Source organism: Drosophila teissieri, chromosome X (genome assembly GCF_016746235.2).
Source record: "Drosophila teissieri strain GT53w chromosome X, Prin_Dtei_1.1, whole genome shotgun sequence".
In the NCBI taxonomy this organism is placed as follows: Eukaryota; Metazoa; Arthropoda; class Insecta; order Diptera; family Drosophilidae; genus Drosophila; species Drosophila teissieri.
Window position 1 is genome coordinate 19,334,553 of NC_053034.1, and position 138,889 is coordinate 19,473,441.

The window sequence follows — 138,889 nt, forward strand, 5'->3', positions numbered from 1 at the left end:
TACGTACACTAAACATTCAACACAGCTAAAACTTTATCATTATTAAAATGTATGTTTTTGAGCTTGAAACGTAGCAGACTACAAGAAGTAAGAATGAAAGAAAATATCTATAAATAAAATATGTATTTTCTTATAGAAGATGAGCTCGTTACTATAAGATTGAAAACTTCTGAAGGACAGATCAATTCTCATTCTAATTTGATTAGAGGAAATTCAATTCAAAACCAATTAAAGTTCTAAATAGCCACTTGGATGCTTCATATATCGTTGTCCAATACCTTGCACCTCTCTTAAGCAAAAGAAACAGTACCTTTTCCCACACTGGTGATAGTATATATGTATATATATATTTAATAGGGGAAACCCAAATGTTCTCAACGAGGTTAAGTAAAGTTCTTGTTTCTTCTGCAGGTGTCCCAACTGGACTTTGGTCCGAATATGCTTTGTGAGGCCGTTGTCAGAATTAAAAAACTATTTACATATATTTTGTATTGGTTATACGGACGGACTTAACCAGATCGACCTCTTACATAATATTGTACGCATGTTATATGCATTCCCCTTGACATTTTGAGGCAAGTGTACTGATTATTGTGACAAAAGCGGAAAAAGCGTTCCCTTTCTTTGATTTCACGTATTTTGCTCGGGGGTCACTTAGCAACGGCTAATTACAATGAATGTCCAATGCCCGTCTTAATAGTTCTGTGAGGTGAGAATACCCCTTGCCGAAGGACATAAACCCACTTGAACTCCTTTATTCGCATCCCGTCATAAACTTGCAGCCTGCGTTTTGGGCACAACTCATTTCCGGACGAGCCAGATAAGCCCGTGATTCGTGGTCCGTGGTGCGTGGGTTTCCCGGAAAAGCGGGAAAGCGGGAAGGCGTTGCATGCCACCAGCTAACCACCCGGACACTTGGCACTGCCCCCTCCCAGGACAATCTGTCCACCTTATCATGGTAATAACTGTAAGCACGTAAGCCTGGCCGAAGGGGGTGATTTCGTATTTTTCTTTACATTTCTTTGCCCGCCTATTTTTTCTTTTTTTCTTTTCTTTTTTTTTATTTTATTTTGCCGACGCAATTTTTGGTAACCCTTTTGGGCACTTTCACCCACCTCCACCACCGCCGAAGCGCTTTTCTTTTAGAGATTTTCGCTCGTTTTTTATGGGTGTTCCTGTGTTGTTGTTTGTACATTTTCTATATCATTTTGTGCGTTTGCTTGCCTTTGCTCCTTCATTCCTTCGTTCCTGCCTTGCTCCTCATCCGTTCTCATTTTTTGTGCTGGTCAGCTTTTCTGCACGCTTGGCAAACATCGCAAAAAAAAGAAAAATAAAAAAAAACAGAAAGAAAGAAAACAGAGAACGGGGTAGGAAGGGTAGAAAGGCTTTTTAAGGTTCGGCTGGGCGGGGGCGGTGTTCAGAAAGCCATAGCCAATTGTCCAAGCGAACATTGTACGATTTGCGTGTACAGTGAACACTACGCCTGCCGACGTGGCATTAGGTATTTTATCTTATATGTAAATCAGAACATTACTATGATCATCTCTTATGTAAATCAGAACGTTACAACCATCGTACAAGTAAGGGCATTGAAGTATTCGTTCTGGCCTGCCGCCACCAACACGTTTGTATGGTCCCACGAGCCGGATAAATATTAGCACCTGGGTAACTGACGCTCTTAGAGAAAAATAAAAATTCTGTGGTTTTGAGAGTTCCCAATTACTGTTCCGAAAATATTCCCCTTCAAAAAAATCATTTTTCAATGAAGTTAATGCCCGCGATCTTATATTTCATTCTCTTCTGACTTTTGCTTTCTTTATGTGGCAAGGGATTACTGTACCGTGTATGTATAGTACTTTTGATTCTTTTTGCACAACTGCCTGCCTCCCCCCTCCCTGCACTTTTTCAACCCCTTCCCCATGCCCTTTCCCCCTCCACACCCACTGATTTTGTTACATTTTTGTTCACTTTCGTTTTTGTTGTGTTGCGTTTTTTTTCATATTTTTTTTGTCGAAAGGATTCGTGCGAAACAAAAAGACTGCCCATCGCTGACCACCCACACAACTACCCCTCCCACACACACACACACACACAAGCACATTTCTTCGGCCTGACACACGCCACGCACACTTGGGTGTCTTTATCACGGAGAAAGGGAGAAGGTGGGAGTGGGGGTGGGGGTGGGAGTAGTGGAGAATGCGCGCGAGAAAGGGACGCAGCGAGCTCAACCCTGAAGCAAGGACATTGACGATGTCCGTTCGGCCGTCCAGGATGGCTGGCTCTCTCTGCTGCTTTCTCCTCGCCTTTTTTTTTTAGCATTTTCCATTTTCTTTTAATTCAGCCTAGCCCCCCAGCCCAGTGTCCGCCCACTGCTTTTCTTTTGTTGCGATGAAGAAAAGGAAAAGGGAAAATTGTAAATTGAGTTACGCATTCTGACAGTTTGCATTACGATCTCTAGTCAACCCCGTCGCTACACAGAGAACAATGAAAACCCAAACTCTCAGATGCCTAAAGACAATCTTCTCGCCAAATATTGCAACTTTCCCTCCTCTGGATTCTTACAATTATTTATTATTTATATTTGGGTAAGTAAACCCTTTCCTCTTCCATTTGCATAAGTTTTTACAAGTACCGAGCAGCCTTTCATTGCTGTCACATCTTATAGGATAATCAATTGTTCGTATTTAGATACTTTAGCTGCTTAAAACTACCTTTTCTGAATGAGAATGATAAGACGATCAAGTGTTTTTTAGGTGGTTTAATCCTAGGAAGATATATCATAGATATACGAAAGAAGCCCAGTAGTTTTGAATAACTGTGTGGATGGATTTTCCTTTGTGTAGGACCTGCCACCCACTTCCTCCCCCATCCCCTCGTCACACATTATGGGCATGTGTGTGTGTGTGTGAGTATGGGCTATCTATCGATCTACTTTACTCTTCATTGGCATTATTCCAGCTCCGTCGTCGTCATCAATTGAATTCGTTTCATTTCGATTCGTTTGAATGAATTTCGCTTTGGACTTTTGCTGATGTTTCTGGCCATGCCGGAACACACACATTGCGCTTATGGGTGTGTGTGTGTGCGTATGAGTGTGTCTATGTGTGCATGGGTGCAAGTGTGTGTGTCCAGCAGGGTCCTTTTTTGCTGACATGCTCGAAGGACTTCGCATATTTAAACATATTAAATATCAAAGGACAACCGCCTCGGCTCTCAATTTCGCTCACATTTCGCATGGCCATCTTCCTTGGCAAACTGATGCCCGCTGCTCGCTGCTCGCTGCCCGCTTTCCGATGCCTTTGCCCAATTAAATTTGCATCATTTGTCATGGCAACGGCCGGTTAATGGCGTGCCAGGAGGTGGACAACTCGATGCCAGAGGACTCCTTCCGTGGCGCAATCCAAGCCTAATCAGTGCATGGCAAGAAGGTCTAACCTTAGATAAAGCTCTTCTCTGGAGTCAGAGGAACCATTGCAAATAAATCATAAAAGCGAGCAATTATTATAGTTTTTATAACTATGATATATGTATGTATTTATGACTTGCGGAGACCGGGGCATTGAGTTAGGCATTTTAAGCAAGAAGCTCCTTGAATTTGAATTTCATTTGAAGTACAATAATACCATTAAATTTTAATAGTTTAGTGTTCAAATTTCTAAGATTCTACAGCACCACATTATTTACAAATCTATGATATAGCATAAAAAGTTATATTAAACCAATTTAATATTACAATTAATACAGAATAATAATACAAAGTTAGTTAAAAATGTTGCTAAAATAAATGATGCAATCTTCTCATTTGTCAAACTAAATTTAAAGTATCTCAGGGTGAAATCACAAAACACAACACTAATAACATACTTAATTATCTTTTTTATTCATTTAAAATTATGGGGTTGCTTCACACGATCAAAAAACTAAATTGCTGGTTAAATCAAAAATATATATAATTCATCTAATTACTCTTCAAAACATACATGTAGCTAAAGTTCAGTTCTATAAAGTTTGGACTTTCCTTCAGCAAATTCGGAGAACTTTTTAAGTGAATTTAACACAAGATCCACAAGTTTGATAGTTAAAAGTACTTAAAAAACTAAAGGAACTTGGAGTTCTTTGATTGTGCCCCAAAACATAGGCAACACTCTGCACCAAAATCAGCAACCGAATCGCCCTCACTTGCAACTCATTTGTTTGGTAGCGTGCAACAACTCGGAATATCTCTAACTTTCGAACCCTTTTTTTGTGAATAAATGGTTTTCCCTATTTTTGTCAAAATTCAATTAAAATTGTTTAACTTGGACGAGGACGGAAAAAGTAAATACAACAATCTTACATTATATGTATATATGTATATCAAATTGTATAGAAAAATAAAAAACGAAAGAGTTACAGCAGCGACGTCGACTGCGACGCGGCAGCGCTGCAGCAGTGGGCATTTCAAACAAAGGACAACATAACGAGATTAACACACACACACACACACACACACAAGCACACACACACAGAGAGCCACCCCGAAAAAAAGTAAAAATGCGAAGCAAAATCAAATAAAAAACACAAAAAATAGGCGGAGAAGCGAGAGGCATGTAAAAAAGAGAGCGAACGGGGAGAGGAATTGAGAAAAAATAAAACCCGCTTAAATTAAGCCCACCTACTGGCCACCATCAGAAGCCACCACCCAACTCGGAAACCACCCAAAAGCCACCCAAAACCACCCAAAACCCACCCAAAAGCGCCCACAAAACGAAGCTGGAGCTGGAGCAGAAGCGAATTTCCAGCTGGACAGCAAACGCACGAACGGGTTGAAGGGTTCGCAGCTCGGAGCATCGAACACGTTGATGAGGATGCGGATGCGGATGCGGGTGGGGAAGGAGCAGGGCGACCAGGAGGCAGTGGTCAGGGGGTGGTGCCGTTCCGCCCGCCGGCACTTGCCAATTTAAACAGCAGAGGAAGTCACGACTATCCGATACCCGTCAGAATCACATACATATGTACATATGTATGTTGCGAAATCTATGTATATTTGTATCATATGTATATGAAGTCGGGCTTAAAAATATTTCAAAATACATTATGGGTTTTCAAAACCAACTTAAAACATTAATAATATACTATCCATTTCCTATGTACTAGTTTTATTTTTACAACTTCAAAATTATAGCACATTTTGATGAATATATAATATTATAGATATATTCTTAAAACTTAAATAAAAATCGAATATATGGTGCCCTTTACACATTTTATTTCTGCTTCATTAGTTTTATGTAAAATATACGAAGCAGGTTAATTGATAGAAGTTATTTTACACAGTCTATAACTAAAGTACATATATTAATTTATAATTATTATATGTTTATATCTAGATTTATATTTATTTATTTATATTTTTATGTTTTATTATATTTATTATATATTATAATTATTATATAATTTTTAATATATTAATACCAATATAGTTTGAAGAATTTATATAGTTAGATGAGTAAGTTTTGAGCTAATTAAAAATCAATTTACCCGTATAAATTTCATATTATTTTGCATTATTCTTTGTAAATGCCAGTTCGCTTATTTAAATAAATCTTTGTGATTTTCTACATTTTGATGAATTATAAGGCGATTGTCACCCAAAACACAAGTCAAGATAATTGTTATCATATAACATCTTAGTTAGTAAAGCAGCGCTATATTCCAAGTTTCGTGATCTGCAGGTTCTCAACTAGACGCTACCTTATTCCAGTTGCATAACTTTTGGCATAATAAAATATATACCCTGTAATGACCGTCTGACGGGCATAAACAACGGTAGGCTGAAGAGGGAGAGGGGGCTGCTACAAGGAAGCGACTACGCAGCATAAATAAAATGCCTGCCAAGCAAAGGTCCGCACACACAAACCCCCCCCCACACACACTCACACACACACACACACACACACACGCATGCAGAGCAACCCTTTCTCTGCATCTTCGTCTTCTTCTTACTTTTGCTCGGCCAGTGGGCAGCCAGTGCGTGCCCCACTCCCCAAGGAAGAAAGCTCGCAAAAAACGCCCAAAAAGACCAAAAAGCCCCACAAAATGCGGCAAGGAAACTGAAAATTATGTCGACTGAGGCTGCTGCCGCTTTCTCTGCCGCAGTCTCTGCCGCTGCCAACGTCGACGCAGGAGTTTGGGGCAGCGCAGGCTCACATCCTTCGAGACGGCGATCCTGGTCAGTTTCGTTGCGAGGACATTAAAATGCGTAAATTTGCAAAGCTTCGCTTGTTCCCCTCAACTTGAAAGTGGGTGTGTGCTGGGCACAGGTACAGTGAAGTATGGATATCGCATCCTGATATTGTTATTGTTAATGGTATTATTGAAACATAAAGCATGCTAAATACTTTTCATATCTAATGAGTTTTATTTTTTTGTATTACTAATACTTGTTGTTTTAGTATCAATCTTAAATTGAAAACAGATTTTTTTCAGTTATCAGATTAGGTCAGTTTTCGAGTTGCGCAATTTTTGAAAACCAAACAATTGGAAATTCAAACAATTTAAATGATAAACGTTTATTAGCCTTTAGTTACCATTTGCTATCTGAAGTCATGCCCATTAAGTTTCACTTTACTATTAATGCTGCTTAAGTTTGAATATATAGTGGTTTTGATGGCTTATCTTAAAGTTTTTCAAAGCTGTTCAAAGCCCTTGTGTATCATTTCCTTCTTTAACAATTTCAAAAATTGTATTGCTGATCAGCAATAGTCCAGTTTGTCCTTCTTATAATAATGTTTAGTTTTGCAAATATACATAAGTGAAAAATCTCAGCCGTGACCAAAGTAAAAAATTATTCCAAGTTTACGATTTTGTTCCGATATTATTTCCCCAAATAAAAATATTTAATTAATTTACGATATCACAAAAGAAATTTTGCCCTTCTTGAGTTTTATCACACTTTTATCCATTTTTAGTTTTTTACTTCATAGTGAGACTATAATTTTAATTTAAAAGAAACATTTTATTTTATTTTAATATTCGGATGGTCCATATTTTGATGTTACTGATAAGAAAAATTACACGTTTTAGTTCAGTTCTAATGATTTAAATTAAAATCTATATTTTTCCCACTATCTTACAACAAATGGTAAGCTATCATAACATATTAAACGCTTTATAATGAAACCTTGGAATATTAATAAGCAAAAATGTCATTTCTGTTTAGTTTAGAAATTATGAAAATACAAACCTCGCACCTAAAATAAGAACTTACCAGTGACGAAAATCAAATCCAATTGTTTTCCTTACACCCACCAACAAATAAAATAGCAACTTTATTTAGTTCAAATTTTCTTAGGCATTTCTCGCATTTATTTTTCATAGTTTTCGTAACACGTTTCATTCGCACAGTTTGTGTTGCTCGCTTTCGTTTTAATTATGTTTTGAATGTTTCTATCAAAATTACAAAAAATTCCATTTGATGCGGAATATAAGGTATATATAGTAATATATATTTTCATATCAAATGTGTTTGATTTGTGGAAAAAAGTGGTATCAAATGGCAACATTGTTCACTATATAATAGCCCTGCAAAGAATTTCTGGTTTTTACTTATTAGATTGAATTTTCCTTTGATTTATTTAGTTAGATGTCGTAGTTTTCCGTTGCTGTACTTATAAATTTGTAGTTAATGCATATGAATGATGTCTGAATGTGTCGGCGATATAGTAATAAACTTACTTATTCTGTTCACCTCCATTGAAGTGAGTAAGTAGTCTTTTCATTTAGTTTTAGTTTGGGCTGCAATATGAGTTTCCTTACTTCCTTATTTAGCATAATTAGGATTCTGTTCTGTGTTTGATTTCTGTTCTTTTAGTTGAACCTTGATTTATTTCACTGCATTACTTAATTGTTTATACATTGAGTTCGAAATGTGTAAGCAAACGAACGGAAACAAAAGAATACAAATCATGTGTTAAATGGCAAACTAAAATGATTAAAATGCTTTCTGTGGCTAAAGCATCGAGTAAGTTTCTAGATTTAACCTTCTCTTTTGTATATGCGTGTCATTTTTAATAAATTTATTTAGCATTTAATGTACTTTCTTTTATGGTGGACTTAATGACTAGGTTCTGTTAGATTTCAATACATTCCTTAGCAAAAAACGTTGCAGGTTTTCCATTCCCTTTTTTGTTTCGACACGACGACGGCGCCTATGGCACATCCTTGTGTTCCTACCATATATATATATAGATATATATATAGCGTATAGTTTCTAAAAAATATGTTCGTATAAATTTAAGCTTTAAAAAATTGGCATTTCCTTTATTTAAGTATGTTTATATCTAGATCTATATGCATAATACCCTTTAGTGTTGTATACGTAGGAAAGTAAAATGCAATTTCACCATAATAAACCCAAGTTAGATTCTTGTATTCAAAAACGAACGTTTCACATATTCATGTAGGGATCTGTGACACAGGATGGGCAACAAAAGCAGGCTTATCTAGCTGATGCAGGGTATCTGGGGACTGGAGTCCGAACACTTCTAGGATGGCTGGAGAGAGAAGGCGAAGTTGAAGTTTAGTTGATGGATTCGATCACTAGTTGATCGCAGCACACAAGCCGGTATAAACGTAACAAAACTTCATATAGAATCATATAGACCACCTTATATGTGCACTGCGTGCAGCAACGACATTTCAGATGATATTCTTGACACATGCACGTACATATATGGGCCTATATTTATGGATATATATGGCTGTTTCAGGCTGTACACAAACATACACATAAAACAAATGGCAAACGAGTTACTACACAAAAACAATTACAAATTACAATCAATACAGAATCGATAATTGCCAATCTATCACTTAGGGATTGCTAAACAAATTTGTTCGATTATTGCATCGATTATATAGAATCCAAAGCCATTAAGCTTCGCCGAACGTTGTTAATATATGCATATAAAAATTGAACCTATAGGAACGCTTCAAAAATTATATGTTGAGAAACAAAATTCGCAAACGAAATGTAGCCAAATATTAATTTATATATTATTACAATTACAATTACTATATGAATACATATTTGATTTGTGTACAGAAATAGTTCCATTTTCTCTTATTGCCTTCAATATAAATAGTTTGATTTGCACATACAAATTGTATTTTATGGCTGATCTGTCTGCTTTATCTGCGTTGTTTTCTAAGCACAAAGAGAAATACAACTTTAACACTATTGAGGAACTTGACAAATCTTTTGAAACTAAGCATTTGATTTTATAAACTGAACAATCAAAGTGGTATTACAAATTTAGAATGGGAGAATAGTATCGCTTTAAACAGCAAATCATTTGGATAGATCAACACATGTACCTATGTGTGTATTTATGTATATTAGGTGTTTATGCAGGGCTTCCCCTTTTTAGGTTTATATGCTTTATAAGGCATTTCCTTTTGCTAGCGCAGCGCATTTCATGCGCTTATAAAACGTTCACTCTACCGTTACAAAGATTATCGCAAAAAAAATATGTAAAATCAATACTACGAGCAACTAAACAATTAAAAGAGTGCATGTATATATAAAAACATTGTACACTTATCTAGCGCTAATTTAGTGTTGTTTAAATAATGCACTATCGTTTCTAAAATGCATTTTTTCTTTTTACAAACTAAAATGTATCTTAAATATTTTTACTAATGCCAGAATTCCTTTTTTGCATTTTGCATTTTGCATTTAATTCCGCAGGCTAGTACCGCAGAATTTTTCGATTTTCAAAATGAAAATATAGATAATGAATCAAACCAAGTCAAGAGTGCCAACAAAAAAAATATGTAATGGAGAATCTTGAAACTATTGACTCTTGTTTAAACTTTTGATACAATTATTCTTAAAACTAAGTTTTAAAAAAGATAAAAGACAAAACTTTAATTTGAATATGCGATTAACAGCAAGAAGGTCCTGTGTGGACGTTTTTGGCTTCTAGCAGAAATTTAAAAATCTTTCCTGTTGACACTTTTGATGTGGTTTAACTCCGAACTGCGAAGAAGTTCAACAGCTTGATTCTCTATTATGCGTAATACTTTTGTAAGAGAAGTGGGCGTGGCCATAGCATATTCTTAGAAAATATATGTAGGTTTTAATTAGTGGTTTTCCATCTCGCTCTGTTGTCGCCTAGACTTAAATAGGAATTTGTAAGATTCTTTTCTCTGCTTTCTTTCAGACAAGTGCATTACTGTGATCATGCACGAAAATCCATCCTTTTTAGAACGAGGATCTCAGTAAGTAAGCGGATTCACCTGAAAATAAAACAAATTAGCCATGGTTCACAAAATACTAATAGTCAAAGTGAATTGTTCACCTTGGTGAATGTGCATTCACTTCAGCGGGTGACTTACTCTTCTCCTCTGATGCCATTACACCCGGTTGGTCAGGTGCGTCTTGTCGCTCCGCTTCGGAGGCGGCGGCGGCGGACGTTTCTTAGCTGCCACTGAATTACCAGGTGGAGGTGGGAGTGGAGGCGTGGTGGCTTCTGCACCAGGCACTCCAGCCGCCGCCTGGGCGTGCACGTTCTCGTAGAGCGCGTTGTGGGCATACTCGTAGTGCTTCCTCACCCAGTGGCTCACGTTGGCCGTCTCGCGGTAGTAGTGCGAGGAGTTGGCTCCGGAGTTGAGGTTGTGGGCGGCCAGAAGGTCCTCGTTGCTAAAGTCCCGGAAGCCCAGGACCTCATGCGGCGTCGTCGCTGGCTCCGCCTTGCACTTTTGCGCCACCTGCCATTTCTTGCGCATCACGCGCTGCAGATCCTTTAGGAAGTCGCGGGGCGGATTCGAGGCCGACTCCTGCAGGCGCTTTGGCGAGGTCACCTCGCTGCTGCTGCCGTTGCTCAGGCTAGACAGGCGGGCCACATCCGCACGCGGCGGCAACATAGGCCCGGGAGCATAGGTCTGGTAGGCCGATCCCGCGCTGGAGCTGGAATGACAGCTGAGCGTGGTGCTGGGCGATCGCTGGGGCAGCACGGGTTCTGGTGAGCACATCTTGCGACGCAGCAGCACCGGAGAGTCCGCAAACGAGACCTTTTTCTGGGCGGGAGGCGGCGGCGGCAAAGGCGGCCCGGGCAGCAGGGCGGGACCCACGTAGTCCGGCGGTGCCTTGTATGGTGGCGCGGCCTTGAGACCGCCCGCCGCCTGCTTCACTGCTGGCTTCATGGGCTTGGCCGGCACCGCCGGGGGCAACGATCCGTTGCTGTTGGGCATGATCATGGGAGTGCTCATTGGTGTGGGAGTAGACGGACTGGAGGGTTCTGCATAGTTCATGGCCAGCACCTCCTCGGGCGGAGGTGGTGGTGGCAGTGAGGCCAGCGACAGCTGTGACCCGTACACATCTTGGTCCTCCGACCCATCTAAAGCGGGCGGCGGCGGGGGCGGAGGCAGCGAGTCCAAAGACAGCGTAGAGGAACACATCAGCGAGGCCGAATCGCCTGGCGGCGGTTTGGCGCATATGCTGGGTGTGGGCGTCGGCGTGGAGTTGCTGCTGGACGAGGTGGACGAGGCACTGCCCATTGGCTCCGTCTGCTTGACGACAGTGGCCACCGGCACGGCAATCGGGCGGCGCTTGAGCGTGCCGCTGCCGTTGCTCTCCTGCGACTTGCGACGACTGTGGCGACGCGTTAGAGTACCACTGCGCTCCGGGGAACTGGCATCGCCGCCTGCGCTCTCGCAGATGGTGATCTCGCCCACCTCCTTCAGCTGGCGTGTCATCGTGGTCAGCGGGAGATTGGGCTTCATCGAGGGCTTGCGCTTAATGGTGCCAGTGGTGAACTCAGAGTCGAAGGCGTTGTTGTCGTCCGAGAGGCAGCCACTGGAGCTGCTGCTGGAGGCGCGCGATGTGCGGCCGCTAGTCGAGTTGGACATGCTGCTGATGGCCGAGGAAACGCTGCCGCACTGCGACGGAACCGCCGAGGAGATGCTTGAGATTGACTCGCTGCGCATGGAGGCTGCAAAGCTCGACTGCGAGACGGCATCGTCGCGGCTCAGGCAGAGATCCTCGAGCAGCGATTTGTGACTGTCCCACAGCTGCTTGCCGTACTTGCAGACGCGGATGGCTGTCAGCCAGCGGTCCAGCGTCGGCAGGTCCTCAGCGCAGAGCATCTTGAGGGAGCGGCACGACTTGCCCAGCGAAGAGTCCGCCACCGCCTTGAAGCCAAAGGTGTAGTCAGTCGGCGACTTCCACTTCTTGCGCCAGCCCAATCCAGTGTACACATTGTGGCCGTGAAACAGATTTAGGCAGGCCAGGTCTCGCGTGTTCTTGGTCTTCTCCTTGGGGAAGTAGTAGAGACCCGAGGAGCGCAACACAAAGTGATATCGCTTCCAGCCCTTCTTTGGGTCCGCCTTCATGTAAAGCGGTCCGTCCATCTGCAGCTGGTTGTGCGAATCGAAGAACTCGTCCAGCAGCATCTGCCGCGTTTGCTCGTCGTGCTGGCATCCGGGCGCCATCTGGGGTCCGGGCAAGTAGAGCTCCGGCCGCAGGAACAGCGTCACCTTGTCCGGTCGCTGTTGAAAGAGCACTCGGTTGCCGGCGTCTGAGTGCCACGTCATCAGGTTGTCCACCAGCAGTTCGTGGTCCTCGAAGAGGCGTTCTGTGGGGAGAGCGATAAGTTATTCTTTAATGTTCTTATTGAGATTGAACCCCGGATCAAAGGGAGCATTTCATTGGCTATTAGTACAAGTAAGCCAATAAGCTACACTTTGATCCACAGCGCATAGTCAAAAACACTCACCCATCTGGAGATCGCCTAAGTGCTCGACCAACGCCCAGTTCGCCTGCATTTGCACGTGGTTCTTGTCGGCCAAGAGGCGTGTTACATGGCCACAGCCCATGCGCTCATCCACCAACAGTGACTTGGAGGCACCGTCGGAGGTGAAGGCCTTGACAAACAGCCGCCGGATGGGGGCGCTTTCCAGCTTATGCAGTGCCAACTGGATCTTGTCCGCCTTCGTGATGCTGTTAACGCCACTCTGCTGCCCACCGTGCTGGCCATGGACGCCGTGGAGTAGTTTCTCCGCGCCGGCCAGCTGTTGTTTCTGCTGCTGCTGGTGCTGTTGGTGCTGGTGCTGGTGCTGGTGCTGTTGCTGCTGCTGCTGCTGCAGGGATGTGTTCGAGGAGGCCGACGACTCGCTGGACAGCAGCGAAACCGTGTCGCTGAAAGCGGAGTCATTGTCTGGCGACTCAGTGCGCGGTTCCCGGGGAGTGACAACGCCCAGCGTTATTCCCATGGTCATGCCGCCCGGTGGAGGTGGCTGCACCATCATTCCGGCCGACCCAGGTCCGCCCAGTCCTAGTCCGTGTCCATTCTCCGAGATCCCGGACGACGAGCAGCTGCTCACGTCCGCTGAGATGGTGCTGTTGGTGCGCGAGTGGGAGCGCGAGGATGCTGCCGACATGGAGACCATCGACGGAGCACTGCTTGGCAGCTGGGCCACTCCAGGTGGCGGTGCTATCTGAGCGCCGGCACTGGGAGCACACATGGCGGGCAGCATGGACGCCTCGGTGTAGCTGATCTGCGCCTCCAGCAGACTCAGCTCGCCCAGGATCTGGTCCAGCTCCGATTCCTGCGAATCCTCCAGGTTAGCCATCGAGATGCGGTATGTGTGGGAGAGCTGCTTGGCCTCCGGCGTCAGGGGACGATCGCTGTGCCTGCGCAGCTTGACGCCAGCGCCAGCACCGGCGCCGATCACAGGGCAATCCCCACCAGCCACGAAGCCAGCGGCGGTCGTCGTCGTCGTCGTTGTCGTCGCACCACCAGCCGCTGCTCCTGCTCCTACTGCGCCGCTGGCAGCGCCGCCAACCAAGATGCCCCTTAGGTTGATCTGGAAAGACGGAAAGCGAGAAGACTGGATTAGCATATGCTTTCCACAGAAACATCATTATATATTTATTTTTATTCATATATCAATTTCTCTAACATGAGATTCCATTTCCAAATCTGAATGCAACTGCTACAAACACCCTTCCGGTCATTCCAATCGGTCTAATGTTTCTAAAAATATGTTTGTTTTAAGTGACCATAATTTATCAGTTCCGACCCAGAAACATTGGCTCAAACTAAAGTACAAAACGCAGCAGATATGTAAAACATGCCTGAGCCGATTCTCCGCGATGTGGAGTCTCCATGGCTCGAATTTAAAATGCGCCAGATGATAACTACAGTTGGGGAACTTTGGCTTTATAGCGAGACCCAGAAATACCCAAGTACTATCAGTAGGGCTCCCCATCTTGTTTGCCATTGTGGCTGCTTGTGTGAAACGTGCCCCAATGCAGCGTCCGCTGCCGAACGACGATTTTCCGATTAGCGATTGGCGATTGTCGGTAGTCAGAAGTCTGAAGTCTGTAGTCGGTTGCCAATGCAGCTGGCTGGTTCAACCGTTTCCTCTGTCGCCTTCTGTCGCTTCAAACACGTTACACATTTTGCTTTGGACGACAACGACTTCCCGCCGCCAACACCAATCACACCTGGAGAAATACTGATACTGAACACACATCAATTCAACGATTTTGTTTATCAGTTTCGAACAGATTCCGGCGAAACGAAATGCTCAAGAAAAAGCGATATTTATATCGCTAAAATATTTATTCATTCAAGTGAAAAAGAAAAATTACTTGACAAGCAGTGGGATTCCAACCTAGTCCTTTTTACTTAAGCGATGCTGTTTACAAGATGTATTCGAGTTCACAAGATGAATTCGAGTTCACAAAATATATTCGAGTTCATAGGATGAACTCTTAGAAAGTGATACGTATGCTATAATCCTGAAACATTTAAAGTCTGAACAAGATCAAAAAATGTTTATGCCAGCAGTGGGATTTAAACCTTTGACTTTTAGTTTAGACATAAAAGATATATTTAATAATTTTGTAACAAAATTAAATGAGTAAAAGTTCTGTAAAATAACATTAAACAGTTTTAGGCCAGTAGTGTGGACTTTTTCTGAGAGTTTTATAACAGTTTCAAATTGTTCCTTTGATAACTCAATATCTATAAGCTAACTTCATATCTAGGTACCAGTTTTTTGCTGTGCATTTCGCTAACACTGCTGACGCTCGCCAATCAAAAGCAAAGCCGACTTTCCTCGGCCCAAGTCCAGTACTTTTGGCGTTTCTCCAGCAGCAGTCGTGGCCATTGGCGATATGGTCTAGTATTAGTAGTGTCTTTATCGCTTGTTACTGCTCCTGATGTTTCTCATGCCGAATCCGTACTGTCGATATAATGCAGTTGAAGCTGCCCGACGACTGGCGAGTGTTAAGTAATTTACCAGGGCATAAGTCACGTATTAAAGCGGCTCAGAACGGAGGGAGGGAGGGGGTCGTTAACGGAGAGGGGGGCAACGGCAAAAACAATCACAATGACTGGCAGTTGGCCAAGAGAAATGGGAAGGGGAAGGGGTAGAGAAAGAGAAAGACGGAAGAGGTGGAACGACTTGTGGTGAAGACAGATTCGAACGGAACCAACAAATATATATTAAAAACCATGTTCGGAATCGGCAACTCGTTTACATACAGTATTTACCGACTTGACCGTTTGTATGTCTGATACAAGACCTTCTAATAACGATGCCCGATGGATTGGGTTACACACTCTGGTAAAGCACTGTTTTATTACCCTAGAAACTAGCGTGGTGCTCATGTTGGGTCAAGTCTTTCAAGTCGTCCAGGTTTTAACACATCCACATCCACTCAATCTGATCGCAACTGGCTATGATACATGTCACATCGCTGACAACCGCCGACGTCTTACTGGTCATTTCGTTCATTTCGGTTACTTTCTGCCGATGGAGTTGCCTTTACTTTATGGCCTTTTCAACGCTCCACTGAATGAGTCATTGCGTGGTTCGAAAAGGTTTTTTGTTTTTGTTGTAGTTTTTGTTTTCGTTTTTGGTTTCTGTTTCTGTTGTTGTTTTAGTTTTTTATTTTTCTTTTTAGGTAATTGGCACTTTACTCAAGTGAACTCCACCCGGGACTCGTGATGATCCGCCATCAGTGTCAGCTGCTCAACGCACCGAGAAGGGCAGCGGCTGCTGATGATGACATGGAATGGATATGGATATGGATATATGGATATGGATGTGCATGTGGATGATGGTGTGTGCGTGGATACGGGGAAGGTTAAAACGAGGTTAGAGTTCCAGTTCCAGTTCCATTCAACAATGCACATGTCGCCCCGCTTGGTTAGCGTTGATTTATGGACAGAAGTGTACATAAATACATATGGGAAAGCGGAATGTGGAGTGCACAGAGTGAGAGGAGGCGGCTTCTAGTAACCCCCACGGCTACCCTTTTCCCTCAAAGACCCGCAATCGCTTGTCCACTAAGTTCAATGACAGCCGCAACAACAGATTTCCATTGACATGACCGGGCAAGGGGAAAGGGGGAAAGGGGGAAAGGAGGGCAGGGCGGGAGGGGGGAATGGATGGACACGGGGGTCAGAAGTGGAGGCACAGACCCCACACAGAATCCCATTCTACCGGCCATTTGTTGCTGTTAGTTTACGACTCTTGTTTGCATATTTGCATAGGTCGCTTCACTACTGCACTCCCTGCATTCCCTCTCTCTCTATTACACGCAGAAAAAAAGGCATCACTTTAAGATTCGTTCAACAATACGATCTTGGTGTCACTTTCATTGGCTCGAGAGAACGATTTTCGCAAGCTCTATGTCTGTGGGGATTATTAATGAACAAGGTCGTTAATTAGCCTAGATTTGTTTCATCGTTTTTTATTGCTATCAATCCAGGGATCAGAACCGGTTTTAATCCAGTTCACGCGAAAACCCATTGGGAATTATAGCGCGACAGAAGCGGAAAACGTCTCGTTCGACTGACGAATACCTAATAGAATTAAAACGATAATGTATTCGAGTTCATAAGCATTATCTCATATAAAAACCGAAAACTTGCTGACTTTAACATGAAACATGGAAATTCCTCGTAATATATCTTCAACTAATAAACCACTAAACCAATAAAGGCAACTTGATTATTTTCCACTTTCTGGCCCCAAGAACTTATTGAAAAAGAAGTTACATTTTCTACAGTAATTAGTGAACTATTCTTCTGACCACTGAACACTGTCTTCTATTTGCTAGACCATCAGTTTACGCAGACAAGTGTCAACAATACGAGTCCAAATAGAAAAGTAGAAGGCGACAGCAGGTTGTTTGTGAACTCAGCTTTACTAAATGAAAGTTCCTAGCCTAAACGCCCAACAAATTCTGCTCATTCCGAACGAGTATTAGTAATAAGCTTGGCGTTTTGCAATTTCCTGTTGCAGCCAAACACTTAATTATACATTTCTGCTACTGACTATAAGTTACTCACGTAAGTTTGCTTTCAATTCATAACAACTTTTGCGGCATTTTGACACAAATACGTGCATTAATCTAAAATACCATATAATTTTAAGGTGGCAAAATGTTGTAATTACACCCAGCAGTGAATACTTCATTGTTTCTGCTCCTGACTTTGAAATGGAACTTGCCCCACATAAACATTTTTTCCTAGTAACAAATTCGACACATGATAAAGTGGAATGTTTTGCTGACTTTTGCTGCTGAAAACCTCTTCCCCGTTTTTGTTTTCCTTGCAACTGCTGGCAATAAAATCGCCTCGTTATTGAAACGTCTGTGTTTAAAGGTGTTTTAAATTACAATCGGAGTGTCGCAGTGTCTGAAAGTCTGAAATGGGATAAACCACTCGACTGCTGTTTTTCCGTGAAACGCCGCGTTTCAGTCGCAGTCGATCTGTAAATAAGTAAATAAGATTTTCAGCTGCAGTTCAATGTTCTTGGCGGATCGGTTTTCTGTAGTTCACCTTGGGCGCAGCACACGAGCCTAAATCAATGGTGCGCCAACAAGGCGGCCCGCCTTGCCGACTTCCATGATAAACCAATTATAACCCAGCGGATCCGATAATTGTATGAACAGACAGACCGAAAAGCTGGACGGGCAGCTGGTTCGAGGCTGGGTCTTAAGCCCCGAGTGCTGGGGCTGCTGTGATCTTTTGACGGACCTACCTCACCCAAGGTGCCCCATCTAACTACATACCTCTAAGAAGTGGTTACCACTCATGCACTCATGCACTCAGCACTCCGCACTCAGCACTCATGACCTACTCAACCAAAGTCGCATGTTCGGGGCTCATTCCACTCCCGCGGGAGCCAGCAGCAAAGTAATTACTTCTACACTACAATAATATCGCCAGTAATTAACTAAAAGCGAGAGTCCCGTCGCTCCCCCCCCCCTCCCCCTCCCCACTGACGTCACTGGAGCTGCCCCAAAATGGCACAGAAGGGGGCGGGGTGGAGGGTGTAGAGGTGGAACAAACCAGATGGGCGCGAAAGTCGGGGGGCTCTTTGTTCAAGGCCCGGCCAAACGCATTATGAATATTCTCATGTTTGTGGACATTTACAGCAACTTCCGCAGTCGATTAATAAAAACAACAAACAGCGTTGCCAAAAAAAAAAAACAAAAAAAAAAAAGCACGAACAACACACAAGAGTGGACAAAAAGCAACACTGGCGGGCAAACAGAAAATAAATTAATACATTAAATTTAACTTTTAATGGGCCCCATTCACACACAGCCAAAAGCCGGGGAGTCATGGAGCCACGGCCTTATAGAGCAGGCGTTTCGCTCCTTTGGCGAAATTGTCGCTCGTAAAACGAAGCGACCGCGTACAATATATAATATATATAATATATATGTATGTAAGTATATGGCATACAGAATTTATAATGTCACAGCGCGAATTTACGCCACCATTTCGGCCATCATCATCACCATAACCATCACCACCATCAAGAAGCAACAGAGTTGTGTTTAAACTCGGCTTTAGTTGAGTTGACTTGAGTTCAGTTGACTTTACTACACTTTGCTTAACTTTGCGTCGTTTGGTTTCGTTTCGATTCGTTTCGGTTTGACTTTGGGTTTGGTTCGTTAAGCAGCCTAATTGGAGGTTCCCCCCGTTGTACACGGAGAGAAAAGAACATGGAAGTGATGAAATTGGTGGGAAAGTAATCTGCGGTACCGCAAACAGCCGAATAATAGGAAGTTGATACGGTTAGGCAGCGTGTAGAGTTTGATATTGTTAACGTATCGTTACTAATTGCCTTTGCAAAACGATGACATTGCGAATCGATGCCGAATTTCTGTCTCTGTACGCTGAAGTTCAAGGCAAGCCGATGCAACGGAGTAAACCAAAGAGTAAGTAACTATGAAGGACAACCCAAATTGCCGGGAAACGGAAATGCTGCCCAGGGGTTCCCACAACTGATTTTATATTGTCAGTAATCTAGATCCCCACAATCCGGCACGATTGCCAAGCAAATGCGTTATTAATCGCCATTTTCGAGACAGTTTTAAGCATTTGACGGGCAGCTGAACAATTAAGGAGACGCGTCATCAACAATCATATTTATCCCCTTAACAACCGTTCCCGATTTCAGTGCCCCTTCAACAAAAAAGACCTCTGCAACTCATCAGGAAGCGGAAGGAGACAGAGAACTCGCTAAGCCAGCGCACGCGATCCTTAGGAAACATCTGATGCCACTTGAGAAGCGGTTCGAAACCCCTGCCTCGGAATTAAGACCATGGGCAAGTCGAAGAAATCTGCGTTGTTGACCGAAGAACGAAGACCGTTCTCCGCTTCCTTTTCTTATTCTTAGTTTGTTGTTTTGTTGTGTGGCGCGTGCAAAAGGAGCGGCAAGTGACGCGTGTCCTTAAATGCAGCTGCCGCCTGTACAATATAATCAACAATAAATCGGATCCGAGGTTTCGCCCCTTTTTTTCGGGGCAACTGCTGCTACGCATTCATACCCATAACCATACCTACATATATGTACCCATACCCATCGCGATGCCCATATCGCTGGGGAACCTCTACAACAATGGCAACAAACAGAGGTTGCACCTGCCACCGAGTTTTGAACACAATGCAAAGTGGCAAACGGAGAGCGAGCAGGCCCAAAAAAAATGCTGATGACGTTCGTCCGCTTATTTAAGCATGTTTTTTCTCCCATCTTGCCTGTTTCTTCAACCCTTGAGTCAACTGAGCCGCACACACTACACACTACACTCCGCACTCCGTTGATTATGAGATCAAGATAGTCGCCGCCTCAGACGTCGCAGACCCATGGAACAGATGCGTTTTCGAGTACATCCTCCAGCGGTGGTTGGTTATCCCATTTGCGCATATGCAAGGCGTGTCGCAAAGTACACTTGAGAAAAAGTAGTGGTCAGCGAAGAAATAGACTAGAAAGTGCTCCACTCAAGAACTACATAGTTCGTAAATGCATTCGAATAGAAATTTCAATGTTCAGTAGGTTTTCTTCACAACTGGACGCAAGTTTCCTACGCGAATTCTTCAGGAAACCATTTTAAAACCATTTTCATCCTATTTTAGACCGACCGTTCCTTAGCAATATCTATATATCTATATCTATATAAGATATAATATCCTTGTAGTAATTGATGTTATTGGATATACATTCTTTTTCGAGTGCACCGAGAACAAGAGCAATGCTTGAAACTAGAGCTGCTCCCCTCCCCTCTTCCTGCCACTCCGGGTGCGATCGAATCGGTTTCCCTTCGTCCTGCCCTCCACTGCCTCCTCAACCAGAGCTACCATTTGCACATAAACATCAATCACTTGTTGATACTGCAAAGTGCAGTGTAGTAGAGCGTGGACTAGGGTTCGTAGGTCTCGCATTCGTTATAATTTTCTTCTTTGGGCTGAATTGTAAATCATCAGAATGTGTGATTACAAGCTTTATGGTCGATTTACCCACCCTTTTCTTAATTTGGACAAATTTTTTATTGCAGCCCAATCAATTCAGAAGAGATTGGGGGTGGCTGCTGTCGCCCTGGGGAATGAATAAGGGGAATATATAGCCGGTGATAAGCACAGAACTTTCAATCAATCATTGGCCCAAATGGGCGCGCTTGTATTCCAATTCCAATTTCAATTCCGATCAATGTGCATTATAATATCATAGAAACTAATTCGGCAAATTGGAAGCTAAATGCAAAGCCCACGCAGAACATTTTCGTCTCTTCAAACGGAATCAATTAGGAACGGAATGCGGAATTCAAAATGTGCTAAAGACCATCTATAAATTATACAGTCCATCTAGTCTATATCTAGATCTTGCATATGTAAACACAACGCACATGTGTGTGTGTTTGTGTGTGAAATGGCTGAGTGTGCGGGTGCGCTTTAAATTGCTGAAATGTTTATTGCGGACTTTAGACGAAGTCAATTAGCGAAAACATTGAGCCTGGGAATGGGAATTGGAATTGGAATAGGAATAGTAATAGAAATGGGAATGGGAATGCGAATGGAAATGGATACGGGAATGGGAATGGAGCCGCATTTGAATTGGGAGCAAGCCAACTGATTTACAGTGTGACCGAAGGCCCATTTAACGCAGAGTTCAGTGTGCTAAATAATCCCATCCCATGCATGCAACTGCACTCGTGTGTCTCTTTCCCTCTTCTCTCTGCTTCCGTCCCTCCTCGCCAGTGTGGCAAAAGAGCGAAATACAATCTATTAGCCAAATTGGCTCACTGCACGCCCACTTGGTGGCGCACAGAGACCCCCCCCTTTCCCCCTGATCACCAACCGATTCCATTCCCGCAGCAGTTGCCTCCTGATCGAAACCGATCTGCTCCGACAACGCTAACCAAATCCGAATCCGAATCCGAATCGGAATCCAACTGCGAGTACGAATCCGCATCGAAAGACGACGAACGCCAGCTCGTGTTTAAATATAATTTACAAAGTGTAACAGACGCCCACTGCGGATGGCGGAAGATGAGTGGGGAATAAAGAAAGGCATGAGGTATGGAGCATGGGACATGGGGCATGGGGAAAGGCGAAAACGGAGGGGAGCCCCATCCGAAGCCAAAACCAAAACCACAACTAAAAATACGATATACGAGAAAATGTCCGCTTATTTTGAAATGAAGACGAGACCCATCGACCCCGAGACCCAGCAGCAGCATCTCAAGAAGCGAAAGGGGGGAGGAAAAATCAATAGATGAGGGAAAACGAGATGGGGAAACTCTCTAATTGGGCATATGCAGTAGATAATACTGTAAGATTAACAGAAAAAACACCATGCCACAAATAAACTAATGCTATGCACATAAATGACTGAAATTGCATTTTTGAAGTCTTTGACTTCATGGTTTCGAATAATAATTGTTGATAAACAATTAAATTGAAGATAAAGTGATCAGACTTCTCTACAGATCAGTATACCATCATAATGGCTGTTCAATGCAGGTAGTGAAGATATCATTATTGCTCAATAAATGACAGTTATGTTGCACAGACTGTCCTTGACCCAGAACATAATCGTAGGGCACTTACTATTCATTGTCCACTGAAACAAAGAACAACTCTTTCCAGAATGGTAACATCCATACAATTTCATTTTCCTACCGATAGCATGCTGGAGTACAGGCTAAATTGGACGGCATGCTCGGCAAGAAGCAGTGGCAGTGAGCATTATCAAAATAGAAGGAATTATCGGACTGGTCACCCATGACCGAGTGCCTCAAGGTGGCTCAAGATTGCGAAATGCAGACGGTTAGAATACATTCAGTATGTGGGTGAAGGAAAAGAACCACCAAGTGGCACCAATTAGTAAGAGGGCAGAAACATAAATTTACAAATTCACGATTTCGCAATGCATAATGGCGACAAAAAAGGCGCAGTCTATAATTATATTATCTAGAACTTCCGCAAGATAATTGCTTGTGGAAATAGCATGGCTGTTAATCGGTTTAATATTTCTTTAGTCTATATATTCTTTATTGCATTAGGTATACTCAATTTATATATTTTTTCTTTTAAAATTCCCATTCGCCCACAATTGACACCTTTCTTTCGTTTAATTTAATGCGTGAACTGCCATTTTCAACTGCCGTACTTCACTAAACGATGGTTTCCATCATGGAAAATGCTTTCGGGGAAAACGCAGGCGAGTGTTTGCGTGTGCGGTACATTATTTTTCCCCATTTTTGGTTCCTAAACGGAAACAAGCGATAATAAAATTTTTACAGCGACAGCAACAACAAATGAACAGCGTCGCAGTTGCCGCATAAAAATTCTGACGATGTCGCACCCGGCATCGCATGTACATACGTAAAAGCAAAAGCAGAAAGGGAATAGCAGAAGCAAAAAGCAAGAACCGAAGCACAAGCACAAGCAAAGCAAATCAGAGGCAGCAGGGCGTGCTACAAGAGAATCGTAAAATCAGAACACCCAAAATATGCAGCCAAAGTGTCGTACCTCCAAATATGAGGTGATCACAAACTTTATGGTACTTTCTTATAGAGGGGCTTTCTAGTGCGTACTTATACCTTTGCATTTGCATATCTTGTTTGAAAATTTTCCAGTTCTGGTAGTAAATATAAAAAACAAAACAATAAGAATAAAGAAAAGAAATTATATGATTAACGTACAATTTTGAAAAGAAATAGATAAAAAGTTAACTGAAAAGTAATATATTCTTTTAAATAATTGACCATGAAATTATCTTGTAATTCATTTCTCTTTTCTCTTCTTTAACAGAAAATAGCACAAGAAATCCAATAATTTGTCAATATCTCGCTGAAAGCCATTTGAAAACTTTAAATATTTTTGTAGATGAAAATCTCATTTCACGTCTGCGATTGCGTTGTTCATGGATTTACGAAACAAACATGTGTGGGTGGCTGGGGGCCCTAGCAGAAGACCATAACCATCAAATAGGGCCAATGCAATCGCAACAGAAACGCCTCAGTACATTTCCATTGCGCATCACTCGCTCAAGTGGACCATTACCCAAGTAAGCATTGCAATGCAGTACGTTTTCCGAAATCAATCAGGTCAAGATTTCCTCTTAATCGAATCCCCTTGAAAATAAGATTGTAATTGTTGTAATCTAACTACCATGTAACTAGATCCACTCGCATTCCTCTAGCTGTTATGGTTCCGTAGATCCTACAGTCTAGATAGGATATGCTGATACTTTATGGACTCTTATATGTTCATACATACATATGTATGTCCCTTTTAGGGGTATGAGAATGCCCAACACCCCCAACTCCAAGCAGCGATAAATGAAAGAGGCCCAAAACAAGATATGTCTGTATGCGTATGTACATGTGTAATTAATGGGCCTGCTATGATCGAAAAACTGGTCCAGTGTCTTTTTCTCGCTTGGAATCTATAAAATCAATCACAGAATTTCCACGAATTGCCTCGTGAGTCACTCTTTTCCAAATGCAGCTCTCTTTTTGGTCCAGTCTCCCGTCAAATCGGCGAGAGATCTGCAATTACAAGCTGTTTGTTGTGTGCGTGCCAGTGGCGTACGCAGTAAATCGTAGGGGGGGTTTCTATTTGACTCATTACATTGTTTGTTTCCCATTTGCATTTTAATACAGACTTTATTGCATACTAGAATTCTAACAGCCAAAAGTGGAGTGTTTTGAAGACCCCCCTCTCCGTAAGCCACTGTTTTCCGCGTGTGAAGGGGTAAAAGGAGTAACGGGGTAAACGGGGTAACAGCGGTAAATGCGTGAGTGTGTGTAATGTAATTAAAAAGAGTTGAGCAAATATTTGACGAACGTGCAGAAGCAATTTGGCGAAGGCGGAGTAAGGAGTGGGCGAGAATAGAGAGTGGCCAAGGAGTCGACAATGCGGGTGACTCTCTGCGGGGTGGCGATGGCGGTGGCGGATGCGAAGGAGGGGGGAGTGGAATGACGCACATATGACTGAGCCAAAAACCGGCGAAAATCACAAGGGAGAGCCGTGGTGGCCAGGGTTGCCACCCACGCTTGCGTTGCAAGTTCCGTTTTGGGGGGGCGCAACAAATGGAAAGGCACAGTAAACAATGGCTAAATGAGCCCAAGGTCTACCCTGCTCTTTTCAAAATGGTGGAGTTCCAACCAATATTAAATATCATTTTAGTTTAACGGAGGGATTTGATGATTTTTTCAAATCATTGAATTTTCTAACTGGTTCAAATTGGTTTTTGTAATGCATATTTACAAATGTCCATCAATTGCGGCGGCAAATATTTGACAACAAATTTTGAGCTACATTTCTCGCTAATGTTTAATTTTCCACTTGTGTGCATCTAACACACTTTACTGTACTGCCCAGTATTCATCTGCACTTCGCTGTGCTGCTTTTCAAAGAGATATGCACATGTGTCGCCGTGAAATGAGGTTATCGGTAGTTAGGAAATGATAAAATATACTGATTCTAATGCCAATCGTTCTGGTTTTGGAATTCTTTTCTTTGCACCCTCCTTCCCCACACCGTTCCACCCATCACTTTCGCCCTTTTGGCAATTAATAAAGGGCACTTTTAATTATTGCTTCATTTACCCCGCACACTGCTGCTTCCTCTTCCTGCGATGTTTGTGTATGTAAAAGCGGCAATAACAACACAATGGACCAGGCACTTTAAAGGAACTTAATAAGCGCAGCGCACAAGAGAAAAAAACAAAAGAAGGCGACGTATTTGGACCGAAACGGAACGCAAAGTCAAAAAAATAAAAATAAAATTGAATAATTGTGCACTTCGAATTCCGCGCGCGCTCTTTACTTCCAATCACTCTCGCACTCGTTGTTGATGTTCGTGTTCGTTTTCCGTTCGCCGATGTTCTGCGATGTCACGTCTCCTGCGCGCGTCGGTCGAAACCCAAATGGCGCAGTCGGAAACCGACAAGCTGAGAAACTCACAAGCGCAGCAACTCAAACTCAAACACAACAGGCGCGAGTGAGAGAGCCGATGGTGCTGCCAACCGGGCTGCAGATGCAAGCGAGTTGGCAGCACTGGACGACGGATGCAAGTGCGTACACGGTTAGAAAACGGTGATAGCAACGGAATTGATGCTTCCCGCACTGCACTGCTATAACAAATAATTTATGAGATACATAATTGACTTGACTAGCACATTGTGATGTTTCTAAATAATATTCTCTTTTTGGGGCCCAACATAACCCACCACATTAATATTAAAAATCTATAGAATGAGTTACATTTTAAAATTTTTAAAAAGAATTCGGAATTTTTTAAAACACGGCATTTCAAAGTTTTTTTTAAAATTTTGATTTGATTTTTAAATCAATCGTTTGTCTGTGAATCTAGATGTTTTTTAGAGATGTTTTTACTAGAGAAATGTAGTTTATAACTGCAAAATTATTTAATCCAAAGGATTTACATGACATATTGTCAATCATCGGCTGAGTTAAATTTAAAGTAATTTTAAGCCCAAGTTGTTTCACTTAGGTCTTCTAACGTAAACCACAAGACATTGAAATGGAGTCGAAATAGAGTTCTCAACTGTTTTTGAAACGTTTTCCCATGAGTTTTCTATCCAACTAGTGTGTTTGACACAATGCGAAATTGCCTACTTATAAACTGTTTACTCAACCACACGCATACCTTTTATGCTGATGTGTAATATTTGCTTTTGGGAAATGAAAATTGTGCGTGCTGGCCAAGCAGAAATGGTTGGGCAAGCGCAGTTTTTCAGAATTTGCTGACCTCCGGGCGCAATTAGGCAAATTTGACACGCACCGGGAGAACGATTCCCATGTCCTCGTCCTTGAGCTGCACGCAGTCACGTCGTGGCATCCTGACAATTCACTCTAAAGTGTAGATACCAAATACCAAATGTGTGTGCGCAGTGTACAAAACACTGTTTGACAACAAACAGGGTTTTCTTTCAAAGTAAGGGACTCAAAGGGATTGTAAAAAGATATGGAGAATATAAATTCAATATAATAGGTATTATTTCCAGCATTTCGACTCTTAAGGGATTCCAATTGTTAAACCATTTTAACTTTGTTAATTTTACTTGATTTTTAAACTTAACAGTAACCATTTCGAAGGTTTATTTGCTTTGTAACAAAATGTATCCATATTATACGCCTAAACTAAAAACACATATCGATACAGTGCCAAGCGATATTTGCATGCTCAAATATGGTTTAAATAAAGTTCACTTATAAACAAGATGTTTTTATGGGGTCTGATTATTATCTCGCCCAAATGGATTTTGTTTTAGCTGTTTTTTACCATCCTGATCCAGAAACTAATCGACCTTCCTTGTTGGGGTTGTGCCACAAACTGCTGGGAAGTGAAGTGGCAGAGGGGCGGTAAAAACAAAGGGACAGCAACAACTGCGCGGTTGTTGTTGTTGTTGTTGTTGTTGGTGGTGGTGTTGTTGTTTCTGTTGTTGTTGTTGCCCCATGGTATCGCACATCGTCTTTCGTCGGGAATCGGGTTTTCCTCCGCCTCCCGCGCATAAACAAATCGAGAACCTCAGAGGCGAAAAACGAAAAACAGAACCACAGCGATCGGGAACTCTTTCAGCGTTTATGCACGGTGAAAGTAATGGGGCAAGAACGGAGAAAGAGGCGCAAGAGAGAGCGAAAAAGTTAGTACACCAATTAATAGGTCGGCATTCTGTTGGACTTGAAAGCGTTGAGCATTTATCGTTGTTGCTGTTGTTGTGGTTTTTGCCCCAGCAGCTGGTCCAAAGATTAATTATTCCGCTCTCTGCGTTGGTTTTTTATTAATTCTCCACTGGCCCCTTCGAATGGCAGGAATGGAAAATTCGAAACTTCGTATTTTATCAAACTAAATTCAAACTAAAATGATATCTTTCAAGTTTGGATCACCGAATGCCAAAGACTTTTGATCTCCTCACACTGCATTACTAGGTTATTTTCATAGCCAAGGAGTAAAACAAGTTGAGTACACTCGAAAAAATAACTAACGGAGAAGTATAGTTGATTTAATTTCGTTAGAACGCTTACAGTTGCCATACACAGCTGTCTGAGATCAGTATAGTTTAATGTTTTTATACAGAATTTGAAGAAGATATACTTTAAAAGTACACTTCAGTTTCTTCCTGTGTACTCTGCCCCATGACTTCTTTTTTTAGTGTGTGGGAGCGAATTATGAAGTACAGAGGAAATAGCAATAGAGGAGCAAACACAAACACACACATTTGGAGAAACTTGGGAGATACTTACATTTGTTATTGTTGCTGCTTCCTCGAGGCTGTGCTGTTGTTGTTGCCGCTGCTGCTGGTGTTGTTGTTGTTGTAGCTGTTGCTGGAGTAAGTGCAGTTGTTGCTGTTGTAGTTGTTGTTGCTGATGTGTCGCAATACCACCACAATCCATAGTAATTACGGGTGCAAGGGGGCGGGGGTGAGTGTGTGTGGGAGTGGGAGTCGTCAATTGGGAACGCACTCTCTCTCTCTCTCTCCCTAAATCTCGCTCTCTATTGCTGCTCCTTCGCCTTTGTGGCGCTCTGCTCTCCCTTTTTGAGTTGCGATCGCTTACTGCAGCGGAATGAAAAGCGAAACAGACATAATTGAAGAAATGCGATAGCGATCCGTCTTGAATTTCAACGATTCGCCGTAAGGGAGCGCAGTTAACCGCTATTTCAGTCGCTGTTTGTGTCTCGTTCCTTTTTTATATTTTCAGCTAACTCTGCAGTTCGCCTTTGTCCATATTTTCGGTGGAAAAACCACTTCCTTGCTCTCTCGCTCTGGCTCCCCTGCTCTTCTATACCGCTCTCTCTCGCTCGCCAGGCGTTGCGTGGGCGAACGTAGGGGAGAGAGCAAACGAAACGAAGAGAGAGACGAACGCAGTTTGGAGTTTTATGCACTGGAGTTGTAAGTATGTGTGTGTGTGACTGCTACCCCCACACACTTGCACTGCCTCTCTCCCTCTCTTTCGCTCTCGCACACCCAGTACCAAGTACTCCGAACTCCAACTCCAACTCCAGTTACAAATTCAATTCCAATTCGAATGATTCCCAATCAAATTTGAATTTGCCTTCCAATTGCAGTAGCTTTCGTGTCCTTTGTGAAATAAGAATCCCTTTGCTCATTTATTGCAGCCGCACTGCGCCGATTGCATTTGCATTTGCACTTCTACCTCCACTTCCACATCCACTTGCATTGACAACCAGAACCAGCATCCCACTATGGTGCAGTTCAGCCTGCCCGCGGCCATCGGTGATTCACACACAATTCGAACTGGGCACTTGGACAGTGCGTTCGCTTGCCAAACAGAGTGGCGGAGAACAGAAAAAAAAATAATGCGAATCGGAACAAAACAAACGGATGCTACTATCGGGTAACTACGAAAAGTCCGTGCGTAGATTTTCACGAAAACGCCCCGCCCGCGCCGCACTGAAGTTGTGTGTTAGTGGTGCGACAACGCAACGATGCAGCGACTCGATTCCGTTCGATAGCCATCGATTTTCCGATGGTTTCGGTTCGAATCAACCGTTTAGCGAGTGCACCAACCGCACTTAGCGGGCACAACCACCGCAGCGGCAACACAGTGGTGAGTTCGTTTGCCGGTGAACCAGGGCTGGCAGCATGTGTAGCGAAATACTGCACGGCATCTGTGTGTTCCAGTATTCCCAGCCTCCACCCCTGGTAGCCGGCGCCTTGTCGCAAACGAAGCAAACTTGCCGCGTTTTATAGCCAATCACTGGGAAACTGAGAAACTGTCGGAACTGCGCCAAGTACGAGAACTACGAGAACTGAGCGAACTGCAAAGCCAAGTGAAATGGATGGTGAGTGGGGTTGCGGGTGCGTAGGCCGCCAAGCCACTAATGCCCGCCCGTCCACAGGTGTGACCGAGGACATGTGGACGCCGTACAAGCATCTGTACAGCGTTTTCCAGGCGACGGTGTCCAATCCCAGTGGCGTCACCTCGGACCTGGAGCTGTGCCTCAAGAAGTACAAGCACAGCTTCACCAACTTCCTGCGCAATCCGGTGGGTAGACAAAGAGCAGTGATCTCCGATTGCAGACCACTAATCTGTAACCACTAATCTGTAACCACTAATCCAATTGATATCCAAATGCCGGCAGGCCAAGAGCGAGAAGAGCCGCAACTACCTGCGGAATGCGCTGAACGAGGGCGTCCCGCTGCCGGGACAATCGCGAAAGATAAAGCTCTCACAGGACCTGGTGGACGAGGCGCTCATTCTGTCCGACATGTTCGACCTGGACGAGGTGTTCGCCGTGGAGCTGCTATGCACCGCACAGCGCCAGCAGATGCACCATCCCGGCCTGCCCCGCGGCCTTGTGGCGGTGCTGCTCTACTACGATGGACGGAAGGCCATCAGCTGCGCCCTGCGCGACATGTTCCAGACGGTTAGCGGCGTCTCCTGGAGCACCGAGCTGCCCAGGGAGGTGAGTTTCGAAATCGGAGACTGGCTTGTCGGGATTCACTGAGCCGGGTTCTCTCTTTCTCTGCACACAGATCACCTGCCTGGTCACCAACTATGCCCAGAGCCTCGTCGATGACTCCAACATACTGGGACGCCTGCTGGAGCTGCTCGAGGAGATGGACGTCGACAAGGAGGTGGGTTTGTATACGCCATTGCGCTCTCGTAGTGCTGTTGTTACTGTATTTCGTACTTATTTATTTATTATCAAATGTTCTTAGTGCATTATGCTGACCAAAAACCGCGCGTTTGGCTCCAAGAAGCACCAGAACCAGGTGCTGGGTCTGTACGAGGACATTCAACAGGCACTGGCCATGGCCCTCTTCCATTGGTCGGCCCAGCGCGGTCTGCCGCGTCCCATTGCCATCCGGCTGCTGCAGCACCTGGCCAGCCGGAAGACCCACGACGCGGACGGCAACATCGACGACGTGACCCTGATCATGCTGATGGCACTGCTGTATGCGTACGACACATCTGTGCTGCTGGTCAACGAGCACACCAATCCGCACACAGCCCGCCTGCCGATCCTCAGCGATCCGGAGTTCGCCAAGTCCTTCCTGGAGGCGCTGTACGCGCAGAGCAGCTGGCAAACACCGCGCCTGGACGCCATCATAACGTACAGCTTCGGACTCACGCTGGCCAGTCTGCGGCACGCACCTGGGCAGCTTCAGGCCGCCGCCCTCTCGACCATCAACCGCGACGAGATCCTCATCGACGAGGCACTGGGCGCGCAGGTATTCGTCTTCTTCTACCGCCTGCTGCTCGAGAAGGATCTGGTCTACAGGTGAGTGTTGCAACGCACTTGCTAGTTCCCAACTTGGAAGCTAACCATCTATATTAATGACGGCAGCACGGAGTTCATCTACCGCCGCGTCCATCTGCTCATCACGGACTTCATCGACTTCATGAACGCCAAGGTGTCGGAGCTACGCGGCCGGGCGGACGAGTCGGCGCGCACGATCATCAGCTTCCTGAACGAGGGCCTGGAGCCGCCGCCCAACCTGGACTCCAACTTTGAGCTGCTCATGCTGTGCGTGGCCAAGCTGTACGGCGATCCGCGCGTCACCATCAGGCTGTGCAACGAGTACTGGGGTCCCAGCGATCCCACTGGCTCCACGGCGTTCAAGAACACCTCGCGCTCGGTGTCCCTGTTCAAGTTCATCAGCCTGGCCAGCGAGCTGCTGCCACAGACGCTGTTCAAGTCGTACCTCAAGATGATTTCCGGCCTCACACGCACCGAGTTCTCCGCACGCTGCGCCTTCAACATGCTTAAGCTGCCCCAGGTGACCACCGGCGGCAGCTATGCGGTCAGCTGGGACCACTTCTTCACGACACTGGGCCACTACTACAAGTAAGTGTGGCCTAATGGCTTAATCTGGAGTTGAAGATCCATCTCATAATTGCATTTTTAGCTCGATGCGCAACGATTTCAACACCAACATCAGCACGGGCGGCGAGACCATTTACCGCAGCCGATCGACGCCGAGGATCATCACGCAGCGGGAGGCGGAGCACCTGGTGGCCGTAATGGGCATCATACAGGCGGTGGCCGAGCACGACGAGATCTCGCGCATCATGATCTGCGAGCAGGCCAACTGGCAGACGCCGCAGGTGCTGCTGGGCCTGGTGGCGTGCGCCACGCCGCTGCCGCTCAAGGCGGAGATCCTGCACACGCTGGCTGCCCTGGCCAAGTCCAAGGAGACGGCGCGCGTCATCTGGTTCCACCTGGAGGACTCGCAGATAATACCCACTGTGCGCGTGGCCAGCAGCTATGGCCAGTGCAGTTTGTCGGAGGAGATTGAACAAATCGAGAGCCGTTCGGAGCAGTACAACCTGACGCGAGGCGTCCTGCAGCTGCTCTACACCCTGATGACCACCAACATGCCGAAGAGCTTGGGCGTGGGGCCACGGAAGCCCGGCTACGATGGCTACCTCAAGTGCGTGATGAATTCGGTGCTGCTCAAGTTCTACAACCGAGCGTACAAGGATCCCGCCGAGAAGTGGCAGGTTGGCGCCCAGTGCCTGAAACTGCTCTACTACCTACTGGCCACCTACCGGCCGCACGCAACGGACTTTGTGGAGACGCGCGACGAGCATCCCTACCCCGGCTTCCACATCATGATGCAGCTGCAGGTGAAGTCCGATATGCTGCATCTGCTGCTGCGCATCGTGGAGGAGGTGCGTGAGCGGCTGGACGACTACAACCGCTTCCACGGCAAGGAGCTGCTCGAGGAGTGCTCCCTGTACGCACTGCTGCTCCTCGAGGCCGCGCTGGCCAAGCAGAACGCCTTCTTCGAGGCCCACTCGGCGGCCAACTGCCCCATCATGCTGTCCGGCCTGAATCGCATGCTCCTGGATCTGAATCCGCGCACCCGCAAGCCCGATCACGTGCTGAACATCGTCAAGTTTGTGACCTACAACAGCTGGCTGCCGCGACACGCGCTGGCAGCCGTCAAGATCCTGAGTGCGGTCACCCAGCTGCCGAATGTCTCTACCCAGATCCTCAGCATGTACGCCCAGGGCAGCAATGAGAAGCTCGAGATCCGGCAGGGCTTCGTCGAGTGCCTGGAAATGGAGGTGGGCGTAGCCAGGCGCGGCGACGAGTTGCTGGACCAGCTGGCCCTCAACAATCACGTTCCGTATCTGGGCTTCAGCGATGATGTCGACAAGGAGCGCGAGCGGGAGCGGGAGCGGAACGGGGAGCGCGACGAGCAGACGGTGGAACTGCAACTGGAGCTGGAGGCGGAGGAGGCCGCTCTGGAGAGCAAACCGGCCAGCATCGAGCTGCAGCTGAAGGAGGCCATTGTCCAGCTGTTCGAGATGAATCTCAGCCAGCAGATGCCCAACTTTGTGTACTTCCTGCTCGGGGTGGACGTGCTGCGCGACTTCATGGCCAACGGGCGGCAGCACCTGGGCATAGAGATGCACTGCTCGTGCGTGAACTCCGTAGTGCTGTTGCTGGAGAAGTACCTGGATGTGAGTACCATGCGTTTGCATGCATTACCTCTGCGCGTCCACCAACTAACCAATCTCTGATTTTGCAGCAACAGCGCCACAGCGAGAAGTACTGCGAGCACACGGCTAGCATCGTGGAGCGCATTTACCATCTGTTCCACGGACTGTGCGCCAATCGCCGCACCACGGAGACCATACTGCGCTACTTCCGACTGACGTGCAACGACTTCCTGCTGCGGCACCTCCACTCGCTGCCCTTCCGGCAGCATCGCGAGGATCACGTGCTGCACGCCATGAGCCACCTGCTCAACTGCGTCTCCATCGACGTCAAACTGGCGGCCACACACGGCCAGACGACGCGCTACAACCAGCTGTGCGACATCCTGCTAATGGGCAACGGCACGGAGGCGCAGCGCTCATCCCACGGCCTGCCGATGGAGATGGGTCACAGCCTGATAGCCCAGTCGGCGCCGTTCCTCACCATGGATCTGCTACCGGGCGGCGGATCGATAAACACCGTCGGCTCGGGGGCGGCCTCTGCACCTGGCGGCGCTCCAAGTGGTGGGGCCAAAGCCCTGAAGCCGCCGCTGCTGCAGGAGACATCGCAGGGACTGCACGCCACCCGGCTGCTGGACTGCCTCGTCCTGGAGGTGGACACGCTGAGCCAGCCGCAGCTGGAGTTCTTCGACTCGCATCTGACCACCCAGCTGCTGCGCGACTGCGAGGCATCCGCAGAAGCGGGCGCCAGTTCCAGGGCCAACTTGATCAACGTGCGCAAACTGTACGACATTCTCAACGACGAACTGCGCATGGTGCAGAGCACCATTGCCAGCGGCCAGCGCAAGGCCATCTCCACGGAAATCATGCTGCTGCTCAAGCACGCCGTCAACATCAACCGGGTGCGGACGCAGCGCTGCGCCACGCTGGCCTTCATGGGAGCGTGGGGTCAACTGGTGCAGGTGCTCTTCAGCAGCATGCCCGAGGCGGTGCTTCCGGTGACGCTGCGCCGTCAGCACATCATTGACATCGTCGAGAAGGTGCTGATCAAGGTGCAGCCCATTCAGCCCATCATCGAGATCTCCATCCAGGTGAGCGAGACGGTGCTGCTGCTGCTGGCCAATCTGCGCTACTGCTGCTACCAGGTAGAGGACCAGAGCTCCGAGGATCAGGGCGCCGACGAGTCGCTCACCAATGGCAACGGCATCGGCATCGATTCCAAGCTGGGTCTGGCCCAGCGGACCATTGGCAATGGCTCGGATGGCGGAGGTGGAGGCGGACGCGAAATCGGTGCCGGCGGCAACAGCAGCAATCTGCGCTTCATCCTCAAGAACCTCGTCGAGTGGATCATGATCAGCGAGGTGAAGTCGCAGAAGCTGCGCATCAATCTGTACAGTGCGCTGCTGAATTGCCTGCGGATTGCGAAGCGACTGCGCACCGACGAGCAGCTGGAGTACCAGGAGACGTAAGTGCCTCCTCTCTGTCCATTTCCCAACACAGCAACCAGTTGTAGCATCCACCATTTCATTCCAGGCTCATCTCGCGCCAGGAGAGTGCCCGCATGAGCAGCATGGAGGTGCGGCGCGACGACCGCCAGCGACTGAAGGCGATGGCGGCGGAGGTGATTGGCACGTTCGGCGAGAAGCTGATCGACACCATCTGCCATGACGCAGTGACCGGGCACGATGTGTGCCGCATGCTGGCGCTGGCCTGCCTGGACATGATTTCGGAGCTGCACGCGGTGAGCACGCTGTGCGACTTTGTGGCGTCGCGGGGCTACCTCAAGCACATACTGGACAGCCTGGACAAGTCCAGTGAGGCGCTGTGCGGCATTCTGCAGCCCGTGCCGGACCATCTGAGGCCGCTCTACGTGTACGAGTCGCGCATGGCCTTCCTCACGCGCATGGCCAACAGCAATGTGGGCGCCCGTCTCCTCCTCGCCGAGCGGGCGCTGGGCGTGCTGTCCAATATGCGGGTCTACGATCTACAGCCCGACCTCAAGGCCAGCGAGCTAAAGCGTAACGAGCCGCAGGCCTTCCTGCCGGCCATCGATGAGCGCTTCCGGGCGATCCTGCTGCCGGCACTGGCCCTCTGCGATGCCATTGTGAACACGCTGGGATCGCGCAACAACTCCGCCGCCCTGCAGGTGCTCAACTTCCTGTTCGCCCACATCGACATGGTGGAGGCCATGTTGCGCACGGCCACGCCGTTCATGGACCTGGGCCACCTGCAGCAGCTGGCGGTCATCAGCAATCTGTTTGCCCGCACCACCACGCACGAGGTGACCGCGCTGGAGGACAGCCTGGACATGGAGAACGATCTGGAGCTGCGCAATCGTCTCGGCCGCCTGCAGCAGCTGATGATCGTCGTGTTTGGGCGCTTCTGCGTAAGCGAGGCCACCATTCGGCGCATGCTGCAGCAGGATCAGGAGCACAACGACCAGACTGAGGGCTCAAAGACGCTACGCGTCAAGTATTTCCTGGACATTGCCGCCAACGTGTCGCTCTACTGCCGCAACGTGGTCACCAGCCATGTGAAGGACAGCATGACCTCCAAGTACTTGCTGACCACCATGATCAACGATGTGACGCCACTGTGAGTCATCACCCATCACTCTTAATTGGCAATTAATGTATAGCTAATCGAATTAATACACCCTCATTGAAGCACTGGCAAAATGGACAGCAAGAAGCTGACGGCCATCATGCACACCATCCTCAACCAGCTGAAGGGCTCCATCGGCTACTACCTCTCGCAGAAGTCGATCGCCGACAATCTCCTCCAGCAACGCGCCTCCCTGCCCAACATCAGCTTTGGCCCCAACGGTCAGTCCACCTTGCATTGATTCGTTGATATTCGATTCAAATGTTCGTCTGATCATTTCCAACAGGTAAACAAAGCTACATGGAACTGAGCCAGCGACACAACGAGAAGCGCAGCGAACTGATGCAGGCGGTCTTCATCGCCGAGCAGAACCTGTATCTGCTGTGGATCCATCTGGACTTCTATCTGCGCAACGCCATCGTGTACGCCAACGAAAATAGGAACGCCATCAACGAGAGCAACCTGGACAACGGCAACAACGTGTCCGTGCTGAACGCCTCCCAGGACGAGATCCTGCAGCTCAAGCAGCTGCTCATCTCCACCTTCAACGAGACCTTCTGCACGCAGCTAATCACGGCCAGCGAGGACTACACGGTCAAGTGCAAGGGCTTCAACGGCTCGCTGCTGCGCCGCATCAAGGCGCTCGTCCAGTTCGCACCCATCACTGCCAACGGCGACAATTCCACCTACGCCTCGTAGGCGCCGACCATCCGCTATGTTTAGTCTTACATTTCAATAAAACGTGTTGATTTTCCTAAGCAAGTGGTGTTCATAGTCCTGCGAGCGCGGCTATTGCAGATGCATCAGTTTGCACTCGAAAGGTGCTCCTTCTCACTCACTGGCATTGTAGGTCTGTCTCCCTCTAATTCAGTTCTCAGTACTCGCCTATTGCAAAATATAACAATGGAAAACGAGGTGCTCGACTGCCACATACCCCTAACGCAGACAAAGCAAGAACTCAAGGGGTTTGTATCGGTGAACATTTAGAGCTCTTAAGTAAACTCATTATAATCCAACACTCTTTGCCAATCTACACACCCACTTAGCTCAAAATATAACACTAGAAAAGGATCGACTATCAGATAGCCAATGGGAATGCAAAGGAGACGAACCATGTGGGTTAAACTACATATATGTAGAAAGCCCGCCGATAGAGATAGTTTCTACCGGGTTAGGAGTAAAAGAATTGGCGGATATGAAAACATTTGTACATATATTAAAGGTGCGCTCGTCACTTATTTGATACCTCGTGAAGCGCAGTTCTGGCACGTGCATGTGCGTCCCGCAACCCGACCAAGACGTGGTTCCTCTCGCAGTAGTGGTTGTTCTCCTGCTTGTCGAACAGCTCCTTGGCCTCGGCGCAGGTGAAGGGCTCACCGATGATGTCTACCAGGCGCTGCACAACTTTGACATCGACGACGCGCAGCTTGCCGATCATGGTGTCCAAGAAGTCTTGGGTCAAGGCACTGGGCAAGATGAGTGGCGGCCTGGCTCCGTGTAATGGCTCCACTGTGTGTTCAGTTCCACTGCTCAGCCCTGCGCCGCACACCAGCTGGACAGCCCGATGACGCACCCAGTCCGCGTCGTCGTGCAGCAGGAGCAGCACGAGTGCAATGAAGCGTCCGACCAACTCAATGTCCACGTCCGTGATGCCCGCGCCCAGTTGATCCCGGAGGTGATGGCGAGCCAGCAAATCGCACAGCTCCGCAGCCTGATGGCGCAGGTAGACCGGTTGGCCAGGATGGACCAGGCGCTGCGCGTAGTCCAGCACGGGCAGCCAGTGCCTGCGCTCCAGAGTTTTGCTTTCTCCGATCAGCCGTCTCAGGCCGAGCAGCAAGCCCGCCTCCTGGTGGGCGGAGTGCTCCTCTGAGCAGCGCTTGACCAGCTGGTTCAGGTCCAGTTCCGGATCTCGGAGCAGGGGTTGCAAGGCGGCCAGACGGCCGGCCAGCTGAAGGCTCCAGCAGCTGCGCCTTGAGCTCTTCAGCATCTGCAGGACGCTCGAGCGCACAGCCGGAGATTCATACAGTTCCTGGGCGACTTCCTCCCGCTGCTCCTGGCTGAGGGTCTCGAAATATCGGCGAATGTCGCCTGAAAAGTCAAAGTGCTCGATGTCCTGCTCGCTGACCAGCGAGTGCTGCTTGCTTAGGGATCTCTGTAGAAGGATGTACAGCCACAGCTCCACCCTCAGCTCGTCCAGAGCCCACATGGGCTCAGCCAGATCCTCGACGATGTGCAGCACTATGCCCTGGGAGATGCCGCGCAAGCGGTGCAGGTGGAGGCCAAAGATCTGATAGAACCGCTTGGAGATACCCAGCTGCTGGCAACGTCTGTGCACCTCCTTGTGATCCAGCAGGTAAACGGCGCCAATCTGCTCCAGCAGCTGGAAGTCCAGCAAGCCGGGCTCCACGGCATCCTCCATGGCTGCCACCATCACTTCCACCAGCGCACCGAACGCGCACGCGTCGTGCTGCAGGAGCGGAGCTGCCAGCGCGGCGAGCGTGTGCAGCTGCATTCTCGTCAACGAAGGTCGCGTCCAGCGAACCAGGCGGTGCAGGTGCAGCAGCAGAAGCAGTTGGCCGTGCAGCAGATTGGTGTTTAGGTTGAGCGCTTCGTCTTGCCTCTGGAAAAAGGAACTGCTCTGGAGAGGAATTTGAGTGATAGCAGGATGCGAACTCACCTGTAGCCGTAGCTGCAGTGCCTTCAGCTCAATGACGATGCGCCTGATCTCGGCCAGCGCTTGGTCCTGCGTGACAAAGTTGGCCACCACCTGGGCAGCCAGTTCACGTGTCATCAGATCGTGCGAGTGGCAGATACCAATCAGGAAGGGCACAAACTCGCTTAGCTGTGGGAAGCAATACGTTTACATATATGTAGAAAGGCAAGAGAGCATCGAGGGATGCACACAATCCACCTACGTTTAGGGTTGACTCCGCGCCCTCCAGCGACGACGGATACAGCCGGCTGAGCATCAGCAGCATGGCCTCCAGCTGGACCGCCTGCCGCCGCTTACCGCCCGCGTGGTCGCTGCCCCTCGCGCCCGAGTCCATCTGCTCCGACTCGCGCTGCAGGGCGGCGTGGAAATAGTCGAAGAGCTGCGGGTAGCGCGTGAAGAAGATGCGCCCCGTCATCCGGTTGCGCACATGCAGCTCACCGGTCTCCAGGCGGGCGCGCTCCACGCCAAAGACGCGGACGATCAGGGCGGCGAGCAGCAGGGTGGCGCTGTTGCGCTCCGCCCACTCCTCGGCGAGAAGCAGTCCGTCGAGGGCGCATTGGATGCCGCGGGCCATGAACTCGGTGACCAGCTCGGCCAGTTCGCTGCTGCGGAAGAGGGCGCGCATGATGTTGAGGGCGTGGCTGCGGGCGGTGATGCCGGCAGCGCCAGCAGTCCGGCGCTCACACACCTCGAGCAGGCGGTGCATGCAGCGATAGAGGGTGGCATGGGTGCCCAGCTTGAGCTCCGTGCAGACCAGCGCCTGCAGCATGAAGGGCATGCCCGCACTGCGGCGCGTGGCGCACAGACGGGCACCCTTGCCCGCCCACTCCTCCTGCCCACTGACCATCGCCATGGCCTCGTTGACCCACTGGCCGGGCAGCTGATTGAGACGCAGCGACTCGCTGTGCCAGAAGCGGCGGCACAGCATCGTGAATCCCACGTAGGCCTGTTCGAAGGCGCCGCGGTGCTTCGTCTCGGCCAGCAGTTGCAGGAAGTGCTCCCCGATGGCCTCCAGCTGAACGCAGCTGAGCAGGAAGTCGCCCTGCCGCTGCTGCTCCTCCTCCTCCAGCGGCGCCCGCTGGACGAGCTCGCCGAGAATGAGGCACACCTCTTTGCTGCTGCGCCAAGCGCACAACAGTATCATCTGGGGCGTCGTGCGCACCTGCTGCAGTTCCTCGCGGGTCATCTGGCGGTCGAGCACGTTGGTCAGCGGCTGATCCGTCTCCTGGTCGCAGGTTTCGGGCAGGTGGCCTTCGGGAGAAGCGCTGCTGACCACGGGCAGCACCACGCTGCTGACTGCCAGGCAGATGGTCACCAGCTCCTCTATGCACTGCCTCCAGCCAGGCTCCTTCGCCAGTTCCTTGAGCTTGAGCTGCTGCAGCAGATGCCGGCTGGCAAAAAGCAGGCCGTACAAAGGGTTCAGCTTGGCCGCCTCGCCAAGATCCAGCTGGGCGAGGCGCAGGCCCTCCCTCAAGTGCTGCAGGCACCACTGCAATGCCCTGAAGGTAAGCGGCTCGTGGATGGTGTCCCCGTGAGTTGGCGTGGGCAGCGCGCTTTCCGCTATGTTGCCCTTGCAATAGACCTGCAGCTGGAAGGCACCGGTGGCGGAGTCCGATGGCCGCAGCGAGAGCAGCAGCTGGATTATCCCATCCGGTTTGAAGAGGGAGTGCGATTGAAAGGTCTGCAGCAGCTGAGCGGCCAGCACTTTGTTGTGCTCGTAGCTGTCGCCCAAGCATGCCATCAGTGCCTGGGTGGGCAGCTCTATTCCCATCTCGCTGAACGTGATTCCCACCGTCTCGGTTAACTCCAGGCAATCGCGCAGCAAGCGCAGCGACAACCAGCGTCGTCCGTAGTTCGCCGAGGGAAACAGATTCTCCGAGAGCATGCGGATGAGCCGTATCAGGAACTGGAATACCTCCTGGGACGCCGGCGAGCGGCTCTTCCGGTACTCGACCAGGCCGAAATGCACCCTCTTCAGGGCCTTCTGCAGCAGACCGTAGCCTAGCTGCCGCAGGTGGGCACTGGGATTGTTGGCGTTGTGCCGCACATACAGTTCAATGGCACCCATCTGGTCGGCATTCAAGAGTTCGCTGGGACGCGGCGTCTCCACCAAGAAACGCAGCGCTAAAAGGCGCGTGTGGTCGTCCAGTCCGATGAGGGCCAGTTGCACCTCCGCTTTCATACTTTGCAACAGGACCTGCCGCTTGACGCTGAGTTGCCTCACGCCCAGAATCGCCGCCAGCTTGCAGCTAAGCGGTAGCCGATCGTCCGGCAGGAGCAGTTGCGCCAGCCTCGTTGGCTCCAGCTGCACGGCCTGTGCGATCAGCTCTTCAATGACCGGTCGGCGCTTCTCCGGCACGTGGATCGCCGCTAGAAGCTGGCCGAACCACCGGCTCTGCCACTCGGCGAAGGGCTCCGACTTGTGGGCCGATACCATCATGACTAAGAGGGGAACGAAGGAATAAATAAAGGACTTCGGTGTGCATCCCATGAAGCATACTTGCCTTTGAACAGGGCATCCACACCGTCCTCACAGCCCAGATGGCGCGGGAATATGACACCGAACAGCGAGGGACAGTTCTCGATGGACTGGCTGACACCCGCCACCGCGACCAGCTGCTCCAGCGCCAGGCAACTGGCATTGAGGGATGTGGCGCGATCTTCGAACTGACGGTAGACGACTTGAAAGAGCTCCTCCTGACCGGCGGCCTGGGCGTGCTGCAGCACCTGGTGCAGCAGGGCGCTGCTCATGTGGCGCACGGAATCCGTGTCGTTGGAGATGTTCTGCAGGGCGAAGACCTGCAGCTGCGCCAGGATCTGTTCATATAGCAACTTCTGGTCATCGGGAAGATGGGCGTGCATCTCGCCCAGCGATTTGGAGTAAATGAACAGGTGCTTGGAAATGAAGACAAGCAGGTTGGTCACGGTGCTCTTCTGCTCGCCAACGGCCACGATCGTCTTCAGAATGGCCAGTGCTTGTGCAGCGTTTTCCGCATAGTCGGCGGGTCGCAGGACGAGCAGGGCGGCCGTCTGTACGGGAACATCCTGCTCAGCCTGGGGCCGCGAGCAGTCTTCGACGTACGTCTGGAATGTACCAGAGAATCGCGCCAGGTGACCGATCAGCAGGCCGGCAATGGAGCGTACGTCCCACGGAGTGTCCTCGTGGCGAGCCACCTTTTGGGCCACCTCATTCGCCGCGCCTGGAAAGCGCTCATCCTCGGTCAAGTGCAACTGGTCGCTCCACTCGGCCAGCAGGCTAACCAGGAACCGCAGCGCATTTTGCACGTACAGGTACAGCTCGTTGCGGCGCGTTGGCGAGAGTTCCAGCGAAGGGTCACTGTCTTGAAGCAAGGTAATCGTGGAGTCAGCATTGTGCGCCGCTATCATTTACATTAGATTGACCCACCAAATGTCCGTCCAGTAGCGCTCCAGGGCGGTGGTTAGCAGCGGCGCGAACAGATGCACCTGAGTGCCCAGGGCCTCCCTTCCAAAGGGGAAGTTCTGCAGACAGGCATTGGCGGACGCAAAGACATCGTTGGTGCGCTCGTGGCTTACAGGCGGCGTGATCACCGCAAGACTGCTGGCCATCTCGCCGAGCGACTGCTGCAGAGCCTCCAGCAGGAGCTCCCTCGAGTGCCTGTGATGTGGCGCCGCCTTCTGTTTGGCCAGCGCATTGTCCGAGAAGAGTCTGAATGGGATTGTTCATCGGATATAGGACATCGAGTGGGATCATGTGGCTTGAGTTGGCCGAGGGCTCACCGTACTTGGTCAGCTGGTTGCGCACGGCGTGCTTTAGCGGACTGGCCAGCAGGAGATCCGCCAGGAAGCGGGGCACCTTTTCGTGATCCTGCTGCTGGTACTCGTAGAAGACATCCTTGACCACCTGCACCTGCTCCGCACTGCTCTCGGCCGCCGCGAACTGGCGCACAAAGTCATGTGGCGCTGGAAAGACGATTGGATCCTCAGCATTCGTGTACATGGTCACTGGTGGTCACTACGACGTGACCCAAGACTCACCGGTAATCCACGTGTTGGGCAATGGCACAAGGGCGTCGCGCAGCTCCGCAAACCTCTTGGGATGAGCACACAACTTCAAGGCGGCTACGCGCAGGTTCAAATCGTTCATGGTTCTGTCAGGATTGCAGCTAAATAGTAAATAGTAAGCGGTTTAAAATAAGCAACTTTGGTGTTGTCGCTAGAGCTGTGAGCAATTCGATTTCAAAATAGATTTAATCGATGTGCTGAAAGAGCGAAAAAATCGATTTCAGTTTCAGGAAATCGATGCTTTCTCGCCTTTTTACATTTTACATTTACATTTTTTGATTTGACAACAACAGTTATACATTAAATGATTTTTAAGCTGATTTGCCATTTTTTCAATTCAAAGTCGGCTTAATAGATATTTTCCAGAACGGTATCAAAATGAATCGATTCCCAAAAGCTTAGATCGTTTAACACTCTTGTTGCCACCTTTTTTCACAAAGTGGACCTATGTTCCACACCAGTGATGCCAGACTCTTCCACTTAGCAAGTACACGCTCCCCTGCTATCAAATACGTATCGAGGGTACCTATATAATTCGGCGCTGCCAACTTTTCGCTTAGCGGAGTTACGCACCGCGTCATGAGTTGCCATCCATTCACTTTGCCCATTGCACACACCACCAACACAACTTGATCCGATTCTATCGATAGTATCGCATGGGAATCGATCCTAGTTCCACCTCTATTGTGCGTTGGGTTATTTATTTTTTTTCCTGTGATTTGTTTATTGAGTGAGCCCAATACGATGCGATTTTGATGCGCGAATAGAATGTATTTCGGGGCACGGCGCTATCAGTTGCAGATGAAAAACACAATTGGTTTCCAATAGGAAAAGTTTGCATGATGTTTTCGCACGCCAAACGCTCGACGTGTGTGCGTGTGTGTGTGTGTATGTGTGGGGTGTAAGGTGCATTTGTGTGTGTGTGCGTGAGAGGGGGAGGATTCGTAAAAGTGTTTTTCCTCGTTTTCCTGTAACTTATCTCAAACATGCATGTAAGATCATTTGCAAAAGCCCGAAAAGCATCTATGAAAATTCAGAGAAATTCACCTGGCTTGGCCGTTGTGCCTGTGTTTGTGTGTTTTGTGTACGAGCGCTAAAGAGGGTCAGAGAGAGAGAGAGAGGCGTTTCTTTTGTTGATACACCGTGAGTGCATGTGTATGTGTGTGCGCCTCTCAATTTGTGACGAAATGTGTATAAAATGTTTATGTTTATGTTTTTCCCCACCCCCTTTCCGACCCATCACACACGCACACCTCTATGCAAATAGGCGCCGTACAAGTTTGAAGTGAAAAGCGATCGGCAAAAACAAGAAATCCCACCACAAAGTGGCGCAGCAACCACAAATAAATAAAAACATAAATAAAAGTGCGCCCGCCCGAAGGTAGAGGAAAAACAACCTGAATAGGAAGCATCGCAGAACGCTATTAAAAGGTCGGCAGATGGGCGGCCAACGGATTTACGTGCCCTCCGCTGGCCATTCTCATCGTGCTTGTTGTTGTTGTAGCAGCTCCCGTTGCACATGCAGTTGTTGTTGTTGCTGTTGCAGTAGCTGCAGCGGACCAAGGGCCACAGTGCAGTGAGAGCGAGCGAAACGGCAAGCGAGCGCCACTGAAGGTGCGAGCGAGAGGTGAGTGACTTTGACTTTCTAGCGGTTTCTAAACTCGCCTCCCCCCACCAACCCAACGGGACGAAAAGAACGATCGAAAGGAAAATACGAGGAGCAAGAAAAAGAGAGGGAGGAAGACGGGGCGTAGTGGGTGGGAATACAGTGATCACTCACTAGGAATGATCATTTACGACTTCGATATACCCGCTATCAAGTAACCAATTTGGCGTTAGAAAACTACATACAGATTTATTAAAATTGTTGGCCATGTCAAGAGGAATTTAAAAATTGCACGCTTTATCTAATGAAAAATGTTTGACTTTCCGTTTATCCATTACACACTTTTCAACAAATAAAGTATTCCATTTTTTTTATTCGTTAAAAATATATTTTTGAGAATTTTGCGTATATATTTAAATTCGAAAATACATTCTAAAGAGTTTCCCCCCCTGAACTTTTATTAGATTTAAAATAAATAAATGCATTCTTATTTTCTCCTTCCAAACAATAAATAATAATAATAAATAAACGCATTTTTTTTTAACCCATTTAAATTTGATAAAATACATACATTTTTTTGGTAAATATTACTATTATTAATTTACTATATTACAATATGATCCAAAATATGTACTTATCCCAAATATTACATTTTAGCCAATGAAGAGTTTTTAAAGCTCAGAGCTATTTTACCAAACCAAGATTTAGATTTTAAGCTTAATGCTCCATATAAATGAATAAACAATAAAAACTTGGAAATGGAATTCTAATAACTAATTTTAGTTCTCATTTTTCTTATTGGCATACATTAACTAAAATATGTAATTTCGTTGGATATTAACCCAGTAAATTGCCTGTCTAGCATATTTGCGTATCTAAAGCTTTTCAAACTTCTTAAACGTAGATATGTACCTCAATTTTTGAAGGTTAGTAAAGGTCATCAACTGTTCTGCAGTGCAATTAAGTTTTCAACTTACCTGTACTAAATTATTAGATCAGTTTTAAAGCAGCTCCAAGACCAGAATATCATCTTGGAGTTTAGCAAATAAATCGAAACATACGAATTCATTCTTTCATTATAAAATAAGGACAGCAAGTGAACGTTTCTGTATATGCTACTCCATATATTCCATGTTCCAACTGACAGTTTCGAGTTCAGATGCATTCCCTGGCACTCCGCCTCCATTTTCATTTCGTAGCTGGCGCTGCCATTGTTTGTCACGTGCGGCCACTTCAGCTGAATTAGAAGGAACCCAACTGAATACCGTATGCGGAGCAGAAAGGGGGGAAGGGGGGCAAACGAAAGTGAATGGGGAGGCAGCCCCTTGTTTCTTGGTCTCTGCTCGAAATACTTCATTAACCTCCCCCGTCTACCGCTCCTCTTTCCCGCACAGCCCCTTGAAATGGTCTCGAAGAAGCGCTCCAATGCCGCCGAGCGTGTCCAGCGTTCGACGGCGACTGCGGCAGCGGCGGCGGCAGCAGCTGCCGCAGCAGCGACGGCGTCCACGACGCAGGGCAAGAAGCGGCCCGGGAAACAGACGAAGGCCTCCAGCGGCGGCGACGAGGCGGACGACAAGAAGTCTGCCAGCAAGACAGATTCGGCGGCCAAGAAGCCGGCCAAGGATCCCACAGGATCATCGGGATCGCTCACAGCCGCCACTGAGGGTGGTGCTGGAAATGGAGGCGGGAAACCAACGACCTCCACCTCAACATTCTCCACGTCCTCGACGTCTGCCGCGTCCGCAGCCGCTTCCGCTTCCAATAGCTTGAAACTGTCGCCGGAGGAGCGACACGAGGATGGCAAGGCGCGGGCCATAAACAAGATGCTAAAGAGTCTGGATATCAAGATCCACGGCTTCGACAACCTGCTGCCCAGCGGCGAGGAGCGGCTCAACGATGGCGTGCTAAAGTCCTCCATTTCGGAGAACGTCAAGACCAAGTCGCGCGCAGCGGCGGTCAAGGTGATATCCAGCCTGAATCCCGGCAAGATGCCCCCTTTGAAGCGAGTGCGTCCCTCACCGGAGCCAGTTAGGGAAAAAGTTGCCGAGAAGCCGACAGAAAAGGTCCCCGAGAAGGACAAACCCAAGGCGGAGCAGCAGATCACGCCGCCTCCCGCTCCAGAGGAGTCCGCCGCCTCCAAGGTGCCCAAGAAGACGGTGCAGCAGGCCAAGAAGGCCAAGGTGGAGCCATCATCACCACAGGCGACGGCTGCAACGACAACTTCCACAGCCACTTCAGCACCCAGCTCCGTGCCTTCAAAGCACACAACGGCAAAGAATCCTGGCAAGAAATCAGCCCATTCAGAGCAGCTGCCGAAAAAAGAGCTATCCAAGTCGGCCAAAATGGGCAAACCGAAAAAGGAAGCCACCTCGCTGAAGAGCACTTCCCGTTTGCCGGACTCCAATACGGAATCTGTGCAAATGGAGCTGGAGGAGATTGTCAGTACGCCCACGGTGACGCCGACGCCATCGGCCACGCCCACGGCGACACCGACGCCCACAGCAACGCCCACGCTTACGCCAACGCCAACGCCCACAGCCACACGCACAAGAACTCCCACGCCCACGCCCGCACCCACTTCGACTGCCCCATCCACTGCCATGGTGGCGGGCCAACCCGCTCCACCGCCACCACCACCAGGGGGAGCACCGAAACAGCGACCGAAGGTGAAGTACACCAAGACATCGGCGGGATCGAAGGGTCGCGTGCAACAGTCGCTGAACCAGAAGGCACCGTCTGCCTCATGGAGCGGGGCCAAGGACATATACGACTTCAAGTCGGGATCGGAGGACGAGGAGCCGATCAAGATGGTGCTGCCGTCGCTCAAGGAGCTGCGCGAGTTCTCAGATGAGGACAACAAGCCACTAAAGCTGTTCGAGCGACCGGCCGAGAAGACAAAGACCCAGGTGGATGAGGAGGAGCAGCCACTGGTCAAGAAGGAGGAGAAGCCACCGGCCGAGAAGGAGGCGAAGGTGAAGTCCAAGGAGAAGGAAAAGGAAAGAGAAAAGGAAAAAGATGTAGATCCTTTGAACAACGCACAGCAGTCCGAACCAGCAGCCAAGCACACCACCAGCACCACCTCCACCTCCACATCGTCGGGTAAAAAACAAGCCAAGCGTAAGATAGCCACTCCCAATCCCTCCACTGCTGGGCGCAAGAAGAAGCCGGCGGGCAAGGGAAAGGCCGCCGCAGCGAAGGAGCCGCCTCCCAGCGGCAGCTCCGCAGAGAGCAGCTCCTCCGAGGACGAGCGAAAGCTGAGTGCCTACAGTGGGCCCAAGCGCCACCGGATGGCCTCGCTAAATGCGCTGGCCAAGGTGCAGTGCCTGTACGAGAACGAATCCCGGACGGCCCATGAGCTGGGCCTGTCCAAGGCGACGCAGCAGCCACCACGCATCCGCACGCTGGACGGCAGTGATGACGACAACCACAAGGACTCACCGCGTCAAGGGGATACGGACAGGGACAAGGGATCCGTGAGTCCACCGCACACATCGGCGGCTCCACCAGCCGCGCCGAGTGCTCCGCCCAAGGAGGCGGAGCCACGAAGGGAACTGCGTTACGTGCCCGGAGGCAGGGGAGTGGGCAAGCATTGGGAATTCGACAGTGACAGCGAGACCGAAGAACTGCAACTGCAACAGTCCTTGCCGCCGGTCAAGAAGAAGAAGCTGCCCAAGAAGGCGCCGCCCAAGAAGGCCACGCCCAGCGAGACGGAAGCCAAGCGCAAGAAGAAGTCGGTCCAGATCGAGGAGAGCGACGAAGAAGAAGCCAAGGAGAAGGAGAAGGAAAAGGAGAAGCCCAAGCCACCCAAGCAGCTGCCCAAAAAGCGCAAGACGGCCTTCACCGAGGAGCTGATCGGGGACTACAAGGGCATCCTGGCCAGAAAGCGCATGGCCAGCCTGAATGCCAGCGCCATTGTGGCGGCCACCTACGAGGTGGAGCGTCACCTGGACAAGAATTTGGCCAGTGACTGCAGCAGTTTCGAGAGCTACGACGAGCTGGACACCATGCCCACCACCACCAGCAAGGCGTCAGCCGCCGCGATCAAAACGGAGGTGATCCACATCAAAAAGGAGCCGAAAGAGTCCAAGGAATCGCTGCGCGAGCGGGAACGCGAAAGGGAGAGCGAGCGCAGGCGGGAGCGGGATAACGAGCTGAACTCGAACATCGGCAAGATGTCCAGCCACTCGATCGTCGAGGAGAGCAACGACTCCAAGTACTCGAAGGAGACCAAGGAAACCAACACGGACACCACCATTACCACCACTGGCTACCGCGACTCGGCAGCCAGCACCAAGGATGCCAAGGACTGCAGCCGGCCCACCTCCTCGTCAGTCGTCATTGTCCAGGACACGGACGTCACCATCACCGGCGTCTACGTGAACGCCAGCAACGGAGCCGCCCAGGAGGCCTACTGCAAGATGCAGTACCGCGTCCAGTCGAGCGTCACCGAGGAGCGCGTCCTGCGCCCCGGCTCCGTGGAGCCCCCCAAGTCCTACACTCCGCTCAGCGCCCTCTCCAGCATGCTGCCACCGGGAGCCAGTTCCGGACTCAGCGAAGGTAAGTCTATCAATCGTGGCTAACATTCAGTTATCTTTCGAGCAAGTGGGGTTAAAAAAAACTTCATATGTTTTATAATTCCAAGTAGAAAACCTTATCCCATAATTTTATCAATGTTTGTGCTGTCAGAACTCTGAGATACCTATATCGATACCTATGATTTCACCTATTCAAATCACTTGCAAGCCATTCGATTTCCTTTGTGTATCTGTGCCCATTCCTAATGCCCCGATTTCCCTGTGCTCCAACAGCCCACAGTTCGCCGCCGCTGCCTGTCCATGCAGCGCCGACGGGACCACATGTCCTGCTGCCCGGCGAGCACCTGAGCGCCGGCATGTACCACGCCCCCGATCTCGGCCTGCACACGGAGCACGCCCTGCCGGATCACCACGGACCGCCACCGCCCTCGTACGCAGCTGCTGCAGCAGCGGCCGCGGCCGCCGCCGCCTACCACGCCCACCAGCTGGCGCCGGGTGGCGGCGGAGTGCTGCACATGCACCACCAGCACCAGTATGCCGCCCACGCGGCCCACGCACATCACTACCAGCAGGCGGCCGAGTACCACGGCGGCCCGCCCCCGCCACCGCATCACTACGGCGGCCCGCCGCCCCAGGGCCACTATGGACCGCCGCCGGGCGCACCTGTTCCGGTGCCAGTGGCCGTGCCCAACACGGTGACCGTGCCGCCCGAGCGCTGCGACGTGGGCTCTCCGCCGCCGTCCTACCGCGCCAGCGCCTATCCGCCGCCCTCCAGCGTGGGCATGCCGCCGCCCACTTTGGGAGGCGGGTCGAGCGCCTTCTGCGCCCCCAGTCCGCTCCACCACCACCAGCACCAGCACCAGCACCAGCAGCCGGGCCCAGGAGTTGGGCCACCGCATCACGATCCCAGTGGTAAGTGCTCCATGTTCAGTACATTTTATGATGTTATACATATACATGTATGTACAGCATCTTTCTAAGTAGACTTAATCGTTGAACTGTTTGTTTGAGTAAAACAAACTAAAAAGGAAGGCTTTATGGTGCAGAAGCTGTGTTAACCGATTTCAAAGTTGACAAAAGTTGTTTCTTGCTCTGATGTCTTTAAGCCATAACTTTTGTAATAACTTTTTAAATAATTATTTCAATTTATATATTATTGGTATGTCGGTGGAGAAAATAAACAGGTACATGATTGTAGATTCCTATAAGTTATATTATGGGCATATATTTTGTAATTCAAATTTAGTACAATTACATTTATAGTCTTGATTATGTAAATGCATCTGCATTGATAAGGGAACTTTGTAACTTTAGCGTAATCGTTTTGCTGGTAGTTTTTAATTATTTCCCAAACTTGAGAGTCGAAAAATCGATGAGACTTGGCGTTGCCCAGCTCAATTTGTTATAGCCAAGAATCTTCCAGAATCGTCATTGAATTCAATTCAAGCTGAACAATAGGGGGAAAATCTAGTTCTTACCGGCAAAAGTTTGCAGCACAAAATTTCCTCATGCTTTTTTTTTGTCGGAGGAAGTTTAGTTGGGGTTGCGAAAGCAGTCTGTGGCTGGGATTAGTTATTAAATAGGCGCACAGATGTGTGCGGATTGGCGATGTCCTTTTGGCTTCCTTCCTTCCTTTCGCAAGCCCACTGCCTTATACCCTTCGCGCATCTTTCACCTTCGGCGGTCGTCGACAAGATGTATTGCTTACACAGGGGGAAAAAAGGTGTGCATATACAATATGATGTTTATTTCTTAGGCTTTTAAAATTGGTTTTCCAGGTCATACCAATTCTTCAATTTATAATCTCAAATATAAATATCTTGTTGATCTATATTTTCGGAGGAGTTTCATCTTTTTGTTCTGCGAATATCAGAGATACATCAATAATGCTTTCATATTTTTCACAGCATACACTTAGGCGCGCGCCCAAAAGGCCTCTCTTCTATGTATATGTGTGTGTGTGTGTTTGGGTGCACTTGTGGGCCTGTGTTAGTGCTGGCCGCAGTCGGAAACTGTAAGCAGGCAAGCAGCAAACGGAAACGAAATGCAAGCAAAAAGCAAGCCAGCCTGCAGGCAGCGACTGAGAGGAGCCAGCCAACCTCCATTGATGTCATTTACCTTTCGACTAGCGCAGACACAGACACAGATACACCACACTCACACTCACACTCACACGTGCACTAACACACACACGTAGGCAGGGCAGAGTGCATATTACAAAAGTTGCGCTTAAACGCCTAAAAGCGGGCAGCATATTTTTTTTACTTCGCGTTTCTCTCACACGAGATGAAAAAGGGGTGGAATAGGGCGTGCTCTCCGGCTGTTCGCCTTTCGGCGCCAAAAACGTCGCTTATCGATTTTAACTAATATGATCGAAATGCAATCGCTTGTCGTTACAATGTTGCTATTTACAATAGCATTCGGCTGCTATGATCCGAAGTAAATTGAGATTTTGCCTTCTTTTATTTCGCTGATAGAGAAATTCGGGCAAATTTTAAATTGCAAATGGGGTTTCCAATCATGTGGAGAAGATTGATTCGTTTCGCACTCACTCACTCGCTCGCTCGCAGGATCGCTCAATGCCAACTCATTTATTCCGCCCCATTGATTCACACCCAAGGCGCACTCCTCCATCCGAACTCATTAATTATCCACTGTGCACGGCGTCGATGTCGTCGCCTTTGTCGGGTGCATCCTTTAAGTAGGCTACCCGCCCAGTTGGCAGTTGGCAGTGGGTCGGGGAATCGGAGAATCGGAGAATCGGGGCAACGGGCGGTTGGGGCTTTCATTCACATTCACATCCCCATTCACATCTCCATTACCGCTTCCATCTCCGTCGACCCTTTTTCCCTCCCACCACCGCCATTCGTGTCCGCGTGAGTGTTTGTACTTTGCGCTGTGCTGACAGTTAGCACATGTTCTATTTGACGTTCGTTCATCCGTGCGGACACACACACACGCAACGCAGTGCACGCTAGGGTGGACCTGAATTATCGCTTTGTGGTGTTAAAACACAATCGTGTCTGCGGGCAATAGAGCAGTAGAGATGGTATAACATTGCAATTTCTGTAACATATTCATTCATTTAACGAAACAATGATAAAGCTCAAAAATTATAGGAAGCGAAAGACAATGCAATACTGTGGATTTGGTTCCATTTTGTTAAATAAACTTATAGATTTCTAAACTGGAGCCCAGTACTAAAACTGCTGTTAGACGAATCGAATCGAATTGAATTATTAAAATTTCCGTTGAATATATAGCTATTGTTCTCGCTGCATGAAAATAATAACCTATTGGAAAATGGTGCTGCATCGTTTACAACCTAAAGCTCTCCATCTACCAAGGTTCAGCCTAAAGTGCACTGCACACACACACTCACCCTGCATCTGTATGTACGCCAAAGAGAGAGGAAGAGAGTGTGGCCGAATGAGAGAGACTCAAAATCAACTCAAGCCGCCAGAACTGAACTGAACACCCGCCTTTCTTCGGCTGCTGCGTCTCTGTTACCAACGCAGCGATAACAAGCCAGCGAGAGAGCTAGAAAGGATTTGGCGTTTGCCTTTTTGGCCGCGTTTCGTCCGCTTTGTGCCGGCTCTTCTTTGGCTTCTCGGATGGTTCTCCTTGGTTCTCGTTGCGCCTTTTTATTCCGCCACCCGGACGGAATGGACCGTACCGGACAGCCGCCGCCGCCTGTTCCGCCATGTTTCTCGGATTTTTAGTTCGCATTTAGACGTCGACGGCAACGGAGACTGAGAAGCCGAGAAACTGAGAAAGTGCGAGACTGAGCAACTGAGAGACTGAGACTGCGACGGCGATGCCTCAGAAACACTCGAATTCGTGGGTAACGCAGGAAAAATGAAAAGAAGATGCTGTCACAGGCAACGTTGCGTATACGTAACGTGGGCTGCGCGTGTTTCGCGATTATGCGTGTTGTTGTTGGTCGAAACAACAACAAATCAGAACAACGACGACGGCGATGATGATGCAGATAATGACGTGACTAACGATGATGCTTACGCTGATATTCGTACGTCATCAGCATGATGAAGCGGCCACATTGCGTATACGTAACGTGCGCCACTCGCGTTCGCGTTTGTGTTAATAAATAAATGCGGCACTTGTAGAACAAGGAGCAAACGTATTAAAAATAATGACAACAAGCGGGTATTATTTCGATTGTTATTAAACAAATGCGCCGCGTGCGTTGAGGAACATACATACATACGTACATATGTACATATGTATGTACAATATGCCCAAATGTGAAACGTAATTTTTTCCTCATTTTTTTTGTGTGTGTGTCAATTATGTGCAAGAATGCAATGGCAATTTCAACACAAGTGTTATTCGCGCCCCACCCCGAGAAATATACAAAAAAAAGAACGAAAAATTGCATTCGCGTGCCGGCTACTGGCGACTGCGACTCCAACGGCGACTGCGAGCGGTTAAATTGCCGCTGACCACAAATCTAATAAGCCTCGCATTCTTCCCCCAGTTAATTTTAATTGCAACTGATTTACGAACAACAAAATCATTTTTAAGTCCTCTCTCTTTGGCTTTTGCGTCTGCAATATTTTGTTTTGCCTCTGCTCTCCTTCGTCGAGTGTGTGGTTTTTTCCTTTTTTAACCCCCTTCCCGAACATATATATATATAACTATATATGTATATGTATATAACGTAGTCGTTGTGGGGCAGCGAGAAAAAGCTAAAAAACCTAAAGCCCAAGCATCTGAAAAGTGCTCTTAGTCCAATGGCGCAGGCGACAAAACGGTCGCTCGATGGAATATTATCGAATTAAGTCGGTGTTTTTCCGAAAATAGGGTCTTCTTTATTCCCGTTTTGGGTTTTTTATAATTTATTCCTATGGTTTATGTTTTGCATTTTTAGAAAACTGTTCAAAAGATTTAAAACCTGAGTGACGAAAACCGTACTTTAGAGAGAAAAATTTCACAATACATGTATTTTTTGTCATCGTTTTTTTTAATATATATTCATATGAACAGCATTTTGGATCCTTGTTTTAAGGTTTTAAACCATAAGTTTAAGATTAGTTCTATTTTGGGAAGCTTTATATCACCTATTTTAAAAATAGACACCTATGCGTTATCCTCATTATCCTAGTTATCACATTATGTGAAATCCCAATAGTGCAGTGCACACTTATTCTTGAGTTTCGGCGTGCATAAATTCAGAATTCGGATTTTGTGAGATGATTGACGCCACTTTTGTCGCCTGGCTCGGTTGTCGGTTGTGCTGCAATTGTCTTTCGCCTTTGGCTGCTGCTTCTGCTCTTGTTGCTTTTGAGTTGGTTGTTGTTGCTGCTGCCACTGCCGCCGCGCTGCAAGTCGCGCCTTGTCTTCTCTCTCGCGCTCTCTTCTCCGCTCTCTCTGGTCCAGTTTCCTCTCTTTCGCTCTCCGTCCTGTTCTTCAGCAATTCGTTTCACCCAACTGAAAGAGCTGAAAGGGGGAAAAGCTAACGGCAAAATCGCATCGCTGCTGCTGTCGTCATCGTTTTTGCTAATTTCTTATAAGAATTTTCCTGAGCAGTTTTCCCGCTGCCGCTGCGCTGTCTTGCTTTTTTATATTGGATGTCGTTGGCAGTCAGTTGAGATGTTGTTTTTGCTCTTGTTGTTGTCTTCGTCTGCGTTGCCTGCAACTTTGGCAGCTTCATCTTCTTCATGGCTCTGCTTTTGGTTCTTGTTGCTTCTGTGTTCGTCGTCATCGCTTAACGGGGCTCCTAAGTCGCCGTTTCTCTATGCACCGAGAGAAACTTAAATTTTGCCATAATACTGCTTACCGAAAAACTCAAATTTTAGTTTTTGTTATTTTCTGATATCAGTCAATCGGATATAACATGAAAATAAATTAATCTTAAAAATACGTATTCTTATAAATGATATATTTCTTATAAAAGAGAGTTTACTTTTTTGCCAAAAAAAAATTTGACCTAAATTGCCTTGGAGTTTAGAAAATACCTACAAGTATTTTACGTTATATATACTCTATATTTTATCTTGAGATTCAAAATATATTTAAGCTGTATTGTTAAGTGTTTTAAACGCTATATGTACATTGTTATACAAGTCTGCAACAATATATTTAAAACTGAACTTAGAATGTATTTATATTTTTATGAGAAATTTTAAAGTTCTAGTTTTTTTGTAATTTAATGAATTTGTGAGTAACCCTTTCTTTTCTAAAATATAAAAATTATTCTTCGTACATACATATGTACATACATAGTTAATTAATAAGAACTGGATTTTTTTTATGAAAACCTGCGATTTAGCATCTTGAAAAGAAGTTCGCGCTTTTGTTCTTTCTTGATGGCTCTCCCTTTCTCCCACTGTCCTTTCTGCCTTTCTGGTTTCCCAGGTTTTCCGCTCAGCTTTTGTTGGTCACTTCTTTTGAGGTTGTTATCAGCTATCAAGCAGTAATGAGCAGTCTGTGGGTGGCGGTGGGTGGGTTTCCTAGAACGTGGGAGAATAAGATCGCGTGCGAGGGAAAAGGACAAGGCAATGGCAGGTCAGAGTGAGTGAGCAAGAGAGGGAGATCTGAATGTGGAAAATGTAAACAGATTCATTCAGAGGCAAACTGCCGCTGACACATTGCAGTCGCCAGTGCAGACCCCCCTCCTGGTCCCCCTTCGCCCCCCACTTTGCTGCCATGAATTTAGGCCACAAAAATGCCATCGTTGGCAATGTCCAAAAAGGCAAAACAGAAAAAAGAAAAAAAAAACAAAGTGAACGAGCACAAAAAATAAGAGCCCAAACACACGGAGAGTAACCGAAACAGAAGAGAGGAAAAGTGCAAGAGAAGAGCAGAAAGGCGGCGGATAAGGAATGCGAATGGGAATGCATGTTGGGGATCCCCCTGCCACATACTGCTCACACACACTAGCACACACACTAGCACACACACACACACACTACTCACCTGCGGGCAGTCGGAAACAGACGCGGCCAATGCTCGAAAAATAAATTCGAAAATTCGCGTTGAAAATAACTCAACGTGACACATTTACAGTTGCACTCAAGGAAATAGGGTTTTCAATATTTGCAGCTTAATTGTAAAAAGAGAAATTTAATTACTCAAGTTTTGCAAGAATAATTAAAAATATATACGCCTTTTAAAATTTACAACCTGAAATATATACACAGAATATTAAAAACACCTTAAATAATTATTATTATTATAATTATTATTAATTATAACAACCAATTAGATGTATTATTTATCAGTTTAACTGTTTGTCTATGTAAATCTATAATTTATAATTAGGTATGTTAATATAAACAGCTACAGCTAGGACTTGTGACTAAGAAATGGTGTTACTTTTATTGTGCCCGAAGCTGTTATCATAAGCCGTCCATTGCACAAACGTATAGAGCTTTTTCGAGGAGAGCGAAAAGTGGAACTGATAAGGAAGGCAGGTGTCTTTTAGAATTCCTAGAACTGCATTTGGTAAATGAATACTACGTACAATCCTTCAACTTAAATTACCTGGAAACGCACCTAGCTATTCATAAAGCTAGCAATAGCCCGTGTTTAGGTAATCCTGATATGTATTCGTCACCTGTGTATTGCAAACGCGAAACAAACTGACCGCAAAGGGCGTTACTCATTAAGTTCTGTGAGTCAACAGCACGACGTTCGCCAATAAAATGCACTGGTGAAATGGATTATTTGTCATCGAAGCTGTTGCACCAACCAATTCCAGGTGGGCATGGGGCAGGTGTGAGTGTGGATGCATAACTAATCACAGCGGACTATTCCGCTTAGGCGATGAATGCACGCAAAGGCATGCATTGATGGCAATCGAATCGAATTGAATAGAATTGAATCGCAGTTCGCCACGACAAACCGCAGCAATCAGATGGCATTCAATATCCAGTACAAGGCCAAGCAACGAAATTGAATTTGCATCCGTACACCACCACCAAACAACGCCAACCACCACCCACAGTCACCACCAACGACCAACGACCCACAACCATCCACTTCCGTTCGCCACAGGATTCTGTCATCGATGTGTCAGATCCTGTGGAACATGGATGATAATATTGGCCTCGCTTGGCTGGGCGAACCGCATGGTTTGGTGGCAACCGAATTGGTGACCTTTGAACCACCTCCACCCACTGCAACGGACGTCAGTAAGCCCACCCACAATTAGTACCCCTTGGGCGGCTTGGGTAGTTTGGGTGGTTTGGGTGGTTTGGGCAAAGGTTTGTGGTTGTGACTCGAACGCAATTTCACTGCACACGCACATTTCAATTTGCTGGCCGGTGTTTACCCCTGAACTGTTGCTTTCCCTGCCCCTTTCCCTTTCCCTGCGCCTTTCCCATTCCCTTACCCCTTCAGCAAACACTCCCAAACACCCGAAACCCCCTCCCCACCACCTGTTTGATTCTCTGTGCCAGGGATGTAAGCCTTTCAAGGCTGTTGTCCTGTAATATTTGGATATGCAGCGCAGCCTCAAAGAGGTTTTTAAATTATGAGTGGCACTCTTGTAGAAAGAAGTGCAACGATGAAATTTGGTATCTCTTTAATGGGCTTGCATAATTGTGGTAATTTCATTCGTCATCGTGCTCATTATCTCCTTTTCGATGAAAGAGCATAAGCACGTTAAATACATTTTTCCAGCAATCATTTTACACTCAATCAGTACTCAATGGTGAAACGGTGTAATGGAGTTCTCTGCATAAATGCTTTGGGAAAGTATACGGTTTGGATTGAAATGCACCCCTTCAATTGCCAGACAGTCGAGCACAGTCAGTTACCTTTGGAATTCTTTATTGTTGCAAAACTGCATTCCTATGCAATTCTCCTACCCTTTGCTGCACTTTAAATACATTCATTGTGAAATTTAAATCATATTTGCAGCAATTAATTGGTCAAATTTACTTTCTCTGGCAGATTATTCGATTTAAAACAAGATAGTCGTACATCTTACTCCCAACTTCATTTTCTCTCTAAACAAGAGTAGTGTGTAGTTTCTGATTCATGGCATTCGCAAAGGAAGCCTGAAGTTCCTGGAGCATTGGGCAAATTAGCAGGCCATTTGCGAGTGTTGCCAACATAATTGTCCCTGTTTCCCTTGATTAGCATCGGCACATCACGCAAAACAGAGTTTCGCAGTGAAGGCACACACAAACACACACGTGAAAAGTACAAGTGCGCAACAAAAACAAAGAGGAAAAAGAAATTAGGGAACGGAAAAGGGGAGAAATTTGCCCGAAGCTCTGCTAGCAAAGGCAGCAGCAACTGAAATTCCAAATCTGATTTGACACGCAAAGCCACAAAGTGAACAAAATCAACAATAGCATTAATAGCAGCCAAACAAAACGATGGAAAACGGGAGGCGTGCCTCCCAATGGGAGGCAGGAAAATGCTGCTGGCCACAAAAATGATTGGCGTGCAAAAGCGTTTAGCGGCAGTCAGATTATACTTGCGTTTATGCTAATGCTTTTATGCTGCTCTGATGACAAATCAATGTCATCAAGGGTGTGCAAGTGGCATTGGTAGTGGGTTGGACAATTGTAGTGGTCCGCTGGAAAATGGAAAATGCGACCAGTGCTCGGAAATTCGCGGTGGAAAGCGAGGCAGGTGCGTTGACAATAACCATTCTGCCAAAATCTTGCTACGGGATGCCTGGTATTTGTCGAACAGTTTTTCGCGCTTAAGAAAGTTGAAGGTCAGTGCCTCCAACCTGCAGAGGAAAAGTTTTTAATTCTAATTAAATTGTTCCCAAGGAACAACAAGCCAGAACCAAAGTGAACTTAAGCAAGCCAAAGTTTTTAATACCCTCGCACCTATAGGAAAACGAATTTGTTATCCAACTACACTTCTGAAAACATAAATGAGAATCCTAAAAGAACAATAAATAAAAGTTACTTTTATAGCTTGCAGTTTTTAAAAATATGAAAAATAAATCAACAAGAGTGCTGCAAAAGCACCGATGACAGTTTCGATATTATCGATGACTTCGATAGCTTGCGCAAAGTGACATTATTCAATTGGTCACAAATACATGTTTTTTTTTAAGGTACATATGTATATCAACAAGCATCATAAGTGCGTTTTGTTTGCCTTACCAATCAGTTGATTACATTTCGAGGTGCATTTCGAGGTGCATTCTTAATACTACCACTATTATTATTATCGATAGGTACACCTCAAGTAATCGATACTTTTGCTTATTATTTGCCATTAGCTAGCTGGACTGTTTTCGCGAGTGGAATCAAGTGTAAACGCCACCCCCAGCTACTTTCAATTTTAGCCTCGTACAAAGGATTGCATATTGCCAACATTGTCGTCGGCGGATTCGCCGTCGTGGCCATTGTTTTGTTAACCGAATTGCCCTTGAGCGCTCGCTGGCTTATGGATTTGGCTGGTTGGCCAAAAGGGTTGCCAGAAATTGTGCTCCTGCTCTTCCTCTGCCCCTGCCCTTCCTGTACCACCACCCCACCCCCAAAAAGGAGCCTTGACATTTTTAAAACACATAGTTCACTGGATGGCCTTCTTCGTAAATTTTTTTTATTTCCAGCAGTCGCCGCCTTCTTTTCTTTGTTCGCGTCCTTGTCGCTTATTTGCATTTCCTTTGCCAGCAAAAGCCGTTAAATGCGCTTTTGCACTTGCAAACGTCCCTCCGCGACGCCTCTGTTTATTCATTACGGCGTTCATTGTCTTGTTCTGCGCCAAAGTTGATTTGCAAGCGGACGGAGAAGGTCAAGGAGCAGGGAACACATGTGGATGTCACATGGAGCGGTTGGGCGAGAAAGTGGGCGGTCTCTTCGCTTTGAATAGCTTGTGTATCGTGGATGTAAATGGATCGCAAACTGAACACTGAACTTCAGCATATATAGTAAAATCTAATTCTTTTATTGTTGGTTTATTGATATTAATTATCTTTTAATAGCGTGATAGTTCCGCTCTACGATTTCAAATGTTTGTCCGTATGTCCGTCCGTTTATAAATCTGTACGTCCGTTTGTCCTTCCGTTCTAGGACTAGTCTCTCAGTTAATTGCAGGCAGTAAATAAGACGTCATTTCCAATCGGACAACCATGATCTAAACAAATTTTAGCTTCCTTCACTAGTATGTCTTCCCACCATAAGACTCCAATTTATTTATACACTTATTAGGTGTAAGTGTCACACTGAGCTTACAAACTTATTAAGTGTTCAAATTTTAAGATATTTTACAAATTACACATTACACATCAGCCAACGTGTTTGTGTACATACATATAAGGTTGTCAAATATCTCCCTTCCGCCTTTTTGTCTTTTGAATTTCGCGGCTATGTACAAAGCGCTACAGAGCTCGTATCTGGAAATACTATACATAATTTGAAAGGTCTTGACATAACCTACAAAACGACGCTATGGATGATTAGTTTGGATATTGCGTTCAACAGTTATAGACGTGTAAACATGGAGTTCACTAACGCCGAAATTCGCGCTATTTTAAAGTTTTCCTTCGTTAAAGGCAAATCCGCTAGAGAAACGTTCCGTGAGATTAATGGTGTTTTGGGGGATGGTACTCTATCACTTCGAACCGCGGAGGAATGGTTTCGACGATTCAGAGCCGGTGAAAACGACACCATGGATAAGCCAGCCGGCGGAAGACCTGTGACGACAAATACCGATCAAATCATGGAATACATCGAGTTAGACCGGCATGTGGCATCTCGTGACATCGCCCAGGAGATGGGAGTTAGTCACCAAACCATTTTAAACCATCTGCAGAAGGCTGGATACAAAAAAAAGCTTGATGTTTGGGTGCCGCATGATTTGACGCAAAAAAACCTTCTGGACCGAATCAACGCCTGCGATATGCTGCTGAAACGGAACGAACTCGACCCATTCTTGAAGCGGATGGTGACTGGCGACGAAAAATGGATCACATACGACAATATCAAGCGAAAACGGTCGTGGTCGAAGGTCGGTGAATCGTCCCAAACAGTGGCCAAGCCGGGATTGACGGCCAGGAAGGTTTTGCTGTGTGTTTGGTGGGATTGGAAGGGAATCATCCACTATGAGCTGCTCCCATATGGCCAGACGCTTAATTCTACCATCTACTGCGAACAACTGGACCGCTTGAAGCAGGCGATCGACCAGAAGCGTCCAGAATTGGCCAACAGGAAGGGTGTAGTGTTCCACCAGGACAACGCCAGACCACACACTTCGTTGATGACTCGTCAGAAGCTACGGGAGCTCGGATGGGAGGTTTTATCGCATCCACCATATAGCCCGGACATAGCGCCAAGTGATTACCACCTGTTCCTGTCCATGGCGAATGCCCTTGGTGGTGTAAAGTTGAACTCAAAAGAGGCTTGTGAAAAGTGGCTGTCCGAGTTCTTCGCAAATAAGGAGGGGGGCTTCTACGAGGGAGGTATTATGAAGTTGCCGTCTAGATGGAAACAGATTATCGAACAAAACGGCGCATATTTGAACTAAATCCGATCACTGTAACACTTTTTATAAAGCATTGAATAAAGAGCAAAAAAGCGGAAGGGAGATATTTGACAACCTTATATAATAACACTCGGCTGCCGTAGAATATGTAATTGAAGGCTTCCGTTTAATCGACAAGGTATTTGAGCAGGCCCACTTGTGGCCATTATTGTTGACGTCGTTAGAGTAATTATCGTCACTATCATGGACACAATCATCGTAATAGCTGCGCAACACCCAGTTAGTGTCCTCTTGCGCTCCTGCGCTCCTGGTTCCCAAAGTGCCGAAGTCCAGGCCGAAAGGACCATGGTGCCAGACCATTTCCATGGCATAGCCCCACGGGCCGCAGGCGTCGATAATTGTTCTATTAGGCAAATGAGTTCGGCCCAGGTAGCGTAGCTCTCGCTGGATGATGCCACCTCTCTCTCGGTCCAAACTTGCTGGCTGGCTAGTTGGTGGGTAATGTTGTTGTTATGACGGCCACGCCCCCTGCGAACCAGTTGCAGTTTGGCCGCCTCGCCCTGCTCGTCCTTCGATTTACGCATTCATTTGTGTCAAGGTTGTCGAGTGGTCAACTCAACTGGTCAGAATCAGAAGCAGCTGCCTCTCATCGGACGAAAAACCCTTCGGCTTCACGTCCATGCAACATACATATGCATGTACATACATATGTATATGATTGTCTGATGTGGATGTTGATGAGTTGTAGTGTGGTAATGATAACGCCTTTTACGATGCTTATGCCGCTGATGATGATGGTGGTGTTGGTGGTCATGATGATGATGAAAGTGCTGGTGGCAGGCTCAACTTAAACATGCAAATTATAGCTTTGGTCAGCAAGGGGGGCATATACCAGTGGCTGTTCTAGGAAGTCGTTATTGAATGGGGCTGGTCGCGAACATCTATATTTACTTAACTCACCATGCTATTGAATCTTAACCTAATGCCTTCGAGTGGCTAGTTTGGTTTTATGATTTCTTTCTCTTTTTCAGCACTTAGTATAAATATTAAGGAATGTATCGGCTAAGCATGTCAATAAATAGTATGCGAGCAGTTTAGGCAGTTCAAAAGAACTAAAATGAAATCATAAAATAATTCCAAAGTCATTATACTCAGTGAGCGTATAACATCCATCCATATCTCGTTGATATGCACAAACGTGCTCGGGGTTATTAGGTTATATATTTCCGACATCGATGGACTAATGGATGGGAGCTGTCGGCGGGCTGCATTATCACCGCTCCTCCAGCGCTGCGTTCCATTCGCAACCTCAAGAACCCCGGAATGGAAATGGAAATCCCTCGATCGCCGGCCGCTTTCGGTCTCATTTGCATGGTTGGGCGATTCGAGGTACGAGGTTTTCAAAGTTTTCAAGTTTCTTTGGCTGGACGCCTCGTTTTCCGTTCCTGTGTGGACGGGGGTTTCTCGCCGGTTCGTTCCGTTCTCACGTCCGTCGTGGTTGCCCCATCATCTGCTGCTCTTTTTTCCATCGTTTTCCTCGACGGCTCAACTGTTCAACTGCTCAACTGTTCAACTGCCGCCTGCTGCTGCTTCTTCTCGCCGCTCATTATAATTTTCCATCAATGTGCGGGTAAGCGTGACCGTTTTGACTTCATTATTCCCCCGCCGCAGTATACTTCCCACCTAGACACTCGAAAAAAATGCTGCAAAATAGAATAGTATTTAGATGCCTTAGTCGGACCAATTTATTGTTCAATAACTGCCGAATTCAGCATTTCCGGGAAATTTACTTCAAACTGTCGTACTTAACAATTTCGATATTATCCATTGAAACATGTTGGGAAATATAGATCAACAATACAGTCTAAAAGGATTGGTTTAGTATCCAATAATTATAAATAAATACTTAAAATAATGTAAACAAACAAATGCAACCGCTAAACCGCTGTATTCTCAGCGGAAATATGTGTGGAAAGAGTCAATTATCATGACTCCTAAGTGTTAATTGCGAAAACACGTTGAAATTATCCTAATTGAGATGTGACAAGAGTTTACCCAACCTCCGGAGGCAAAAGAAGAATTTCATATTCAAATGAAGCGACGCTAAAGTACACCATTTAATGGTCCCTTACAGCTTAGACAGAGATAACACACATATGTATTCCTCCAGTGTACGATCGCCACGCTCTATCTTATCGCTCAGTGTTGTTGGCCGTCATGTGTGTCCGTTTTCATTTCCGTTCCGAAAGTCCGTCGCGTCCGGCTCTTCGGAGTGCCAAAAAAAATCTCGCGCTCCGCAAAAGTCGAAAGGTATCCCACTTAGCCACTCTCAATTACCGGGCTCTTTCGGCTGGAGAAAGAGCCAAATTATCGCCAGGGAAAGAGCGGTAAGAGCGGGAGAAAGTAAGGAGGGGGAGGGTGGTGTTGGCGTCAAACAAGTTTGCCAACAATGAATGGTCAAGAGCTTGATAGGTTTGGCGCATCAACAAACACAAATGCATTGGGAAATAAAGAAAATTAGACATTGGCCCGCACAAGCCATCCCTTTCACTCCATCTCTGGACATTTCTTCGGCGCCGTTTCAGCCACTCTCTACGCTCCAATCTTCGAAATTGAGCCAAGCGCTCTTTTTCTTCCCGAAAAACTTTCTCCGATGCGTCCGGCTTGGATTGCCTGCCCTTAATAGGGCAAATCCACTCCAATATGCAGATGATCTTGTCAGGTTTGAAAAGGAACATATAATACGATTATTTAAGTTATTTAAGTTACCCTATACCAAACGCAGAATGTTTCAACAGAAAACAAAATTGAAGTGAAAAACAAGTACATACACATACATATATTTGAACTTGACCTTGCTTTTAGAATACGAATACTAAGCCAGCACCTTTGAAGCCTCTGTAAAGATCTCGACTTTTCAACGAATCAAGATCTAAAATGCACATAAATGTATATACATATGTAAATACTTGGACGGGTGCAATATATTCCATTCTATGATGAAATTCGATGAAATTTGAAGCGGGTCCCGCTGTGATTTATTCATTCGCATGACTCACTGTGGTCTCTTTAAAATCCAGAACTCACAGAAACGAATACCGCGGCACACACAAATGTATTCATTAACGGGACATTTGGGCACGCGCTGAATTCGATCCCATCCGCTCCCACTTCCTCCTGCCCGAACTTTCGTATAGTTCTCGGATTGGCATTTCTACGGACTCTCGCCTATCTTATCAGCTGGGTTTGTAAGTGTTTGTGCAAAAACAACGGCAAACAGATTTCTTTATAAGCAACAAAGAACGATATAGTCGAGGTTCCCGACCCAAAGATACCCTATTTGCTGCACAAATGGGTGTAGCTTAAAGCAATCGGATTGGAAACATTGTTGGGATACTCGTGGACATTTTAAACTCTATCTTTATTATTTACTGTATGAAATATTTGGTTATCTGCCTTGTATTTTTTGTTAATATTTTAACTTGTTGGGTGGAGCAAAAATTCGACTATAGCCCACTTTTATCCTTATCAACTAGAGAAAATAGAAAGCAAGTTAAAAAAAAACCCTTAACCGAAGCGTGGCAATACAAAGTGGTCCCCTAAGTGCGTTGAAACTATAATGAGCTGAATTTACGATTCTTATCAGCAAATCAGTTTATTTATAATCATAATAATGCCTTAGGCACGATAGTTCTTTAAAATATTTACTCGAAAAAATACATTTGTGAAAAATTTAATTTCACACTTTAACTAGGAGTGCGCCAGAGTGCGAAGCAATTTGCACTGGTTTTTGGATTGGAATAGCATTCATTAGTTGTTCAATTGCTCTGAAATCTTTATCTTCGCCTTGTTGATTCTGGTGCGAATCGCACTCAATTCAAATTCATTTCGATCGAAAGAGCTCTCGACGCCGACGATGATGTGACTGTGAATGGGGATGTGAATGGGGATGAATGTTTTGGTCACTCCGCCCAATCTCACGCCTTCACTACCAAAACATTCTTTTCGCTCTCATGCGGTCGCTTTTCCATACCCAAAAATGTTTAACCGGTACTTGTGCTTAGTTTTTTGACTAAAGTACATGTACTAATATAGTACACACACTAAAAGATCAAAACGATTTAGAATATTTTCATAGTTTATGCATATATAATGAAGAGTATCTTATTATATTTCAACGTGTTTTCCCATTTGTACCGCAGTTTATAAGATATTAAATGAGAATTGCAGTTTTACTATTATTTCTCTATAGTGCAGTAGAGTGCATCGCTGTCTGAGCAAAATTATATTATTTTATTCATTTATAGGGTCTAAATTGTAATATTCAGCTGTTAAACCAGAGTTTAGAGTTGGCAAAAATGCAGATAATACGGCGTATGTGTAAGTCGGAAAACTTGGCTTCTGGATTGTTCTAGTGTTTTGGCTTTTCTATTCTATCGCATTTCTCCCAAAAGAGCGGCGGAGAGAGCTAACGAGTTCTCGCAAGAGAGCGCGCACTTCGGGTGGCCTCGTGGCGCCGACCACCGACCAATCAGAGAGCAGCCTGGCCACTTCGCGAGCCCGTCGTGAGCACCTTCGTTTCGCTGTCGTTGCATAATGGCCAAGAGGCGACAAGTGTTGGCCCAAACCGAGACCGAGCAGCAGCGAAACGATGGCCCACAGGGAAAACACGGGAAAAGCACGAAAAATTCGGGCGCGGAATGTAAAAGCGTTTACAGCACACCAGCGCACAGCTACTGAGTGGTAGAGCAGTGGTAGTGGTAGTGGTAGGGCGGAGAGCGAGCTGCGTCGTTCGGCACTCTTCGGCTCGCTCTTCGGCTGGCGCTCAGCTGATCGAATTGGCGGCAGAGCGCCAGTGCTGCGCTACCTTTCGAACCGCTTACAACGCGTCGCCGCAACGCGGACGCTCTAAAAAGTAAAGAAAAAAAAGAGGAAAAAACAGTAATACGCAGTGCAACGCCACAGCAGCCGGATAAAAACAACAACAAAAACTGCGCATGTAAAGCTGTGTTTATATTACTTGTCTTTTTTTACGGTGTCTCGCTGTTTTTGCTTTCGTCGCAGACAACAAAAGTGGCAAAGTTTTCGCCACGGCATTGCTCATACGCCCCGTCTCTTGCAAATTCGCACACACTCACACGCGCGCCAATACCAACACATATTCACATACAAGTGTACGCGCGCGTTTTTCAGTGTGTTTCGTTTTTTTTTTTTTTCTGTTTCTGTTGGTGACATGCAAAAAGCAACAAAAAATAATAATAAATACATATAACGAAAGCGATTAGTTCGGCGTTTTCTCGCAAAAGTGGGCAGCAAAATGCATCAGCCTGGTGGAAATCAAAACAAAAACAAACCGAAAAATAAATAAATCATTTATTATTTAAACATCGCAAAGTAAGCTTCTCCTCGCACTCACACACGCGCGCTCATAGACTGGCTCACACACACAAGCATCACACTACACATCACACTTACACACGGATGGAGCAACAAGTTTGCGTGCCACAAAATTTCCATTCGGCAATTTTTTGCGTTTCTGTTTGTTTTTATTTTCATTTTTTAGACCGATAGTTGTTGACAACAAGCCAGCTTTATCTTGTTGTTATTTTGCTCGGCAATAATGTAGTTGAACATACAGTTTCTCAAATTTTTGATCCATTTTTTGTTTAGGTCTAGAAGAGTTATACATTTATTGTATTTATTGCCTTTAAACTTAAACAAATTTATAGTATATTTTTGGTCTTACGAGCAAGAGCTTGACAAACTGTATTAAATATTACTTACTATTAAAATGTTGCCGCTTTTTAATGTTTAGATATTTCGAGTTTTCCACTGCAATTATGGTTTTGAAAATCCATCGATAATAAAAAACCACAGACCTAATTCGTGAGCTCCTAATATTCAATGGAACAATATTAACAATTGATTAAAGCTAGATTTCGAAACAGCCCGTTTTCACCAGTTTCCCTCCTTAGATCACAGTTCTTATAAATAACTTTCGAAACAAAGAAGTGCTTGAATCAGTAGATATGAATGTGTCGTAAAGATATTGTAGTATCTCGAGAAGATATTTGGCTTCTTTTTTTTTTTGCTGTTTAGCTAATCTTGAATGATTTCATTGTGAGAATGTTGACTAAGAGATCTTAAATTGTATGCCCCATGTTTTTACATGTTTCGTAATTTACCTCAAGTTCGGCAATGATAGGTATCACAAATTTTTCTTGATCAGCGATCAGCGATCAAATCTGTTTTCCATCCTGCGCAGCGGTTCCTTTTGATACTCCATACATATCCGATATTCTTTCATGAATGCCAACGTGTGTGCGTGATTAAATCCGCACCATGTGGACGCTCGGAACAGTTGGTATATGTATGTATATGTACTTATCTGCTTAGATCCTTGCCCACATTGTTCGCGGTCCTCGTCTTATTCTTCGTCGTATTCTTCTGTTGACGCTAAGTACAACGCCAAAGTATCGTCCTTCTTTCGAGGACGCTGTTGTTGTCGTCGTGGTTGTTGTTGCAGCACACACCTTTGCACTTTAATTCCTGGCGTCTTGTTTAGCATCTGCGCCGGGTGTTACTTAAAAATAAAAGAGGAAGAACGAGCCAGGAAGAATGGTATGGATGCGAGGGTATGGGGAAGGACTCGAGCGAGCGATTATATGTGAAGTCGACTGGCGACGGCAGCGGCAGCGGGAGCGGCAACGGCGGCAGCAGCGGTTTAAATGTCAATAAGACGCGGCGGCTGTTGCCAGTCACTCACACCATCGCTCGCCCCCTCTCGCTCGCACACTCACACACGGCCACACGACGTGTGTGCACGCGGTCAGGACGTGCACACACACTTGCGAAGCAACAGTGTCGTCCCATATCCTTCGGCTTGTTTATCCTTGTTTTCTCTCAATTTCATGCTCCCTGCCCACTTGCCTCCACCTAAACCGGCCGCTCGCTCTCACTCTCTCTGTCACACTGAAAGAAAAAGAAGCAGCTTCGCAGCGATCATACGTGATTTGCATATGACGTTTTGCATCTTTGCGCTTTCCATCTGCATCCTAAACGCAGAGAGCGATAGTAATGCTACAGAACCTATTTTGCTTGCTGAACGTATTATTTTCTCCAGTGTACTTTGACCCACCATCATCTCTGGCTCATTATCGTTATTATATGGTAGTAAGGGTAGGGAAAGGAGTATATATACGACTAAGGGGTTTCGTAGGTGATTTCCGAATTTGCCGGATGATGATGAAATTACACTCGTGCTTCGTAATGATAATATTAATGGGTAAATATAAAAACGTTTCTTAGAAGATGAGTATCTTATCGTATTGCATTTGCAATGGGAAAATAACTAGGGGTAGCCATATTTATAATAATAACCTCAATGAGGATTAAAGTAACCGGTGCTAATTTGACAATTTGCCTGCCTGAATGACCGAATATGCCGTTTGTATTGTTTTCCTGGATTCGAAAAGCTTGCAATTCCTGGGTTTGCGCACTTGGGATGTGGATGTGCGCACCCCTTCCGAAGGCTCACACACACACACACACACACGCTCACATCAGCTGGTTAATAACAATACACACACCGATGTGTGGAACTTGTTCTGCCTGCCACGCAATTCGAAACGGCCTTGAACGGCATTTGTTTTGGCACTGCCCTAGACCTGCATGCCATTGCCATGCCATCTATGGGAACGCAATCCATACTACATATGAGTACACGTATCGTATGCAACCTCTTCTACAGCTGTTGTCAAAATAAGGGTTCGTACTGGGCTCTATTTCAATTACTCGCTCAGAAAGGGGTATATTGTCTTTGGGAAAGCGTATGCAACAGGTAAAGGGGTGTGTTTGTGGCATTATATATTATACATAATACGCGAGTTCCTGTTCAGTATCAACGGCTTAGTAATCAACCATTGATGGTGCATATAAGTCACTTATATGTACATACATACATATGTGCAAGGAATCATAAAGCTGAAAGGATCTCCACCAGTTAAAATGCAAATATCCAACTGCACATGGGGTGATCAGACGACATAAGAGTCTCATATCCATATATGCTGGCTAATAATTAAAAGGAGAGGACGGCACTACGACGTTTATCTGGAACACAGGTGCACAACGCACATACGTTCATATACATACATATATATTATATGTAAGCCATGGATTTTGTCCAAAATTTGCATTTAGCAGTCGCACAACAACAGTTGGAAGCGATTCAAGTCAAGTCCGAGTCAAGTCGAGCCGAGTGGAATTGATTCGATTGGCAACTCATAAATAAACATGAGTCTGGGAGATCGTTAAGCGAACATGCTTGCTGCACCGCCCCTCCCCGCCCCACGTAACGCCCCCCGAAAGATCGCCATTCTCCTAAAACCCATACAATCCATACAAACCATAAAGAATCGACATAACTGTGGCAATATTGTAAATGCAATTAACTGTTGTTCTCTGCCGCCGCTGCGCAATTGAATGTCGGACATTGGATAATCGAGTGGTTTGGGGGGACTGGATGGATCCACGATATAGGGGCAGTTGGCACGCGTCAACTCTATATATGTAGCTATAACACACGGCAGAGATACATTCGTATAGTGCTGCACTCTCTATTCGGTTCTATCTATTGGGATATTGCGTTTCGAAAAGGAAGCATTGCATTCGCGGTCAAAAGTCGCCAAAAGCCTAAGTCAAGCATCCCGAATGAAGTATGAAATATGAAACTATCATATAAGGTTTTGATTAGAATCACTAGCTATAGATTAGATCTTACATTTCCAAAGTTGGAGCCATTGATTTCGGTTGATTAATTTGTAATAACTTAACTTTCAGTTAAGATGGGAGTTTTAAGTTATGTTACTTACACTCGATTGAATGATCAGAGATTAGCGGTCTCATAAAAACGATCTTTTTGAAGGAACTGCTCAAACTCGATCCATTTGCTTTGCTTTGAATGTATTATACAAATAACTGACTACGCGCAACGGCGGCTAGGAGATCAAAACGAGTTTTTAGGTTAGTAAACATTCAGAAATGCTATCGAAGCAATCGCTCCACGGGCGACTTTATGGGCTTTAAACGAGTGGATAGATAAGTTCCGTTTGTTTTTTACATTGCGGATCACTTTGATTAATTTATTCTATGGAAATTTCTTTCGATCATTTCTGCCATTAGTCTGCGCATTCTTGTCCCTCGTCTTCTGGTCTTCTAGTCTTCTGGTAGCGCCTACTCGCCTCGCCGCGCCTCGCCTTTTACTACGCCCACACTAACTATGTATTTCCCCCCGATTTTGGTCTGGCTTTCGTTATCGCCACTCCATGGAGCAGTTGTGCTTTATATGTGGCTCCGGCTGGTTGTGTGACCTTCGCATAGCAAAGCGTCGCCAGCGTCGTCATCGTCGTCATCGTCGTCAGTCAACAACCGAACAGCTTCACTTATTATAAAAGTATTATTACTACTATTTCTGGCTGGCTATCCGAGTCCACGCTTTATCGCATAGTTCCGTCGTATATGTTAATTCCCTGGCCGTCGCCCATCGTCCACCATCTACCGTCCACCATCCACCATCCACCGTCCATCGCCCGACCCTTCCGGAACTTAATGTCCATACACCGAAATCCGGAGCCGCCTTCAAGTGGCGTGGTGTTGTTACTTCGACGTCGGCACAGGCGGCACAAAGAATAATGAACTCACTCGAACCGAACTCCAAAACCGGAAGTCACCGAAACTATTTTGCCATGTGCCTATTTTATGGTATTTTTCCCCTTGTGATTTGCTCTATTGTATCTGTGCTGAATTCTGGACAGAAAATAATGCGGTTGAAATCAATGGGTAGCAAGCTGGAACATAATTAGGTTTTATTATGAAAGCATCACAGGTTTTGGCTTCTAATGGCTAGGATATGAACACTCGATAAAACACTCGCATAAAACTATTGTTTTATCTTCAAAAATAAAATTCTTCCGCGTATGTTTCCGTCGTTTCTTATCAGTGCGCGAATTTGTTTTCAAAGAATTTATTAATCTGAACATTGAAATTTCTCAAACAGTTGGTACTTTTCCTTCGATGGAGAAACATCACTTCGGGTTATTTAGTTTTTAAAAATTTCCACTTTCAAAAAGGTGAAAAGTGCTAGAAATATGAGAAAAAAGGTGTAAATTTAATTCTACGGCATTTGAGTTTGTATGTATGCATTTCTTATTGTTTTGATTGGGTTTCTTATTTTTGTTTTATCCATATTTTTTGTTTTAACATAAATATATTAAAAGAACGACATTTACAATACATCAAAACCGAGAAAAGTAAACCAAAACATAAAATAACTTTTCGTACACAGTTAAAAATGTGGAGTAGTTCGCATTCCACGTTCTAAAACGTTTCCATAAAACAATGATAACTACAATACTATTAGCTTGGTCGAAAGTGCGAATTGCTGGAAGTTTTGAGGGTTATTTCACAACTCTATGAATCGAAAATCCGAATCCGAAAATGCAATATCGAACTGAGGAGATCTCATTATGTTCGGATTGTGTGGCAGAAACATTTCGAGTTCGGTTTCGATTCACAAAAATTTGCAAATCAGATTTCATCCGACTGTCTGTGCTCGTTTGTATGTGTGTGTGGCTGACGGCCTGAATGTATATACATATGTACAGTATATGGATGTATATATATGTCCGGGCATTATGCAAAAATGCTAATTTAAATGTGTTAATTTGATTGGCAGAGGTCCGACAGCTGACGACGCGATTTTTCGCTCGGATCTGCGTTTTTTGAGCAGTTTTTTACTTGCTCTTGTGGCTTTTTCTATTATTTTGGTCTTTTTTTCTGGTTGCTGTTTAGTTTCCAAAAGTTAATCGTAAAAACTAGGCAAGCGAGCTAATGAATAAATATAAAATCGTAAAACAAAAAGCAGCAAACGCAACAACGACACTTTAAACGAGATAATAAAACACGCACACAAAAGTGGCGATAAAAACGCGAGCGCTTTATTTCGATCTGGTAGTGGCTAATATTTGTATTATTATTTCTTAGTTTTCGCAAACACACTTGCCCTAAATGGTATGGAAAACAAAGTTAAACTAACCGAATACTGTAGGCAAACAAATAAGAAATCGAAACGCGGCCGCGTTTTCAAAAACGATTCCAAAAATGAGAATAATGTTTAGGCGAGAAGACAGTCGTGTGAGTATTTTTGACCTCAATGGTCTTCGTCTTCTCCGTTTCTGTGTGTTATTGGTTGTTATTGCCGTTGTTCCATTTGTTGTCGTTGTTAATCAAATATGTACTCTTGCTGTTGTTAATCACTTTTGTTACTCCAAATGCCACTTTCGATATCATCCCCATTACCAGCATATTCCACATAATATCACATTTCATTACCGCAATTGCACTCGCACATTTCGTTGTCATATGAACGTATTCTAACCACTTTGTATTCAGAAAATAAGTTTTTATAAATGCTAAACTATCTCGTGGGTCCAACTTTTAGTCACACGTTCAAAGCTTTCTTATCAACGATTCTTTCCAAGGTAGATTCCTAAGAATTGTGTTTCAGTTTTGATCGCAAGTTATTTTTCTGTCCGTGATAATCTCTCAGTTTTCCCTTTCCAGTTAACGCATTGTGTTCTATCTAATAGTCATATAACATCAAAAAAATAAGTCTCGACTATCAGATACCCACGAGCACACGAGCTCCACCTAGCGGCAGTTGTACAAATTGCTCATAACCTTTAAAGGAATAGTATGGATGGTATTTGGTATTTGAAATGGACATGACTTGATCGACTGACTAACGATGCTGATTAGGAATACATATACTCTATAGTGCACAATATGTAGATAGATAACAGATAAAGTGTATATGCATTTCAAATTCAAATATAAATGAACTTAAGATGATCTATAACCTGGCGTGGGATATCTTGCAAGAAAGAGGGGGCCACTAAAGATGGTTTAATTGATATTTCCCTAGCCCATAATTTTATTTCGCAAACGAGTTTAACGAATGAATGAACACGCCCAATTGAGTTCGGTTCGTTCAGTTCGTGGGCTTCGCTGGGTTGGAGATACAGAGGTACAGAGGGATATGGATAATGGATAGGATGTCAATGCCGGGTGTTTTCGGTGCCCTTTTGGGACTGGGCTCGTTCTGCATATCGATGCTGCTGGTGGTGGCGGTGGCAAGCGAACAGCTGACTCCTGCCTCTTATTGCTGCCCTTGCCTCACCTGTCTGTCTGCGGTTTGTGGCAGGTGCCAAAACAAAACCGCAAAATATTGTTTCTTTCTGCTGGCGTACCTCTTGGCCAGCGTTCTTACCTGTTGGCCAGCAGTTGAGCGCAATTTAATTGAATTTTATTTCGGTTTTTCGAGCGGCATTAGGGTAACGCCCCTTGCCGCCTGTTCTTCCTTATTTTCTCCTCCGTTCTCTTCTTGTATTTTTTTTCTTCCTTTTGTCTGACTGTGTGTTTCCTTATCTCTGGGCAGCAATTTCAATATTTTTTCGCCGGGGCCTTCATCCTTCTCACCTGCCGTTTCGCCGCCGTTTTCAGCTGTTAATTCAAAGTAAATTATGTATTTAGCATAATTACAATATTTGACTTTTACTCTTGACTGCACGCCACGCAAACGGGAAGTCCAGTCTTCGTCTTCGTCTTCAGCTGCTGCCAGCTCTTCCTCCTGAGTACACAGATGCAGATACAGATACAGATACAGATACAGATACAGATATATATTTATCTTTTTTATAAATTATTTGTGTGCTTGCCAGCCTGTGTCACTGTTGCCTCATTTCGACGCTTTTCCCTTAGCTTTTTACTCGTAATCCCGACTTATCGCACCCGGTGGAAAAGAAAATAAAAGAAAGGAAAAGAAAGAAATGAGAATGAGAAAGAGAAAGAGAGAGGGGAGAAAATTTAACTTACTGTGTGCATTCTTCATGATTAATGTTTAACTTTCGGACTTGAGCTCCTAATCGATTTTTATCGTTGTTACCTTTAGTACATCCTGGCATTGCCACATGTGGGTTAGCTTACTCAATCGATTAATAAAAAAGGGTGGACCCTATTTACACAAACGGTAGGGTTTTACGCTTTCAGATGTCACTTACTTTGTTTACCCTCTAGATTTCAATTATTTTAAACCCAATCACCAAATCGATTTGCAATCAATTGAGGTATTCATATTGTAAAGTTTATTTAAATTGGGACATGGTATGGTAATTATTTCAATTAGCTATTGTTCTTATTCCCAAAGTGCTACGTTTGTCGTGTTAATCATTTCAATAATTGAGTCATCTTCTATTTCATCATGGTAATATTTTACGTCTACGCTAATAGGAGCATTTAAAAAGTATACGACACTTTTGAACTGTGATGCATTATGTACTCGATTGTGTATTTTTAAAAGCCGTTCTGTGTGAAACACGAAAATTCGCCCACTTTTCGATTCCTTTCACCCAAAAAGGTTAAAAAATCGCTTGGTGCAGGAGAAAGTTCGATGTTTCTTTTGGGGAGCTGGTGCAGGACAATATGTTTTTGGCGCTCTCAAATCTGATCGGCAGGTGCTGCTGCGGAATGCATTTCCTTTGGGGCGTGGCACATGTTGCGTGCGCCTAATTACGCGTAATTATTCACTTAGTGTGTTATGCCAACAGCAGCGGAGAAGGGGAACAAAAAAAATTAAAAAGCAACAGCCATAAAGATGACGTTCGTGGGCCCTTAATTGCAAGCGTTTTCCGCTAATTGCACGAGCCGCGATCAAAATGAAAGCCAAGAACAGGGGCGGCGATTCGCGAGGTGGTGGAAAATCTAGGGCTGGGAGTTGATTTTCAAATGGGGAGTTGTAAAAACTGGTGTCTTACACGTGTTTGCCGCCCAAAGTTTTGCCTCCATCGCGTTTTCTTGTAATTCTCACGTGGCTCGTAAGCGAGGCGATTAGCATTGACTAAGTGACGCAACCGCGCAGAAAGATAAAGGAATATAGTTTATAGAGGGCCTTCTTTAATTTTAAATATAATTAAGCATGCTTTTACCTATTTACTCTGCTTACTATTCAACTGAATACAATTTCATTGAGCAGCTTAATTGAGCTTCAGCCTAATCTGTAGATTAAAGTATAGTATTTAATTCGCAATCAAGTTGTGCTTCTTCATGTGCGATAGCCATTCTCTTTTGACCCGCATTGTGGAACCTGGAATCCAAGGCATTCACTAAGCTCCGTTGATCCAGAAGAATCTGAAATCGACGCCGGCGAAAGCCTTTCATTTCGTTTATCCGCTTTCTACAGCTTCCTCATGGCGTTTTTAATTGAAAATGTGTAAAAAGTATGACCCACTGGCAAAGTCCTGTTTCCAAAAAATGTCAACTTAATGAAGAGTTAGAATCTAGAGTGCTATTTTTGTATGGAATTAAAAGTCACTCGCATTTCTCGCTTTAAATGTCATTTTTGCATTAGGGGCTCACACTTAACTCGATTAAGTTTGCCATCTGAAAGGGGTTATGGAAAAGCGGGAAACAAAATTGTTTTATATTGGTCGTTTTACTTAACTGCCTTTTAATGCAGCCACCCATTCGGGCACCTTTTCCATTATCCTGATACACAAGCTGATGTATACAGCTATTGAAAGCTGATTAGATATTTAATATATATTCTCGGATATTTAAATGTATTTAAATATAACAACTGCAAATAAAAATGTACAGCTTACAAGAAATTTAAATTGTAGTTAGGTATTGTAAAAGATTTTTAGAATAACACGAGGATAGTTAGGATGCGAACTGCAATTAACTCATTTCTCCTGCGTCTAATCGGCTGTCAATAGCTGTATATCATCGTATTCCTTTGTCGTTTGTGGGGCTGTGTGTGTATGTGTTTGTGTGTAGGTCAAGTGCAGGCGTTGACAAATTGTCGTCGGTGTTTGCGTGCTGTCTTGCACAATCCTGTTTGCATTTGACAGGCGATGGCATAAAATAACAATAATGATGACAGCACCTGGCCTGCACTCGAGCGCCATCTATCCCATTTCCATTTGCCCGCTCCCTGCACAGTCTGCCCCCCTTCGAACGGACGGCGAAGAGCAGACCCACTCACCCCTTGCCATCAGCGTGTTCTGATGGCCAGTGCTGACACCATTTCAGACAGGAAAATTGCTTCTGGAGTAGTTTAAACTGTAAAAGTGTATCCTTAAATTTGTATTAAGCCAAACTAACTATCAACAAGTGCAATATTTTCAAGCTCCAAAGCCCCTAAGCGGTTCAGCCTTAGTGTCTATCTATTTTAAAGTAAATAATTTTATGTCCGATAATTTTTAAAAAATTTATAATTCTATTAAACTGCTTATGTACAGATTAACTTCACTTTCTCTAATGCTGCAGTATTAACATAGAACCGAATGTTATATCTATACATATCTATGTAGACTTATGCTTTTTATTGAAAAATATTACTACATATTTATGTACATATGAACGTTAGTTTTCCCTTTTACATAAAACAGTTTTAGTCTGTTTCGAATGTTTTCTTATATAGCAAGACCAACAAGTCTCCTTTCAACTGGCTATAAACTAGCTAGGTGGTCAGCACAACTTACTGTGCGTGACGTCAGCGTACTACGTGCTACGTGCCGAAGTCCCTGTCTCTCTTTCTCGCTCTGCCTGCGTCTCTGCCGGCGTCGATTTTCACACGCTCCAACTTCGGAGGCTATTGTTATTGTTTTTGCCGCTCTCGGGCATTCGGTTTCGTTCGTCACTGGTCGTTTGGCTTTCTGGCTTTCTCGAGAAGAAGGTGCGAGAAATCGCATTAGGGACCTGGGCATCGGGAGTATCCGTAGAGCTTGTATCTGCTATCATTAGTTGAATTTTTATTTGGTAACGAAACACACGTTTAGAGACGCTCTTTAAATATTGGCTTGCTCGACCTGGTTTGCCTAAAATCCATGCTTGTGCCTCAGATCTTTTCCCCAACACATTTTCAGAACCCCCTTTCTATTAAAAAAAAATAAATACATAAACGTTGATGTAAAAACGATTAAGAGAACCCGCGGCGGACGTAACGCAATAAAATAATAAAAACAAAAACAAGTTATAACATATTGTAAAGCGAATCGGGCAACAAAGTTATGCAGTTCACCTACAAAACTCCACCGCAAAATTTAAAAACGTAAACTTGCATAGAAGTTCAACAAGTAATGAACATTCGGAAAATGTCGCCAACAGAAATAGTGAAACTCGGCAAGAACTCGCGTTTTAAATGAGCTTTTCCTAACGTTTACCAACACTGCGTGTCACTGATCATAAATCACGAACTGCGATCAAAGAACAATAAATGCGAGGCACAGACTCAAAGTGATGAAAGTGCGCCAGTGAATGCAGTAAAAAGTGTTTGTGTTCGAATGCTCAATGGCTTTTCTTGATTTACCTCTGTGATTGCAGCCCGTCAAATGAAGAATTCGAGTAGAAACAAATAACTCAACGGAAAAAGAAGTGAAGAGGGAAAACGCCTTGGAGAAGTGGGCGCCTTGGAAAAACTGTAACGGAACCAAGCGAGGGAAATGTTTAAAACAAGAGTTGCCTTAACAATAGAACTTCCTTGTTGACTTACATATACATATATACAAATACATATACAGTGTACATATATACAAGAATATTATATACAAAAGTAACAGCAGAGAAAGCAGAAGCACAAGAAGCAAAACCAACAAATATCACGGAATCCAGGAGCACACAGATCAGAAATATATCTATTTTTTATACGAGTGACGAAAGGAGTAACCACTTGGAATCGCAATTCGAAAATGCGCCTAAAAGAGACCACAAAAAAGTCGGCTCCATCAGCAACAACATCCGCTCACAGCCATAAAACCGTACCGCCCTCCGGCGGTTTGCTGAGTACGCTCCACATCTCGCCGCCACTGCATCAGCTGCCGCTCTCCGTGCAGCTGCAGCATCAGTTGCACCAACAGCAACAGCAACAGCACACCTTGCCACATCAGCCACATCAGCCACATCAGCTGCAGCACTTGCAGCACCAGCCACACCAGCAACGCTGCTCCAGCGTGGGCAGCACCAGCAGCAGCGGCACCTGCGAAACGGACCGCTCCTCCCAGTCCGCCGGCTCCTGCTCATCGGCACTTTCGCCCGCCGGCGGCATCGGTGGCATTGGTGGCATTGGCGGCATTATGCCCGGCCTGGGCGGGGCGGGCGACGCACTGGGTCCAGCTGGAGCTGCAGCGGGATCGCCGGGCGACGAGGCATCTGCCGCCGCTGCACTGGCGGCCAACATCGCCGAGTCTTTCACGTTCCTGCAGCAGCATGCGGCGCATCATTTTCGCGACATTTTGTATGCGGCCCACATGCTGGGAAGAGGTAAAGGAGCTACCACCACCACACCACCGCCATCGGTGGGCGGAAAAGGGGGGAAGATGCAGCATGTACATGTAGTTTTTAGGGGGGTTTCGTTGCACGACCTGCTGCTGTGGGCAGCAGCAAACTGGAGCCGCTCAACTGGTTTCGCTAGCTTTTTTTTTTTGTTTTTTTGTTTTTTTCATTTTTTCGGCCAGGCCAACTTTCACTTTATGCATTGTTGCCGCACTTCACTTCACATCGACTCGAATTGCACTTGCCGCCCCGCACAGTAAAAGTCCTCTTTGCGTGGATCCTGAATGGCCAATATTTACAGTCCTAGGATATCCTTTTTACACCCTAAATTGTCTGTAGTTACCAGTTGAACATGAATCAATAGAAGGATCAGTCCGAAACCGACGTGGCAAACATAAAAAGCCATCTCACTTCCGCCTTATCCATAAATATTCTAAATTCTAAATATCTGTTCGACTGTCCTGTAAGATTCCTAATGAATAAGGAGGAATCAAGCACATGAGCAAATTATCATCTATTTTTTAGTGGCATATAAGCCAGCAATAATATCGTTTAGAAACAAAAATCAATTATCAGCGTATTTAGTGATAAGCATGGACTGTTTCAATACCCAAACCATCATCTAATCAGTTCGCAAATAACGATTGTGTAAATTCCACTGAAATAGATTACAACATTTGACTAATGATCTACTATCCTTTACGTCCCGTTGCAGGTTACTATCAGCCGGCTGGACCGCTGATCTCACCGCATGTGATCGCCGCACCGCCGCCGCCTGCACAAGTGAAGAAGCTGCAGGAGGAGGACAGTCCCGTTCCAGCCGCCGGTTCACCCACGCAGCTGCAGCAACAGGCTGCCGCAGAAGCCGCCGCCGCCGAACAGGCGGCAGCCCAATCCCAGTCACAGTCGCAGAGCCAATCGCACGGACACGCCCATAGCCACGCCCACAATCCGCAACAGGCGCAGCATCCGCCGCAGCCACAGCCGTATCCGGCCGGCGCCGTGGCGGCCGCAGCCGCGGCAGCCGCCGCCCACCAGGGTGTGCCCTACTCCCGCTCGATGCACGCGGCCCAGATGCACTACTCGACCGGCTATCCGCCCAACTACTACGCGCCATATCCGGGCGAGGTCATGTGCTACTCGCCGCCCACCTACCCGCCCTACTTCTCGAGCAAGGTCTATCAGCCGTCGCATCCCGCCCATCCCGCCGCCCATCCGCAGGGTCCACCGCCGCCGGGCGCCTATCGCCGTTACCCGTACTACCAGCACGCAGGTCCGCCGCCGCCGCACGAGCTCTACGAACAGCAGCCGCCCCCGCCGCCCGTCTCATCCGGAACGGTGTCCGGGCCGGCGCAGCAGCAGCCGCCCACCAGCAGTTCAGCAGCAGTAGGCGCAGGCGGAGCAGCAGCAGCGGGCGCACCATCCGGCAGCCAGTTGGTTCCGGCACACCAGCAACAGCACCAGCAGCAGCACTTGGAGCACTACCCGGGACCGCCCAGCTACTACGCCGGATACAGTCCCGGCGGAGGAGCGTCCGCCGGCCAGTGCTACACGCGCGGACTGCAAGGGCCGTATATGGGTAAGGAAAAGTATGGTCCAGTCCCGGATGCATGACAACCACTGCGAGAAGTTGCCAACTAAGCTAGCCAGGAAATATATTAGACTTTAGTGTTGAAAATTTAAATGGAGGTTATCAAATAGTACTCTACATTGGATTATTCTGAAACACAACACAAATAGATCAAATAATCTTTAATTAGAAAAGTCTGGTAGAGGTAGAGCAAAAGCGAATGCACAGTTTTCAATACCCTTGGCATTACTTCAGAACGTTTTGTTAACTTTAAAGTAAATAGTACCCATTGCGACTAGAGACAGACACTGGTGAAAACTATTAGTTGGCAACTCTGCTAAGTATGTGAGCAAATCTTATAATACCGATCCATTTTTGTCGTCCGCAGAGTATCCACCGCAGTGTCCCTGCCCAATGCCTCAATCGTGTCCAAAAAACGTCCATACTGGGCCTCATATTGGTAGCAACATCATCAGCAACATCGACCAGAGCAGCAGCAAGAACAGCAGCAGCTGCAGCAGCAGTATGTTGCTGAGTGCCACGAGCAACAGCAACATCAGCGGCAGCAGCAGCACCTTGGCTGCCTGCAGCAGCGCTACGACAACAACCACAGCGTCAGCGTTGACTACCAGTAGAGGCCCAGTGAAAAATGTGACTCCCAACAACAGCAACAGTGGCGACCACACCAGCAACAGTTGCAGCACCGACACAGGCAACAGCAGCAGTAACAACAACAGCAGCAGCAACAGCAGCTGCCAGACGATTGAGACGACCTCACGGGCAACAGCAGCAACCAACACGACGAACACGACGGCGACCACGGCCACAACAGGCACCCAGTGCCAGATGCTGGTGAAGACGGAGCTGAAGGGCGAGAATCCTCAGGTTACCAAGATGCAGTACGAGGCGCACGTGATGCCGCCGCCCACTCCGCCGGAGAGCTACTGTGCCAGTGACGAGAAGCTGCTCGATGACCAGGAGCAGGAGGCCGAGCTGGAGCTCCGCCTGCGCCTGGGCTTGGGCCTGGAGAAGAATCACGGTGGACAGCAGCACATCGAGGCGTACGATCTCACCTGTAGCACCCCGCCCCCAGTCACCGTGCCCCAGGCAGCGGCAGTGCCGCGCAAGGCGAGGATTGGCAAGAGCATGGCCAGGGAAATGGTCTATGCTGCCCAGCAGCAGTTGCTTCCGGAGAAGCAGTTGAAGCAGCCAAAGGAAGCGGAACCAGAGATGCCTTTCGTACTTAAAGCGGAAATCAAAGCAGAGACCAAAATCAAAATCGAGCACGACGGCGAGGCGCAGGCCAGCACACATATCAGCCAACTGCCGGACCTGAAGCCCACCATCAAAACAGAGCCAGAGCAGGAACTGGAGACAGAAGCGGCTCCAGTGCCTTCTGTGGCCAAAACGGAACCGGAACCAGAAATGGAGCGGGACCAACAGGAACAAAAGGAACAAGAACAGCGAGCTGGCGAGGATCAGCAGCCCACGCCAGGCGGCAGCAAGCAACGCATCAACCTGCTGGCCTCCTCCAGCGGGAACAAGAAGACAAAAACAAACCACAGCTATAAGAGCCTGATCAAACAGGCGGAGCCCAAGAACTACCTGTGCCCCGGTCGCAGGTTCGTCCGTCGACACGGACGTGCTCCGCCCAAATATGTCAAACGGCGTCAGATGATCCTGACGCAGCGGCAGCAGCAGCGAATGCGTCTGCAGCGCCGCGAGCAGCAGCAGCAACGTCGTCAGCAACGCGAGGCAGCTGCAGCAGCGGCAGCAGCAGCAGTAGTGGCCGCCCCATCTCTGGCAGGCACCCCAATGGAGCCAGGATCAGAAGTTTCCATCGTAAAGGAGCAGACACCCAACAGCTCGGCCACGCCCAGTGCCTCGCCGAAAAGAGCGCGGCCCCGGAAACAGGAGATTGCTGCTCTGCATCTGCTCGAAGGCTTGGACACGGCACTGAGTCGTGGATACTTCAGTGACCCAGAGCTGAATCACAGCAGTTGCAAGCAGGCGCCGACAGCTGTGGGTGGACTGTATGCTGCGTCCTCGCCGCTAACTCAGGCGACCGACCACAGGGGCAAACAGCCCACGGCGGAGAAGCGTTCCAAGTCGGAGACCAAGAAGCCACCGTCTGCAGAAATTTCCGAGTCAGCCCTGCCGTGCAAGAAGCCACGCAAACAGCCTGCTGGCAAGGCGAAGGGCAAGAGCAAGAAGACAACGGGAGCAGCAGCGACAGCAGTTGCGTCCGCAGTTGAAACGCAAACGGAAGCGGTAAATGCCTCCACTGTATCCACCCAGGAGACGAACAACAACGAGTATCAGACGGCAGATCTGCAAGCTCAAAAGTTCCGCGAGTCTCCGGCTGTCACTGATGCAACGGCTACGGCAACGGCAACGGGAACAGCAACATCCACATCGGCCTCCCAGCAGCAGCAGCAACATTCCGACGAGCAACACCAGTTCCTGGTGCCCAGTCAGCCAGCGACAGCTACCGCCGTCGCGGCCCCAGCAGCCACTCCTCCGCCCAGCCGACAAGGTCATGCGACGCACACAAAGCGGGCCAGATCGCGCTGCAAGTTCGGGAACCGGAAGCGCCAAAGACAGCGACCTGGCGGCGTGAGCTACGAGCTGGATGTGACCCAGCCGCCGGCCACCAAGGCCAATGTGGTGCCCAAGTGGAACAATGGGTGGATGTGGGCCGGCAAGGCGTTCCAGGGTGCCGTCTTCCTCAATGTAAGTGGTTGATTGTCATGTATTGGGCAACTCTTAACTTCAAGTTTGCTTGTATTTCGTAGAGCGATGATCCGCTGGTGCTGCGCACCTGCTACCCGGCCATGCGGCACGTGGAGGGCGACATCATCCGCATCAGGGACTGTGTGCTGCTCAAGGCCAACGAGGACAACGAGCTGCCCTACGTGGCCAAGGTGGCGCACCTCTGGCAGAATCCTGAGGACGGTGGGTGCCCAAAGATTCATTGCTTGATTGTGACATGTAATCTAAATTCGCTTAATTCCAAACAGGAGAGATGATGATGTCGTTGCTTTGGTACTACCGACCGGAGCATACTGATCAGGGACGGCAGCGCAACGATTGTCCGGACGAGGTCTACGCCTCCCGCCACCGCGACCACAACTCGGTGGCCTGCGTCGAGGACAAGTGCTACGTGCTCACCTTCAGCGAGTACTGCAGGTTAGTGGAAGCCGTGGGAAACTCTAGAGTGTGTTTTAGTGACCAGTTTATTGCCACAGGTATCGTCGACGCCTGCGTGCCGCCGAAGAGGATGTGGAAGACGTAAGCATTGTGCCTCGTCGGCCAAGCAGTGCCACCGCTCCTGGGTTTCCGGTGCGAACGGTGCCGGAACACACCAATCCGGAGCTGGTGATGTTCTGCCGCCGAGCCTACGAGTTCCGGACGCGACGTCTGCTCAAGCTGCCCCAGAAGAGCGGGCTCGTGTGCACCTCCAGCTAGCGCAAGGCATGAGCCATTGCGATCGAGGTCCCATCAACCCAGGCGGCGATAGATGAACTGCGGAGTGTAGGAACATTAGCTTAAATTCGGATTGCAGTGGCAATTGGAGGAGCGTAAGGGAACGATGTAGGGAGTGGAGATGGAGAAAGCCCTGGCAGAGGACAAGGAAATCATAGAGAGAAAGTTACATTGTTTTGATCAGTATACAGTATTGTTAAAGATATTTTTTGTCTTTGTTGTTAAGAGATATCTGCAAGGAAGAGACCGGGCTGTGCATCTGCATTCGTTGTTCCTAACCAAATTTCGATTGCTCTTGTTGCGCCCGTCGCTCGATGTTTCCTGACCCAAACACACACAGACGCGGACACGTACACATACATAAACACTACCTCTGTCGGGGCAGGAAAAGGGACACACAGCTACACCCAGGACACACGGCTAAACACGGACACACACACACACAAACACACACCAGACCAAAATGTAGGCGAAGGCTTTTCACTTAGACGTGAGAAATTTGAGAGATGCGAGGAGAAGAGGGAAAATGTTGGAAGACAACTGCTAGGCGAAAGCATTAAATACTTTACATTGTATTACATAATTTATTTATTCTGACTACACACCCCACCCCCGCCAACCCTCCCACACCCGCGGATATTTTTGTTATTAAGTTGTATGTATTTATTATCATTAGTATCGAGTTAGTCAATATTCTGTGTACAGTTTTCCGCTCGCTTTTGCTCTAATCGCTCATGGAATCGGTTTAACCTACTACCGAAAATCATATCCATTAGTTTAGTCCCTTACCACGGCTAAATAGTTATTTGGTGTGCCGCAGAAATCTCTGAAAACCGACTTGGTGTGATTTTATTTGTCTTTTTTTCAAAACTAAATCCATTTGTTCTGTTGAGATCTCTGCGGCTCAGCGAATAAAGAAAATATTGCTTCTTTTTTTTGTGTAACTAAGACGTGTTTGGATAGTCGTTCAAATAGTTTTTTTTTTTTGGTACAACCGATTTTTGAATCGCCAAATTAAGTCTACCGACTATAAATTGTAATGAATATCTGCATGTCTGAAAAGAACTTGGAATATTCCGATTATTATTTTAGGATAACTGAACCAACCATAATTTTATATCCTAACCTACGGTTTCCACTTTTTCCATTTACACTCATTTACACATTTACAAATGAGACATCGTCTTCTGTCGATTAGTCTTTTAATTCAGATATAATTAAAACCAGGCTTAACCCATTGATGCTCAGGCGAAAACTTTGCGCACAGACAAACCAATCTAACTATTAACTCTCCAAATTGAGATTTCTGGCTCCAGAGGCGGAAAACTGGATGGCTTGACATCGATTTTTGCTAGGCGCTGTTGGTATATTTTTTTAGTTGTTGTTAGTTTTTGTAAGCGATGGAACACACATTTTGTACTCTAATTTGACATATATTTTTTTTGTTCGTCTTAGTTCGGAAATTTGATTTCAGAGATATACATTTCTGTATAATATTTTATTCAGCTGCAAACAGTTAACGAGAATCTTTAGGGAAACAAAACAACAGAAACAACAACAAGTCACATTATTATATTATATATACATAAATATATCTACGTAGTTCTATATATACAAATATCCGTATCCATAAAATATTTTTTTTAATCCTAATTTAATTTAGCGGTAGCGTTTTTAGTTAATAAGTTGATATTGCAAATAGTTTGTTTTATACCAAATACACAAAAAACATTAAGCGATTCTAAGAAACCTATTTATGCACACCCAAACACACACACACACATACATCTATGCACAAGTGTATAGTTTTATGAATATATATATGAATTACATGTATTATTTTTTAAACCAACCACCTGTTTTCCTCATTTTATATTTTCTAACGTGACTTGAGGACGGGCAGAGCTATTTTCGGGGCCTACTTTCGGGCGCAAATAGGATACACTCTGCAGATCGGCCGACCTCGTGGGCGGTTAGCTGTAGTAGGCTAGTAGGCGTGGCAATGTGTAGAGCTATGAATAAAGCAACGTAGGACATGAAGCGAAGATGTTGGAATAGATGCTTGGAATAGAATGTGCAAAAAAGATAGAAATCGTATATAAATACACTCATATATAGGGAGCATAGCCAGACATACACATATGATACAAGTATACAACCACAGGAACTCACACACACTCAGAAACACGCACACACACGCACACGAACACGCATACGAACAAGGAGCGTACGATCCATTAATACATATGTATACCTAGAGAAGCAGGACGACGAAAGAATTCAATTAGTGAAAAATCAAGAAGCAACCACAAATTGTAGCCTAAATTACCAAAACAAACAAACAATATATTTGTATGCCATATATATAATATATATATACACAATACATATACATACACATATACAAATACAAATACAAATACATATATATAGATATCTATATATACTGGAGCCTTGTTCCTGCTGGGCCACTGCAAGGACACATATATATTTCTATAGGCAAATTGAAGGAACCACAGGAAGCAACCACAACCGAAAGCAATTCAAGCCAGCTTGTATTATAGACGGGAGGCGTCCAATACTCTGGCGCCTTTCTCAGCAGAGTACAGTCAGCCCACACTAACAGGAACACACGAACGAACATACACACTATTGCCTCTGAATACGAATACACGTTATGATGATGAACGATAAGCGATGAATGATTAACGACGAACGATGAACACGTTTTTCCGCTGGTTTCTGTTGGACTAATGATCAAAAACTGTGGATCCCCATCCCCTATTGTATTTTGTAGAGAAATCTAATAACGTTTAAAAGAATACCATTTCATTCCAGTCTTGTCAATGTCCTTCGGCATGATAATTTCCATATAGTTGTTAGTTACATGTACGTCTGTAAGCCTACGGTCTGAAATTTTCTTCGATGTTTGCTTTAAGAAATACATTTGAATAACATTGTAACGTAAATCTGAAAATCCACAACACCACAATCGCAAAATGAACATTAACCAGAGCAAGAACAAAATAAATAATTAAAAAACGAGAACGAACAACAACAAAACAAGATCAATAAAACAAATCCAATATAATTATTGTTTATTACTAGACTAATAAATGTATTTTTTGGCAGATTACAAACAGTGTTGTCGATTAATTTGCGCGCATTTCCTCGATTTCCCTGGAAGGTTTTCATCATCGTAGCAGCACAACCACTGTTATTGCTGGTATTACCCAGTGCTACCTTCGATCCAGACCAAATCAAGTTCACACGATGCGGCAATAAAAGCAAATGAGTGCAGTAATATGATTACGATTTACTCGACTTGAGAATGACCTTTAAATTTGCTCATTTACTTCAATACATTCGTTAGGTAGCCAATGATTTTGATGAACATATTTCATATGATTTATTAAATTAATATAACAGATCGTTGCACCTAGAATTAAAATTAAGGATATTTTTAGATAATGGACACATTTTTGCCCATTTTGACGTTGGTACGAACGGATAGACGAACGGACAGACGAACGGACAGACCAACGGACGGACCCACGGACAGTCGCACATGGCTAGTCCTAATCCTCATCAAGAATATCTATAAACTGCCCCTTTAAATGATCTCGTATACTTCTTTACTATCATATATATTTTAAATGTTTTACCAATTTCTGAAAGAACACAGTAGTGCAGACGACAATTACACGTAATTTAGTATCGTTTATGTCTAGGGTATTTCCTGCTTCGGTGAGTCTGTGGCTGAGGCCTGAGTATGATAATCATCACCAGCACGTCCTTAAGTCTGAGAACTGAAATCAAAAGTGATCACAGAAGTGACATTGACGTGAACTGCGCTGAATGCTGGAATACGAAATATTTTGGTCGGGCAATTAAGTTAATCGCCGGTTAAATTGTTACCTCAGATATAAGTACACACATATGTACATATGTATGTAGGCATGTGCATAGAAGAAAGTCAGATATACTTATGCGCTAATTAGTGCCGCCATATGCATGTCTCAATTATCCGCTCGTACTTACATGCAAACATATGTATTCTAGGTGTATTTGCGGTTGCCTATGAGGTCATAAGCCCTGTGACTCAGTTATTTTGGCCCAAAAGCTTTATCAACAGGTGTCAGCCCATATTCCACGCCATACATGTTTGCCGTCTTTGTTTTCGTTTGTTTTCGTTTGGCTTCTTTTTGCTTTTTTGCCTTACGAAGGGGGCGGCGAATTATATGGGCGTTGCTCGCCTAATTATAACAATTGTGTGGGCGTGGTCCAGGAAGATGACGTACCCGATCTGCTAATTCAGCTTGTTTATCGTTAGTCACTAAAACTGCGCAGCTGCGTGCGGAGCAATAATTTGGCAAATTCACGATCTTAAATGCGCACGAATCGCATTTATGTGTGTATATATGCTGGTTAATTCTTCGGAAAAATATTTCCGTCGATTTTCTTCTAGATATTCCTTAAAAGTTGTATGACTAACAAAAAAAACGAGTTGAAACAATTTACATTTAGTTATAAATTTATTTTTCGTACAAAAGTAGTTGGAAGCCTAAAAAGACAATCACTTATGAATTTAAATTAATATATAAAAATAATAGCACAGTCAAATTTTTCTGGAAAAGAAAGGGATTATATCTATATGGCCGAAATGCTATTTAAATATCTTACCTCTTGTTTGCCATTCCAGGATGCAAAAGTGGCAACAAAAAGTATTTAATTTTGTGAGAGGCCGCAAAATCACGCAGTACTAAGATTTATCAAAAAGTGCCAATTCCAAAATTTACATAAAGAATGCTGCATTTCCTGGAAAGAATATTTATATGTTTTAAAATAAACAAAATACGCTTTAAAATGGTATAATACCTGCGTATGATCATTAATCCTTCTTACGTATAAAATTCAAATAGATCCCTGGACGAAACTCTCAATGGTCCTTTAAAAAAAAAAGGTCTTTAAACTCTTTTACACCAAATTGATGCGCAGATAGCTTACTCTTGTCCTTTGCCTTTCTTGTAGTGCTTGCCGTGTTAATGTAGTAGTTGCCTTCCTGTTCGCGGACTACGCCCTTCCTGATGAACTCATTTAAGGCCTTGTTAACTGGGCCCATTACTTTCCTCACCTGGGTGCTGGCAGTGGTGCTCACCGCCCTCAGGATCACCTTTTTGGGGGCGGAGCCACCCACGACCATTATGGATTCGAGCACCAGCTGGCTTATTTCCGTTTTGCCAGGCGGCATTTGAATGGCAAGTTTTTGCAGTGTACAAATGATTGCAAGCTAATTGGTCCGAACACGTCGTAGCTGAAATGAAATTTAATCTGTGATAATCAATGAAGTTTTCCAAGCCTACTTGGTGTGCCAAACAACCGAACTGCCAGTAGAAAACATTGTCTAGATCTTAAGTTTTTGTATTTAATGATGCATTTGCACAACTGAAAACTTTACATAAATTAAGCTTAGAGACTAATTAAAAAAAAAAAACGATCCCACGCTGCAACCGCATCAAAGTCTCATGCCCGCCAAGGCCAATCCAAGTGCTATGGTCACGGTGGCGCCCACCGAGCTGGCGATGATTGCTCCCCCATTGCGGTAGCCATAGGATCCCGGGTAGTTGGGATCCGGCCGCACGCCCATGTAGCCCGGCTGACCGGGCTGGCCCACCTGGTTGCCGTAGGAGAAGGGGCGACCGTGCTCGTCGGTGCCGCTCACGTAGTAGGCTCCATTGCCGCCCGCTCCGCCGTAGGAACCACGCGAATCGATGCCGGCGTATCCGTAGCTGTACTGCGGATCCTGGCCACTCAGACTTCCCGGCGGATGCATCCCGCTGGACTGGGCGTTCGAGTAGACGCCCACGCCCGCCGCATTCCCATTGTTCCAGTGCACCGTTCCCGCCTGGGCATCCACTGGATTCAAATGATATAAAGTTCAGTTAGTGTTGGTAACCAGTTAAAAGGTAATTCCCGCGATCACAAAACAACCGCCTCTCCTGTATGAAAAAAAGCTGACATGGCCCTTTCAAACTGAGACCAAATCATTTGTAAATCATTTTTGGTAAATGAAGAAGGCAATTATCCATTTTATAAGCTTCTCAAGTCAGTTAAAAATGTTAAAACTTCAACCTGAAATTGCCGAATTTTTAAAGCATTTAAGGTAATTGAAACTGTGAAATCTCCGTAATTAGGCATTAAAAAATACATTTTATTGCGTTTCGAAAGAAAAGATCAATATGAAGTGATGGGAATATTCCAGTGCTAAATTCTCCATCAGAAGTTTAAATTGATATTTGTTTACTTGGCACTGTCAAAATGGTATAGTATGTAAGAGTACGCTGCGTTATTTGCCATGGAGACGCCGCTGAGGCTTATATGTTTATTTATAGTAGGATTCGTGCGACTTTTCATGCACTTGAATTTCATGGGACCGTTTCACTCACCAGCACTTAAATTAACAAGTGCCAACGCGATCACAATGACGATCAGAATGCGATTGAAATTCGACATGTTTTCCGAATGCGCGTTTGACTCAAACTAAACCGCTTCCAAAGTGCCGTTGACGGTTTTAAACTCGATTCCCAAGCCCGGCTCTCAGTCATTAGCAACAATAGCGATTTGCTGCCTGAGTCATCTTTGTTGGTGTTTATTTACTCAACTTGAATGGGGCTGTAGTTTCGCAGGGGTATGGTCGATATAGGCACTTTATTGAACATGCCCTCTTAAAAAACACTAAAATGCTTATCAGGAATCGCTGGACATTAAGTTGCCATACCTATCAACTACAGGAAATGGTATTGGGATACATATAACGAGAGAAAATAGGTAATATATTTGGGTGAAATGTCAGAACTAGGTATCATATAGTACAAACATACACTCACAGATTGGAAATATATCTCCCTGCAGCCAAATGATCCCTTTAATGAAAAATGGTAGGCTGTATGTAATGGGTATCTAATAGTCGGAACACTCTTATCAATTCCTCAGCACAATTCAATTAATTACTATTTAATATTAAATTTAGCTTTAATAATATCTACATACGTACATACCAATGTGGATGTAAAAGATACCAAGTTCATTCATTGTTGAAACAATCTTGTTTTTATTTGCATATGAGATTATTTTCTCTTCGATCAAAAAACATAGCTTACATCGTAGCTTATTTCCCAATTGGGAACACGCAACTTAAAGCACTTTGATGTTCGAGTCTCGAAATACTTTTTGTTTTGCTGTTTAGAACACGATAATTGGTTGGGTCATTAATGATATGCACGACACGGGCCAGGGTCATCATGGGTTAAGGTGTGCTCCCATGTTGGCTTGCCCCAGAAGTCGAGATACTTAACATAGATCTCCTGGGGAATGCCGAGTCAGTCTGCTTTGATGATCGCCCGAATTGCATTCAAACGAATCTTCGTTGATCTTTGATGACCAAGTATATTTACATATTTACATCTACACATTTACATGTATATTGTTGTCCAACCATTTCGCACCTTTCAGGTGATGCATATGGGGCGCTTTGGGGGGGCGGAGAAACAATGCAGGCACGTTGTGGCTGCCGTTCGACCAAAAATATACATACACATGTAGAAAATGAAAAGCCCACAACACAATTGGTGGGCAAGTGCGAATTGTTTGCTTTCTCAGTTGTGACGTAAAGCAATTTGGGTCGGCCGATAGGGTAATGCTCATGGAATCCATGCAGTGCGGTTCGAAACAATTCAATAGCTTATGTTTGTATTTTTGCAGCTCTGCAGGAGGGTAGATAGTGAAAGTGAATAGTGAATAGTGGCTTCTGCCATTCGACTGATATGTTCATTGACGACTATTCATACCCATTGCTCGCGCAGTAAAAGTTTGTATGGAGTTTTCGAAATTAGTTAGATCTGTTAATGTAAAATTGCAATTGATCCAAAAACATAAGTAAAACAATATCTGTTAAGTTTCTTAAATATTTAAATACTCACATAGAAAATAATAATAGAAAATAAAATCATCAAATAATAATTTACTTCATAATTTGTAATAAACAATTTTTGATACAATTCTTTGTTATATTTTAGTTACAATAAAGTAATAGGCATTTGGCTTGCCGCTTAATTGAGAATTTTTGAAAATCGTTAGCTTTGAATATTCGATTACGTGGGATAAAGTGATGATAGCTTATTGAAAAGCAAGGTGGCAAAGTGACTGACTGGCTGGCAACGCCGGCTGGCAAGCGCGCGCAGCGTTGCCACCGGGCAAACAGATCCTGCGCAGTGGACCAAGTTCTCCGGCCAAGGGTTCAACTCGCCCCTTCCTGCCCTGCATTTCGCTCCCCGTTCGTGTGTGTTTTGCTCACCTACTACGTTTGTGTTATGGTTTTTCCTTTTTCGGGGAGTCCAACCAACCACCCGCCTCCCAGCGCCGAGTGAAATTGGAGAGGAAAAGCTAGTTCGAGTGCGATTACCGCTGCTGCTGGTGCTGGTGCTAGTGCCTGTGCTTGTGCTTGTGCTGGAGCTGGCTGTCAGTGGCTCGAGTTGGCCGTGTTGGTGGATACCGTTGCCTTTTTGTGGCTCAGAGCGGTTTGTTTGTCCGCGAGCGGAATGCAGATAAGCGCGTTTTAAATGAACTACTGATCGCTCGAATGTAATACCCAACGAGGGTCGCCCAAACTTTATCGAAAGTGCAACACAAAAACGGAAAAGGGTCGAGAAAAGCGAGCGCAGGGTGCTGGAAAAATTGCATTGCCTTCTTTCTAGCGCACAAAGAAAATGAGCGCAAAGGTAGGCCAAGAGCGCGCCTCTCTTTCGCTGTATGCGTATGTGTGTGTGTGTGAGTGTGTCCTGAATGTGTGTGCAATCAGAAGTAACACCCCCATCCCCACCTCCGCCAAACAGTCGGACTCAAAGTTATAATTCCATTTGCAATTGAATAAATGCATCCCAGGCACGCCCCCTCTGCCTCTCACACATCTAAGCTGCTCCGGTTTTATGGTCCTTGGTATACAGAAATTGCAGGGATTGCACCACAAATGACGCAGGGTTCCCAACGAGCTACCATATGGTATATGTAGCATGTAGGATGCCAGGACACTCGGAGCTGGCATAACGACGGATAATGGCGAGTCGAGAGCACTCATGCCACCAGATTCCAACGCAGTGCAGCTCAAGTGAAGTCCCATTGTGGCGACTCGGAATCCATACACTTCTCATCTGTTGCCCTGCGAAAAGTGGCATAAAGCGCGTTTATTAACTCGGGCAATCCGAGGTAGCCACTATTTCAGATGGGCTGCGGTTCACTAAAACTCCTTTGGAGGGACACTACTAATAAAATAGCGAATGTTTTTAACCAATTGAGGTTAAGGTACATTAAGCTGCTTAAGAAATTAGTTCATCATGTTCCATGGAAATGGTTGAGTGAAATTTAATGACGATAGCTGCTTACGAAATTAGTTCATCATGTTCAATGCGACCTAATGATGCATCATCATATCCAATAAAGCTATGAACTTTATGGGTTTCCTACAAAGGTATCGAACAGTACTTAAGACGTCATTCCTGTTTATTTGCCTATCAAGTCCCACCTTTCAATGGTTTTCCACCTCCCATTTTCCAATACATTAGCCGATTTGATTGGGGGGCAAAAGGAGTGCTCGTTAGGCACAAAGCCATTTAATGCCTGTTTACATTCAACAGTCTGCCGAATGTCAGTTGGTGTGCAGCCCGTGTTTACATTGCGATGGAAAATCGCCGCACGAATTAGTCCAGACTGAGAAATACCCCCTAATGCTTAGTGCGTTTTAAGCTACCAGCTACTAACTGCGCTGGTATACCTCATACCACCTATCATCTATCATATTTCATTTATATCGCTTGTTGTCCGACACCAGATCACGTTCGTAAATCTATATCAAAAGCTTGGAGATACCAATTTGAAGGCAGCTCACACCATGAGCCACATTAATGGGCAAACAACTCGACTGCGAAAGCCGTCATATGGCGCCTCTCCAAACCCCCAATTGCAAATCGACATTAGAATATTCGGCATCGAGCGGGGATGGGGGTGCCAGCAACTAATATGGAAATGCACATGAACAAGGCCGAATGTTTTGGGTATATTGCATTGTGTTAATTGAATACATATGCCGCCGCTGCTCCTCGTTTCCATTAAGCGTGTGCCTGGTATATCGTATCCATTTCGACTACATCTTGGCACATATTGCCGCTGCCCCAGCAGCAGGCACACACACACACACAGCCAGTCAATTAATTTGAGTACAATGCAAAACTATTCAATACATCGCGCCGCTGCTGGGCCGTAGATGTTGCTGGTTTCGTGGATGTTGCTTTCGGGCATTGCGGCGGAATTGGGTGGTCGCAGAACTCGGAACTCGCAACTCGCAGTCCCTGAGTTCCGAAGCTCGCCGGGCTCGCCGGGTTCGCCGGTCCCGACCGCCAGTGCCTTGCGAGCGGTCATGGGCTAAGCACGGATAAGCAAGTATCGTTGGCGCGCTCTGTTTTCGTACCGCTCATCCCGACGAGATTCCGAGAAATAAACACACTACCACATACCGTGCTCGCCGAACCAACAACACATTGTACATTTGCCATTTGCCAAAATGTGGCTTTCCGACTGCCGTTCGGTATGTCCGTGTTTCAGCTTCTGTATCACCATTTCTCGCTGGGCGCGATAGCTGCGATAGCCAGGCATGGAATGCAGACAAGTGGTTGGGTTAACCCTTAGGCTTTCGCAGTGTACATATGTGCTTTGAGACTTTGGATTTCTTTGGAATTTGGAATTCTTTGGATTTCAGTTCGTGATAAGGGTCCAAAGATTTTGGGAAACTATAGTCAACGTTCAACAATGAATAGTGTTTCATTAAAGCAGCAAATTTCATTTGAAAGTTCTATTCTGTAGCAATTATATACGAGTTTTCAGCAAAAGAAACTACGTTTGCTGTTGTCAAGGTGAAAGACAAAAGTTCACTCCTTGAGCAGCTGAGCTGGAGCATTGTCTTTTTCTATTTATATTCTAATTGCTAGAGTAATTTGCAAAATGTTGTTGCGACTATATCATACGTAAACGTCCATATCATCTGAGAACCCTAAGCAAATGGAAAACTTTCAATGTAACGCAGACAATGCGGCTGCTGACACAAGGGTTAACACTTTTGAGTACATAGACCCGCATATGGAAATGGGCAGCGGTGGGGGATGTGAGAGAAATATAAAGCACAAGGCGCTGAGTGAGCGCTAAAGAACGCACGGTATCTACACAATCCGAGCGGAAAAGCTCCGCTATGTATCTACGGATACACTGGGCCACTTATCAGATGCCCTACAGCCAAACATGTGATGATAGCAGAGGGCAGCAACATACATACATATCAAGATACTAGATACGCTCTATCTCATGACAGGAATTACAACAATTCGATTCTTATTCCAGATGACGCGCTACAAGCAGACCGAATTCACGGAAGACGACTCCAGTTCCATCGGCGGCATTCAGTTGAACGAGGCGACCGGCCACACGGGCATGCAGATACGCTACCACACCGCCCGGGTATGTGAGAAACCTCGGGGGGAGAGAGAACCCCCCGCGCACATATGCAACACCTCCCGTGCAAGGTGCCATGCAATGGAGGCACCGACAGCCGACAGCCACTTAGTCGTCGGTGGGCTCCGGCTTTATCTCTGTGGCAATGACCCAAAAACGAGTGGCGAATGGGGCCAACGCGAGCGCTTTTCTCATTTGCTCGAAGGCTGCCAGTTGACAGTGAAAAGTCTGCTCCTATGCGTGGGAGCTGTTGCTGGTGTGAGCTTTTCCCTCTGCGGACTCCCATGCATTCCCTACCACAAGACGGGGTTACTATCTTTTTGAGAGGCGGTTCGTTGCGGGTTTAAATATAGGAAGAAACGACACTTGAGGTGATCTTATTCCGTACGCCATGCGATAATTGCTGGCCCACTTGTCCGTAAATCCATCACCTTTATCCACACTTGAAGCTAACTTTCAAACATATCCCATCTTTGTCTTTGGAGAGTGTATTTCAGAGTCGGTGTGGCCTCTGAGAAATCATTTATAAGCCAAAGTCCCCTCTCTACCTCTGCGGTATATGGAAAAATTAGCCGGCAAGTGCCGTATGCTTACGAGATTGATCCCATGTAGATACTTAGATAGTCCCCGAATGTATACGGGTTTGAACTCATTTGAACCGCCGTCGCCTTGTTTACAAAACACAATTCGCTGGAAGAGATTGATGGGGAGGAATCTTTTGTGCCGCCATGGAGGCCAGATTGATTGGTGGCTAATGCGGCTAATCCCATTCCATTTCCATTCCACAGGCCACATGGAATTGGCGCTCGAGAAACAAGACGGAGAAGTGGCTGCTCATCACCACCTTCGTGATGGCCATCACGATCTTCACGCTGCTCATCGTCCTTTTCACAGATGGCGGCAGCAGCGATGCGACCAAGCACGTCCTCCACGTCCAGCCGCACCAGAAAGGTATGTTTAGGGTGGCAATGATCTTGGAGTTTCCTCATGCTCGCATACTCAATCGAATCCCTTACAGATTGTCCTTCGGGCAATGAGCTTCCTTGCTTGAACAAGCACTGCATCTTCGCCTCGAGCGAGATCCTCAAGTCCATCGATGTGACCGTGGATCCCTGCGATGACTTCTACGGATATTCCTGGTGAGACAACTGAAACTAAAGTCCAAGGAGTGCGAGTAACTATTTGGCTGAATTTGAATTTCGCAGTAACCAGTGGATCAAGAACAACCCCATTCCCGAGGGAAAGTCCACGTGGGGCACCTTTGGCAAGCTGGAGCAGATGAACCAGTTGATCATCCGCAACGTACTGGAGAAGCCGGCAAAGAGCTTTAAGTCGGACGCGGAGCGTAAGGCCAAGATCTACTACGAATCCTGCCTGGACGCGGATGAGCACATGGAGAAGCTGGGGGCCAAGCCCATGAACGATCTGCTGCTGCAGATCGGAGGATGGAACGTGACCCAGAGCGGCTACAACGTGACCAACTGGACGATGGGAAACACTCTCAAGACTCTGCATAACAAGTGAGTTAGGTAGGGTGCCCGATGGCGATTCACGTAGTCACCATGCACTCATCTCTGCAGATACAACTTCAACTGCCTGTTTGGCTGGGCGATCGGGGAGGACGACAAGAACTCCTCGCGGCACGTCATCCAGATCGATCAGGGCGGCCTGACGCTGCCCACCGCCGACTACTACAACAACAAGACGGACAACCACCGCAAGGTGCTCAACGAGTACATTGAGTACATGACCAAGGTGTGCGTCCTGCTCGGGGCCAACGAATCGGATGCCCGCGCCCAGATGATCGGCGTCATTAACTTCGAGAAGAAGCTGGCCAACATCACCATTCCGCTGGAGGATCGCCGCAACGAGGAGGCCATGTACCATCCGATGCAGCTGCGACAGTTGTCCAAGCTGGCGCCGTTCCTCAACTGGACGGATCACTTCGACAATGCCATGCAGATGGTGGGTCGCCGGGTCACCGACGACGAGGTGGTGGTCGTCTACGCACCCGACTTCCTCAAGAACCTATCGGACATCATCCTCAAGATGGAGCAGACCGAGGAGGGAAAAATGTGAGTGAACTAAGTGGGAGAAGTGTATGCCCGTATGACTGGGTTACTCAAATTCTTGAGAGTTACGTAAAGTGCGTGTTCTGAATCTCTGATCCTTGCAGCACCTTGAACAATTATCTCGTCTGGCAGGCGGTACGCACGCTGACCAGCTGCTTGTCGAAACCATTCCGGGATGCCTATAAGGGCGTGAGGAAGGCCCTCATGGGCTCGGATGGCGGCGAGGAGATCTGGCGATACTGCGTCTCGGACACGAACAATGTGGTTGGGTTCGCCGTGGGCGCCATCTTTGTGCGCCAGGCCTTCCACGGGGAGTCGAAGCCGGCGGCCGAGCAGATGATCTTCGAGATCCGCGAAGCCTTCAAGAAGAATCTACAGAACCTGACCTGGGTGGACAAGCAGACGCGCGAGAAGGCCATCGAGAAGGCCAATGATATCTCGGATATGATCGGATTCCCCGACTATATTCTGGATCCCGTGGAGCTGGACAAGAAGTACGCGGAGTTGAACATCACGCCGAATGCCTACTTCGAGAACAACATCCAGGTGGCCATCTACAACCTGAAGAGCAACCTGAAGCGTCTCGACCAGCCGGTGAACAAGACCAACTGGGGCATGACCCCGCAGACGGTGAACGCCTACTACACGCCCACCAAGAACCAAATCGTCTTTCCCGCTGGCATCCTGCAGACGCCCTTCTTCGACATCAACAACCCCAAGAGCCTGAACTTTGGGGCCATGGGCGTGGTCATGGGCCACGAGCTGACCCACGCCTTCGATGATCAGGGGCGTGAGTACGATAAGTTCGGCAACATCAATCGCTGGTGGGACTCCAAGAGCATCGAGCGGTTCAACGAAAAGTCCGAGTGCATCGCCCGGCAGTACAGTGGATACAAGATGAACGGACGCACCCTCAACGGCAAGCAGACGCTGGGTGAGTAATCTATATGACGTGCAGGATCTATCTGATCTATTGAAGATCTGTAGGGCGATATGTAGGAGGTTTATCAATGATATCCGGTATTCCCGTGATGATCGCCGTTAACGTGATTGCGGTGTTATAATTCTCAACTGTTTCTAACTATGTGTGCCGAATTACTGAGTGATTCTGGTTGACATTTGTAAATTTATAAGCAAGGCTATACTTTTCACTGCATTGAAAGGTCACAAATTCATTTGTATAGATTGAAGCAGAACTAGGGCGGGCATATGTATGAAAACGGTGTTCGCTATTAACACTTGATTGTATTTATTCATTTAATCCGAATAGGCGAAAACATAGCCGACAATGGCGGTCTGAAAGCGGCCTACCACGCCTACCAGCGCACCAAAAGTGACCGAGATGTGGATGTCCTGAAGCTGCCGGGTCTGAATCTCACGCACTCGCAGCTCTTCTTTGTGTCCTTCGCCCAGGTGAGTGCTGATTTCCCAACTGCGATACGGAATAATGAGTATTTGTGATTTGTCGTTCCTTAAGGTCTGGTGCTCCAGCACAACGGATGAAACGAACCTGCTGCAGATGGAGAAGGACCCGCACTCGCCGTCGCAGTTTCGGGTGATCGGCACATTGTCGAACATGAAGGAGTTCGCCGAGGTCTTCCAGTGCAAGCCCGGCAAGCGGATGAATCCCACCGAGAAGTGCGAGGTGTGGTAAGGGGATAGCGCCATTTCGATCTCAGAACGAGCCAAAGATAGAGCCAAAGCCAAAGCCGAGCAACTAGACAACCATTTCAGGTGCGGATGGTGGGATGCTGATGCAGACGCAGACTGGGAGATACAGCCTCACATTGCTGATCCTGTATTCCGGATTTTATTGTTTAAGCCGTGCTCTTTTGTTTTTTGTTTTTTTTTTTGTATTATGATTGCCATTTGTATTTTGTCGAAAGACCGTCAGTCATTGTGCCTATGAAAATGATAGAAACTGACGATAAATTCACGTTCGAACTCCAAGGGGTCTGGAGTGCCGATCTATACATAATAGGTCCTGGAGCAGGGCGCAGGATCAAGGGACCCTTAACTACATTTGAATGTGAACGCACGAGCTACCAACTATATGGGGTGGGTGTGTGCCATAAAACGAGAGGCAGCACACGCCCAACGGGGCTGATATATATATATATAAAAAGATATATATAGATATGATAACGATAAACGATAACTTAGCTAACTGTAACTTAGCTATTTGTAGAACTATGAATGTATATTGTATTATAAAGATACAAAGTTCGCAGCTCGTGTCCGAATTACGAAGGATATCTCCCACTAAGGTATACCTTCGAAAGAGTTTGAAAAATCTCAATATTTTTTTCTTAAACTACGATTATGTCGAAGTTCCTGAGTACGGAATACGAATGAAATGATGGGCTTGTGGATGTGAAAGTGAAAGAGATAGAGAGATATAGAATGAGAGGCGAACACTTTTAAAGCTTTTCAGTTGCCAAGGGGAACAGGAAATAACTGAGTGACTAGGTTTTTCATTATTATAAGTTAAAAATTAAAGAAATTTTTGTACGATTGGAAACTAGCTTCTTTATGATACATTCGTTTTCTTTACGGGTTCCCTAAACTTGCAAATTGTTGTCGATTTCATATTGGTTTATTTCCTTGTCAAGCAGAATAGTCAAATAGTCGAATGGCAGGAATGGGAATGGATAGAACACAAACAAACACCAATTAATTAATAATCGCTCAAATATTGAGACATAAAGCCAACCAAATTGGACGACGTTTCTTTTGTACGAAAGAAAAACATATCAGACTAAGATGATGTGAACAAAAGCCAACACCAACCACGTATATCTATGGAATTTAACTAAGCACCAACTCGGAATCAATCCAAAATGCTAGCTATAAGATATAGAACATCCTCAAGCCGAATCAGTCAGAGCACAAATCTCCACTCTAGCTAGACAATATGGCCAAAAGGGTTTTCGGTTCACTAGCCCCATTCTCAAGGGCGTTTCCATTTACATATGTATGTAGTCTCGGTTGTTATCTATATTTTTGATTCGGATTTCCATAAACGTACGTACGACGAATGCATTTATCTCTTTTTTTAGTTTTTACTTTCCCGAAACATTTAAGTTGTAATGCTGGGAGTATCTGCACACAGAACAAAATTAAGTTGATGTATTATATATGTATGTGTTTATAGTTTTTTTTCCTAATCATTTGATAGGAAGGGGGAAGGGGGTAGCTAAGGGGATGTACTATTAAAACCCCTCTGTATCCATGGAGATATCAAGCAGATGATTTTTGTATTCTATATATGTACTATATGATAGATGAAGAAATGATAACTATAATACAAATATTAAAATATTATTAATATACAAACTACATATACATTAACTGAATGTTTAAATGCAAATTATTTTTATTGTCTATTAATAAAGTGTATATGTGCATGTATACATTTGCGAAAACAAAACAATAAATAACGCTATAGTCGAGCGTCCCGACTAAGGGATACCCACTACTCGAACACTGTTACGAAATGCATATGTCGGTGACCTTGGGACGGAGTTTATTATTAAAGGTAAATATTAACTGACCGTGTTATATTGTTTAGGGGAAAGTTGATCAGAAAAGTTAAGTATCAAAGAGTATAGAATTCGCATCATATCATATCTCTTTGTGCTAATGGAAAACTCAAACCCATACAAATAAAGCTGAAAGCAATGGTAGAAACTTGAAAGGAAAAAGAAAAATGGCAAAAGTCAAAAAACAAAGATTGAAGTATTTGGGAATGTATTACTAACTACATACATTTAAAATACCTAAATAAATAACAAAAATTGCATGCAGATTGAAAAGTGCATAAGCCAACAGCAAAGCACAAGCGTTGGATTTTCTGCTTTTGCGCGTCTGCTTTTGCTTTTCGCTTTTGCTTTTGGCATTTGCGCTGTTGCGCTTTTGCTTCCGCACTGTTGCTTTTGCTGTTGCTCTTGCTACATACATACATATGTATATATAAAAGCAACGATGCATTCTCTACTGCGTCATAGAAAACATGAATTTTTAAACTTTTTAACTCCTTAAAGTTCATTTTCATTTAATACCCATGCTGCTCCTACCACCCTCTGAAAATTATAGTTAGAAGTTTCGTGCTTCTAAAATTATGTGCGAGTTCATCATAAATAAATTGGATTCATGCTAGAAATTTGTTTAGCCCCTGTTGATATTTCACTGTCCTAACTATCCTTTCGAAATTATAGTTAAGAGTTTAGTGCTTCCGATATTGCGTGTAAGTTCATCATAAATGAACTAGATTCATTTTGTTCACCACTGATAAGTTATTACATTGCGACTTGTACAGAGTACGCCGCTGTCTTAAACATTTTTGTGGCCGTCAACAAAATACAGCAATTTTCGCAACTCCTGCGACTCTTAAATCGTTCGAACTTTGACTTTATGACAAAGTTCTAATAAACTTTTGGTGTTGTTGCGCACCCAAACTCGCAGAGACACCCACACACTGGCGCCCGTATGTGGGGATATACAGAAATGCCAGCAAATTGCTTACATAATAAATAATAATAATAGCGTGCGATTTTTAGCGCAATTTAAATTTATTTATGGCACTTGTTTGTTCGCATGTCAGGCGCAAGTTTTAGCCAGACATTTTTGCGCCCACAGAGAATCGACACACAGGTGGGGTGTTGGTGATGCGGTGGCACTCTGTGGCTCGGTGGTTCGGTGGTTCGGTGGTTCTCTGGTTCGGTGGTTCTTTTGGTGCGGCGGTTATGCCAAAGGTGGGCCAGAGTTTGCTGGAGTCCTTCGTCGGATTTGCCTATTTTTATCATTGCGGCTTATCCCGGTTGCCTGGCATCCTCGCTAGGCATTTTCGCCAGAGAATTCAAGCTGCTTAGTGGCGAGAGATGGCGATGCCGACTCATAAATCCTGCCTGCGGCATTGCCACAGCCATACAGTCATGGAATGGCTGTGGATGTGGATGTGGATGTTGATTTCGATGTGGATGTGGATGTCCTCGACCTGCCGTCTTATCGCATTCCCCGAATCGAGGCCCCAGGCAAGGACTCGGGGGTCAGATGGAGATGGGCTGCTTAAATGGCAATTAGGCCGCCGCACTTACTGACAGCTTCCTTTAGCTTCGGATTTATCCGTAGATGATGTTGCTGCTGGCCACCGCATGATGTCATCAGTGTGTCTGGGGCTAATTAATGCAATCCAGGCCGGGATAAAGGCAATGCATGCGGCATACAGAAAAAGTTTGGGTCTTTCAGAGCTGAAATTAATCGCCATGTGACTAAAATCCTTATCCCATCGTTTGTTTGCTTTTTGCGTGCGTCACACACTTTTACTTCTAAGTTCAGTGGGTTGGAGATTTTTTAATCTGTGCTGTGGGTTTCGTTATTTTTTTTCTATTTTTAATCGCTTCTATTTCCCCTGTGTATCAGTGATTAAATGTAGTCCATTTTTATTACTAATAATGCTTAGCAAAATCGGCAATTCGGATTGTGTGCAGTGCGTTTCGTCCGTACTCGAAATTGGAATTCGCGGATATTGCTACTGTGATGCACAGTCACATGTGTGTATTAAATTATCATTACTGATGATAGCTTATGAATTTGGCCAATATGAATTTCAATTTCCCGACGAATTAGGCTTGCCAAATAACTCATTTATTTACTGACAATATTTTATAGGCATTCTCGGTGGTGTCACAGAAACCTTTGATGATTTCGAGGGCAACAAACTTCGCTGGCTTCATAGAATCTTTAATTGGATGGAAGTGCTGTTCGCGATGCCCCCTTGTTATATGACTAATTCGGCATTTAAATGTAGTTAACAATGTTTGTGTTCCAGCGCAGACCATTCGTCTTGTGGTTATTGTGCAATTTTCTTGGCCGTTGGAAGGGAACCTTTTAGGCCGAAGCATAGGGCTTAAATTGTTTTCGAAAGTGCGCATTCCTCGGCGATTAGCATGATTGATGGGCAATGAAAACAAAACAATTTAAAGGCTCGGCCAAATAACAAGTGCTTAGCAATGAGTTGAGTGTAATTGCAATTAATATTGTTGCTATTGTTATTATTATTGTTATTCGTTGTTTATTATGCAGCCGAGTTATGGCTGCGGCTGTGTGAGAGTGGGTTTTGTGTTGCTGGGTGTAAATATGCATATGTTTCGGCGTGGACATGTCCATAAAGCCCCCTTCTGCACTCACTCAGGCATTCATTTGCTCGTTTGTTTATTTATGTTAATTTAAATCAACATGCAAAAATTAGCACATGACACAAAGAGGATGTGGATGTGGATGTGGATGTGGATGGGAAGGTGGATGTGGAAGTGGAAACGAGGCCGAGTGATGAGTGGGCGTGGGCGGAGATAAGTTTTGTGAGTTTGCAGCGTGGCTCGAAAACATTTAATTTATTTAATTACTTGCCCCTTAATTTGCATATTTAAATGAATTGCCGCAAAGCCAAGGCTAAGTGTTCGGCAGTGGGCAAAATTCTGGCTAATAACTAGATGACACGACGTCGGAAGGGCGCAGTCGCCCTTTGTACGTATGTTCGTAGTCGTATTCGTATTCGTATTCATATTCATATTCATATGAATGTGTGTGAGCCTGAATCTTGCCCTTCAAATTGGGTGTACTTCAGCAGAAGCAGAAACACCTGAAGGCACTCATTTCAAATGGTTGCATCCCCTCGTTATTTAAAGTTAACTCAAAGCCCATACTGCTTTAATCTTGCACATTCGCTAAGTTAAGGGGTATTAAAAAGTGCCACTACTTAACTCTTGTTATTCCAAACTTCTCCTGACCGTAATTGTCGCCGATTGATGGAAAAGTAATGCGTGGAATTTCAAGCTTGTGTGGCGCTACACGTAGTGACGAAGATTCTTAAAAGAACTTTTAGACTATCACTGTGAACGGCAGTCCACGTAGTGACGAAGCGCACCGCAACATTTTAAATTTATTAATGGATTTATTTATTAATGTAATCACAAGTTTGTGTTTCTGTACCACAAAGCAAGTGGGTATTTCCATTCGATTATTATTTTCTCTCATCGAAAGTTGTACTTGTAGTCAAGTTTTTATCGTGCCATTAATTGCCCAAATTTCTCGCCAAATGGCTAGAGGGGGCTTAAGGGGCAGAAATGAAATTTTAACCGCAAAACAACGGCAAGTACAATTTTGGTTTTCGGTCGCAATGTGATGTTCTCTATGCGGGCAATAAAATAACAATCAACGCAAGCCGCGGTCGCCACTGAATGGTGGGGGTTCCCCCGAGGGGTGGAAGGGGTTGGTTTTGTGGGTGGTAGAGTTTTCTGAGGTGGCGGGTGTTGCAAGCAAACAATGACCAAGCCAAGCTGTATTCAGCTAGCCATCAAATACCCTATACAAAACAAAAGGTTGGCATTTTCAGACTTTGAATTCTATATAATCGCTCAAGGTCGTCTGCTTTGTTAAACAACAAAGTATTGACGAGGAAAAAGCTGGTAACGATCGCACCTACGGTATACAGAAGTTCTGGTATCAAAATGATTTTACCTTCGATTAATTGAATGCACACCAAAATAAAATGCACCATCGCAATAAAGTTAATTAAGAGTACGTTTTTTTAAGCTGAACCATTACCAGTTACCTGTAACGACGCATACCCATAATTGAAAAGCAGGGTATCTAGAACAAAGGAGTAGAATGCGAAATTTACCCATACCCCAGAACTTTGCCATCGACCAACTTTGAGCCATCTCCTGTGTCCTCGCCCAAAGCTGATGATGTTTATTCCTCGGAGATCCGGGCGCACTTGCAGCCATTGGTTTGCAATGGAAAAGTTGTTGGGCATGCGCTGAAACAAACTAATAAAATAAATTAAATCGTTTAATTGAAGTAAATTGCCTATAAAATTGCTTTTCGAAAGTATACCGAAGAGTTGGGCAAGGGGTATGGTATTGGCTGGCTGGCTGGAGGGGATCCAGGCCATAATTGAGTAATAAATTCAAATATTTATTGCATCAACAAATGTACAAATTGTGTTGCCGCATCCGGGGACTTCGAGTGTTAAGTGATCTCGGAGGCAGCAGAATAATGCCGGCTAGTGGCTAGAGGCTAGAGGCTAGAGAGGCTTTGGGCCATTTCAATTAAGTTCCCTACAAGTTAGGCAATCCTTTCCCAAAGCTACACACATTTGCACTTTGTAGCATAAAAGAGGACGAAAAGGAGTGCGGACAGAGTGAACGAGGGAGCGAGTGAGTTTGGGAGGGCGGACCATCGTGAGTTCGGGCCATCGGGGCGTATGCGTAATATGCATAAATATTGAATGACTTTTTGGTGTGACATCAAGCGATGTGCACTCAACACTTAAACACACCCAGAGACGGTGGGGTCACAGTTTGCAGGGGGTGTGGGATATGTGGGAAAGTAAAGTGAAAGCGTATGTAAAATACTTTCACGCGCCCAGTGAATAATTTAAGAGGCGAGAACACAGAACACAGAGCACCGAGTACGCGGGCTGGTCTGGAATGGGCTGGGTTGAAAATCCATCAAGTTTGCACCCCATCTTGGCCGCCCTCATCAAGCCACTCCACGGCCAAAAAATGAGTTACTTTACATAACTAAGTAATTTCCAAGCTGCCGGGAGCGACACAAACGTAAAATTATTATAAACAAACCATTCGACAGTCGTAAAAAAGGAAACGCGCACAGGCTACAAGGCACCCAAGGCACCCAAGGCACCCAAGCTGCCAAGCTGCCAAGTTGCCAGGATTCAAGAATTTCGGGCTACAGACGATGATGGCGAGGCGAAAAATGAACAAAAAACCGCATAAAAGGTCCTCGCAAATTTTGTCATTATGCAAACATCGGCTGGCAGAGAGTATAAAATACAAAACATATTTAAATGCAATAAAGCAAAATGTCTGATGGGATGGACATGGCTGGAGCTGGAGCTCTTACAAAATAGAAATACTTGGAAGCGTGGGAACATGGAACTTGGTAATATGCCAGTGGCATTCTGCTCGTCATCCACTAGCTGAAATTAACATGAATGAGTCGGTTATTACGTTCAAGCCTGAAACACGAGTATGTTCATCGTAAAAATGACATAACGTGAATGCGAGTATAATGTCTCTTAGTACCAATTCAAGTGAATATTTCGATTCATGTTTCATTTCGACCAACATAGCTTTCATTGGAACGATTTTAATCACTTTACCATTCCCAGAAATAATGAGCTTAAATGGTTAAGCGGGTTTTACGTGGAAGCTGCCCAGAAACACCAGTGCCACTCAGCGATCTCGCATCCAAAAGCAGTTGGGAATTGTAGCACAATTGGAATGCACGATTCATTTAAAAAGGTAATCAAATTTGCTCAGTGATGAAATCAAATTAATTGAAAATGTCCAGTGCAGTGCTGCATGATTTGGTGAATGCATATGGGAGTACCCACAATATGATAATGATGCGGCTACCGTTTGGTAAATCGATTCAGGGAAAACCCGTAAATCCGTAAATCCTTCGAAGGACCAAGTAGATGTTTGTCCTTCTGACTGCCCATCAATCAGATTAAAATTGAAATTCCTGCCGCTCAAATAGACAGGATCCGCATCCGGATCCGGATCCGGATCCGAATGGAAACCGAAGCGCAGATAGGTTGGCTTGGCTCACTTAATATTTGGCCAACAGCTTCAAGTGATTTACGGAGATTACGGCTTAAAGGGAGTCCGGCTGGCTGGCTGGCTTGGCAGGCTGGTTGAAAGGAGCTTTTGTAAGCTGATTTTCCTGCTGGCACCGCCCGCCTTTGTCTAAACCGAATGCCATCCACTTGCAGGGCTGCTCCTTTGGCAGCCACAGCCACAGCCACAGCCACAGTCGCTGCCCCACGGGGCCATTTGGAAGTCACTTCATTCCCTGCTGCATTATGAGTTAGTTGTGCGCTCAGCTAAAATGCTATACAATTTATTACGGAGTTCAGGACAAGCCACCCAAGCCAACCAAGCCGCCCAAGCCACCCAAGGATCCGGCACGATGGACCATGGTCCGAGTTCTCGCTACTCCCAAGTCAAGCCTAAGCTGCTGGAGCATGTCTTTCCTCGGTTTTAGTTGGCTTCTGGCTATGCGACTGTCCGGCACCTGCTCCTTCCCACTTTCTCCCACTTTCCCTTCCTTCTCGAGAGCACCTTTCACCTGTCCATCCTTTCACCTTTCACCACCGGCCATTCCACACCATTCAATGCATTTCAATCGCCCGCACAGAACATAACATTTTTATTTTACCTCTACGCCGGCTTAGCTGTCACTGAATGCAATGCATTTTCGATCAGCAAAGCGGCTTTCCCAATCAATTGGCTGTAATCTGTGCGGCCCCCTACATTATTATGCCGATGATTGCGTGACTGGCTATTCGCCACTGGCCACAGGACCTCTGGCACTTAAGGTAACAGTGCCGTACAAAGGATTCTACGAGTGCGATATCAATGCTTTCATTTTGAAGGCTTCATGAAAAGCGTGGATTACAGATTATTCCGTCAATATGTTAGAGGTTTGCCACGCAGTGACATATGTACCTCTAGTTAACTTGAATAAATATATAGCGAGTCTAAGAGTCACTTCAGTATAATTAATAGATATAGGTTTCTTGTGACATATTACTTTCGATTAAACCATAACACCAAGGCTCTGTTTGAAACTTCAGATCAGGTACAAACTTCTACAGAACAGTAGTAACTGTAGTAATAAAGTAATGTAGTCGTTCTCCTTGCAAATCTGATATAAAGCTCTGCAAATGATTTGCCACTTTAAAACGTTCGCTGAAAAAGGATTTTAGAAGATAAAGAGGTATCCGACAGTCGAGGCTCTCCATTTGGATCATATTCAATCACTGAGTTCACGAATTAGTTTATGGGAACACGGGGGAATGATAACCGAAGAGATGAAGAGTGAACAACGCTGATTTCACAAACCAGCAAACTGGTGTGATACTTCGAATCCTGTGTTAGCCCCTAAAGTTGATTAGTCCTGCGACTACCTAACCCTCACCCATTATCCCTTAGCCCTCACCAGCCATGTAGCAATCGTAATCCCTCTTCTTTGGCGGACACGCGCCATCCAGCAACTCGAGTTGAACGTTGATGAATCGTCTGCACTTTATGGAAGGCAAAAACATGTTGACGGCTCACTTGTATCCTATATCCTGGCCCAATCCCCTGAGCACCTACCCCCCGCCCCCCTTCCTGGGGCCGCCCACATGTCGGAAAATTCCCGACTAACAAGCCATATTAAAAACGTTGCGACTGCAAGTGCGGAAATCTAGATCCAGATGCATGCAAACATATATCAAACTGCAATGGCAAAGATTTCCCCCCTCCCTCCCCCCGCCGCCCGTCCTCGTCTTCAGCATGGAGCTAAGGGTGGCTCGGATTTAGGGTGGGGGTGGTACAACTTATTACGTTGTTTTATTGCCATCTTGAAAGCCGGGATCAAAGGAAGGGCAAGAAGGAGCAAAACAGTCAACTGCAACAAGATTAATGAGTTTTTTAAATTTATTATTGCCGCTGCTGACTCACCTTCTCCTGATCTGGGCTCCCCCTGCCCCTCCCTCCCCCGATGCCGACGCCCCTGGTCGGTTGGAATGCACAATAAGGTTATAAATTTAACAACTACTTGCTGCCTGGGGAAACCCTTTGAAGTGCCTCATTTATTATGCGATTGCCGTTGCACTTCCAAATTGGAGTTGGAGTTGGCGATGGAGATGGAGTAGGATCTGCTGTCCTTTCTGCCCAAATCAGGACTTCAGACTTCAGACTTTGGACTTTGGACAGCGCCCCAGAAGTCCTGTCTCCTGTCAGCGTCAAGCTAAATTGTCATCAAGGGCATTTTAAAATCATTTTTCCCGCTCACTCTCAGCAGAGCGACTTTTTCGTGTTAGTTGAAAATATTCCGACGTCCGAGTCACGTGATTAATTATGTTCCCCAGAGTGTCTGCCTGGCCATGGAAGTGGAAGTGGGTGTGGGTCTGCTCCAGGTGGTGCTCCACTCCGGTTCAGTACAGTCTCTCGACTTCGGGACAACAGAGCTAATGTGAGAAACGTGTCAGCTTGGTCCTCCGGAAAGGGAATCAGATTTGCTTGACCATTCAGCGGGGACCCAGAAATGCTTTCTCCCATTTTAAATCAGGTCATCATCGGGTTTCCGGAACGCTGCCACGCTTAAGACTTTTGCGAGATTTCTTTATCATTTGATTAAGGAACATTTGCATGACTGAAGCAGATGCTTCATTTACTATAGCTATTGTTCCTCATTTTCAAACTCACTCTGTAACCCTCCTTGCGATGCCAGAAAATGTTGTGAAGAAATCATGGCTACTTGGGGTTTCGTGGTAGACTCGTTTAAAATGTGGAGCTTATTATTTGTTATAACAAAATCGGTTTGTGCTCGAATACTGAGCCTGACTACCATTTTACAGTACATAGGTCGAATAGTCTCGCACATTTTAGTGGTTTTGGGCTAGCCAATGAATATTTTCCCCGTGTCCTTGGGCAATTCTACTCCATTGGCCACTGGCCGCACTTCTGAAGGAAATGCATTTCCATTGGGCGGAAAATGAGATTAAAGGGCGGCCAATTCTGCGTTAATTTGTGTCAAGGTTTCATCCGTTGACCAGCGATAGGCGTTTCCATTTTTTTCCAACTCCCAACCCCCAAACCCCAAAGCGTTTCGCGGCTTGAAGTTGTGGGAAATTTGTTCTGCTTTATGCTCGCTTTAACCCCAAAAGGGGTCATAGTCCAGTCGCCGTCCCCAATCGCCGCCCCAATCCCAATCCCAATCCCCAATCCCAATCCCAATCCCAATGCCTACGGCTACAGCTTGTAGCCAGTGCGGCGAGTATCAATTATCGTTCATGGCGAGAAATGCATCAAATTGAAATGTTCATTCATGCATTTGCCGGACTGGCAGTATGTAGGGCGTTACTGGGCTCCCAGGCAAAAGCTGTCCATCGATCTGGGCCTATACCCTGCACCCTACACCCTGCACCCAACACCCTGCACCCTACACCCTGCACCCTACAACCTACACCACATAACCTCCACCCGTGCCACACCAGTTTTTGTTGCTCCGTTTCGTAGGCTGTGGCAAAGGGTTCAACGATTTTCAGTTAAAAAGCATTCGAGTGGATGAACAATATTTATTGGTTTCCATGTGGCTCGTCTCCTGTCAGTGGGAGTTGCTATCACAGGGTGTGTATGTGTTTGTGTGTGTGAGTAATCGCGTGTCTGTGTGTGCCTTGTCCAAACTTCCGGTGGAAATAGGCGGGAAAAAGCTGGCGAGAGGTGAACTCAACTCAGATGGCCAGCGTAGCAGCACCACTTGGACCCCAGGGATCGAAGCTCCATGGCTCCATAGTCATGATAAACCAAGAAAGAGATTAGAAGCCAGTTGGTCTGTGGAAAATATGAAGCTAGAAAATTGCCAAGTGCCAATGAAGCACAGAAGTGGTTTAACAGGAATCAATGGTTATTTGCCTAAAAACTAAACTCTTATTCCATAACGTGTAACAATTCGATAGCCCAAAACATTCTTAGCCTTAAGGGCTTTGTTTAATTCTTATATTTATTGAATATTTCCAGTACGAGAGTAGCAATAACTGTGTTTTTGTGCAACATTTGCATGCCTTTAAAGCGCACTTTCTCTTAAAGTCAACATTTAATATATATACTTTTGCGTACAATAAAAACATTGAGTGTAAATATAAGGTTGGTTCCATTTACTGTGACCACTTTAATTGAATTCCCGCGGAATGCAAATGGTATGTGCATAACTAATTTAAATGTAGTGATCAATCGAATTTTGCTAAATTATTCACTAATGCAATTTTCAGTTACTGGCATTAATTGGTGAAAATTTCGCTATAATTTAGGCAACTGCGTATTATCATTGACTAAAATACATATGTATTATATTTCGTTTAAGTAAATAATTAATTAGTAAATCTTGGGATTAAAATATTACAGAAGTCGTAGATTATTCTAAAAGTCAAAGCATGTTTATGAAACAGAATTCTTCTGCTGTGGTTTCTAATGAGTCATTATAAATAATACTTTTATTCATTACTTATATGATTTGCAGTTGATTCTAATTTTAGAGGTGCTGACTTATCACAAGAATTGGACCAGCTTTGGTCACAGAAAAGTGCACCCGAACTGTGTCCTTTCCCTGCGGCCTGCAATGGGTGGTTTCTGCGATGTTTCCGCGATGCTTCCGCGATGGGTGCTGTGATTAAAGGACCGCCGCGGATTAGTGGGATCGGGAAATAAACACACAAATGCGCACTCACACTCTGGTATATTGGTGGCAATGCAATGTCGGATTTGCGGCCGAGTTTTCGTCCTTTTCGCTCCTTTTCGGTTTTCGGTTCTCGCTTTTCGCTTTTCCTTTCTCCCCCCCTTTCCTGCCCTGTGGCAATTTTCATGTGCGGCCTATGCCGAAGCTCTCGTGTGCGATTTGACGGCTTCCGGTGGTGTCGTCCAAATGGGTGGGGCTGGGTGTGGGGCTTTGGGGTCGAGATGGGTGGCGGTGACATCGGACAATATAAAAACGTCACCCACAGAGGACCCCCGACCCCCGATCGCCCCCAAAACCCCACCCCACACCTCGCACATCGCCAACCACCAGCAATTCACCCTTTCAGCCAGCGCTATAAAGTTCAATCGAGTCAGTCAACAATTGGCACAGAGAAAAATACACAGAGATACAGATACAGATACATGTGTGTCTGCCTGCCTGCCTGCCTGTTGTCAAAGTCAATTGGGTGGCTCTGTGTGTGTGTGTGTGTGGGAAGGGGTGGTGTGTGTGGGAGTGATTTTTTGGGTCCACCCGAGTGGGCGAAAGGCGGTTGGCGAGAGGTTAAAGTTTTGGCCGCTCTCGATTCTTTTTCACTTTCGGGTAGGCTCAATGCTTAAATACATTTGATTGTAATTCGCTTTTAAATTCGATTCGATGCGATTTGTTATTGGACGTAATGGTCCGACATCTGAGCTCGCAGGATCTGTGGGAAAATGTGTTGTGTTGTGTTTGTATTTGCGGCACTGACTCGGGGCCCATTTGGGTTATTGTCGGGTTGTCGGGGTTCTCGGGGGCTTTAGGGGGTTTTAGGGGGTTTTTAGGGGGTTTTTCTGGGGGTTTTTGGGGGGTTTTTCTGGGGGTTTTTGGGGGTTTGCGCTTCGGGTCGACTTACATACTTACATATGTGATTAATGCGGGTCGGCAGAGCAATGGGTATTCCGACTGGCGATCGTGTGTGTGCGATTGTCGCAGGTCCTCACCTTGACTTTATTTATTCCCAGCTGGTTTGCCTGGGTCTCCGCATTTGCAAGAGTGTGTGTTGCCAAGGCGATTGCCTGTATTTTTCCTAAGAGTTTGGAGCTAAAAATACTCTTATAAGATTACAGCAGTAATTGTGAGGCAAAACAAGCAGGGAAACTTTTAGATACTTAAAACCATACAATTGAAAAACAGAAATACAACAGAACTTTTTATCATTCTATGCTGATTAGGATATACATAGTAAATATTTCTGTTAACGCACCTTAAAACTGACAGTGGTAATATACAATTTATACAGCGATCACACTCGACACTCATAACGAAGAACAGAGAAGGCAAACAGGCAGAAACACTTATGTATGTATGTCTCGAAAACACCCGGTTGTCTGGTAGACACTCGAGTGTCTGTGGTAACATAATTACTGAAAAACGGAATAAATTATGCCCAAAATCTGTAGATAGCCTCCTTATTTGCCTTGATTTTAAAAAATTAAGTTAAGAAAGTTAAGCGTCCCTCTTCATTTCCCCCCAGGTACTCACCCTTTTCTTCAAGTTCTTTCCACGTCTGAACTGACAGCTGGTTGTAGCTCCTGGAAAATAGCTAGCTCAGGCACTTCCTCCAGTAGGTCGAAATCACATTATTGATATCCTCTGCTGCCACATATCACATATCACTGCACCACTCACACACAATTAGTTATTCAAAAAAAAAAAGATTAAGGTTGATTGCTTACGTAGGACTTTTGAGAAGCGCAGAGAAGGGCACATATATTTTGGTATTATTTAGTATTAAGTATTATTTAGTATTTAGTATTATTTAGTATTTAGTATTAATTAGTATTTAGTATTATTTAGTATTATTTAATATTTAGTATTATTTAGTACTTAGTATTATTTAGTATTTAGCATTATTAAGTACTTAGTATTATTTAGTATTTAGTATTATTTAGTACTTAGTATTATTTAGTATTCTTCATTATTTTCTTTTAATGTAACGTATTACTTTCAGCTATCTTACTTATAATTGTATAATTTCTCTTTGAATGCCAGCTAGAACAATAGAAATAGAATAGTGTTAATTAAGTATAAATATTATTTAATAATAATCTCAAGAAATTAGAAACTGAGGCACCCGGTGTTTAGCGGGTGCACTTAGAGTGCCGGTGGCTTGCTGCAGTTCTCTGACTAGAATGTGGCAAAGTATACAAGACCTGCTAATGACTATGTGATTCTGTCGCCGACGTTGCCACCTAGTTTATACAAAGTTAGGTTTGTTGCGCCACCATTTGGCACTTAGTTAGTAGAGCGGTACTGTACCTTCGACAAGCGAGTCGCCTTTGAAGGCGAAGGTTTCGTGTTTTTATGACTGGGTTACATAATCGAACATGACGAATGACTTATTGCTCGATCTGTTGCCTCCATGACATCAATTTACGCATCTTTGACCTCACATAATTTCTATTTTCGATATTGGAACTCTCTTCTCCATTGACTGCCCCGAAAAGTTTCGATTTGTTTAATTCGTTCCCAGCGTTGTTGTTCTCGTCGGTAGTTTTGTGCTCTTTGGCAACAAAGTTTTACGGCATGTCGCACGCACCCAGTGCCCACCTTGCTCCCTGGTGCAACCACCAGGTCGCCACCCACTCACTGGTGGGGTGAGTGGGTGGGGCAGCGGCACCACCATCCCCGCCCACGAAGAGGCGCGCAAATCATTTTCAAATACAAAACTTTGGCAAGTTCCCTGCAATAAAGTTGCTTGTGCGTGGAGCCCCGTAAGCCCCCTAAACCCCTTACCACATTTCGCCAATCCAACCAACCCAACCAACCCAGCCTGCCAACCCGGGCAACCCTTCCAAAAACTGTAGCACACCTGGGTCGATGGCTTGTAACTCTTTGGTTTTATGTAGCAGGTAATTTGTGTGTTTTAAAACTGTAAAACGTAAATTTAATGGAACGTTTAGGTGTTGTAAGGAAGCGTCGGAGTTGTTACGCCGTTGTTCCTGCGAAAGTGTGGTTACATGGCTTGTTGTTTGTTTGCCGGCGAATGTTCGGCATGCGAATGTTCCTGGGGCTTAACTTTCTCTGCAGCTGAATCTGAATCTGAATCTGAATGGAGCGAACTGCTGCACAGTTGAGGGCGCCAAAGTTTCGATTGTTCGCTCGGATACATCTGAGCTCGAAGCCAGTCGGGTATTTTCATATTTGTCGACTTGTTCACATAGCCATAGCAATTGTGTGCCATTGCACAACAACATGACAGCCATGAATCTGGTATTGATTCAAAAAATACTTTCTTCATACATCATCTCATGGTATTGATATATTAAGGTCACTTCAAAATACTTCTTTATGTGTTTAACTGTTTGAATCCTTTGACCTGTTTTGTACTACGAATTTACTTACTTACTTTAACGCCTCCACTAGTTAAAATCAGCTGCCAAAGATAAAAAAACTCTACTGATATAAATTTCTATTTCACAGACATTTCATTAATTACAGCTTTTCAATATATTATGGTAATACTTCTTCTACATTATTGCTACAAAATAAACATATTTAAAAAATACTTCTGTGGACTTTGACTGGTTTTTGGCATTCCTAAATGAAGATACTTTAAATTAAAGCTGGGGTTGTGGAAACTTGGGCACTATTAATTTGAAGTGCGACCCACTTTAAGTTGATTAAGCTCTTCGTGAAAACATCCCTACCGAAGAAAGGTAAATATCGTTAATCTATAATTTATCATCCCGCCTGGGGTGGATTGATCTCCAACATTTAGTGGGAATTATTCGAAATGAAATTCTATTAGGACCCCTTTCAGTTCGCTCGGTTAGCGACTTTGGCTTTGCAGACACACAGTTGGCACTCTCTTAGCTGGCTTCGTCCTTAGAATGTCGAGCAGCGGATGTGGCTGTATCTGTATCTGTGTATCTGTAGCTGTAGCTGTAGCTGTATCCATATCTGTGGTTGTAGCTGTGGCTGTGAGTAACTGTGAATGACTGCCACGCCCTTCATACTCCACGCCCACGCCCACTCCCACACTATCTCCTTCAGTTTTGTCTGTCGGAAGCTGTCTGTGCGGAAAATTAATTTGCGGCTTATCGAAACCATAAAAATTTTCTAATCCACTTTGCGTAAATAATCATGAGCGTCAATTCAATTCCAGCAGCCATCAGTCGCAGCAACCCTAACTGCTCTGGCCACGCCCACACCTACACACACACACACACACACACACATATGTACATCGCCCACGATTCGCGTTGTTAATATCTGTGGCATACTTTTGTGGGCTCCAAATGCGAATGCAGTGCGGCGGAAGATGAGGGAAAACTTTCAACTCCAGGCGCCAAAGTCGAAAAGTAACTTTTTTCCGCTGCTTAGCGCAACGTCAACAAAAATTGTAAGCAACAGCAGCAACAACTGAGACACTAGCATGTCAGGTTAAGCCCTAGACAATATTACATTTGTTGACCTCAGAGTCTGCTTGAAGTGGGTTATGTTGCCTTGGGTGGTTGAATTGCTGGGTGGTTGAATTGCTGGGTGGCTGGGTGGTTGGGCGCTCCGAAGGGCGGTAGTTATGTTCTACGGATGGGAATGGCAACTTTGTCCGCTGCTCGAATTGCAACAAAGTTTGACAGCGAAAACAACAACAACACCCACGACCATTGCAGCGAAAAACAAACTGGCAAAAACTGTGGCAGAAACAGTGCAAAAAGCCACCGCACGCAGAAAAACCAAACAAATATTGCTCAGCCACTTAAAGGCAGCTACTTTGGCACAAAGGCGTCGATGTGATCATTAGCATTTACGTTTTCCATATAAGCGGAATCCACATGGTGACGAATGCCATGAAAGTAGTTCATGCTTTTCATTGATTAGAGCGAAATCAGCATATTTGAATGTATGTAGCGCAATGTTACGTATGTCTTTGTATATATCTTTTTGTATCTTTCTATCTAGCTAGCATTGTGGAAATAAATATGTGGGTGAGTTGAACTTACCAAAATTGGTGCTTAGACGTGGTCCAGTAATAAGCCTAATATGCTGGTGTATTTTGGACAATTAACCAGCACCTTTGCCCCGTTTAATGAAGCACTTTGGTTATCTGATGCCGCCGAGATTATCTCCGTCATTTCTCGTGTAATTTGAATATGGCCGCATGGCAAAACGACTGTGGGAATATTTTCGTCAGCGGGCGATGACAGGCTCACCCTTTGAAGTGTTGCATTTGCATTCGCATTCGCATTTCCCCTCCCGGTGAGCTCCACTATCCACTTTCCACTTTCCACTTTTCCCCGCTTCGGCTTTCAACAAGTGTGCCAGCCATAAATAATCCCCAGAATAAAGAGCTGGCTGCTTGCTCTTGGCGGCGAGGAGGCTTTTTAGGCTGAGCAAATAAATTTGTGGCATTTGTTAATTAAATTCTACAGCAGAGCCGAGGATTTGTATATGTGAAAAGTTTCCACTAAGGCAACTCTGAGTGAGCTCCGAGTTCTGCCATGGAAAATATGAAAAGTTTTGTGCCTTATTCTTGTGTTTTCATTCCATGGAAAGTTCGCAGTCGAGACTGAGACTGTTGTTAATGTTGATTTCATGATCCGAAATTAATATGGCTTATACGTAATGCAATAAAGAGAAACTGAGCCCGAGTAAGGTTCTCGCCCAAGTGATCACCCAATTATCGTGTCCCACTGGTAATTGGGTGAACCATTTGTGTCCTTGAAGATGCCCAATGTCTCGGACATATTTGAACTTACTTGGCGCTGGAAGGGCACTTTAAAATTCAGCCTGCCACACAGTTCATTAGGCAGACATCTCTCAGTTGAAGGGGGCGTCAGGTAGTTTGATGAATTTCCCAGCACTGACCGGACTATCAACTTAAACGGCAATTCATCAATGTTCGGGGCCAGCTGAAAGTCGAAAGTTTCGCTCTATCCATCACACAACGCCCATTTTCAGGGGGCTTTCGCTCCTTGCCGTTCAAATGAGCGGTTCACTAGTTGACATTCCAATCGTGTTTGGTTTAACTTTAATAACTTTTAAACTTTTTCGACTTTCCCTTGCCCGTTCGCTGAGCTTTGTTTACTACTACTTTCTGGGCACGCAAACAGAGGGGGTGTCCTTCTCCACCTTCCCACTATCCCACTTTCTCCGACTCTCCTTTTGTTTTTCCATCTTAAGCGGCGTGTGTTCCCCGATTGTCGCCCGTGACGTTGATGGCCGTTGGTTGTCTGCTGGCCGTGATTTGTGTCCACCCGGGGGCGCCATAAAAAAGAACTGGCCAAGCTTGCCTGGGCCCCCCTAAGGAGCAACGTGGAGGGTGGAAGACAAACTAGATGTGGACTTGGCAGCACTCAAAACTTGGCCAAAAACACACTTCCCGCCGTCCACCGGAGCTGTGCTGGTCCTTGTTCCCAAATTCTAATTACTGCCCGCAAATGCTGCGCCGTGCAGCGCCAGTAAAGTTCGGTCGGGTATTAAGCGATAATGAAGATAAATAACTGCAAGGAAAAATACCTCAATTACAAACTTTAAGCGAACTACTTCGGTAATCAAATGAGTGATCAGCAAAAACTTTTCCACGGCCTGAGGCCTTCTATGGATTTCGGTGGGAAAGACCGCTGCGCTCATTGAAATTGATTTTTGATGGCCGGGCTGAAGCGCCAGGGCTGAAAGTTCAGCTCCCGATGCCGTTGGCACCACTTTTGATAACAGTTTGTATCGGTTTCCGAGTTCGATTTGCCCCCGGCCACGAAATGCAGTCGAATAACTTTCCGTAAATTAGTGGAGCATTTTACTTTCATGTTTCAATTTGTTTAAATCCTTCCGATTCTGGTGCGCCACCGAAAACCGAGCAAAAACAAAAGGCTGCAATCACAGAATTGATGTCAGTTCCGCACACGAACGAGATGCACTTCAATTAATTTCGAATCGCAATCTCTGCTGTTGAAATGCCAAAAGAAAAACCTTATTCATTATGCAATATTTCGTTATTAAACTAAATAAGATAGAGCGCTGAAGGTTTTCAATTGACTAAAGTCACTACAATAGTTTGCACGACGTTGAAACATGCAGTGATTAAAGAAGTTTAAATACCAATTAGAAACCTATTTTCAGCAAATACACCTTAATTTACCAAGTGAATTTGCCTTGAGTAAGGATTATTTAAAAGAAAAAAACCACTTTCATCGCCCTCTATGCAATCATCTGAAATGTAGTGTGAATATTAGCGAAATCAGTTCTCAAGCACTGCGATTGATAAGCTGTGGCGCTGACCTTTGACGCCCCTCGCTCATTTTCTCAGTGTGCGAATCCTTGGATCCTTGATGTCCTGCGTGCATCGCACTTCGTGCTGCATACCGTTTCTTCTGGTCGAACTTGCTGCTGCTGCCGCTGCCGCTGCCGCTGCCGTTGCCGCCGCTGCCGTTTCATTCAATCAAACAGTCAATCAAATAAATTGCATTCGTTATTCACCAGAACTCAATATGCTTTCCAGCTCCTTGCTCGGGGTGCGGCATCGGTGGGCGTGTGAGTGGGCGTGGCGGAGCGGGGCGGGGGCGGGGGCGTGCAGCGGCTGCCGCGTACTCACACATAACCGAATTATGAGCCAACACGCGCTGTTGCTCTTGCAGTTTTAACGCACACACGCACACCCTTGCACCCTCACACACCCTTGCACACTCACACACTCGCGAATCCCCTGCTTCCGTTTCCGTTCCGCTTTTTTGTGGCTGCTCCACTCAGACGACTGTAAATGACGCCATTTGTTTTTTCAACGCCATTTTGTTTGAGTTTTCTGTGGGATCGCTGCGCTGTTGCCTTTGCCATTTTCCCCCTGATTGCTGCTGGCTGCTGGATGCTGAATGCTGAATGCTGTATGCTGGCTGCTTGGCTCCTGCAACTATCAAAACAAAATTGTTGGCAATAAAAATGTATACAAATGCAGATAGACAGGTGGGGCAGGTGGTGCAGGTGGCAGTGGTGGCAGTGGTGGTGGCGGGCTTGAAAGGAATTGTATCTGCAAGTTTCGCTGCTCGTTTCGCCGCTTTTCCAAAGCAGCAAACATTATTTATTGGCTCTGCTTATGGGTGTTAGACTCTCTTTCTCGCTGTGCTGACTGCACACCTTTTGCCCCGCGCGTTGTGTGTGTGCGAATTGGAATTTATTTAAATATGTTTTCCCGGCACGAGCTGCTGGCCTCACGTCTTCCGTATTCCGTATTCCTTCAGCCTTGCCGTGCTCTGTTTTGTTTTTTTTGTATTTTTTGTGCCGTGGAAAACCCCACGGCCACGGCCACCCACAAACACACTCATACATCCTGTTCATCTGCGCCTTGGGCTAGCATTTTTATGGCCTGCCATTCGCAGCTGCCACGCCCCTCCACAAATCCCCGGTTTATGCTTGGGAGCGCTTTTATTGTTCGCTGTTAAACACCTGTTATACAATATTTGGACTCGGGCGGCGCAACTAGTTGCAGATGTATCTCACGGATATGCAGATGCTTTACTACCCAGCTCCTCGAGCTGCTCAAGCAACCGTTGAGCGTCGAACTGAGCGGGCCAGGAATCGACAAGTGTCAAAGCAAATACTTCAAATCCAATCGAAAGCCAATGTTGTCTTATGTGGAAGCTCCGGTGTCAGAGGCATCACACATGCCTCTGCACTAGAAGAAATCAAGCCATCCCCTTTGTTTGCCTCAAATCTTAGTTATTTGCCATCTATTCTGAAGCATATACATACGATTTCTATCTGCGATTTAACAAAAATCGCCATGGTTCTTCATTTGAAATTATGAATTTACTTATCTTTGCATGCTTACACGTTATTTCAATCAGAATGAAGTGAAATTCTTTCCTTCTTTTTGTCGTTTTGCTCCGTGTTCGGCAATCTGGAAGATGCATGACCAGCTGGATGGGGAAGCTGCCTTGACACTAAGCACTCAAAGCACAATGCAAACAATGCAGTTCGAGTTCAGCAGTTGCTAAGCCTTCCCCCATCCCGCCATTCCCCCTCATTCCCCCCCACTCCCCCTCATTTCCGACCACGCCCACCACTCCTTTTTCGCTTTGTGTGCTGTGCAATTTCATTAATTTAATGAATTACATTGGGCAGCTGCTGCCGGGACAGGATGCCCTGAAAAGATGGCTGTGAGGTTGCTGATTCCATTTAATTGCGCAAATACGCACAGATCCCAATTCGCAGAAGTTGGATAGCCGCCTGGTTATTTTTTAGTCCGCCATATTAAATTCGCAATTTGCATTTGTATGCCGCACTTAGATTGCCAGACGAATGTCTGGCATATTGAATTAGTCGAGGAATTACCTTGCGAACTTGAATTGGCATAAAGGCAAATCCTCGAAATTAAACATAATTCCGGCTCTCAAATACGTTGCATACTCTGCGGCGTCAAAGGGTGCGTGTGTGTGCGAGTGTGCGACTGTGTGTGTGTGTGTGTGTGTGTGTGTGGAGGGGCATGGGGTTTTTGGGTTGTGTGCTTATCTAACATTGCTGTTGGTTTCGGCTTTGATCTGTCAAGTTTATTAAAAGGTGCTGTCCGTGTGTGTTTGTGTTTGTGGGCGTGTGTGAGGGCTTCTCTGTGTGTTTGTGTGTTCGTGTGTTAGTATGCTCGTGTGTTGGCGTGTGTGTAATTTGTGTGTTTGCTCGCTGTCCGTTTTATGTGCTAGTAGTATTCATATGCTTATAAACAAACATAAATTACACAGACACAGACAGCCACAGAGGAAGGCAGACAGGCAGGCAAGCAGATAGACACACACAGCCACACACACATTTGTGCGTTTTATGGAAATCTCTGTGACCTGGGGAAAAAATGTTCGCAATTAGCCGCAGTTTTTACAGCCAGCACATTCTGGGCCAGGGAAAAACGCAAAAACGCAAAAAAGCAAAAACAGAAAAAACACAAAAACATAGGAACACAAAAAATATATATTTATGTACATATGCATATATAAAGCACACATGAAAGATAAATAAATGTATGGAAATGTATACACGACTGCCATGTGCGGTGGCTACAATATTTTGCAATTTAAACGCCTTCTCTCCCAATAATAATGCTGTGCAGCAGAGCTCTTCAATTTTTCGACCGCAAATTCCCATTTCACTCGCTGCCATTTGCCGTTTGTTTGACAAGCGATTGATCACAAAATGAATGCCATAAATTCAACAACGAATCGCATCGCATCGCATCGCATGGAATCGAATCGAATTGAATCCCCTCGAGAGATCCAAGGCCAGGGGCGGACCTTCAATTCGGAAGCTCCCCTTTGGACGGAGATGGAGATGGGCATAAACAAAATGACGCTGAACTATGCAAATAGTTTTGCATTTCTCGGCTAGCGCGCTGAATATCATCCGCATCACGTATACGCCCCGTGTGCACTGCACTTGCCACCGCTGAAATATTAAAGGCAATTCAATATGGAGATTACCTCGGCCTTTCGTTTCACACTCCCCGCTCTCCACTTCTCGTTCCCCGTTTCACGGCACGCGATCAAATAGTATTTGTTAACATTTCGCAGTTATGCAGGCGAGTTTGGGGGCAACTGAAGTGGGAAGTGGGGAGTGGGGAGTGGGGAGTGGGCTGGTGTGCGTGCTGCTGTCGCTGATTTATGCCGTCTCATTAGGGTTTACAAGCTACCATAATAAGCTTTGCCTTCCTGCTTGCCAGCTTGCCGGTGTGTGCGTGTGTGCAAGGTGAGTCAGCGCCGCTTTTGGCGAACAAACACCTGAGCACCCAAACAGCCAAACAGCAGAACACCAGAGCAACAGAACACCAGAGCAACAGAACACCTGGCCAACGGAACAGTGGAGCACTGCGAGCCGAACAAATCATCCTTGACGTGCAGCCAGGAGTCGCAGTCTGTTTCGTCCTTCCTCGCACCCCTTTCCCCAGCCCCCGATAAATGGCGCATTTGTAGCCATCGATCACATATATCCTGCTTACCATTGAAGCCAACGAGGACCCTTTGAGGCACCTGACTGCTAGAATTACAAGCTGTTCCTAAGCTACTCATATATTTCTTATGTCCCAATGTTGCAACTTCCCATGTATGCCGCACTTCGGTTGCACTGTGCACGCGCTAAGGTCAAAGAGCAGCACCAACTCCGACTCCGACTCCGACTTGCACTCACACTGGCGCGGGGTCAAGGCTGCCAAAGCCGCCCAAGGTCGACTAGCTGGCCTTGGCGGCGACCTTGAAGGGCTCGCCCCTGGGAGCTGACTAATCACTGAGCACCGCGCTGCCTTTTTGGGCGGCGGCTCTAGTTACTGTTCGGCTCACACGGCTCACACGGCTCACACGGCTCACCCGGCGTATGCGCAATATGCAAATCGGCTTCGTTGGCGACTGCTCTTGAAAGGTACTGCTGCACTCCGGAGCTGGGATTATCGCCATTTTCGCTTCGCTATCATCAAATTCAAATTCTGGCTTCCTCAAAAGTTGCCAGAAAGCTAGAAGCCACAAGCGAATGATTGCCATAATCACTGCATTGTCTTCGTGTAAATGATACCTTATTCGCCCTTTAAAATATTTACTCTTCCAGGAGAGATAATATATGTATATGACTTGCACTGGAATAAACGACTAGCGAGTGTTTAAGCCTAGTTTGCTCTGTTTATTCTTAGCCATGCTTGGCATAATACTTTCGCATGAAAAACTAAAACTAATTTTTAGCACACAAAAACTTTTAATTCCGCAGTGGGTGATTTGGTTGGCATGAGGCACGTGGACAGAGGATCAACTGTCACCGCACCACCACATCTCCAATGTTTCGTTTCGTTTTATACAGTCTAATCATATACATATGTATGTGTATACTTTTTGTTCATATGTATGTACATACGTATGTATGTACGAGTTGCAGAGACGAGTTTCTCATATTTTTGAAGTTTGGCTTGGTGTTTGTCTTTTGTTTGTTGACACAATGTTCGCGGGAAGGCGAGTTGGCCAAAGCCGAATGCAAAGAGGACTAATTAAACATTTTAGCCAAGATGAAAATGAACATTTTTTGGCTGCCTACGCGAGCATACGGCTGAAATACGAACTCAAATATTATCCTTCGCCGGGGCACTTCTTAAGTTCTTGCAGCAGTAGTAGCTGTAGCTGTACTCATTCCGCCACCCTGAACCTGTTTTTCAACTCACTGCTGGGTACGAGCTCTAATTGTCTCTGTCATCTGCAGTGTTTGACCAGAGTCTGAGCATTTAGGGCTTGCAGAGCATTCGTCACGAATGGAAAACTAAAAAAAAACTAAAAAAAACTCTGCATTCGCCAACATAAAGCCGCTTAAAGCGGCAAGCAATTTAATGGCTGACAGCCAAGCCTGGCACCAAATTAAAGCTGTCAAATGAAATTAAATGCCCCAGTGACAAATACAAATGCCGCAGCTGACAATTCAGTGGCAGCAAAACGCACTTCAACTACCTGCCACGTGTGCGGGCCAAATAAAATTGAAATTTACATCAGCAACAGTGGCAGTCAGCAGAGGAGGACTCTATGCAGGAGTACCCCAGTTTGTATATGCTCCAGCAGGAACAACACCAGACATGGCGATGTATGTGGAGGAGGAGCATGTGGAGGAGGATGTGAAGGAGGAGGCGGAGGAGGAGGAGGAGACCCATTCCCCAGCGGAGGCGAAAGGTGAATGGGTATATTGACATTGCATGACTTGACGCGACTTAAGTACGCCAGCAGTACAGCGGCAACATCATTGAAAAATGTGTCTAAGTGAATCGTCTGTTGACATCTGCCACTCCTTCCTTGACATCCTTCAACCAGCCCACCCCTCACCCCCCACCCCGCGGCAGAAACCGCGATCCTGGCAGGACTTGCTCGTGCGCTAACTGATTAAAGTTAATATGCACTCATATTGGATTATGAGTGCTGTCAAATGGGTTCTGCCCTATTCCGTTCCGCAGTGGAGTGTCTGTGCGGCAGGCACAAAGTGAGGCACTCAAGTCGAAAGCCAAAGGAATAGACCGCCCCACACCACACCATGCCATAGGGAACCTAAGGAAGCCATAGCACCACACCATACCATACCATACCATACCATACAGTACCATACCATACCATACCATACCATACAGTACCATACCATATTGTACTAGAAGAACTTGGATTCGCGCCATTTTCGGCACTCTGTCGGGACGGCGCGCCAATTTATGAGCACAGCCCACTGCGCCCATTCCCAAGGCCACGCCCCCTTTCCGCCCCTCGTCCCCTGGCGGCGGTGCCCTCACCTACACCATTAATCATTGTACATCAAACGGGAGCGAAGAGTGCGCTGCAGAAATACGCATAAATAAGTATAGACATAAATTATATACACACGCATAAATGTGTCATGTCTGTGCCGCATGTACCTATGTGTGTGTGTATGTCTGTGTATGTGTGTATGTGTGTGTGGGAACACGTGGCACTATGGGCCAAAACAACGCTTTTTTGGGGCAACTGGAAAGCGGAGGGGCACTTTTGTACCCTATCTTCATTGGGTACCTATTACCTATATGCATTATTATGAACTGGAAATAAATTTCCTAGAAATTATACCGATTATAACGAGCTCATCTACATATATAAAGCAGTAGTAACTTTGGAAATATCTTCTTGGAGGTAAAGGAACAGATAAAACTTGAGAAGAGATATGTGGCTACTCTCAGCACAAATAGTGCACCAAATACTATTTAAATTACTTAAAACAAAATGATTATTAGGCCATTCAGAATTATGTAAATATAATTACTTCTTATCTACGTTTATTTTAATATAATTACTTCTTATCTACGTTTTTTTAAATATAATTACTTCTTATCTACGTTTTTACCTATACATTTTAAAGTATCTTCATGTGTACTTTTGGGTTTTAAAAAGTCATACGGCAGCAATCTTGAAGCTGCCATTGTTTTATTTATTTTTGTTACGCCCTGCAAACTGATTTCTTGTAATTTATTTAAAGTCTTTGTGTAATAATTAGGGGACTTAATGCTAATTCCTTGGGCCAGAGCGTCTCTCGCATTTTTTATAGCTTCCACTTCCTGCCAAAGTTCCAGCTGAGCCCTTGCTCATATTTGCCTTTTCCCAGCTAATTACCAAAAAATTGTGGTTTGCGCAACGCTGACTTCTAATTCGCTGTCGACATCCAATTCGCTGTCGTTTTCTTGGCTCTCCTCGTTTTCGATTTGCAACGCATTACGAAATGTCGCCGGCAAAGTGAAATAAAAATCAGATAATGTAGATTCTCACAATCGGAATAGGGGTACGCCGGGTACCTCGGGTTTTCCGGGCTTTCCGGCTATTCCGGCGCCTGTCAGCTCAGCTGGCTGCTTTCCTTTGCCAGCTGGCAGCCGGCTGACGGGAATTCCCGAAAAGTCACAGGCACAGGGCCTACAATGGCAGTGAAAAATTGAGTTAGCGATAGCAGGGCCAGCGACAGAACAACGCGGCGAACAGAGGAGCAAAGCTTTTAAGGCTGTTACGTTAATGTCGCTTTACGATGTGCCTCCTTGAAGAAGGGGGTATCCTGGATCTGGGCTCACCAGGCGTTGCTGGGGCTCAGCTCAGGATGGGGTGACCCACACCCACATCCATACACACATCCATACACACATCCATATCCATATCCCACACCAATCGGGAAAGCACCTCATCCGCCAGCGAGACAATTGTTTTCGCCAGGGAATCACCAAATTCAAAGCCGTGTGGGAAATGGCACTGGATTTTGATTAGGAATACATCAACAAATTAAAAAAAAATAGAAAGGAAAATGTTATAACTTTATAAACATGTGATACTTACGTTTACATTTTGGTCAACAAATTCTACAATCTATTAATACTCTGACAGAAAACGATGTAATTAATATTATTGTAGAGAGCTTGAGAAGATGACCTAAAGAAGTTGTTTTCTATATAATTTGTACATTTTCAAATTATTACTCTGTCTCCTACATTTGCACCAAAAAGTGTGAAGATCTATACTATTTTTGTATACATTAAATTCCATATTAATAAGTGATTGTTTTATGCCAAAACAGTTGTTTACGAACAAACTAAATAGTAAACTGTCCTGCAAGCAAACTTGTCACTTTTCAACAGCAATGCGGATATTTCCGTGCTGTTCGCAGCAAATTCGTTTGCCGTTTGAGTAAACTTGGATCCTCGTTCGGGGGATAGGAATACTTTCGGTGTTGATCCCGGACTTGGCAAAGGTCCAGCACTCACCTTTAAATGGCCGCCTTCCCAGCCCAGCGGCCATTCAACAGGCGCTCGCAGGAAGAGGGGAAAGAGGAGCCACTGGCCGGAGTCAAAGTGTAGTGACATTTAACGGAAATGAAGAAAATTTTTCTCATTTCCTTTGAGTGAGGCAGGACCAGAACCAGGACCAGCACCAGAACCAGGACCAGCACCAGAAGCAACAGCCACTGCAGGAACACAGAAACAAAAGCCAATGCCAACGCCAAAGCCAAAGCCAAAGGACTTAAAGTCCGAGTTGGCTTAAATGAAGTTGCATTTTAGCCGCCTGCTGAAGTGAAATTATGCGGGTTGCGGTGAAAAGTGTGCCATAATTTGTGGCTCGGAGGCTCCCGGTTCCTGGTTCCCGGTTCCCGATTCCCCGTGTCCCCGCGTCCTCGGCCAGACACCGTCAAGAGTGTCATTATTGTCATATTATTACCGCCTTCTGCCTGATCTTTTCAGCGCCTCGCGTGCCTCGCTCGTCCTGGAAAAGTTAAGCTTGTATAGAGTAAAGTTTTCTAAGTACTTGGGACAGGGCTCGGCGTCGTCGACAATGATGACTACGAGGATGTCGGATCCAGTGCCACTGCTCCTGTCCTGCTCCTGCTCCTGCTCATGCTTCTGCTCTCCAGTCATCCCAACTGGCTGTCTGTCATCCGTAGCTCACCTTGGCCGCCACAACAGCGACATGTTCTGCTGCAGTTATGCGGCAAGTTGTCTCCAGAATATCACTCCACCTCTCACCCCCCTCCAGCGCCTCCTGCCTTCCGCGTCACGTGTAAGTGGCACGAACCTTGCAAGCAGGCAAACCCACCAGGCCACCACCCACCTGGCCACACGTACGTAATTGTCGCAAAAACTTTGCGTTAAGAAAATTATAGAAGGAATGTGCAGCGGAAATTCATGGCTGGTTAAACTTTTTACAAGAAAGCGCTGCGAGTAGATAATGCAAAGCGGTGCAAAACTGCTGACCAGGTGAGAAGGGGAATCCCAGAAGCGGGAAAACTGGGAAAGCTGGCGAAGCTGGCGAAACTGGATGAACAAAAGGAAATGGAAACTTGTTAAAATCGCTACGTTAATTAGTTTATTCGGGGTTGCGCTGCATTCGCGAAAAACAAGAGCGCTGTACGTGTTAATTGCCAAACGAAAATGCTCCGGCAGATTAGCCCGCAGATTTTATCCGCTTGCAGGAAAAGTTAGAAGTTATTCAATGCGATTTTCGAACAAAGGCATCGGCGATACCTATTCAGCCAGTAGCAGCGGCTCTGCTGGTTTGGTAATGCTCTGAGTAGCGGCGTATTGTGAAACTGCAGGATACTCATTCACACACCCACAGACTCACGCACAAGCGTTTAGATGTGTGGACTCACCCATACAAACGCAGCTGTAAGAGGTCCTTCTTCCTCGACGGCTTTTATATTACCCCTACTTCGCTCGGCGGCTGCTACATTTTTGTCTTAAATGATTGCCATAAAAAATAAGTGCACATTATTGTTACAGCATGGCCGAAGGACGAAGGATCTAAGCATGTGCGAGAGAGAGAGAGAGAGGGGGCGAACAGGACGGACTGAGACTGAGACTGAGACAGAGACAGAGTGAGTTCGGCGTTCGGAGGCACTTTGCAGTCATCCATACGCGGAGTGTAACAAATGATTTCGCAAGCTTTTTTGCATTATCAGCTTTCCAGAGAACCGCCGCCAGGAAACCCTTAAATGATTTACATGGCTAACGTGGCTAAACGGCTAAATAACTTACTTTTTGTGCGATGAAAAGTCGAGACGCAGACGAGAGTTTCACAATTTTTCTGTATCAAAAACTTTGTAAGGATGTTTGCCGTTTTGAAATCAACTTTGTGAGCTGGAATACTCAAGCTTAGACTCTGGTTGCATGTAATGATTTAAAGTAGTAACTGTTTTCCAGCGATTTTCACTCCACTATTCACATAACTTACCATATTTATACCTTTCGTTACATGAGCCCTTTAGAAAAATGTAAATATATTTTTAGAACATTTTATGTTGCTCAACTCCAAGGGGAAAAGCCACCCGCTCATTTTCGATATTCTTTGCAATTTAATATTTATAACATTCAACCCCTTCGTTGTTCTTGGCTATTTTTAAACCCGCTCCCAGTGGCCCTTCCCTTGCAGAGGGAGTAACGCGAACTCCGGCATTTGGCAATGGTTTCCGCTTTTGGACGGTATTGCACTGCGGAAAGGATGAATGCCATGGCAAGGAAATTGGAGGTCCTGACGAAAACAAGGGCGTAAATAAGGGGCCCTATAGGTGGTAATTCAGCAGCGGGACAGGTGAAACTGGAAACTGGATGCAGGTACAAAGGGTCATTCAATCGCCGGATTACGGACTATGAAGTATGTCACGGAATGGAAAGTCATTTCCCTGAATGTCATTTTCCAAGCACGTGGGATGGCTCTACCAGGAAAGTGGCCTTCAATTCCTTTTGCCAGCTATTTCCAAGTATTGTGGAAACCCGAACTGCACCCAACATTACGCATACGTCGTGTGGTGCAGCAACATGTCCGGTTACTAAGCCATAAATGACTATTATTTTCCTGGAATTCTGTGCATACTTGGGATTCCAGGGAATATTTGCAATTCGGCATGGACTTTAAATGCAAATGCAAACAAAAAAAAACAACTCAAATTTCAGGCTTAAATGCCATATTGCTCATACGCACTGTTGCTAGCCAGCAAACTGCAACTGCAAACTGAAAAATTGCAGAGCTGTGCTTTAAAGTCGGCGGGAAAGAAGATATGTGTGAGAGAGAGAGTGCTGCTAAATAAATTTGCCGGAATGAATCAATATAAACAAAACGAATTAAAATCATAAATGAAAATCAAATTTGAAATCACTTTTATTTTCTCTGTCCATTCCCATTTCCTTTCACACACACACACACACGTGGGAGTATGCATACACACATCTCTTTGTTCGAGCCATAAATTAATTAAAAACAATTCGGGAGGCGGAGGAAAACAACGGTTTTAGGTTTATCCATGGCTGTTTTGCAGTTACTTAGTTTGCACAATGGCCTCGGTCGGCATCGCGGTCGACGTCGTCTAAGTGCAATCGATATATGCTAATACAACTGTCCACCACACACTCACACACTCACAAGCTCACACACAAAACAAAAAACACATACTTGAGCTGACACTTTTGGGACTATATTATATACTTGTATATTGGAAACGAGAGCGGAAATCGCTTTACAATGAAACTCTGCGTGGGCGGACATCGAAAGGCACTCGCACCAAACACGAGGCACCAAAATCGAGAAGGATCGCTGAAGTCGAGTGCCTCGACCATGAGATACCCCCTAGTAGTGGTGTTTGTCCGTTCACATCGATCACAGTTAGCTGCCATTGTGATATCGAAATTATCGAAACTATCGAGCTTATCGAAGATCAAGCGGAAGATCAGAAGTCAAAGAAGCCTCGTCTGTATCGGTAAAATTATTGCTTCAATGATTTCCTATCTATAACGTACTTTTTCAACCTTTTACTTTACAAGTAAAGGGTATAGTTAATATCAAAGCCACAACAATTTTGTTCTTAAATAAATAATATTAGTGTAGAATAATTACTTTTTATAAATAAAAATCAAGCAGGCATAATTTGACTAGGCGATCTAGCAAGCGTTTTAAATCACAAGGTTGGCGTTGAGTTTTATATTAGTCATTTCTGTTTGGACTTTCACTTGGTCATTCATTTCGTCCGGCTCACAAATAAAATCAACAGCTCCCCGAAAACTATACGTTTTGTATCCGTATTAAACGCTCTCAATATTTCGCAGGCAATGGCTGAGTTACCCTCTGAGAATTACAAAGATGGAAGTTACTATCTTCAAAAGGTGAAGGAGGAGCATACCCGTCTAATGGAGCTAGCTGCAATTGCAGAAAAAGATGCAGACACCTTGGCCATGAGTCGCCTTATCCACAAGGACATCGATGGGCAATTGAGATTGGCGGCTGGTAAGGCCCGCCTATTGGCCACCCAGAAGATGAAGCAGTTCGAGGGCCTGTGCAACGTTCACTTGAATCCCATGCCGGACGAGAAGTTTCCCGTGACACTGGACGACTTGCAGGGATTCTGGGATATGGTCAGCATGCAGGTGGAGCAGGTGGATGCCATGTTTGCTAATATTAAGCAGCTCAAGTCTAACGGCTGGAAATGATTGGCGACACTAGTGGCAAACCTCGTGCAAACAACCCAACTTTAATACACTAACAGGAGTGCAATCCACAAAGGACACCCACAACTACCCACAACAATGCAAAAGATGCTTTGAAATTTCTAGTGATTTGGAATTTCATCGCTAACGATTTTTGCACCATATGAAGCAACTATTGGATACACTGAAACAAACATTGGATACAAACGAATATGCTCGTATACGATTGAGGCACCTTCGTTTGCACCACACCACATGCACTTCTAATATTGTAAGCATTTGAAAAAGCCAATAAATATGGTTCACATGCTGCCACAAAACTCAACTTTTATTTCGACCAATTAATAGGTTAGCCCAACTTTAAGCAAAGCTGCTGCAAGATTCCCAACTTGAATGGCTATTCAGGGCTCTTTGGCCAGGAACTTGAAGGCCCCCGATTGAAAGACATACATTTTGTTTGGCCGTCTGCTGGTTGCAGACGGATCTCGGCCCCCAATTCCCCGAATTTCCCCGAGTTTCCCCGATTATTCAACCCAGTGACACCCCTTTTTTGCTCCACTTCTGCGGGTTTTCTAGCTCTGAGCCGCGTGCGATCACGAAGCGCATAAATGGCATTTGACACGTGACAGAAATGCTCAATTTTAATATTTGCACCACTGTGTTTTGGGCCACAGCTTCCTTGTGTCTATCTGTGTGTGTGTGTGTATCTGTGTGTGGTCGTGCGGGTGCGCTTTAGTGTGTGTGTATCGTCGTGGTGGCTTGTGTGTGCTTTGGTTAAAGTGAATTTCATTTGGATTTCTGCGGACTGCTATTGTTTCTTCGGCATCATTTGCCCCATGCTTGTTCTACGACTACATAACTATACATATAGCCCCATACAGGCATATGTAGCCCGGATGCTTTAGGGTTCCAGCTCCATGGCCAGGGAATCCACAGGATTGGCGCTCTTTAAATTTGTTTGCCCCGCATGTGCGGACACTTTGCTCAATTGATGCGACATAATAACTGCCGGCAACCAGTTTTGGCCAAAGTCGGGCCAGTTGCCTCTGTCTCTGCCTCTGCCTCTGCCTCTGCCTCTGCCTCTGCCATCGCAGTTCCTGGGCCCCCATCAACTTTTGACTGCCCATTAAATATTATGGCAATGCAAACGAATCAACAAAGCCAAACAGCCAAACAGCCGAACAACACGGCCTACATACGAATACACGGCCAACGAAAATCAACAGCGGCAATCATTGGACGGGTATTTTGCATATTTGGCCATTTTTGGCTATTTCTGGCGACGTGACGGCAAATAAAAGTTAAATGAAAATTAAACTATGCAAATACAAGCAAATTTTGTGGGCGAAAGGGGGCGGAGCTGCGAATTTCCAGAGGATACCGAGAGGACACCGACAGGATGGCCTGCTGGCGTTTGAATTGCCGGCGAGCGTCTGGTCATTTGCCAATCAGTCTGAAACTCAAAAATGAATTGGGATTTCAATCTGCAGCCTCCTCTGCCACCTGGGCCATTGTGGATTATTCCGATTAAGTGACAGACTGGCGTTCCAATGCAGTGGTCACTGGCTATATCGATACTATCGATGATTGCTGCATGTGGCATCGATAGTATTGCTGCAGAAAGCATTCAGATGTGATACGGTTACTTGATATGACATATTAATTCGATTTAAGTATAATTAATTAATCTCATGCATGAATTTGGTTCCCATGGAAGGAAATGAGATTTCGAACAAATTTATAAGGGAACATATTCGAAAATATCGATACTATCGATGATTGCTGCATGTGGCATCGATAGTATTGCTGCAGAAAGCATTCAGATGTGAAATGATACGCTTATTTGATATGACATATTAATTGGATTTAAGTATAATTCATTTGGTCATTAATAAGCTTATGCATGAATTTGGTTCCCATGGAAGAAAATGAGATATCGAACAAATTTATATGGGAACATATTCGAAAATATCGATATTATCGATGATGATGGCGTCCAAATGCAGTGGTCACTGGCTATATCGATATTATCGATGATTGCTGCATGTGGTATCGATAGTATTGCTCCAGAAAGCATTCAGATGTGAAATGATACGGTTATTTGATATGACATATTAATTCGATTTAGGTATAATTAATTTATCTCATGCATGAATTTGGTTCCCATGGAAGGAAATGAGATATCGAACAAATTTATAAGGGAACATATTCGAAAAGATCGATATTATCGATGATGATGGCGTTCAAATGCAGTGGTCACTGGCTATATCGATATTATCGATGATTGCTGCATGTGGCATCGATAGTATTGCTCCAGAAAGCATTCAGATGTGAAATGCTACTGTTATTTGATATGACACATTAATTCGTTCATAATTTAATTTAATTTGTTCATAAATAAGCTTTACATGAATTTGGTTCCCATGGAAGAAAATGAGATCTCGAACAAATTTATAAGGGAACATATTCGAAAATATCGATATTATCGATGATGACGGCGTTCAAATGCAGTGGTCACTGGCTATATCGATATTATCGATGATTGCTGCATGTGGCATCGATAGTATTGCTCCAGAAAACATTCAGATGTGAAATGCTACTGTTATTTGATATGACATATTAATTCGATTTAAGCATAATTAATTTGTTAATTAATAAGCTCTACATGAATTTGGTTCCCATGGAAGGAATTGAGATTTCGAACAAATTTATAAGAAGGAAACATATTCGAAAATATCGATATTATCGATGATTGCTGCATGTGGCATCGATAGTATTGCTCCAGAAAGCATTCAGATGTGAAATGCTACTGTTATTTGATATGACACATTAATTCGATTTAGGTATAAATAATTTGGTCATTAATAAGCTCATGCATGAATTTGGTTTGAGATCTCGAACAAGTTTATAGGAAGTGAAAATACTCGAATATATCGATGTTATCGATGATGATGGCCATTATGTTTCCTCACACAAGCTTCACGGAGATTCACGCATAACCCAAATTATCAACACCCAAAACAAAAGTATTAAGACAGTGTGAGTTAAGCAGATTATAACTTTTGTAAATTTTCAACTCAAACTATCAATTTGCTGTGCGATGAGTGCTACGAATGAGAACGAACTGAGTGCTAACTCCAATTGAGATTGAGAGACAGTGGTGATCGGTGGTCTAGTTGTGTTCGGATCTCCTGCGCCTGGAGCCCTGGATGCAATTCGTGCTGGCGAGTGTGCGTGGTTCGTTCCAGCGGCGTCCGTACAGCGAAGTTTCCATGTCGGACTCCTGGCTGGCAATGGCCCGTCTGAAGTGGCCGGAATGGGCTCCGTTCCGGACGGTTAACTGCGTGTGGTCCTGGGCCTGACTTTGGCTGCGCATCCTGCTGGTGGCGTGGAGCTCGCGGACGGAAGTGCACTTGGTGAGGGGATCGTCGAAGAAGCCCTCGTAGAGCACAAAGTTGTTGCCCTGCGGAATGGTGCGAACCAGGCCGTAGTGCTTGCCCATGAAGGCCAGCAGCTTCTTGGAGGGCCGGTCCACGGAGCACTTGCGTGCTGACCAGCCCTGCTGCTCCAGCATCCACTCGAAGAGCAGCTTGCCCTGGCCGCAGCGCTGGCGGCTCTCGTGCACGTAGAAGTCGAGAATGGCTGGCGTTTGATTGGCCCGCCGGCAGCAGCCCTCCGGGTCGAAGAGGAAGAGGTCCTTGGTGCCGACCTTAAGCAGCCCGGTGATGGCCCAGTGTCCCGCCGCCTCGTCTGCCATCAGGTAGACCACCTGGTCGGCGGCCAGCTTGTCGGCTGTGGTCACCGGCTGGCGGAGTCCCTGCGCATCCGCCGACAGCTTGCCCATGACGTCCAGGATCTGGCTTAGCTGGCAGCTGGGCATCGTCGAGTGTCGCCATTGCGGGTTCCCGGCGAACGAGTGGCGTTGGTTTGGCAGCTGAGTGACCTTGGGACGCAGCGAGTGCGGCTGCACCCGGATGATCGGCTGCGGAAAGAGGTGCTTGATGTCGAAGGCGAAGTCCACCATCTTGGTCTCTGGTTTAGGATTCGAACTGGGCGCTTTAAAGGGCGGTCTAATTGCCAGGCTCTACCGACTTGTACACAGCCAAAATTTCTAAAATTTCAATCATAGTTTTCGTACTCGATCGAACAAAACCTGCACTATGATACACAGCCCTTGACTTGGCAGCAAAGGTAAACGCACAGGCTGCTTGAATGGACCCTTTTTCAGGGGGAATCTTAGGGCCTCAAATAATAATCAAATTACCATGGTATGTGCCTCAAAATGTAACGAATCATTGATCTTATGCAATGTGTAATTTAATAAGTCAACAAAAAAGGGGCAAGGATAAAATATACTGCAGGAAACAAAAGAACTCAATGGAGCATAAAAACAAAAGGATGGAACCAACGAGTTAACGGCACAGTAGACCCTTTCAAGGACACTTCCCTAATCGATCTTGACGGCAACCAACCAGGACGAGAATCGGATCATAGTAAAATTATATTGATAGAAAAGCTTCCACTCTCTTAGGCAAAGTAACTGCTTAAGTGTCTCAGTAATTTGAAAAGGACTATTTGCTAAGGAGATTAAAATTCTATAGGGTTCATTGGAAACCCACACTTAAGTTCCCTTATTGGTGCGCATTTGGTTGGTATAAATACTAATGCGCCAAGGAGTAAGTGTGAGTTGGATACTACAATCAAATACAAAATTCTGTTTAATTTCATATATTCCAGTTTAGCAAATGTACCGAAAGATAGGAGATGTTTCAGGTCTGTATGTGGTGGAGTGCATTTATTCCGAGTTTATAGCTGGGCACTCGGGGCTCCCTTTTCATCTGCCGCTGGCCAGAAGGCTGAAAAGCCATTGACCGTGAAGTTGGAACGGCGGCCGCTCGGAATGGGACAGTAATCCACTGAGAAGGCATGCTTGATTGCACTAACCCCATTGCCCGAGGTCCTGGCTCCAGAGTCCTGAGCCCTGCGTCCTGCGTCCCGAGTCCTTTCGCATTTTAATATTCGGCCTTGTATTTAAACTATTTCTGGTCGTGTGCATATTTCTCGATTTTGACTCTGCCTCGTAGAGCTTCCGGTTGCCAGAATTCCATTCCGGGTCAGATGTTAGGCCGTAGTGATGGTGGTGCTGGTGCTGGTGCTGGTGGTGGTGTTGGTGGCAGGACGAAAAGGAGCAGCAGCGGCGGTGGGAAATACCCCAACTGATTTAACTGATTGGCTGGGCTGGTCTGCTGCTGGCTCCTTTATCGGAACTTGCTGGAGTCGGCGGAACGCCTCTTTAATTTCTGTAAGTTGCCACGGAATGCTGGTCTTGAATTTCGATCAGTGAACTTCCGATTGCAAGTCCCATTCGCAAATCACACAGTTCTCTGGTCATCGAGCCTGGCATATGGCCTCTAACGATGGGGCCAACAAGTTCCCCTGCCCCCACAGGCTTTCACTTTGGCTTTTGCAATCCAAACGTTAATGGTCTGTCAATTATCGCCACCCAGTGTGTGTAACGATAAGATATCGCCCCCAGACACACAAAACATTTCATCCGCACCCTTCCTGCATCCCTGCATCCTTGTGTACTGGTGTCCATTGCTTTGGGCACGAGTATCCGTGTTCCCTCAACACTTTAGTACATCATTTAGTTCGAATTAGTTATGGACATAGAGCACACAACTCTCTGGCAGCCGAAGACACACAATCGAATGAAACAACTTTACGCACACCCAGGATGGGGCCAGGAATTCCAACTAGCAGTCGGGGAGGGGGGAGGTCAGGGGTCGACTCTGGTTGCCCTTTTTACATTTGTATTTATGGTCAGGCCAAGACACTGCTCCACTGCTTCAAGACAATGATGCCTCTGCGGCCGAACATTGAAAGAAAATGTTGCTGCCTTTCGCTTCCAAATGGGTTTCCAGCATGCTTATGCTATCTATGATGCAGATATGGACTAAAACCTTGGAACCATATAGTATATATAGTATAGATGGTATATAGATGATAAGGAAAGTATGGAGCTAACTACATAACTTGATAGATCGAATTCGTTTAGATTGGGTTGGTTGTGCAAGTTTTGTTTTAGATGGCTCTTTTTTCCACGATTATAGTGTAGTTTTTTATTCATAAGCAATGTTGCCATATGTTGTAGTGGTCTTCTAAGCCACTTTTTCCCGCTGTGCACTTGGCCATTTCTTATGAGCAAATGGCGGACTGAAGTTCACTCCCATCCTAATTTATTTCCCAGCCTCTGCCAGTGTCTGTGTCTATGGATCCGGATCAGAATCCGAATCCGCATCCGAATGCGAATCCGAGTGCGCCTCCGACTCCAGGATTGTCTGACTGAGTACCCATTAGAGTATGACGAGTGGTGAATGGTGGATGGTGGGCGGTGGAGGAGTCCTTGGGCCTCCATTCCCTTGCTGCGACTCCTGACGCTCATCTATTTGGTGGCTCTTAGTTGGGTTTTTGGTTTCCCGGGAGGTGGCCTGCTCGAATTGATTCCACCATCCCCCAAACACCGGAAGTGGGTTCACCCCATTGTGCGTCTTGTTTGTCTTGCGTAAGTATTTTTATTTCCTTTGGTGCGTATTGGAATTTTATTATCAGCTCATATAAGTGCAATAAAATGTTGATATACGTGAGTGTGTGAGTACCGAGCTGGTGAAAGGGAAAGTAGTACTACATATGTATGTATACATATGTATGCTCGTATGTGAACTTACCGACCCCGACCAAAACTTTGCCCCATCGAAATGAAAAGTTGGCGATTGGTTTTGCCTTGAAATATTTTCAGTTTTGCTTTATTTATTTGATGTATTCTCATGCTGACGCATCCTATTCGGTATCATTAGTTTATTGTTGTTATTCGCTATTATTATTTCCGTAAGCTATGATAATTATTTTTGAAATAGTTTGCTTTTCTGAGAGCTTAGCCTACGCTTCATTTCATTTAGTTAATAATTCTCATAATTTTCTAGAAAAAAAAAACGATTTTCGCCTTTCTTTAAAATAGTCCTCATTTTCATCTCAGTTTTCCATTTCCGCGTACACCTCAGCTATCCCACAAACTCGTATATATGCTTTATTGGTAGAGAGATCTCGGGGAACCCTACATATACATATGTATGTATGCTATATCCCATTCACAAACTATAACGATAACAGACAACAATTCAACGACTCGAAAACTCGACAACTCAGGCTACAATTTTGATAAATCAACAGTAACGTGTAGTGTGTGTGCCTATGTTGGTGTACGTATGTATTAATAGTTAGTTCGAATTGCAAATTTACCAATTAGCTATAATTAATAAGCGTTTTCTTTGGAAGAACTTAACTTAGGAGCATTTCGCACTGATCTGAAAGTTGAACTGTTTCCATAGTCTTAGCCTAGAGTCCTATCGCCTAGAGTTTTATCCTTTCGAAAAAAAAACACCCAATCACCCACTCATACACTTACACACACACTCAAACACGCAGACACACACACACTGAAGTAAACGCGTATATGGTATTGGAGTTCTTAGGAAAGTATAAAAACCGTTGAGCTTTTCCTCGAGTTTCCTACGGGGTTCCATGGAAATTTGAGCCGGGGCACCGCTTACGCCTAGGTATAGTACACAGTAAATGGGATCGTTTTATAAACTACTACACACGCCGGAGTAATTACCTATCAATTATTTGTCACATAGAAACAGTTAAAAGGACGGCTGTTGAAATCAGGGACCAAACGGCTGTAGTCCCGCCGACAGGACGAAATCGGCTTGGATCGGGTTGCTCGGGGCCATGCCCCTGTGAATCCAAGTCCAGCTCTCCTTTTGCGGCAGGACACAGGCTTCGGTCCGTGTTCCAAAACTCAGTTTTGATATTCCACTATACATCGATACTTGCCATCTGGCTACTA

At 45.7% G+C, this 138,889-nt stretch overlaps 9 protein-coding genes across 14 annotated transcripts; 3 read left to right on the forward strand and 6 right to left on the reverse strand.

Moving 5' to 3' along the window:
- Positions 1 to 8,378: 8,378 nt before the first annotated feature.
- Positions 8,379 to 29,254, reverse strand: LOC122623329 (amyloid beta A4 precursor protein-binding family B member 1-interacting protein). Of its 2 annotated transcripts, none has more exons than XM_043802416.1 (4): positions 28,073 to 29,254; positions 12,759 to 13,848; positions 10,381 to 12,617; positions 8,379 to 10,281 (listed from the first exon to the last, which is right to left on the reverse strand). In XM_043802416.1, the coding sequence occupies exons 1-3, from the start codon at positions 28,220 to 28,222 to the stop codon at positions 10,399 to 10,401; spliced, it is 3,459 nt and encodes a 1,152-aa protein (XP_043658351.1). In that variant the 5' UTR covers positions 28,223 to 29,254; the 3' UTR covers positions 8,379 to 10,281; positions 10,381 to 10,398. The 2 variants fall into 2 exon arrangements, with proteins under 2 accessions (XP_043658351.1, XP_043658352.1); XM_043802417.1 differs by lacking the exon at positions 28,073 to 29,254 and adding an exon at positions 25,412 to 25,724.
- Positions 29,255 to 29,473: 219 nt separating this feature from the next.
- Positions 29,474 to 36,607, forward strand: LOC122623896 (nuclear pore complex protein Nup205). Its single transcript, XM_043803267.1, has 11 exons — positions 29,474 to 29,633; positions 29,691 to 29,836; positions 29,934 to 30,257; positions 30,328 to 30,429; positions 30,514 to 31,076; positions 31,143 to 31,643; positions 31,705 to 33,268; positions 33,337 to 34,709; positions 34,778 to 35,839; positions 35,912 to 36,069; positions 36,135 to 36,607. The coding sequence occupies exons 1-11, from the start codon at positions 29,627 to 29,629 to the stop codon at positions 36,545 to 36,547; spliced, it is 6,213 nt and encodes a 2,070-aa protein (XP_043659202.1). The 5' UTR covers positions 29,474 to 29,626; the 3' UTR covers positions 36,548 to 36,607.
- A 464-nt stretch (positions 36,608 to 37,071) lies between these two features.
- On the reverse strand, positions 37,072 to 42,755 carry LOC122623282 (thyroid adenoma-associated protein homolog). 2 transcript variants are annotated; one of them, XM_043802333.1, is made up of 7 exons: positions 42,579 to 42,755; positions 42,326 to 42,503; positions 41,968 to 42,249; positions 41,066 to 41,898; positions 38,764 to 41,003; positions 38,526 to 38,690; positions 37,072 to 38,468 (listed from the first exon to the last, which is right to left on the reverse strand). In XM_043802333.1, exons 1-7 carry the CDS (start codon positions 42,685 to 42,687, stop codon positions 37,080 to 37,082), a joined length of 5,196 nt encoding a protein of 1,731 aa, XP_043658268.1. In that variant the 5' UTR covers positions 42,688 to 42,755; the 3' UTR covers positions 37,072 to 37,079. The 2 variants fall into 2 exon arrangements, with proteins under 2 accessions (XP_043658268.1, XP_043658269.1); XM_043802334.1 differs by lacking the exons at positions 37,072 to 38,468; positions 38,526 to 38,690; positions 38,764 to 41,003; positions 41,066 to 41,898 and having other exon boundaries at positions 41,994 to 42,249; positions 42,321 to 42,503.
- Positions 42,756 to 43,286: 531 nt separating this feature from the next.
- Positions 43,287 to 85,462, forward strand: LOC122625163 (AF4/FMR2 family member lilli). Of its 3 annotated transcripts, XM_043805110.1 has the most exons (9): positions 43,287 to 43,335; positions 43,873 to 44,232; positions 45,606 to 48,768; positions 49,020 to 49,658; positions 79,270 to 80,133; positions 80,513 to 82,857; positions 82,920 to 83,079; positions 83,145 to 83,313; positions 83,373 to 85,462. In XM_043805110.1, exons 3-9 carry the CDS (start codon positions 45,615 to 45,617, stop codon positions 83,590 to 83,592), a joined length of 7,551 nt encoding a protein of 2,516 aa, XP_043661045.1. In that variant the 5' UTR covers positions 43,287 to 43,335; positions 43,873 to 44,232; positions 45,606 to 45,614; the 3' UTR covers positions 83,593 to 85,462. The 3 variants fall into 3 exon arrangements, with proteins under 3 accessions (XP_043661045.1, XP_043661047.1, XP_043661046.1); XM_043805111.1 differs by lacking the exons at positions 43,287 to 43,335; positions 43,873 to 44,232; positions 45,606 to 48,768; positions 49,020 to 49,658 and adding exons at positions 66,028 to 66,165; positions 77,607 to 78,542; XM_043805112.1 differs by lacking the exons at positions 79,270 to 80,133; positions 80,513 to 82,857; positions 82,920 to 83,079; positions 83,145 to 83,313; positions 83,373 to 85,462 and adding an exon at positions 77,607 to 77,941.
- LOC122625164 (amnesiac neuropeptides) lies at positions 65,600 to 66,551 on the reverse strand. Its single transcript, XM_043805113.1, is given in 4 exon segments — positions 65,600 to 65,719; positions 65,722 to 65,980; positions 65,982 to 66,085; positions 66,088 to 66,551. Coding segments are annotated over 4 exon segments (561 nt in total). The 5' UTR covers positions 66,166 to 66,551.
- Positions 85,463 to 88,126: 2,664 nt separating the features above from the next.
- Positions 88,127 to 88,965, reverse strand: LOC122624344. Its single transcript, XM_043803848.1, has 4 exons — positions 88,618 to 88,965; positions 88,489 to 88,558; positions 88,294 to 88,428; positions 88,127 to 88,238 (listed from the first exon to the last, which is right to left on the reverse strand). The coding sequence occupies exons 1-2, from the start codon at positions 88,859 to 88,861 to the stop codon at positions 88,512 to 88,514; spliced, it is 291 nt and encodes a 96-aa protein (XP_043659783.1). The 5' UTR covers positions 88,862 to 88,965; the 3' UTR covers positions 88,127 to 88,238; positions 88,294 to 88,428; positions 88,489 to 88,511.
- Positions 88,966 to 89,015: 50 nt separating this feature from the next.
- Positions 89,016 to 90,172, reverse strand: LOC122624343 (collagen alpha-2(I) chain). The gene is made up of 2 exons (XM_043803847.1): positions 90,057 to 90,172; positions 89,016 to 89,526 (listed from the first exon to the last, which is right to left on the reverse strand). Exons 1-2 carry the CDS (start codon positions 90,121 to 90,123, stop codon positions 89,126 to 89,128), a joined length of 468 nt encoding a protein of 155 aa, XP_043659782.1. The 5' UTR covers positions 90,124 to 90,172; the 3' UTR covers positions 89,016 to 89,125.
- Positions 90,173 to 92,249: 2,077 nt separating this feature from the next.
- LOC122623404 (neprilysin-3) lies at positions 92,250 to 100,532 on the forward strand. Of its 2 annotated transcripts, none has more exons than XM_043802549.1 (9): positions 92,250 to 92,387; positions 95,053 to 95,169; positions 95,952 to 96,114; positions 96,182 to 96,302; positions 96,369 to 96,683; positions 96,744 to 97,238; positions 97,340 to 98,169; positions 98,506 to 98,648; positions 98,713 to 100,532. In XM_043802549.1, exons 1-9 carry the CDS (start codon positions 92,376 to 92,378, stop codon positions 98,887 to 98,889), a joined length of 2,373 nt encoding a protein of 790 aa, XP_043658484.1. In that variant the 5' UTR covers positions 92,250 to 92,375; the 3' UTR covers positions 98,890 to 100,532. The 2 variants fall into 2 exon arrangements, with proteins under 2 accessions (XP_043658484.1, XP_043658483.1); XM_043802548.1 differs by lacking the exon at positions 92,250 to 92,387 and adding an exon at positions 94,079 to 94,246.
- Positions 100,533 to 134,024: 33,492 nt separating this feature from the next.
- Positions 134,025 to 135,161, reverse strand: LOC122624518 (alpha-tubulin N-acetyltransferase 2). Its single transcript, XM_043804125.1, has one exon. It carries the CDS (start codon positions 135,002 to 135,004, stop codon positions 134,153 to 134,155), a length of 852 nt encoding a protein of 283 aa, XP_043660060.1. The 5' UTR covers positions 135,005 to 135,161; the 3' UTR covers positions 134,025 to 134,152.
- Between the last annotated feature and the right edge of the window lie 3,728 nt (positions 135,162 to 138,889).

Bases quoted from the DNA above. Each gene is read 5' to 3' on its own strand.
- LOC122623329 (XM_043802416.1), bottom strand. From the start codon at position 28,222: ATGGATTGTGGTGGTATTGCGACACATCAGCAACAACAACTACAACAG. The intron at 13,849-28,072 runs GTAAGTATCTCC...CCGTCTTTCCAG, and splicing joins AAGCAGCAACAATAACAAAT to ATCAACCTAAGGGGCATCTT. The intron at 12,618-12,758 runs GTGAGTGTTTTT...CTCTCCCCACAG, and splicing joins CTTAGGCGATCTCCAGATGG to AACGCCTCTTCGAGGACCAC.
- LOC122623896 (XM_043803267.1), top strand. The intron at 30,430-30,513 runs GTGGGTTTGTAT...AAATGTTCTTAG, and splicing joins AGATGGACGTCGACAAGGAG to TGCATTATGCTGACCAAAAA. The intron at 35,840-35,911 runs GTGAGTCATCAC...CCCTCATTGAAG, and splicing joins ATCAACGATGTGACGCCACT to CACTGGCAAAATGGACAGCA.
- LOC122623282 (XM_043802333.1), bottom strand. From the start codon at position 42,687: ATGAACGATTTGAACCTGCGCGTAGCCGCCTTGAAGTTGTGTGCTCAT. The intron at 41,899-41,967 runs GTGGGTCAATCT...GCTTCAAGACAG, and splicing joins CGCTACTGGACGGACATTTG to TGACCCTTCGCTGGAACTCT. The intron at 41,004-41,065 runs GCAAGTATGCTT...TTCCCCTCTTAG, and splicing joins TGTGGATGCCCTGTTCAAAG to TCATGATGGTATCGGCCCAC.
- LOC122625163 (XM_043805110.1), top strand. From the start codon at position 45,615: ATGGTCTCGAAGAAGCGCTCCAATGCCGCCGAGCGTGTCCAGCGTTCG. The intron at 48,769-49,019 runs GTAAGTCTATCA...GTGCTCCAACAG, and splicing joins CAGTTCCGGACTCAGCGAAG to CCCACAGTTCGCCGCCGCTG. The intron at 49,659-79,269 runs GTAAGTGCTCCA...GTCCCGTTGCAG, and splicing joins ACCGCATCACGATCCCAGTG to GTTACTATCAGCCGGCTGGA.
- LOC122624344 (XM_043803848.1), bottom strand. From the start codon at position 88,861: ATGCCGCCTGGCAAAACGGAAATAAGCCAGCTGGTGCTCGAATCCATA. The intron at 88,559-88,617 runs GTAAGCTATCTG...TTTTTTTTAAAG, and splicing joins AAGAAAGGCAAAGGACAAGA to GACCATTGAGAGTTTCGTCC.
- LOC122624343 (XM_043803847.1), bottom strand. From the start codon at position 90,123: ATGTCGAATTTCAATCGCATTCTGATCGTCATTGTGATCGCGTTGGCA. The intron at 89,527-90,056 runs GTGAGTGAAACG...ATTTGAATCCAG, and splicing joins ACTTGTTAATTTAAGTGCTG to TGGATGCCCAGGCGGGAACG.
- LOC122623404 (XM_043802548.1), top strand. From the start codon at position 94,223: ATGTGGCTTTCCGACTGCCGTTCG. The intron at 94,247-95,052 runs GTATGTCCGTGT...TTCTTATTCCAG, and splicing joins GGCTTTCCGACTGCCGTTCG to ATGACGCGCTACAAGCAGAC. The intron at 96,684-96,743 runs GTGAGTTAGGTA...TCATCTCTGCAG, and splicing joins CTCAAGACTCTGCATAACAA to ATACAACTTCAACTGCCTGT.
- LOC122624518 (XM_043804125.1), bottom strand. From the start codon at position 135,004: ATGGTGGACTTCGCCTTCGACATCAAGCACCTCTTTCCGCAGCCGATC.